We start from the raw sequence: 144,179 nt of genomic DNA on the forward strand, positions 1-144,179 counted from the left end.
ATCACCTAATGGCAAGGAAATATTTTAGAAAACACCCAGAATTGAATAAAGGCAAAGAAACCTGAACTGCTAAGATAAAACACTAAAGTTTAACCTTCCTTTAAAAAAAGCTTTTCTGCTTTAAGAGCAGAGCATAAATACACAACGGCTGAGCTGTAATCGCTGTACATTAATCATTAATACAGACCATTTTCACTTACGGGTCTTCCTGAGGCTCTGAGGTTGTTAGAAGAACTTCCTTTGTCTCCCAGCTGCAAAATCTGCAAGGGGAAGAGAGGAAATCTCGCTATTTATGCCTGCAAAAGTCCCTTTAGTCCAAGCGGGGCAGTGGTTCCCCCCCCACCCCCCGGCTCCCTGAACACATCTTGTGCTGCTGGAAACATCTGCATGCTTTGTGACTATGAGTGGTGTGCCAGCTGTGGGGGGAAAAACTGCAGGAATGAACTACATTTCAACTTTTGCTAGCCTACAAGTTTGCCCCCTCCGCCTTCAAGGGTTTTGATGGATGGCATTTCTCCACGCTGGCCCCAGTGCCCATAAGTTGCAGGGGGAAAAGCTGATTCAAGCACAAAACCTTTCTTGGACGCATATTGTCGTGTTAAGTTTTATGCCTTTCCCAAAAGCTGATTAAAATCCCTCCCTCGGATGGATCTGAAGCTTATCTCTGAGTTAGGAAAGGGAAGGAAACCTCCAGAGAAATTAGGGGCTGTGGTGGAAAGAGGTTGCAATGTCCATGTCATCTCATTCCTGAGTTGTATCTGGGGGAAGGGTGGAAAACACGGAGCAAACTCGGTGCATGTGTCTGCGTGCAGAACTCGGAGGCTTTGCTGTTATTCTGGATGCTACTTAAACTCAGTTTGACTTACAGAATACAGAATAATAGAGTTGGAATAGTTGGATGGATAGATAGATAGATAGATAGATGGATGGATGGATGAACGGACAGAGATGATAGATGATAGATAGATAGACGATAGATAGATAGATAGATAGATAGATAGATAGATAGATAGATAGATAGATAGATAGATAGATAGATAGATAGATGGATGAACGGACAGAGATGATAGATGATAGATAGATAGACGATAGATAGATAGATAGATAGATAGATAGATAGATAGATAGATAGATAGATAGATAGATAGATAGATAGATAGATAGATAGATAGATGATGGACGGACAGAGATGATAGATAGATAGATAGATAGATAGATAGATAGATAGATAGATAGATAGATAGATAGATAGATAGACAGACAGACAGAGAGAAATGATAGATGATAGATAGATAGATGATAGATAGATAGATAGATAGATAGATAGATAGATAGATAGATAGATAGATAGATAGATAGATAGATGGATAGTTGATGAACGGAGATGATAGATGATAGATGATAGACAGACGATAGATAGATAGACAGAGATGATAGATGATAGATGATAGATAGACAGACGATAGATAGATAGATAGACAGACAGAGATGATAGATAGATAGATAGATAGATAGATAGATAGATAGATAGATAGATAGATAGATAGATAGATAGATAGATAGATAGATAGATAGATAGATAGATAGATGATGGACAGACAGAGTAGATAGATAGATAGATAGATAGATAGATAGATAGATAGATAGATAGATAGATAGATAGATAGATAGATAGATGATAGATAGATAGATAGATAGATAGATAGATAGATAGATAGATAGATAGATAGATAGATAGATAGATGATGAACGGACAGAGATGATAGATAGAATAGAATAGAATTTTATTGGCCAAGTGTGATTGGACACACAAGGAATTTGTCTTGGTGCATATGCTCTCAGTGTTACATAAAGGAAAAGATACGTTCATCAAGGTACAACATTTACAACACAATTGATGGTCAATATATCAATATAAATCATAAGGATTGCCAGCAACAAGTTATAGTCATACAGTCATAAGTGGAAAGAGATTGGTGATGGGAACTATGAAACGATTAATAGTAGTGCAGATTCAGTAAATAGTCTGACAGTGTTGAGGGAATTATTTGTTTAGCAGAGTGATGGCCTTCGGGAAAAAACTGTTCTTGTGTCTAGTTGTTCTGGTGTGCAGTGCTCTATAGCGTCGTTTTGAGGGTAGGAGTTGAAACAGTTTATGTCCAGGATGCGAGGGATCTGCAAATATTTTCACGGCCCTCTTCTTGATTCATGCAGTATACAGGTCCTCAATGGAAGGCAAGTTGGTAGCAATTATTTTTCTGCAGTTCTAATTATCCTCTGAAGTCTGTGTTTTTCTTGTTGGGTTGCAGAACCGAACCAGACAGTTATAGAGGTGCAAATGACAGACTCAATAATTCCTCTGTAGAATTGGATCAGCAGCTCCTTGGGCAGTTTGAGCTTACTGAGTTGGCGCAGAAAGAACATTCTTTGTTGTCCTTTTTAATGATGTTTTGATGTTAGCTGTCCATTTGAGATCTTGCGATATGATAGAACCCAGAAATTTGAAGGTTTCTACTGTTGATACTGTGTTGACAAGTATTGTGAGAGGTGGAAGTATGGAAGGGTTTTTCCTAAAGTCTACCACCATTTCTACGGTTTTGAGTGTGTTCAGTTCCAGATTGTTTTGGTTGCACCACAAGGCTAGTCGTTCAACCTCTCGGCTATATGCGGATTCGTCATTGTCTCGAATGAGACCAATCACTGTTGTGTCATCTGCGAACTTCAGTAGCTTAACAAATGGATCATTGGAGATGCAGTCATTGGTATACAGAGAGAAGAGAAGTGGGAGAGCACACAGCCTTGGGGCCCCTGTGCTAATTGTACAGGTATTTGATGTGATCTTGCTTAGCTTCACCTGCTGCTTCCTGTTTGTTAGGAAGCTTGTGATCCACTTACAAGTCTGTTCCGGTACCTGTAGCTGGTTTAGCTTAGTTAGAAGAATGTCTGGAATGATGGTATTGAATGCTGAACTAAAGTCTACAAAAGGACCCTTGCATAGGTCTTTGGAGACTCAAGATGTTGTAGGATGTAGTGCAGAGCCATATTAACAGCATCATCTGTTGATCTATTTGCTCGGTATGCAAATTGCAAGGGTCTAAGAGCGGATTCGTGATGGTTTTCAGGTAGGAAAGCACTAGCCTTTCAAAGGTTTTCATGACTACAGATGTTAGAGCAACTGGTCTGTAGTCATTCAGTTCCTTGATGGTGGGCTTCTTGGCACTGGGATGATGGTAGAGCGTTTGAAGCAAGAAGGAACATAGCACATCTCTAGTGATTTATTGAAAATATGGGTGAAGATGGGGCCAATTGGTCAGCACAGACTTTTAAGCAAGAAGGAGTTACCTTGTCTGGGCCTGGAGCTTTTCCTGGCTTTTGTCTGTGAAATAGGTCCTGCACTTCCTTTTCTGTGATCACTAGGGGTTGTGAACCCAATGAAATGGGGTCAGTTGTAGGAGGCTTGGCTGTTGTTGGTGTGTCTGAGATGGGGTTGTGGAGATAGGTGGCTGTAGTTTCCTTTCAAACCTGCAGTAAAACTCATTCAGGTCATCTGCCAGTTGTTGATTACCTTCAGCCTGGGAAGGAGGTTTGCCATAGCCGGTGATATTTTTAAGAGTTTTCCACATGTTTGCTGGTTCATTTGCTGAAAATTGATTCTTTAGCTTTTCAGAGTAGCTTCTTTTTGCTGCTCTTATCTCCCTTGTTAGTGCATTTCTGGCCTGATTGTACAGCATTTTATCACCTTTTCTGTAGGCTTCCTCTTTGGAATGTCGTAGCTGCTTAAGTTTAGGTGTAAACCAAGGTTTGTTATTACTGTGTATTCGCAAGTTCCTTGTAGGTACACATAGGTCTTCACAGAAGCTGACATATGATGTTACAGTATCTGTGAGTTCATCCAGGTCTGCAGAGGTATCTTTAAAAATATTCCAATCAGTGCAGTCAAAACATGCCTGTAGCTTTACAGCTTTATCTGTAGATGATAGATAGATAGACGATAGATAGATAGATAGATAGATAGATAGATAGATAGATAGATAGATAGATAGATAGATAGATAGATAGATAGACAGACAGACAGAGAGAAATGATAGATGATAGATAGACAGACGATAGATAGATAGACAGACAGAGATGATAGATAGATAGATAGATAGATAGATAGATAGATAGATAGATAGATAGATAGATGATGGATAGATAGATAGATAGATAGATAGATAGATAGATAGATAGATGATGGATGGACGGAGATGATAGATGATAGATGATAGATAGACAATAGATAGATAGATAGACAGACAGAGAGAAATGATAGATGATAGATGATAGATAGACAGACGATAGATAGACAGACAGAGATGATAGATGATAGATAGATAGACAGACGATAGATAGATAGATAGATAGATAGATAGATAGATAGATAGATAGACAGACAGACAGACAGACAGACAGACAGACAGACAGACAGACAGACGGAGGGAGATGATAGATGATAGATAAACAGATAGATAGATAGATAGATAGATAGATAGATAGATAGATAGATAGATAGATAGATAGATAGATAGATAGATGATGGACGGACGGAGATGATAGATGATAGATGATAGATGATAGATGATAGATAGACAATAGATAGATAGATAGACAGACAGACAGAGAGAAATGATAGATGATAGATGATAGATAGACAGACGATAGATAGATAGACAGACAGAGATGATAGATGATAGATAGAGAGACAGACGATAGATAGATAGATAGATAGATAGATAGATAGATAGATAGATAGATAGATAGATAGATAGATAGATAGATAGATAGATAGAAAGATAGACGGAGGGAGATGATAGATGATAGATAAACAGACGATAGATAAATACATAGTTACATGGATGGATGGATGGATGGATGGATGGATGGATGGATGGATGGATGGATGGACGGACGGACAGAGATGATAGATGATAAATAGACAGACGGATGGATGACAGAGACAGAAAGTCAAACACAGAGAGAGACAAGAGAGCTTTAATCCCACCATTACGGCCAGCCTGACTTTTCTGGGGGCACCCCTGACTTCTGCTTTGCAGAACAACAACAAGAACAATAATAGAACTTCTCGTCTCCTGGAGATTGGCCAAAAGTCACCCCTGGCTGGCTTTCATGCTTAAGGCAGGACTAGAACTCCCAGCCTCTGGTTTCTGGCCTAGTGCCTTTCAGAAGAGCAAACGGGCTCTCTTATCATCTTAATTCTGTCCAAAGCAGACCTACCGGCGCTCTCCATCATCTTTGGTAAAATAAACCAGAATTCTTGTTGCACAACTCCGGCATCGTGTGCTCCATGGGACTAAGAAGGAGTGCGCAATGTGTTTGTATATTTAACTTCTGCTCCTAACACTCTTCAAGTTAAAATCCTTTTTTGTATTACGTAAATCAGTTTAAACAGAATTTAACATGTTCCAGAAGTAGAAACTCTCCTTTGAAAAGCTCCTTACAGGCGGCAACATGGTTTGGCTTCAATTAAGGAAGGAGGAGGATTATCTAAACAACAAGGCAGAGGAATCTGCTGTGGGAATAAACAGGGAGACTAAGTGCTGCTCGTTTCTGAATGAGTAGCAACCCTCAAGAGATGCCAGCTGGCTTCACCCAGGAAAGCTCTGGACCAAAACAGCCAGATCCAGCAAAAGCATTTTCACTTATCATTGTCCTGAATATGGAATTGAATGGTGAGGGGAAATATTATTATTATTATTTACACAAAATGACAGTATACGCAGCAAACGAGATAACTATGCTGGATTTCGTATCACAGATCACTAGGCGAACACTTCCCAAGCGTTTAGGACTGCATGATGTATCGGCGAATTATGCGAGCAGATCCCAGTAAGGTGGCCTTCTGCAGCTGACCAATGGTGACCTTGTCAGCGCCAATTGCTTTTAAGTGCTTGCCCAGGTCTTTAGGCACAGCTCCCAGTGTGCCGAGTACCACTGGAACCACCTGCACTGGTTTATGCCAGAGTCTCTGCAGTTCGATTCTCAGATCTTGATATCTGGTGACTTTTTCAAATTGTTTCTCATCGATTCTGCTGTCACCAGGTATAGCAATGTCGACTATCCACACTTTTTTCTTTTCCACAATCGTGATATCCGGGGTATTGTGTTCCAAAACTTTATCAGTCTGTATTCGGAAATCCCACAGTAGTTTTGCATGCTCATTTTCAGTCACTTTTTCAGGCTTATGATCCCACCAGTTCTTTGCTACAGGCAGATGGTAGTAGTAGTAGTAGTTGTTGTTGTTATTTACTTAATTCATTAAACATGAAACTCAGTCAACTGAACATTCAAAAATGCATCACAAATACCATTGACTGGTGCTAATGATTGATAGGGGTTGCTGCCAGCGTCCTAGGTATCAACCAAGGACTTTCTTAAGATGTACCATGTTCCACGTAGTGCAGTTTTTTGCAGTTCCACTGGTGTTATTGCAGGAAGCTGCAATTTGTTGATGCATCCTATAAAATTCTTGGACATGGTACCAAGTGCCCCGGTGACAATGGGAATCACTGTGACATGTTTCATCCATAATCACGTAGTTTCGATGGCCAGGTAGCGATATTTCGTGATTTTTTCCAGTTCTTTTTCTTCGACTCTGGCGTCTCCTGGTACCACAATGTCAATAAATAATAATAATAATAATAATAATAATAATAATAATAATAATAATAATAATAATAATAATAATAATAATAATAATAATAATATCATCTCTTTTATTCATTAAACATGAAACTCAGTCAACTGAACATTTAAAAACGTGTCACACATACGATTGACTGGTGCTAATGGTTGATACGAGTTATTATTATTATTATTATTATTATTATTATTATTATTATTATTATTATTATTATTAATTTCAATTTATAGGCTGGCAGTCTCACCTCCAAGCTCACTCTGGGCAGCTCACAATAGCATAAAAACAATAATATACAATATGAACATGTTAAAACAAAAGCATTAAAATTTAACAAAAACTGGACAAAACAGGAGTCAATACATAAGCTGGGCGAAGGTGGGATCCTCTTGTCAGTTGACTAACCATCTTCAGAATGCCTTGTCCTCATCAGGGCGGCCTCCAGGCCAACTAAGAGAGGCAGGTTTTCAGGCCCTTCCAGAAGACCAGGAGGATGGAGGCAGCTCTCAGCTTGAGGGGCACAAGGTCCCAGAGGGTGAGGGCCCTGGCAGAAAAGGAGCCCACTGGGCCACTTCCACTTCTACTAGACCCCATCAGCTGAAGATCCTTTGCCAACAGAAAAAAAATATCTTTATGGAGTGTTCAGAAAATGAAAAGCAGAATTCAACTCAGCAGAACTGAGACTCTGGAAAAAGTGCAGAGAAGAGCAACCAGGATGATGAGGGGATGATTAGAGGATAAAACCTAAGATGAACGGTTGCAGGAACTGGGCCTGGCTAGTCTAGAATTTTTTTTTATTTTTTTTTTAGAATAGAATAGAATTTTTTTTTATTTTTATTGGCCAAGTGTGATTGGACACACAAGGAATTTGTCTTGGTGCATATGCTCTCAGTGTACATAAAAGAAAAGATAAGAGAAGGTCCAGGGGAGACAGGATAGCAGCCTTCCAGTATTTGAGGAGCTGCCACAGAGAGGAGGAGGGGGTCAAGCTATTTTCCAAAGCACCTGAAGGCCAGACAAGGAATGATGGATGAAAACTGATCAAGGAGAGATTCAACCTAAAAATAAGGAGAAATTCCATGACCATGAAAACAATCAACCCGTGGAACAGAAGTTGCCTTCGGAATTTGTGGGACCTTCATCCCTGGAGGCTTTCAAGAAGAGACCGGACTGCCATCTGTCAGAAATGGTATAGAGTCTCCTGCTTGGGCAGGGGGTTAGACGATGACCTACAAAGTCTCTTCCAACTCTGTTAATCTGTTAATGTTAAAAGCCCCAAACAATTTATGTTAAGGCAGCCATTTCCAGGATATAATAAACCTAGTAGTAACACAAAGAGTTCAGTGTTGGTTACAAATGTTCTAAGTTCCGTCTCTCTCTGCCAGATATTTAACTTATGAAGTAGAATATTTTCTTGATAGAAAACAAACAAGAAATGAGTCTGTCTTTCTGTAACTACATCACAGTGGTGAGTCATTGTGGCCTCCGCCAGCATTTTCCAGCTAAAAAGCCTCAGAAAATCGCAAATATGTTTGTGATTAAACCTAAAGATTGATTACAGTTTGTGCATTTTGGGTTTCATTCCATTCTTTTCTTTCCATTTCATGAGGTTATCCATCTTGGCTTCCATCGTCTTCGCAATCTTTCACCTACATTTGCTTTCTGCCAAGAATGGCAAAAGTTGGTTGTTCCAGATATTCTGAAGGCGAATGAGCAAAGGGCAGCCCTTGAAGAGGAGAATTCATTGGGGGAGGAAGGAATGTCCCAAAAGTGAAGATGGAGGCCACATAACCAAAAGTCCACCCATTGTTTGCAGATATCTTGCATGCTCACAGTTGCAGTTACCCTTGGCTATATTTGTGGGTGATGTCCAAATTCTCTGAGGAACGTCAATTTTCTCCCCTTCCTTCTCTTCAACACCAATATCAGAACAACAGAGTTGGTGAGGACCTTGGAGGTCTTCCAATCCAACCTCCTGCTCAAGCAGAAGACCCTATAATACCATTGAGGTCTACCAACCATTGGACAAATGGTTGCCCAATCTGTTCTTAAAAACCTCCAGTGATGGAGCATCCTGAACTTCAGAAGACAAGCCATTCCACTGATTCATTGTTTTCACTGTCAAGAAATTTCTCCTTAATTCAAGTTTGGACCCCTCCTCGATAAGCTTCCATTTGTTACCTCTTGTCTTACCCTCAAGTGGTTTGGACAATAGGTCAACCTTCTCTTCCTGGTGACAGCCCTTCAAGTGTTGGAAGATGCTTACCATGGCACCCTCTAATCCTGTTCTTTGTTAGACTAGATATGAGCACCCTACGTTGGCACTCCATAGAGATTAAGAGTTTGCCAAAATAAATAAACAAATTGGCTCTGTGAATGTGTAGATCAAGGCTCTATGCAGGATTAAACCTCCAGATGCAAGGAGAACCAGGAGCTGTAATGATCCATTCTTAAGGAATTCCTAACTTGGAAGGCTTCAGGATTAGGGAAGCCAAACTTGGTGGCAAAAATCCAAAAGGTTTAGGTAGAACAGCAAAGAGTCACAAAGAGTTATTTACTACTTTCTGGTGTCCTTCTGCAGGTTTCGACCCAGTTATGTACCTGTTGCTTGGTGTCCTTCATCAGAAGGCTGAGCTACCAATATTGGAGGTAAGTTTGACAGCTCCCAACTTTTGGGACAATGACTCTTCCCAGGTCTCCTTAAATTCTTGGCTCTTAGTTGTTTCATGAAGACGACACATTGTAGAAGACCTTTGGATACAAAGCAGGAACAATAACACATTATTTAGCATTAAGCATTAATTCATTTTGCATTTAAGTTTCAGCATTAAGTTTTGTTTGTATGTACGTTTTTAGTTATGTTGCAATACGATAGAAAAAGGGAGTGAATTTCTTGTGCTTGTCCGTTGTGTATTTCTGATTAAAACGCTTGTTGTTGTTAGTTGCGAAGTTGTAGGCCTTCTTCTACTCTACCATCCCCCAGAGTCCATTTAAGCACACGCCAACTGCTTCAGTGACTCCATCCAGCCACCTCGTTTTCTGTCGTCCCCTTCTTCTTTTGCCCTCAATCTTTCCCAGCATGAGGCTCTTCTCCAGTGAGTCCTTCCTTCTCATAGGTGGCCAAAGGATTTGAGTTTCATCTTCAGGATCTGGCCTTCTAAAGAGCAGTCAGGGTTGATCTCCTCTAGGACTGACCGGTTGGCTCGCCTTGTAGTCCAAGGGACTTGCAGGAGTCTTCTCCAGCACCAGAGTTCAAAGGCCTCAATTCCTTGGCGCTCAGACTTCCTTATAGTCCAACTTTCACAGCCATCCATTGCAACTGGGAAAGTCATAGCCTTGATTATATGCACTTTTGTTGGCAGGGTGATGTCTCTGTTTTTTTAGTATGCTGTCTAGATTTACCATAGCTTTCCTCCCCAGGAGCAATGTCTTTCAATTTCTTGGCTGCAGTCCAGGGGTTCTAACAGGTTCTGGAGAACTGGTAGCAGAAATTTTGAGTAGTTTCGAGAACCAGCAAATACCATTTCTGGCTGGCCCCAGAGTGGGGTGGGAATGGGGATATTGCAATATCCTTCCCCTGTCATGCCACCACGCCCACAGAACCAATAGGGGAAAAAATTGGATTTCACCCCTGCAGTGATGCAGTGATCTTGGAGCCCAGGAAAATAAAATCTGTCACTGCCTCCATTTCTTCCCCATCTATCTGCCAGGAATTGAGAGGGCCGAGAGCATGATCTTCGTTTTCATAATGTTGAGTTTCAAGCCAACTTTTGCACTCTCCTCCTTCACCCGCATCAAGAGGCTCTTTAGTTCCTCTTCACTTTCTGCCATTCGAGTGGTATCATCTGCATATCTGAGGTTGTTGATATTTCTCCCGGCAATCTTAATTCCAACTTTTGATTCTTCTAGACTAAGAGGCTACTAACCAAAATACAAACCATAAAAGATGATTACAGTTTGGCTGACCTGGTTCTTATTTTGCAAGACCAAAAAGTAGGTCATCATTTTTCTCTTCTGTTAATCCCATTCCGAGAAGAAGAACCATCTTTTAAAAAGATTAAAACTTCCTTGGCAGATTTTTTTTTCCCTAGCTTGCCTTAAAAAAAAAAAAATCAGACATAAATATTGAGCATTCTTATGCTTCTTCAATCTTGTTAGCGGCACAATCTTTTAGAATAAATCCAGAGGAAAGATTTATTCCTCATTTACAGGTAAGAAAAGAAAAGATAGACTTCTAAGTCAAATGAAGCTGAAGGACAATAAAGATGAAAAAGGCATGAATTCCGCAGTTCAGGAGAAGGGGGAAAACACCACTTAATCCAGATTGTAAATATTATCTGAGCAAAAGAAGGGAAAAAAGTGTTGTGTTTATATATATATATATTAATTTGCATTTATATCCCGCCCTTCTCCGAAGACTCAGGGCAGCTTACACTATGTTAGCAATAGTCTTCATTCTATTTGTATATTTATATACAAAGTCAACTTATTGTCCCCAACAATCTGGGTCCTCATTTTACCTACCTTATAAAGGATGGAAGGCTGAGTTAACCTTGGGCCTGGTGGGACTTGAACCTGCAGTAATTGCAAGCAGCTGCTGTTAGTAACAGACTGTCTTAGCAGTCTGAGCCACCAAATATGAGTCACACTTGTTCCTGAACTAAAATGGATAGATATAATGAGCTCTTGAAGACCCTCATCTTTGAATCAAAGGAACTATTAGAGGAAGCTTTAGAAGATGAAGAGCACCGGCCAAAATTGCCCTGAGTCAGGAAGAACATTTTAAGGTGCATCTGCCGAGGCTGCTGTGGGAACAAGCAGTGTGGTTGTCGGGAAAAGAAACTGGCCGGCTCAGAAGATTGTCGTTGTGAAGCAGAAAAGAACCGGGACAATGGGACTTTGGTCCTGGAAGATACAATGGAGCTCGAAGCCTTGGCAGCCACCCAGAATGGCGCCTCAAGCTCATTTCTGCTCCTGGGCCCAGAACCTGTTAGAAATTCTGTTTTATTATATAGAAATGGTAGCAGAGGGTTCACATTTTATTTATTTTATTTTATTTATTTATTTATTTTGTCACAACAGTATATATAAGCATAAGCATGAAAGTAACTATATAATATATAAACACATATATAAGCATAAGCATGCAATAACTGTATCAATTGGATATAATGAAAGGAAACAATAGGACAGGAACTGTGGCTATATATATATATATATATATATATATATATATATATATATATATATATATATATATATATATATATATGTATCTGAGGTTTTCAGGTGTTTGTATGTAGGCTTTGGTTATTTGGGTTTTCTCCGCATAAAATTGGAAGTGTCTTGGCGACGTTAAAGTCTCATTCGTCATCTTCAGGCTTCAGCTTCGTGCTTCTGGGAGCAATGTGTGATTGCAGCTGTTTATATATATATAATATATAAACACATATATAAGCATAAGCATGAAAGTAACTATATAATATATATATATATATATATATATAATAATTAATAATATTAATATTAATATATATATATAATAATAATATATATATATATATCCATACAGATCAAATAAAGTGTACAGTTCTTCTTGTGAAATATCTCTGGACTTGTATTTATGTCCGATATGCAGTGTGGATTCCAGACAGATGAGCTGTATTCAAGAATTGGTCTGGCAAAAGTTTTGTATGCCCTGGTTTGCAGGTCAATATTACCAGAGAAGAAGCTACGCAAGATTAGGTTAACAACTCTAAGTGCTTTTTTAGCAATGCTGTTACAGGGAGCTCTGGCAATTAGATCCTTTGAGACGAGTACTACAAGGTCTTTGACAGAGTGAGGGTCGTCTGTTAGGTCGTATCCATCCAGCTTGTATTTTGTGTTCTGATTTTTTTTGCCAGTGTGTAAGACAGAGCATTTGTTGGTTGAGGTTTGGAGTTGCCAATTGTTTGACCCTTCTGACACATAGTCAAGGTCTTTTTGTAGAGTAGCAGCATTGTCAGTGGTGTTGAATAGTTTTACATCATCTGCAAAGAGAATGCAGTTGCTTATAATATGATTGCAGAGGTCATTTATATAAAGTATGAAGAGTGTGGGCCCTAAAACGCTGCCTTGGGGGACACCGCTGTTAACAGGTGCAGGGTTAGATAAGGCGTTCCCTGAAGATGAGCTCCAGCGCGAGTCCGAAAGCTTAGAAGGCAGAAGCTCTGGCCCCAGTGACCAACCCTGATTGGATCCGGCAACATCTGTAGTTGTTGTAATACAAAATACATTCCAACATATATTCCAATATTAAAGAAAGTTTGTTCTCCACTCTTAAGTTCGGTGAATCCCTGGGATTTTAACCACATTCTAGAGGTTGTTCAATATCAAATTTCATGTCCTTAAACTAGGTCAACCAATGGAATTGTCCATCATCCCAGAACTGGGATACAACTCTTCAAAATGAATGATGATAGTTTATCCAGAGCGGCAGTAAATAAAGGAAGAGTCATTCCACTGGATGCAAAAAAGCTCTGAGAATAACAAAAAAAATACAGTTACAAATCATTTAGAACTTGTCGTAAGGTGATGATTATCTCAAAGCTGGTGCTAAAAGTATTTACAATATTGTTTACACAGAGTCTCAGCTTACTTCACATCCTGTGCTGTGTTGTGACTTGACTTGCCGTGTCATTCAAGTTCAGGTCATCTAAGATCATCTGGAGGGTGTTGTGGCTCCAGCCTCTGAACCTGGCCCCATGCCCGAAAGTGACTCTGAGAGTGAGGGGGAAGAGCCAGTAAGGCTTACCTCAGGAGCACCGATTCCTTTGGAATCCAGGAGCCAGAACCAGGCCAGTTGGAGGACGTAATGAGGCCAACATCCCCTGATTCCTCCCTTCCTCAGGCTATGCCTACAGACGCAGCTGATAACCATACTAATCAAGCCTGGATCGAGCCACGCTTCAGAAGATTAGAGAGGCAGCGTCATCAAAGGGAAGGGTGGGGCAGGAGCCCCACCCCACAGGATATATAAAGAGTTTTGGGACTGCTTTCAGTTCTATGGGAAGCAAATTAGCTGAACTGTGTCAAAGTGAGCTGAAGTCTTAATCTGTTTGAACTTTTTGGCAGGCAGCTGCATTTTCCCGGCCAGGACTGATAAGAGCCGTGTATCCACTGGCTGAAGGCCAGCTCGTTACTCCAGAGTGAGGACGGAGACAGAACAGAGGGTTTCCAATTAAATGAGGGTATAAGGGAGACTATTTCTTAAAACCATACCTACAAACCTAATCCCAATTAAAAGAAGTAATCAGAAGATAGTACTCAAGAACACTCAAGAATACTCAGGAATACTCAAGAATACTCAGGAAAGGATTGTAGCATTGAAACTTCAGAAGGGAAGTAGTAAGGCTCAGATGTTTGCAGACTAATCTGTGGAGTATGGGAAACAAGCAGAAGATTTAGTACAGAGAGCAAATACGATAGTGTAGGTGTAACTAAAACTGGATATAGGATGAATATAACAGAATAACAGATTGGAAGAGACCTTGGAGGTCTTCTAGCCCAACCCTCTGCTCAAGTAGGAGTCCCTACACAATTTCAGACAAATGGTTGTCTAGTCTCTTCTTGAAAACCCCCAGGGTTGGAGAACACACAATTTCTGGAGATAAGTCGTTCCAAAGATTGTTTTCATCGTCAAGAAATTTCTAATTTCTAGGTTGCTTCTCTCCTTGATTAGTTTCCATTCATTGCTTCTTGTCCTGCCTTCCAATGCATTGGAAAATAAGTTGATCCCCTCTTCTTTCCTCAAATATTGGAAGACTGCTATCACCCCCAGTCCTTCCCTTTGTTAGAGTAAACATACCTGGTTTAAGGTATAATGAATCTGAACCCCAACTTGTCTGGAATGGTATAGAGCAGAGGTCTTCAAACTTGGCAGCTTTAAGGCTTGTGGACTTCAACTCCCAGAATTCTCCAGCTAGCACAGCACAGCCAGCATAGCTGCCTGGAGAATTCTGGGAGTTGAAGTCCACAAACCTTAAAGCTGCCAAGTTTGAAGACCTCTGGTATAGGGTCTCCTGCTTGAGCAGGGGGTTCAACTAGAAGACCTCTGTGGTCTCTTCCAACTCTATTATTCTGTTTTTCTGCTAGTCCCCACAACAACAGAGCCTCACCTCTACTTTGCTGAGATGGAGATAGCAATAAAACTTTCTTCTGTACTGCAAAGGTGTTTTTTTTTTAATTGTCACACATTTTATTGGGAGAAAGAAGATGATAATGGCCAGCAAAACAATATTCTTTTTTTTTTTAATTGAAAAAGTTTTAACAAACAAAAACATTTTTCCCCTTTTCCCCCCCTCCCCCCCCACAAAACCCCCTTCCCCCCTCCCTCCCCCCCCAGTTTTAAAGAACAACATTCTTTAAAACTGCTAGAGAAGATGGAGAAAACCGTGGTTAATAGCCAAGGACAAGTTAAGAGCCACTCCTCAGCCTAATATTTTATTTCCACAAATTGCATCAGGACTCCAAGCCAACGTTTTCCCCAGCCAGGGTATATTTTATTTCCTAAAAAAATTTCTGCAGAGCTGACATTAAATTATTTTCTTCTCCAGGGCAGTATTTTATTTTCAAAAATTGCTTGCGTATCAGCAGGAAGATATATGAAGTACTCAAGCCAAGGGCCCTCGCTTATCCAAAATTGTATTTTATGTCTATGCTTTGGTGTGGAATTAAACTCAAACTTTAGAACGGAAGACTTTTCGCTTCTCATCCAAGGAACTTCTTCGGTTCTGGCAGAACCGAGGAAGCTTCTTGGATGAGAAGCGAAAATACTTTTTCTTCTTCCTCGAGGGAAAAAAACAGCCCATTTGTCTTTTGAAAAAGCACCTTTGAGACAACTGAGAACCTCCAAAGACGGTATTATATTATATTTTCAAGAGGTTATTGTGGCAACTAAAATTCCAGGCAAACAATGGTACAAGGGCATTCGCTTTCCAATATTCTGCAGAGGGCACTGGATCTATAAAAGCCATCTGGAAAATAAAAAGAGATCCAGGTTTGGCTCAACAAGGCCTTTTCTTCATGTCTCTCTCACCCAGTTTCTTGTTGCAGCAAGAATTTCTGGAAACCTACAGGGCAGCAAGTCCATGAGATGGAATTCATCTGGCTTTAACGCCTCTTAAGCTTTCTGATTGTAATTTTGCTTTTCAGAGATTTTGCCAGGGAGCTTTGACCGATAGCTTTGCATGCAGTCAACCTTTTTCCTAAGAACGATTTTTCCCGACATAATAAATTTGCCGTCGTTATGGCGGGTTGAACGTTTCTTTTAGAAAGACAGCACCAAATTCATCAAGCACCATCTGTCTGTCTGTCTTTTCGAAGGCCCATCCATCGTCTTTCTTGCATTCGTTCACTCGTTAAAGGTTTCACTTGACAGGGGTAGTTTTAAAATATGTGCTTTGCCCAATTCTAACTGGCAGAAGAGCAGATGGGGAAAAAATAAGAAGAAGAATGCTATTCAGATCAAATCCTCAATTAGCACTAAAAACAAAACCCAACCCTGGATGCCAATTCATTAAAATTGCTTCATTAAAAGAGCTTTATGGTTTTGGCATGTGACTGAAGAAACAATGAGAATCCTTCAAGGCCGGCTCTGTTTTACGATTTCTCATTCAAAAGTTCTAAAGAGAGAGACAGAGACAGAGACAAACAGGCAGACAGGCAGACAGACAGACAGACAATCATATATAGACAGACGTGAGAGGTTTGATCCCATCATTAGGGCCATCTTGACTTTTTTGGGGAGGGAAGGAGGAGGATAGATAGATAGATAGATAGATAGATAGATAGATAGATAGATAGATAGATAGATAGATAGATAGATAGATAGATAGATTGTCGTGTCCCACTCCTCCGCTGACGGCCGGGTCAGGGAAATCCGAATCAGGCTTGCCTCTGCAGCTCTGCCAAAGTCCTAGCAAAGTCCTCAGAGCAGGCAGGAGACCAGAAAGTAACTTCAGCAAGATAAGTTCGACTTTGCCTGACTCAGAGACTGCCAGAAAGCAGATCCTTTATATAGGCCATGGGGTGTGGCTCCATGACTCAGCACTCATTAAGGCCTGCCCCTCCCTTCCTTCTGTTGCCTCCGCCTATCCAGTCTTCTGACGCGAGGGTCACTCCAATCAGCAGCTGTTGGAAATAAACTTTCCTCAGGCTCACATGCTGTGGAGGAGGGGGAGGGGTCTAGCTGCTCCGTTTGCCTGGGCATGGAGTCAGGGCTGGGGCCGGGAGGTGCTCCTTCTTCTACAGTTTGTCTGGGCATGGAGCCAGGACTGGGGCCGGGAGGCATACATTCCTCCGTGTTCGGGAGCAGATAAGAAGGCCCCGGCTGCTCTGAGGGCGGGCAAGACACAACATAGATGGATGGATGGATGGATGGATGGATGAGAGAGATATGATGATGGATGGATGGAAGGAAGGAAGGAAGGAAGGAAGGAAGGAAGGAAGGAAGGAAGGAAGGAAGGCCTTCTAAAACAAGCAGGTGGGAGGAATTATCATTTTAGAATCTAGGATTATCCAGTCCAAAATAAATCATCTCATTTAAACACATCCAATGAAGAGATTCCCCCTCTTTCTGGAGTAATTAATTCCATTGTAAAATGATCTTATTGTTAAGAAGAGGTTTTTTTTTCTCTTCTTATCAGGATCTCTCCATCATTTTAATCCATCTCTTGGAATCTGGAGTGATAGAAAACACGTTTGGGTCCCAAACAAAAGACAGAATGTAAACACTAATAAATAAAGATAACCACTGGTCTTGATCTTCTTCAGGTTTACTTTTCAGTTTGTTTTCCTCACAGTCAAACATTCCCAGCTTCTTCAACCTCTCCTCCCATGTAAATTTCCCGTGGTCCCCCTGGTAATTGGTCATTCTCTGTATCTGTTCTAACCTGCTATTTTGATTTGGTCCCCTAAGTGCATCTCTTTGATTTGCTTCTGTTAAATTTTGTTGTGCTCCATCCATCTTATTTATCTAGTCTTCTTTGAATATCACCTTTAAGTTTATTTTCTATCTTCTAGGATATTAGCTCTCTCAACCTGGTTTGTATTGCTCCTCCCTCCCTATTTTTCTCTACTCCTTCAATAAAATTTTGAAGAGTAAAGGACCCAGAACTGAAAGTTGTTACACCTCACTCAGTATCTTTAACAGAGCGACAGAATTGGAAGGGACCTTGGAGGTCTTCTAGTCCAACCCCCTGCCCAGGCAGGAAACCTTACACCATTCCAGACAAATGGTTATCCAACATTTTCTTAAAAATTTCCAGTGTTGGAGCATTTACAACTTCTGCAGGCAAGTTGTTCCACTGGTTAATTGTTCTAACCGTCAGGAAATTTCTCCTTAGTTCTAAGTTGCTTCTATCCTTGATTAGTTTTCACCCGTTGCTTCTTGTTCTATCCTCAGGTGCTTTGGAGAATAGTTTGACTCCCTCTTCTTTGTGGCAACCCCTCAAATACTGGAAGATGCTATGTCTCCCTTACTCCTTCTTTTCTCTAGATTAGACATGTCCCAATTCCTGCAACTGTTCTTCATATGTTTTAGCCTCCAGCCCCTTCCTCGAGTAAGATTATTGATCAACAGGCAGACTGTAGCATATCAAAGGCTATCATATAAATATTTCACAAATAAATACTCATTCCGTTTTTGGAAAACTATTCTGATGGTAAACGAAGAAAGTAGGCAATGGACTTAACTGAATACAAAACAATTTTGCTGGTGGAAAACGATGAATTTGAAAGCTCTCTGGAACTCATCCCAAAGATGCCTTCATTTCTCTTTTGTCCTTTGTAACCAAGCAACTTTTTTCTTTTTTCTTTCTTTCTTTCTTTCTTTCTTTCTTTCTTTCTTTCTTTCTTTCTTTCTTTCTTTCTCATATTTTTATACCGCCCTTCTCTGAGGACTCAGGGTGGTGTACAACATAAATAAAACATAGATATCGAAAAATTTTAAAATACAATATTCAATTAAAAATCTAATTCAATAGGCTGCATGTTAAAAATTGTTGAATGAAAAGTCATAATAGATTAAAACCCCTTAAAAACCGCTAAAAAACCCTCAATATTAAAATTAATCATTAGGCCAGCCCTGCTTGGTGAAAGAAAAAGGTTTTGAGCTCGCGCTTAAAGGTCCGAAGATCAGGGAGAAGACGAAGTCCCACAGGTAGATCATTCCATAGGGCCGGAGCCCCCACGGAGAACGGTCTTCCTCTGGGGGCCGCCAGCCGACATTGGTTGGCCGACGGCACCCTAAGGAGGCCCTCTCTATGAGAGCGCACTGGTCGATGGGAGGTAACCGGCGTAGATTTATGCATTTATCTCATGAGAAAGAATCAGAGGCAATCTTCAATCTTAGTCAATATGTCATTCTTAACTTTTGCAGTGTTTTTTTTTTTAACATATGTAACAAAGAAAAGAATAATAGGGAATAATAGTCCCAAAGGAAGAACCATTTGCAATCAAAACAAAGCAATTATTAAAAGGCTGGGTTTTTCTTTCTTTCTTTCTTTCTTTCTTTCTTTCTTTCTTTCTTTCTTTCTTTCTTTCTTTCTTTTTCATATTTTTATACCTATTCTCTGAGGACTCAGGGTGGTGTACAGCATAAATAAAACATAGATATCGAAAAATTTTAAAATACAATATTCAATTAAAAATCTAATTCAATAGGCTGCATGTTAAAAATTGTTGAATAAAAAGTCATAATAAACCCCTTAAAACCCCCTAAAAACCCCTCAATATTAAAATTAATCATTAGGCCAGCCCCGCTTGATGAAAGAAAAAGGTTTTGAGCTCGCGCTTAAAGGTCCGAAGATCAGGGAGAAGACGAAGTCCCACAGGTAGATCATTCCATAGGGCCGGAGCCCCCACGGAGAACGGTCTTCCTCTGGGGGCCGCCAGCCGACATTGGTTGGCCGACGGCACCCTAAGGAGAGTGCACTGGTCGATGGGAGGTAACCGGCGTAGATTTATGCATTTATCTCATGAGAAAGAACCAGAGGCAAACTTCAATCTTAGTCAATATGTCATTCTTAACTTTTGCAGTGTTTTGTTTTTTTTTAACATATGTATCAGGACAAAGAAAAGAATAATAGGGAATAATAGTCCCAAAGGAAGAACCATTTGCAATCAAAACAAAGCAATTATTAAAAGGCTGGGTTTTTCTTTTCTTTTCTTTTTTGGAAAAAAATATCCAAGTTGTTCACAAAAGAAAATAGTTCAAAATATTTGATAAGCTGTGACATAAACAACAAGGAATTTTAGCAATGGTGCAATGAAGACAGATTTATGGTAGCTGAAAGAACAAGAAGTAATACTTTCTCCGGCAAATGTTAAGGCAACCTGGTCATTTATGTCCATCTGGAAAGAGACATGGTGCTATTGTCTAACACAAGAAAATCTTTTTTTCATGCCCCAATGCAATCGACAAGAGATGGCAATCGACAGCAAATGGAGTTTGTAACTTGTGTTGAGAGAATGAAAGCCCCACCAAAGCTACGTTTATGGAGTCATTTTAATTCAAAGCTTAGATAATTACAGAATAATCAAGTTGGAAGGTCTTCTAGTTTGCTCAAGTAGGAGATGCTGTACAGATACAGACACAGATAAACGGAGTTGGAAGGGACCTTGGAGGTCTTCTAGTCCAACCCCCTGCTCAACAGCTGACCCTATGACATTCTGGACAAATGGCTGTCCAGCCTCTTCTTGAAAAACTCCAGGGATGGACCACTCACAACTTAATTATTCTGTTAATAACAGAACCTTGCATGACTGTTAAGTTTCTTTCCGCATTCCTGACCACTTTGTATTGTCGTTATATTACTGTTGTTAATATGGTTCATTGAGTCGACTCTGCTGGTTCTTGATGACACAAGTCCATGAAGCTTTCTTCTTGACATTTTTTATTTTGCTTTTTGGAGTTGGCCTTGCCTTTTTCTATGTCTCTGACCCTGAGTCCCCAGCTAATTCCATACCACAAAGTTTTCATGTCCTAAGGAGATGGTTCCTACTCCAAAGGTTGAAGGAAGCCTGTTGTTCTGTCCTTGCTACATCCTTGCTACTGTCCATGTTACTCTGTGTGCAGCTGGACATGCAGCTAAACCTATTTATCCGTCAATAAACCAGACTGTGTGGTTAGATCTGGATGCTTTATTAATGGAACAGGACAGGTGAAACTAGGAAAAATAGAAATATACACAATAAAAGCCTACAATAACCAGGCACAAAGACAATTTTTTGCCACATGCTATCACTCTGTTGAACAACTAATTCCCACAACACTGTCTTATGCCCTGGGACGTCAAGCCACAAAGTAGGAAAATAGTGTTACCATTATCCTCCTCATCTTTCCTATGACTTAATTCCTTAGCTTCTTATGACTGTCACTTTGTTGTTTGTATCTTATGATTTATGTGGATTGTTTCTATTTAGTATCTTATGATTTGTTCGTATCTTATGACTATGTGGTTTCTATTTGGTATCTTTGTATCTTATTTGACAGGGGGGCAGAGGTTGTCCTCGAGGCGCCTCACTTGTGGGGTGCCTCAGGGGTCGATTCTCTTGCCCCTCCTGTTCAACATCTATATGAAGCCGCTGGGTGAGATCATCAGTGGTTTCGGTGTGAGGTACCAGCTGTACGCTGATGATACTCAGCTGTACTTTCCACCCCGGACCACCCCAATGAAGCAGTCGAAGTGCTGTCCCGGTGTTTGGAAGTCGTACGGGTCTGGATGGGGAGAAACAGACTCAAGCTCAATCCCTCCAAGATGGAGTGGCTGTGGATGCTGGCACCCCGGTACAGTCAGCTGCACCCGCAGCTGACTGTTGGGGGCGAGTTAGTGGCCCCAAAGGAGATGGTTCGCAACTTGGGCGTCCTCCTGGATGGACGGCTGTCCTTTGATGAACATCTGGCAGCCGTCTCCAGGAGGGCCTTTTACCAAGTTCGCTTGGTCCGCCAGTTGCGTCCCTTCCTTGACCGGGATGCCTTATGCACGGTCACCCACGCTCTAGTTACGTCTAGGATGGATTACTGCAATGCTCTCTACATGGGGCTGCCCTTGAGGTGCACCCGGAGGCTACAGTTAGTCCAGAATGAGGCTGCGCGAGTAGTAACAGGAGCCGTTCGTGGCTCCCACGTAACATTACTGCTCCGTAGTCTGCACTGGCTTCCTGTGGTTTTTCGGGTGCGCTTCAAGATTTTGGTTACCATCTTTAAAGTGCTTTATGGCTTAGGACCCGGGTACTTACGAGACCGCCTGCTGTTACCCTTTGCCTCCCACCAACCCGTACGCTCTCACAGAGACGGTCTTTTCAGGGTGCCATCTGCCAAACAGTGTCGGCTGGCGGCCCCCAGGAGTAGGGCCTTCTCTGTGGGGGCAGTGACGCTCTGGAACAAACTTCCCCCTGGCCTACGTCAAGTGCCTGATCTTCGGACCTTCCATCGTGAGCTCAAAACACACTTATTTATTCAAGCGGGACTGGCATAATAGTGTTGAATTTTAATTTGGGGTTTTGTTAATATTTTAAAATTTAAAATTTTAATTTTAATTATCAGCCTTTTATAATCTGCTATGTTTTAATTGTTGTTTTAATTGTATATATCTTGTGTTTTATTTTTGGCTGTACACCGCCCTGAGTCCTTCGGGAGAAGGGCGGTATAAAAATTTAATAAATAAATAAAAATAAAATAAATAAATTATGATTTGTTTGTACCTTACGATTATGTTGATTGTTTCTACCAAGTTTCCCCAAAAATAAGACCCTGTCTTATATTTTTTTTGTCACCAAAAAAGGCACCAGGTCTTATTTTTTGGGGGGTGGGAATGTCGTCCACTGACTCACCTCACTTGTGCGCATCACCCCTGGAAGCCTTCAGGAACTTCTTCGGCTTCAGATAGTTGATCAATCCAGAGCTCTGTTATTGGCTACAGAGGCCTTCAGGGAAGCCTTGCTGGCTGCAGAAGAAATGGGCCAAGGTGTGCGAGGCCTGGCTCCAATTATCCGAAGGCAAGTAGTAGGGCAGCTCCACGCCCCCATCCCTACCCTAGCTTAACTTTTACCTGTGCAACAGTGGTGAAATCTGTACCGGTTCGCAACCGGTTCGCTGGCTGCACATGCACGCAGTGCACACCAAAAGGAGGCTAGGGAAGGTAAGTAGAACAGTGAGGGGGGGATCAGCTGTGCCGCACGGTTTAGCTTCACTAGAGGGGGGGATCAGCTGTGCCGCATGATTTAGCTTCACTAGAGGGGGGCCACATGATTTAGCTTCACTGTGCTGCACAGTTTAGCAAAGCTAAACTGTGCGGCACAGCTAATCGTCGGATCGTAGCTTTTTTTTACTACCGGTAAAAGCGAACCGGTAGTTTTTATCACTACCGTTCACCCAAACTGGAGTAAACCGGTAGCATTTCACCCTTGCTGTGCATCCTGGAGTGGAAGGGGTCTTAATTAGGGCTTCTTTTGGGTGTAGGGCTTATATTGGGCACAAGTGTAAAAATCAAGCTAGGGTTTACTTTCTGAGTAGGTCGTATTTTCGGGGAAAAACAGTATTTAGCTTCCTATTATGATTTATGTTGATTGCTATTTAGTATGCTATGACTAACACTGTTGTATCTTATGATTTATGAAGATTGTATCTTATGAATCATGATCATAATAAGTCCAGGGGTGAAATCCAGCAGGTTCTGACAGGTTCTGGAGAACTGGTAGTGGACATTTTGAGCAGTTCGGAGAACCGGCAAATACCACCTCTGGCTGGCCCCAGAGTGGGGAGGGAATGGAGATTTTGCAATATCCTTCCCCCTGCCACGGCCACCAAGCCACACCCACAGAACCGGTGGTAAAAAAATTTGGATTTCACCACATGGTTGACCCCACTTCTTTGTGGCAGCCCCCTCAAATATTGAAAGATGGCTATATCGCCCCTAATTCTTCTTCATATTAAACTCGACATACCCAATTCCTGCCACCGTTCTTCATATATTATAATAGAATGATAGTGTCTTAGAGGCAGACATAAGCAATTTAAGTGGGAGGATAAATACAGAAGCAAATACCCCCGTCTTTAATTCATTTACTCCCAAGTAAGCCTCCTGCGGTGTATTGAACACGTATATTCTGAGATTTACTAATATCAGGGAGATTTACTTTGCAATAGCTATGCCTCAGACTGCAGGACAAATTTAGAGCTAGTTCAAGGAGATCCAGTTTTAAATTACAAGAAGAATTCTGATAGGAATATAAAGGTTAGCTTTCGCGCGTATGTTGGAGAAATACAAACATACCTTCCAAAGGTTTAGTAATTAAAGAAGTATTTGACTGTGCTGAAATGGATAAATTAACAATTGAACTGAAAGGACAAATAGATTCGGAATACTACACAATATGGGAGAAGTGGTATAACTGGATTGAGAACAGAAAAAAAGAAAAGAATAGGAATAATAGTCCCAAAGGAAGAACCATTTGCAATCAAAACAAAGCAATTATTAAAAGGCTGGGTTTTTCTTTTCTTTTCTTTTTTGGAAAAAAATATCCAAGTTGTTCACAAAAGAAAATAGTTCAAAATATTTGATAAGCTGTGACATAAACAACAAGGAATTTTAGCAATGGTGCAATGAAGAGACGACAATCGACAGCAAATGGAGTTTGTAACTTGTGTTGAGAGAATGAAAGCCCCACCAAAGCTACGTTTATGGAGTCATTTTAATTCAAAGCTTAGATAATTACAGAATAATCAAGTTGGAAGGTCTTCTAGTCCAACCCCCTGCTCAACAGCTGACCCTATGACATTCTGGACAAATGGCTGTCCAGCCTCTTCTTGAAAAACTCCAGGGATGGACCACTCACAACTTAATTATTCTGTTAATGACAGAACCTTGCATGACTGTTAAATTTCTTTCCACATTCCTGACCACTTTGTATTGTCGTTATATTACTGTTGTTAATATGATTCATTGAGTCGACTCTGCAGGTTCTTGATGACACAAGTCCATGAAGCTTTCTTCTTGACATTTTTTATTTTGCTTTTTGGAGTTGGCCTTGCCTTTTTCTATGTCTCTGACCCTGAGTACCCAGCTAATTCCATACCACAAAGTTGTCATGTCCTAAGGAGATGGTTCCTACTCCAAAGGTTGAAGGAAGCCTATTGTTCTGTCCTTGCTACATCCTTGCTACTGTCCATGTTACTCTGTGTGCAGCTGGACATGCAGCTAAACCTATTTATCCGTCAATAAACCAGAATGTGTGGCTAGATCTGGATGCTTTATTAATGGAACAGGACAGGTGAAACTAGGGAAAATAGAAATATACACAATAAAAGCCTACAATAACCAGGCACAAAGACAATTTTTTGCCACATGCTATCACTCTGTTGAACAACTAATTCCCACAACACTGTCTTATGCCCTGGGACGTCAAGCCACAAAGTAGGAAAATAGAAATATACACAATAAAAGCCTACAATAACCAGGCACAAAGACAATTTTTTGCCACATGCTATCACTCTGTTGAACAACTAATTCCCACAACACTGTCTTATGCCCTGGGACGTCAAGCCACAAAGTAGGAAAATAGTGTTACCATTATCCTCCTCATCTTTCCTATGACTTAATATCTGTTTGCAGGGTCACGTGATCAAAATTCCGAGGCTTGGAAACTGGCATGTACTTATGACGGTTGTAGAGTCCCTTTGACACTTTCTGACAAGCATAGTCAACGGGAAGCCAGGTTCACGTAACAACCATGTTACTCTGTGTGCAGCTGGACATGCAGCTAAACCTATTTATCCGTCAATAAACCAGAATGTGTGGCTAGATCTGGATGCTTTATTAATGGAACAGGACAGGTGAAACTCCAATTATGAAGGGAAAGAAGTCTGATTTGGTTCTGTAACCGAGGTGAGATCCCTACTTTTTAAAAGCAGCTGAGAGCTTTCTTAAAAAATGATTTTAGGGCACGCAGCATTTATTATGCTGACCTGGTGCTAAAAAAATATATACGATCTGAAAAGAAACCAGAGTATTACAAAAAAAAAAGCATTAGAATAGAATAGAATAGAATAGAATTTTATTGGCCAAGTGTGATTGGACACACAAGGAATTTGTCTTGGTGCATATGCTCTCAGTGTACATAAAAGAAAAGATTTGTTTATCTGTAAAAATGCAATAAAAATATTAATTTAAAAAAAGGAATATAAAGGCTTAAAAATCATGGATTTTTAGGATCGGACAAATCAGGCAAAGAAAGCAACTGGGCCTCTCCAACGCATAAAAAAATTGGGAGGCTTTGACCACATGGCTGTAGCTGCCATCTTGACTTTTTTGACCCCGAGTGGGTTCTCCTGGCCCAATGGTTGGAGAAGAAGAGTCTCCCAGTGTAACAAAGTAATTATTATATTGGCTTTAAACTGAGAAGCAAGAGTCTTTAACAGCAACTGAACAGAAAGAGCTAAGAAGACTTTGCTTCAACTGGGTGAGGAAAAATGGGTGAGACTTGGAGATTTTTACTGAGAAGTGTCGTTTCTGGCTTGTGTGGTGTTTGAAAAACAGAAATCCTGGCTTGCGAGAATAGGAGGTCTTGTACGATTCTCCAAGACTGACAAACTCTTTAATTTATTCCGTCTTGAGCCTGATGCCCAGGGATGGTTTAGAGCTGTAATCCAATTTATCTGGAAAAAAGCAAGAAAAAGTTTCAAGAGGAACATCTTTGCCAAAGGCGAGCAATCTGGATTTTATTTAAGTGCAAGCAGCAGAATTCTACAGGGCAAAAACGGCTTCGGAGGAGGACTTTTGAATCTCCCTCGAACTTTTACTCTAGATCACAAAGTAAAGAAAGAGTACAGGAGTTCCTCAGTTTATAATTGCTCATTTAGTGACCATTCAAAGTTACAGCACTGAAGAACGCGACGTTATGACTTAATATCTGTTTGCAGGGTCACGTGATCAAAATTCCGAGGCTTGGAAACTGGCATGTACTTATGACGGTTGTAGAGTCCCTTTGACACTTTCTGACAAGCATAGTCAACGGGGAAGCCAGGTTCACGTAACAACCATGTTACTCTGTGTGCAGCTGGACATGCAGCTAAACCTATTTATCCGCCAATAAACCAGACTGTGTGGTTAGATCTGGATGCTTTATTAATGGAACAGGACAGGTGAAACTCCAATTATGAAGGGAAAGAAGTCTGATTTGGTTCTGTAACCGAGGTGAGATCCCTACTTATTAAAAGCAGCTGAGAGCTTTCTTAAAAAATGATTTTAGGGCACGCAGCATTTATTATGCTGATCTGGTGCTAAAAAAATATATACGATCTGAAAAGAAACCAGAGTATTACAAAAAAAAAAGCATTAGAATAGAATAGAATAGAATAGAATTTTATTGGCCAAGTGTGATTGGACACACAAGGAATTTGTCTTGGTGCATATGCTCTCAGTGTACATAAAAGAAAAGATACGTTCATCAAGGTACAACATTTACAACACAATTGATGATCAATATATCAATATAAATCATAAGGATTGCCAGCAACAAGTTATAGTCATACAGTCATAAGTGGAAAGAGATTGGTGATGGGAACTATGAAACGATTAATAGTAGTGCAGATTCAGTAAATAGTCTGACAGTGTTGAGGGAATTATTTGTTTAGCAGAGTGATGGCCTTCGGGGAAAAACTGTTCTTGTGTCTAGTTGTTCTGGTGTGCAGTGCTCTATAGCTTTGAGGGTACGAGTTGAAACAGTTTATGTCCTGGATGCGAGGCATCTGCAAATATTTTCACGGCCCTCTTCTTGATTCGTGCAGTATACAGGTCCTCAATGGAAGGCAAGTTGGTAGCAATTATTTTTTCTGCAGTTCTAATTATCCTCTGAAGTCTGTGTTTTTCTTGTTGGGTTGCAGAACCGAACCAGACAGTTATAGAGGTGCAAATGACAGACTCAATAATTCCTCTGTAATTATTGGCATTCGTTGATTCCAACAAGCTAGTTGCTACCTTAAAAAATAATTTTCTAAAAATTATTCTAATATATTGTACTTCTAATTGCATTACTAGGTTGCCCGATATTTTGATTTAAATTGTAGGTTAGCCTGCCTACTTTGCTAAAGCTAATTTTCAGAGAGTGGGCTCTATACAGTATATTGCACTTAGGTACAAATAATTCTGCTTTAACTTCAAGGAGTTTTCTTCCAACGAAAAAGAAAAAAATTGTAACATGACAGGTGTGTTCTGTTCGGATTTTTCTGTTTTTCTTTTTCTGTATCTTTTTGTGTTCATGTTTTTTTTTTAGGAGATGGAACACATTTCTAGAACTGAATAGAGGAAAGAAAATCTTGCAGTGTAGGATTCATTGTACATTTGTCACCTGTTTTGTCAGATAACTCTTTTGCGGAATGAAGTTCTTACAAAGTTTTCGATCATTGCTTGATTTTATTTTTTTTTACCCCGATGGGGCAGGATTGTCTTCAGTCTCTTCTGTGATGGCCTTTGCTATCATGGGAACGAAAGCCGTTTGATGTTTTCCCACACTTTGGTAACATCAGAAGTCTGTCGTTCAGTGGAAGGAATTCCTTTCAATGAAAGCTGGCTTGGGGTGAGAAGACTAAGTTTTGTCTCCTCCCATGTTTTGGGGACTTCTGACAATTCTTGTTGACATCTTCCAGCTGTCGCCATCGCCTTCCATTTCAGTCTACTTGATGTTGTCCTTTGGGAATGTTACTGGAGAAGTTTCGGGCAATATGATGGATTTGTAATAATTCAGTGAAAAGTTGGACATCATCTAATTAATCTAACGCCGTCTGCATCAACGGAGGGATTGTTTCAAGATCACATGAAGTGATAGTCCTGCTCTACTCTGCACTAGTGAGGCCATACTTGAAATACTGAGTCCGGTTGTGGTCAACATGATACAAAGAAGATGTTGAGACCCCAGAAAGAACACAGAGAAGAGCAATTAAGATGATTAAAGGCCTGGAGGCTAAACCGTATGAAGAACATTTGCAGGAATTGGGTAGGACTAGTTTAATGAAGAGAAGGACAAGGGGGGGACATGATAGCATCTTCCAATATTTGTGGACCTGTCACAGAGAAGAGGGGGATCAGCTTATTGTCCAAAGCACCTGAATGCAGGACAAGAAACAATGGATGGAAACTCATCAAGGAGAGAAGCAACCTGGAATTAAGGAGAAATTTCCTGACAGTGAGGACAATGAACCAGTGGAATGACTTGCCTTCAGAAGCCTTGCTGGCTGCAGAAGAAATGGGCAAAGATGTGCGAAGCCTGGCTCCAATTATCCAAAGGCAAGTAGTAGGGCAGCTCCATGCCCCCATCCCTACCCTAGCTTAACTTTTACCTGTGCAACAGTGGTGAAATCTGTACCGGTTTGCAACTGGTTCGCTGGTTGCACATGGACGCAGTGCACACCAAAAGGAGGCTAGGGAAGGTAAGTAGAACAGTGAGGGGGGGGATCAGCTGTGCCGCACGATTTAGCTTCACTAGAGAGGGGATCCGCTGTGCCGCATGATTTAGCTTCACTAGAGGGGGGGATCAGCTGTGCCACACGATTTAGCTTCACTAGAGTGGGGATCAGCTGTGCCACATGATTTAGCTTCACTAGAGGGGGGATCAGCTGTGTCACACGATTTAGCTTCACTAGAGGGGGGCCACATGATTTATCTTCACTGTGCCATATGATTTAGCTTCACTGTGCTGCACAGTTTAGCAAAGCTAAACTGTGCGGCACAGCTAATCGTCGGATCGTAGCTTTTTTTTTACTACCGGTAAAAGCGAACCGGTAGTTTTTATCACTACCGTTCGCCCAAACCGGAGTAAACCGATAGCATTTCACCCTTGCTGTGCATCCTGGAGTGGGCGAGATCTTAATTAGGGCTTTTTTTGGGTGTAGGGCTTATATCGGACACAAGTGTAAAAATCAAGCTAGGGTTTACTTTCTGAGTAGGTCGTATTTTCGGGGAAACACAGTATTTAGCTTCCTATTATGATTTATATTGATTGCTATTTAGTATGCTATGACTCACACTGGCTGTTGTATCTTATGATTTATGAAGATTGTATCTTATGAATCATGATCATAATAAGTCCAGGGGTGAAATCCAGCAGGTTCTGACAGGTTCTGGAGAACTGGTAGTGGACATTTTGAGCAGTTCGGAGAACCGGCAAATACCACCTCTGGCTGGCCCCAGAGTGGGGAGGGAATGGAGATTTTGCAATATCCTTCCCCCTGCTACGGCCACCAAGCCACGCCCACAGAACCGGTGGTAAAAAAAATTGGATTTCACCACATGGTTGACCCCACTTCTTTGTGGCAGCCCCCTCAAATATTGAAAGATGGCTATATCGCCCCTAATTCTTCCTCGTATTAAACTCGACATACCCAATTCCTGCCACCGTTCTTAGTGTCTTAGAGGCAGACATAAGCAATTTAAGTGGGAGGATAAATACAGAAGCAAATACCCCAGTCTTTAATTCATTTACTCCTAAGTAAGCCTCCTGCGGTGTATTGAATACGTATATTCTGAGATTTACTAATATCAGGGAGATTTACTTTGCAATAGCTATGCCTCAGACTGCAGGAGAAATTTACAGCTAGTTTAAGGAGATCCAGTTTTAAATTACAAGAAAAATTCTGATAGGAATATAAAGGTTAGCTTTCGCGCATATGTTGGAGAAATACAAACATACCTTCCAAAGGTTTAGTAATTAAAGAAGTATTTGACTGTGCTGAAATGGATAAATTAACAATTGAACTGAAAGGACAAATAGATTCGGAATACTACACAATATGGGAGAAGTGGTATAACTGGATTGAGAACAGAAAAAAAAAGAAAAGAAATAGACAAAATAGAAGTAGAATTAAAATCTATAGAGTGTATTTGATTTGGAAAGTTATGGTATGTAAATGATTGCAGTTCTGCATAAGATGAGTAAGATTTGTTTATCTGTAAAAATGCAATAAAAATATTAATTTAAAAAAAGGAATATAAAGGCTTAAAAATCATGGATTTTTAGGATCGGACAAATCAGGCAAAGAAAGCAACTGGGCCTCTCCAACGCATATAAAAATCAGGAGGCTTTGGCCACATGGCTGTAGCCGCCATCTTGACTTTTTTGACCCCGAGTGGGTTCTCCTGGCCCAATGGTTGGAGAAGAAGAGTCTCCCAGTGTAACAAAGTAATTATTATATTGGCTTTAAACTGAGAAGCAAGAGTCTTTAACAGCAACTGAACAGAAAGAGCTAAGAAGACTTTGCTTCAACTGGGTGAGGAAAAATGGGTGAGGCTTGGAGCTTTTTACTGAGAAGTGTCGTTTCTGGCTTGTGTGGTGTTTGAAAAACAGAAATCCTGGCTTGCGAGAATAGGAGGTCTTGTACGATTCTCCAAGACTGACAAACTCTTTAATTTATTCCGTCTTGAGCCTGATGCCTAGGGATGGTTTAAAGCTGTAATCCAATTTATCTGGAAAAAAGCAAGAAAAAGTTTCAAGAGGAACATCTTTGCCAAAGGCGAGCAATCTGGATTTTATTTAAGTGCAAGCAGCAGAATTCTACAGGGCAAAAACGGCTTCGGAGGAGGACTTTTTAATCTTCCTCGAACTTTTACTCTGGATCACAAAGTAAAGAAAGAGTACAGGAGTTCCTCAGTTTATAATTAATCATTTAGTGACCATTCAAAGTTTCAGCACTGAAGAACGCGACTTTATGACTTAATATCTGTTTGCAGGGTCACGTGATCAAAATTCCGAGGCTTGGAAACTGGCATGTACTTATGACGGTTGTAGAGTCCCTTTGACACTTTCTGACAAGCATAGTCAACGGGGAAGCCAGGTTCACGTAACAACCATGTTACTCACTTCGCAGCTGCAGTGATTCACTTACCAACTGAAAGGCAAGAAAGGTCATAAAATGGGACAAAACTCACTTAACAACGGTCTCACTTAGCAACGGAAATTTTGGGCTTAATTGTGGTCACAGGGACTACCTAAACACAGGCTCCCACATAAAGTTATTTAGAAAAAACAAAATGCATACATTTTTCACGTAGAGCTCAGGTGAAACTCCAATTATGAAGGGAAAGAAGTCTGATTTGGTTCTGTAACCGAGGTGAGATCCCTACTTATTAAAAGCAGCTGAGAGCTTTCTTAAAAAATGATTTTAGGGCACGCAGCATTTATTATGCTGATCTGGGGCTAAAAAAATATATACGATCTGAAAAGAAACCAGAGTATTACAAAAAAAAAAAGCATTATTGGCCTTCGTTGATTCCAACAAGCTAGTTGCTACCTTAAAAAATAATTTTCTAAAAATTATTCTAATATATTGTACTTCTAATTGCATTACTAGGTTGCCCGATATTTTGATTTAAATTGTGGGTTAGCCTGCCTACTTTGCTAAAGCTAATTTTCAGAGAGTGGGCTCCATACAGTATATTGCACTTAGGTACAAATAATTCTGCTTTAACTTCAAGGAGTTTTCTTCCAACGAAAAAGAAAAAAATTGTAACATGACAGGTGTGTTCTGTTCGGATTTTTCTGTTTTTCTTTTTCTGTATCTTTTTGTGTTCATGTTTTTTTTTAGGAGATGGAACACATTTCTAGAACTGAATAGAGGAAAGAAAATCTTGCAGTGTAGGATTCATTGTACATCTGTCACCTGTTTTGTCAGATAACTCTTTTGCGGAATGAAGTTCTTGCAAAGTTTTCGATCATTGCTTGATTTATTTATTTTTACCCCGATGGGGCAGGATTGTCTTCAGTCTCTTATGTGATGGCCTTTGCTATCATGGGAACGAAAGACGTTTGATGTTTTCCCACACTTTGGTAACATCAGAAGTCTGTCGTTCAGTGGAAGGAATTCCTTTCAATGAAAGCTGGCTTGGGGTGAGAAGACTAAGTTTTGTCTCCTCCCATGTTTCGGGGACTTCTGACAATTCTTGTTGACATCTTCCAGCTGTCGCCATCGCCTTCCATTTCAGTCTACTTGATGTTGTCCTTTGGGAATGTTACTGGAGAAGTTTCGGGCAATATGATGGATTTGTAATAATTCAGTGAAAAGTTGGACGTCATCTAATTAATCTAACGCCGTCTGCATCAACGGAGGGATTGTTTCAAGATCACATGAAGTGATAGTCCTGCTCTACTCTGCACTAGTGAGGCCATACTTGAAATACTGAGTCCGGTTGTGGTCAACATGATACAAAGAAGATGTTGAGACCCCAGAAAGAACACAGAGAAGAGCAATTAAGATGATTAAAGGCCTGGAGGCTAAACCGTATGAAGAACATTTGCAGGAATTCGGTAGGACTAGTTTAATGAAGAGAAGGACAAGGGGGGGACATGATAGCATCTTCCAATATTTGTGGACCTGTCACAGAGAAGAGGGGGATCAGCTTATTGTCCAAAGCACCTGAAGGCAGGACAAGAAACAATGGATGGAAACCCATCAAGGAGAGAAGCAACTTGGAATTAAGGAGAAACTTCCTGACAGTGAGGACAATGAACCAGTGGAATGACTTGCCTTCAGAAGTTGTGGGTGCCTCCATCACTGGAGGTTTTTAAGAAGAGATTGGACAGTTACTTGTCTGGAATGGTATAAGGCAGGGGTCTCCAACCTTGGTCCCTTTAAGACTTGTGGACTTCAACTCCCAGAGTCCCTCAGCCAGCAAAGCTGGGAGTTGAAGTCCACAAGTCTTTCTTTTCTTTTTTTTCTTTTTAAACATTTATATCCCGCCCTTCTCCGAATACTCAGGGCAGCTTACATTGTGTAAGGCAATAGTCTCAAATGGACAGCTAATATCAAAAACATCATTAAAAAAGGACAACAAAGAATGTTCTTTCTGCGCCAACTCAGTAAGCTCAAACTGCCCAAGGAGCTGCTGATCCAATTCTACAGAGGAATTATTGAGTCTGTCATTTGCACCTCTATAACTGTCTGGTTCGGTTCTGCAACCCAACAAGAAAAACACAGACTTCAGAGGATAATTAGAACTGCAGAAAAAATAATTGCTACCAACCTGCCTTCCATTGAGGACCTGTATACTGCACGAATCAAGAAGAGGGCCGTGAAAATATTTGCAGATCCCTCGCATCCTGGACATAAACTGTTTCAACTCCTACCCTCAAAACGACGCTATAGAGCACTGCACACCAGAACAACTAGACACAAGAACAGTTTTTTCCTGAAGGCCATCTCTCTGCTAAACAAAGAATTCCCTCAACACTGTCAGACTATTTACTGAATCTGCACTACTATTAATCGTTTCATAGTTCCCATCACCAATCTCTTTCCACTTATGACTGTATGACTATAACTTGTTGCTGGCAATCCTTATGATTTATATTGATATATTGATCATCAATTGTGTTGTAAATGTTGTACCTTGATGAACGTATCTTTTCTTTTATGTACACTGAGAGCATATGCACCAAGACAAATTCCTTGTGTGTCCAATCACACTTGGCCAATAAATTCTATTCTAAATTCTAAATTCTAAATTCTATTCTAGTCTCATCCTATTTGTATATTTATATACAAAGTCAACTTATTGCCTCCACAACAATCTGGGTCCTCATTTTACCTACCTTATAAAGGATGGAAGGCTAAGTCAACCTCGGGCCTGGTGGGACTCGAGCCTGCAGTAATTGCAAGCAGCTGTGTTTAATAACAGGCTGTCTTACAGCCTGAGCCACCCACGGCCCTAAAGTCTTAAAGGGACCAAGGTTGGAGACCCCTGGTATAAGGTATCATATTCAAGCAGGGGGTTGGACTAGAAGACCTCCAAGGTCTCTTCCAACCCTGTGATTCTGTTCTATGTCAGATTTTGCAAATGGTGCGGCAGCTTCATTGTGAATTTTTAGATAAATGTAAAGTTTAGGAGGAGCTTTTGTGATTCAGATTCGATGAAATATGTTAAGAAGCCAATGTGTTAGAACTGTTACATTACTGGGCTGTTTTTCTAATCAGGTCGGAGGGAGGAGACCTTGTAAGGCTGAAGCATGAAAGGCCATCTGGCACACACGGCTTGAATAGGTTTCCAAAGTAAGATTCATCCTAGAATTATTTCTGCAGTCAAGGCGGATGGTCTCAGAGTCCCCCGGGTGAGCTCTCCAGATGCCAATGAAATGGAGAGCGAGGAGCTTCCACTTCTCTCGAGCCACGGAAAATACAAAGAAAAGGCCAAGACGGGGAGTTCTGAGAAAATGGGAGTGTTGACTCGGATGCCCTGCAGGAAGAAGTCACAGGAAAGAGAAGCTGAGGTGGTGGTAGAAATATTGGGAAGGAAGGAAGGTAAGAAGTAGGAAAGAAATTAGGAAAGGAAAGGAAAGGAAAGGAAAGGAAAGGAAAGGAAAGGAAAGGAAAGGAAAGGAAAGGAAAGGAAAGAAAAGAGAAGGAAGGAAGGAAGGAAGGAAGGAAGGAAGGAAGGAAGGAAGGAAGGAAGGAAGGAAGGAAGGAAGGAAGGAAGGGATCAGGATTCCTGCCATGAGCAGGGGGTTGGAGTAGAAGACCTCCATGGTCCTTTCCAGATCTATGTTCTAGTTAACACTTTGGCCATGCTGTGGAAGCTCAGGTTAGTATCCTCAAGATTCCGGCTTTTACGTATCTTTTCTTTTATGTACACTGAGAGCCTATGCACCAAGACAAATTCCTTGTGTGTCCAATCACACTTGGCCAATAAAAAAAATTCTGTTCTATTCTATTCTATTCTATTCTATTCTATTCTATTCTATTCTATTCTATTCTATTCTATTCTATTCTATTCTACTCTACTCTACTCTACTAGGTTAGGGAATGTGGACATTGCTAGCCATCCATCGAGCATAGTTATTAAGACACCACTTGTGAAAAAAAGCTTCAAAAGCCCATCGTGAAGTTGTCTCATGAAGAATAAAAGCATGACCAAAACTTTTGTCGGTTTGTGAAACTACCATATTTCTGAAGCAAAATTCCCAAATTTGCTCCCAGTGACCTGCAATCCATAGTTAAGACGCAATAATTCAGCATGTGCCAGCTGAAAGGGTTTTATACTTACCCGTCTATAAAATTCCAGAAGATTAACATTTCAGCCAATATAAAGTGTTTCCTGAACATTACGGCTGAACAGAATCAATCTTTTTAGTGGAGTTAATAAGCGGCTGGGCTACAGCTCAAGAAATTGATTAATTCCAGAACCTTCCACTTGAGTTGGTTTGGAGGGAAATCAAATCAACGGTGTGGTAACTGAGGGACTCAGCTGACGGACAATGTCCGTAGGACATTGGATGGAAGAAGTGTTGAGGGAGGAGGAATTTCTGAGGTTCTGAGATGGTCATTTTTGGTGACCATAATGTCAAGACAATCTTGAGGACCCTGTACCTGTCACACAGAAAGGCAACCTGAAGACCTCCAACTGTTGAAGGAAGCAGAATCTTGCCAAGAATCTTGCCTGGATCAATCTTCATTTGGGTCGTGTGAATGTAAGCTGGGTAGAGTTTATGAAAAAAAAAAAGGAAGCACTTTTGTTTTGTTGGAGGAATTTGGTGGAAAATTAAATTCCACAAGGAAATCTGACTTATACTTCAAATAACATATTTTCATACATAGAGGCAAAATACAGAGGAAAAAGAAGGCTAAAATTCTTATTTGCTTTAGTTATTTAAATTAAAATTTCTACTGACATTGTTGTTCATATTAAAAACTGACTCCCGCTTGCGATGTTTCCCATCTCCTTCCAATTTTCTGTTAGAAATTGGCAAAGACACGAATTCTTTCCAGCCTGCATTAGAGGGGAAAAAAAACCCTGTTTTTTAAATACTTTTTTAATTTCTAGGAAAGCCACGCCAAAATGAAATGCGGCCATGAAATAAATGACGTCAAGAAAAGGAATTAAAGAGAGTCGCGTGTGGTTTGTTTGGAATTTTTATTTCTTTAAAATAATTCATACAAATGGATACAATCACAAACATGATTTAACGCAAAATATTGCTAGCCTACGACATTACTGGGAAGGAGTTCCATGTAGGCAATGAAATATTTTTCTACTTTTCGGTAACTCTAGTTCGCCTTTCTCAGTCAATCTCTCTTCTCTTTCTCTCTTTCTTTCTCTCTCTCTCTCTCTCTCTTTCTCTCCCTGCACCTCAGCAATAATATATACTTTTAACTGGTGACAAAAACAAAAAGCATGACTTTTGTTTATACAAAAACTTTTTATTTGCACCTCAAAAATCTCTTTCAAACATCTTCATTCTGAAATGTGGGGAATTTATGCCAAAATCAGGAGAAAAGTTTTTGCGTTTTATTAAATTATTCTTTTAAAAAAAATAATGAAATAATAAGACAAGAAGGTAGAAAAAACAATGCACTGTATGGCATAGAAAGAAAGGGAAAAAAAATAGAAGTGGGGTGGGAGTCATTATCCTGAGAAGTTTCATCAACTGCCTCAATTTTGGGGCATTTTTTTTTTAAACATATAAAAACAAAACAAAAAAAGTTTTCAACTTTTTAAAGTGGTTTGTCAAATGCCTCTCTTTGTGTGTTTTTGTTGTTGTTGACCACTGAGCAAACAAACCTTGGTTAATGTTCTAAAAACTGTACACAGACAAGTACATTCATGATATAATTAACTACTAACTTCTCTGGCTTAACAAAGAACCCACAGGAATACAGAAAACTTGTGATTCAGGTCACTGGACAGGGACAAACTACATTTTATATGGAGGAATAAAGTTTTCAGACCTTCGTTCCATCATCTCTCCCATCGCTGCTCATGAGGATGCTGCATCTTGGACCAGTTCCTTAAAAACGTGAGGGACCTGCTCTCCTGGTTCTCCTTGTGGCTCAGCATCTGTCCGAATGTTTCACCACGCGCTTTCCAAAAGTTGCAACCATCTACATCGGGAATGAACTTCTCGTAGGCTACAATTGGTCGCTGGGATGGTCTCTATCCGCTTCCGGTTTCACCGTCTGGCCGGGAGAAGGAGCGTGGGGGGGATGAGCTACGGGAGGAAGGCCATGCGACAAGGGCATGGCGTTAGGGACGATGCCTTCCACAGCGGTGGGGATTCCGGGGGGAGCCACGCTCACAACACCAGGAGGGTACCTGCTGAAAGAGGAGGAAAGGCCGGGCCGTTATACCTACGGGGAATCGTGGCTTTCAACCAAGCCAGAACCCTTCTGGAGAACCCTGAGACCGTGTCTCCTGGGGGTTCCTTGCTGGTCTTTGAGCTTGGTTGGTTTTCTTGCAGATGTTTTGTTACCCAACAAAAGGGAACATCATCAGTTTGAGAGAGGGAGAGGAGGAGGAGGAGGAGGAGGAGGAGGAGGAGGAGGGCTGTGAGGTCCTTGGTGCTCTCTAAGCTTGGTGGTTTTCTTGCAGGTGTTTCATGACCCAACTAGGAAACAGCATCAGTTTTAGAGAGGAGGAGGAGGAGGAGATTCTCTCTGAGTTGGGTTTGTTTTCTTGTCTAGTTTGGCAATGAAACATCTGGAAGAAAACCACCCCACAGGACCCCACAGTTCAACCCTGAGCTATAAATAATCTCTGCCACTGGTACCACATCTGGATTCCAAACTTCGCTGAGCACACAAATGGGAGGAATTTGCATGTAGACACCTTTCAACCAGCTAGCACTGATAATGTTACCTTGTTTGGTAATGAAAAGTCTAGAAGAAAGCAGCCAAGCTCAGAGAGCACCAAGGACTCCACAGTTCAACCTTGAGCTACAAATATTCTCCTCTATTGTATCACCTAGTCGTCTACCGCCAGGACATCTCGGGTCTTTGGGACTGTTGTGGTCTGCCAGCAGCCTATGGACCTGGCAGCGGAGTCGGACAATAAGGAGGCTGGGGAGGACAATGGGCCAGTCCTGGAGGCTGGGGAAGGTCCAGATGAGGGCTCTGCATTGGAAGCAGAGTTGGGGCCAAGGCCATCTGGGAGTGATGTGCATACTCCGGAGCCTTCAGAGGCTGACAATAGAGAGGCAGATGAACAGGAGGAGCCTGTTCCTAGTGCATACATGCAAAGATACATGCAAGAGCAGCTGAAGCAAAAAGGACGACTCGGGAGGAAGGCCAGAAGATGATTGGCCCCTCCCATAAAGTTTAAAAGAGCAGCAAAGAGTTGTTGGGTTCTTTGTGGAAAAGCAACGTTGATTCCATTGCTTCTTGTCAGCGTCTCTTGAACTTCATGGGGGTTTTGCCCAGAAAAGCCTTTGGCAGGTTGTCAAAGACAACAAAGTTGGTGATAAGGCCAAAGGACTATTTATAAAGGATTTGTTTTGGACCAAGCTGAGAATGGATTAATTCTCAGCTGTTTTAATAAAATAGGTTTGTTCAGGACTAATTGTGTTTGGTAATCACTACTTGGGCCTCGGTCACAACAGGGACGTGGTAGAACATCCCAAAGTAGAGAATGGGTGTTTCCCATTTTGGACTCCACAGGAGGTGATGGAAATGGAGTTGAAGTTGTCCTACCTGTAAGTAGCACCATTAAGCTCCGGGTGAACAACTCCGGGGTCCATGCTCGCCCAGTGTGTAGCGGTGGTCAAATGTTCTTTGTTGACACAGTTTTTCAGGCTGTCTGGAATACGACCTAGGGAAGAGGCAAATATCACCCGCATAAACATTGAAGCTGGTGCTCTGGGGAAAGTGTGTGTAACAAAAGCACAGTCAACACCTTTTGGCCACAGCTGACACCATCATTATCGTGGCACACAATCTCTTGTGTTTTCCAAAGCTTGCTGAAATGTCTCCTCTTCAAAGAAAACCAAGGAAGTCCAGTTCTGCCTCTTGAAAAAGCACCTTTGGGACAACCATGATCCAGACGATGGAGAATCTCCATAGACATTCCTTTGCTTCTCATCCAAGTAGCTTCTTCAATTCTGAAGAGGAACTGAAGAAGCTTCGTGGATGAGAAGCGTAACATCTTCAAGGAAAACCCAAGAAAGTCCAGTTGCCTCTTGAAAAAGTACCTTTGGGACAACCGTGACCTGGAGGACGGAGAATCTCCATAGATACCCCTTTGAAAATGTTTTGCTTCTCATCCAAGTAGCTTCTTCGATGCGGAGGAAGAAGAACTGAAGAAGCTTCTTCAATGAGAAGCGAAACATCGTCAAAGAAAATCGAGAAAGTCCATTTGCCTCTTGGAAAAAGCCCCTTTGGGACAATCGTGAGGTGGATGATGGAGGATCTCCCGAGACATGAAAAGAACATGGCTGCTAACCTGTGATGGCTCTCCGGATCTCCCTGGCTGCCTCCTCTCGCATCTCTATCGAGGCTTGTTCGCTGTACCAGGCCGCGTGGGGCGTGCAGATGAGATTCGGGGCGTCCTTCAAGGGCCCTTGGCTAAAGCTGAGGGAAGAAAACCCCCAAATATTAGATCTTCTTGAATAAAATTCCTCCCGCCCGCATCTCTTCTGAAACTTTGCTCATCTAATGCTGCAGCTCCGATGGGTGGCCAGATAAAAATTCAACCAGAGGGATCTGACTTCCATGTCAGCTTACAAAATAGCTACTCCTTGACTTATGCCCAATGCTAGGACCAGAATTTCAGTCAGTCGCTAAGCAGGGCGGTTGTTCAGCGAGACTTGCTTAGTTTTATACGAGCCTTTTTTTTGCCATGGTGTTGCCATTGTTAAGTGAATCACACGGTCATTAAGTAATGAAGTAAATCCAGCTTCCCTCCTTGTCTGGCTGGGAAGGTCACAAAAGGGGATCACGTGACCCCGGGACGCTACTACCGTCGCAAGTACATGCCAGTTGCCAAGCCTCTGAATTTTGATCACGTGACCCCCATGGGGATGTTATGACGGTCATAAGTGCAGGAACCAGTTGTAAGTCACTTTTTTCAGAGCCGTTGCAACTCTGAACGGTCACTAAACAAATGATTGTATGTTGAGGAACTTTTATACCATCGTGAGCACTGAGAATGACACGTCGTAGCTCCAAGACAACTTTCCCCAAGCTCCTCATCTTCTGGCTAAGGAGTTATGGGAATTGGGATCCCACACAGTGGGAAAGGAGGGCTATAAACACAGGTGGTCCTCGACTTGTGACCCCAATTGGGCCCAGAATTTATGTTGCTAAGTGAGCACTCTGTTAAGTGAGCCTTGACCCATTTTACGACTTTTCTTGCCACCATTGTTAGGTGAATCACTGCCTGTGTTAAGTTAGGTCATTAAACGAATCGGACTTCCCCACTGACTTGGCTCATCAGGAGGTCACAAAAGGGGATCACGTGACACACACACACACACACCCCGGGACACTGCGACCGTCATAAATGTGAGTCAATGGCCAACTGCCTGACTTTTGATCAGTGACCACGGGGGACGCCACAATGGTCGTAAGTGTGAAAAACGGTCATAAGTCCCTTTTTTCAGAGCCGTTACAACTTCAAACGGTCACTAAATGAACTGTTGTAAGTTGAGGGCTGTATCTGTATTAGATTAAAGACTCAGAAACCTTCAATGGGCTTGAAAAAATGATTAAAAAAACAACCAACCGCTCAAGTAGACTTAACTTTGTTGCCACACAAGAGTTGCGTAGTTCAGCCCAGCCATGTATCTTCACAATTAACTCATAAGCATATTGGGCTGATTTCAAATAGTTATTAGAAGTTTGGTTTCTACTTGTACTTAGAAGAGAGATGATCAGGGATCCCCAAGCTGGAGGCTAGACGAGATTAAAAAACAATATATCCTACACACACATACACATACACACACACACACGATAGGGCCAACCGTTTGTGTAATATTGTCAAGAAAATTGCCTAGACAAGTCCATACAGTTTACTGTGAGTCAAGCTTGACTGGAAAACAACTCCTTTTCTTTCTTTCTTTTTAAAAAAAGATTTAAACCTTTAGCCTGATTTTAAAAGATCTGGGCATGTCAGGCGTTAATGAGAGAGCTAATTTTCCTCTACAGAATTCCATAAATGATGAAATGGAGTAAAATAAGATAGCTTTGTTTTTTTAAAGGATCTGTTCCTTTTTTTTTTTCCTTTCATCCAAGCCTGCATATTTTATTGTGAAATAAAATGTTTTATCTGTGAACAGTCCAGTTCAAGGTCATCTCCCAGTTTCTCTATGCGGTCCATGCCTTTTAGGCTCTGATGCAAACACCACAAATGCTCTCGAAGTATTTTGGGTGCTGATTTTCAAATCAGTCTGGTTTGTGTATAAATACTACGCATTTTCACAAAGTGGGGATGGCATTATTATTTCAAGGGCCTTCGAGCTCTGGTTTTAAAGGATGAGAAGTCCAGTCACCTGAACGGTTCTGATTCATGGACATCTAAGGCTGCTCCCCGTATTCTGCCTTCCTTCAACGCTTGTGCGAGGGCCTTCTCGTCCACCAGCCCTCCGCGAGCTGTGTTCACAAGGAACGCCCCTTGTCGCATCTGTTGGGTGTGAAAAGACGAAGCATCGTGCAATTAATAGAATATTTGGGTTGGAAAGGGCCTTGGAGATCTTCTAGTCTAACCCACTGCTCAAGCAAGAGACCCTATACCATTGATAGCGAACCTCTTAGACACCGAATGCCCAAACTGCGTGTCTGCGCATGCCCAAACAGAAAGGTGCAAATATGCACATGCACAGACATGTATGTGCACATGCGTGCCCATGAGCATGCATGGACATGCATGTGTGTATGCGTGGACATGCACGCATGTGAAGCAGAGACCCAAAGACCAGCTGGCCAGCAGGAGGCGGGGCATCCCAACACCGGCAGCGCTGCAAGAGGTAAGATCTTTTTCTTTCGTGAGCTTCTGTTTCATTGTTTGCAGGGAAACAGAAGCTCACAAAAGAAATGCCACAGAGATCTCAACTGGCGTGGCGGTGTGCGTGCCAGCAGAGAGGGCTCTGTGTGCCATGTCTGGTACGTGTGCCATAGGTTTGCCATCACGGTCCTATACCATCCTGGTCTGTTAGAAATTCTGTATATTGCTCTACAGAACAAACAGTGCACTGTCAACATGTGCTTTTCTGCTTAACTGTGACAAGGAAGCGGGAAAGTACATGTGGACTGTGCACTATTTATTCTGTAGGGCTGTATTCAGAATTTCTAACAGGTTACAGGCCCAGCACATGTCCACTGCACCACTCTGCTTTGGAGAGGCTTTTCTGGTCATTTTTCCTTTGGACCCAGTCATACCTGGCTACAACAAATAAGTGCAAGATACAGCAACAGAAAGAGGACTGTAACAGAATAAAAGAAAATGGCCAGTAACACAGCTGCAACAAAGCTTTCATTTGCAAATCTAACACGGTCAAATGGTTGTCTAGTCTATTCTTGAAAACCTGAGTGCTCCAATGATGGAGCACCCAGAACTTCTGGAGGCAAGCCCTTCCATTAATTGCTGTAATTGTCAGGATAATTCTCCTTAGTTCTAGGTTATTCCAAAGATACTTTTTCAAGAAGCAACTGGACTTTTTGGTTTTTCTTTGAAGACATTTTGTTTCTCCTCCAAGAAGCTTCTCCAGCTCTCCAGATTCTTAGATGAGAAGAGAAACGTCTTCAAAGAAAAAACAGAAAGTCCAGTTGCTTCTTGAAAAAGCACCTTTGGAACAACCATGACTTGGATGACTGACAACCTCCATAGTTCCAGGTTGCTTCTCTCCTTGGTTAGTTTCCATCCGTTACTTCTTGTCCTGCCCTCAGGTACTTTGGAGAATAGCTTGACCTCTGTGTCATCCCCTAAACTATTGGAAGACTGCTGCTATCATGTCACCCCTAGTCCTTACAGAGTTCTCTGAAGAAAATATGCAATTACGTATATGAGAAAGATTACGGAGCACACTTAACTATCTCCTGAACAAATGGGAAAAACATCATTCCACATGTCATTTAAACAATGGCCCAACCCTTTTAATATCCTAGTTTATCAGGCAGAGCAATGGTGATAGATCCATTCAGTCTTCCAGGAAAAAGAACCACGTGGTTTCTCGTGACCTATTCAGCACCTTAACAGGATTCCTTGTGCTTTTTTCCCATTAATTAGTTAGAATCATGAACAAAAACACCCAATGATGCAAAGCTGAAATTCTCTTTTACTTTTAATGTGTCAATCAGACCAATAAAAAAACCTTATTTAGAGTTGTCCAGCATTACACAAAGCTGGGAACATAAAAGCAATTGAAAACACCTATCTGTTTGATATTCCTCCAGTGAAGGTTTCTGATGAAAGAAACTTTCATTAACATGCTTATTTTATAACCAAACCTATTTCAATAAGAACTGTTTAAGCTTTTATAAGAGTGCAATAAATGGTATCCTTTTATCTTTAATTCTCTGTATAATACCCATTTTGAAACACATTATGAATTTCACTTGCAAATTATGTTAATCTTGTTCTACAAGTGGCTAGACTTTCCACGTCGAGACTCAATGCTTGTTCAGACTCATCTGATTCAAAGTTCAGAAAATTCAGCGTCAGATCAGAGGACCAGGGCTCCAAAAAATATTCAAACATGAACGGAAGCCCGATCCAATCTATCTCCTTTTGATGTGTAAATTTTTATCTATTCTGACTTAACAATCCCCCATTTCTACAGTTCTCGCCATTATGACAATAAGAAAGGATTAAAAATTATATAAATCCTGTAGCAACAAGGCAGCCGATTAAAATTCACTGAGGCTTATTTATTTCCTATTCCACAAGCTTTTGAGAAGCATCCTGTACCCCAGGGGTATTTTAAAACCCGTAGGGTTCAAAGACACAGAGTTTCTGCAACCTGTCTCAAAAGGAGGGGGAGAAAATAGGGCCATCAGAGGACACAAACTCTTGACTTGCACTCATGATGGTACGGAGGGAAGCTGAATGCTCAGACAAAACCAGACAGAAGCAGCAGAGCCTTAAAAAGTTTAGCTAAGGCCTCCTGAATCATCACACCCTTTGCCAATTGCGCAATTTGACAAGCAAATTCAGAGGAACCTCTGTAGAAAAATCTGCAAGATCTTCTATTTCACTCTACAGGAAAAGATAAATAAAACCAACCTCCGTTCCTACCCATGAAGTCTAAACGAGTGACTGCAGGTAGTCCCCACTTAAGGATGGGAATTGGGACCAGCAACTCTGTCACTAACCAACACACTCCTAAATCCCAACGTCAAGTGACCGTGCCAACTTAGGACAGCAGCTGCAGTCACTAAATGAACCCCATGAAGTTGTTAAGTGTCATAACCGTTTGCAACTTCTCGCTGGCTTGCCTGCTGAGTTTGGGTGGGAAGTCAGCAGCAGAGGTTACAAACGTGGCCACAGGATGTTGGGACGGTCGTAACTGAGTGACCGTTGCACAAATTACATAACTGCAAGGTTGTATCTTCAAGGACCAGTTGCAAGACTCCCTCATTCACTTACAACCGTCGCTGAACGAGAAGTCTTTGCAAGAGGATTAGCTGGGTAAAATATTCTAGGGAAATTAAGAGATTCCAGCCATTGCTGAAACTTGATTTATTCTTCTCCACAAGTCATTTTCTGTATAAATTTATATAGAATAAAACAAGAGAGTTCCAATTACTCCCTTGGAACACAAGGGGGCGCCAGTCCCTCACCACAGCCAAATACTTAGGAAATTATCAGAGTGCAGAAATATCCAGATGTGGCAACTCTTAACTTTTAACTGCACAAGTAAATAAAGACACAAGATGGGTGATAGCGTTACAGGAGGTCATCTCCCCCAAAAGAACCTGGTGACAGATCAACGGCACATGACACACCGAAGTGAGCAGGGATGTAGCGTAATTGCACAGCAGAATGCTTCCCCTGCTCGTGCAGACCATAATAATACAGCTGCATGGATGTTTTCTCGCAGATGTTTCAATACCCAAACTACAGTGCCAGTAGGGAATCCTAGCCATCATGTATAAATAGGAAGCAATCCCCACTCCCTTCTAGCACTGATGATGCTATTTAGTTCGGTAATGAAACGTCTGGAAGAAAAGCTCAGTTAGCACTGAGGACCTTCTCCTCCTCTCCACAAACACGGCACCCTTCTAGCACTGAAGACGTTACCTAGTTTGGTAATGAAACATCTGCAAACAAACAACCAAGCTCAGAGAACACCAAGGACCCCAGAGTCCTCCTCCTCCTCCTCTCCACAAACACTACACCCTTCTGACACTGAAGACGTCCCCTAGTTGGGTCATGAAACATCTGCAAAAAAACCAGCCAAGCTCAGAGAGCACCAAGAAGCCCTCCTTTCAACCCTGAGCTACAAATATTCTCCTTTATTGAGTCCTTCGAGAGAAGGGCGGTATACAAATTAAAACATTATTATTATTATTATTATTATTATTATAACGCAGCTTCAATAGCAAGTAGCAAGACCGCCCTGCTTCCCCAAGGCTTCTACCACCACTGCTGCAGGTAACATCCCCTGGACAATCACAACTGCAATATAAAGAGTTATGATCCTCACTGCCTACTCTGATAGGTCCTTACCTGTTTAATGGTGAAGTCATTAATCAGGTGATGATTGTGCTCATTGAGGCTGCAGTGCAGGGTGACACAATCGCTGTGGAACAACAAATCTTGCAGGGTGCTGACCCGCTGAAGACCAAGAGCCCGTTCGATGCCGTCCGAGAGATACGGGTCATAGAAAATGACGTTGAAGCCAAAGGCTTTGGCACGCAGCGCAACCGCTTGACCCACTCGCCCTGCAGGCAAGGAAGGAAGGAAGGAAGGAGGTTTTCATACAATGCAAGTGGCGTTACTGCCCGCTTTTGCAAATCTGGATTGTACGGGGTGGCCCAGTGGCCAGAATGCAGTATTGCAGGCTGACTCTGCATTCCCACTGCCAGCGGTTCGATCCTGACCAGCTCAAGGTTGGCTTCCATCCTTCCAAGGTGGGTAAAACGAGGACCCAGATTGTTGGGGGAGCAAGAGGCTGACTCTGTAAACTGCTTAGAGAGGGACTGTAAAGCACTAAGAAGTGGTAGATAAGTCAAAAAATGCTATTGTTATTTCTATCTGTCTGTCTATCTATAGGGCCATGGTGGCACAGTAGTTAGAATGCAATATTTTAGGCTGATTCTGCCCACTGCCAGGAGTTCAATCCTGACAGGGTCAAGGTTGACTCAGCCTTCCATTCTTCCGAGGTCAGTAAAATAGAGGACCTAGATTGTTAGGGGCACTATATACGGACTTTGTAAAGCACTATAAAGTCTAAGAAGTGCTATTGCTAGACTACTGCAATGTACTTTTTGTGGGACTGCCTTGAAGACCCTTTGGGAAGCTTCAGTTGGTTACCAAATGCAGGAGCCCAGAAGCTTCCCAGCACTTGCCAATGAGGACCGGGGGCACCTGTATTGCAGGCTCCGTGTGGGTTGCCCTTGGCTTCTGAATAGCTTCCACCAGAGCCGTGGTGGTGCAGCGGTTAAACTGCAGTATTGCAGGCTAACTCTGCCCACTGCCAGGAGTTTGATCCTGACCAGCTCAAGGTTGACTCCGCCTTCCATCCTTCCCAGGTCTCTAAAATGAGAACCCAGATTGCTGAGGGCAAGATGCTGACTCTGTAAACCGCTTAGAAGGGGCTGTAAAGTATTGTGAAGCGGGATCAAAATCTAAGTGTTGTTGTTATTGCTATTTAGAACAGTGTGTCTCAACCTGGATAGCCTTAGGATGTGTGGACTTCAGTTCCCAGAATTCCCTAGGCAACTGATCAAATCAGTCAACCTTAAAGGAAATGAACTCTGTCTGTCCTTTGGAAGGACGGATGCAGAAGCTGAGGCTCAACTACTTTGGCCACCTAATGAGACTCCTTGGAGAAGCCCCTGACATTGGGAAAGATGGAAGGAGAAAAGAGAAGGGGACTACAAAAGAGGAGTTGGTAGATAGGGTCATCGATGCAATGAATGTGAAATTAGGGCAAACTCTGAGAGATAGTGGAGGACAGAGGGGCTCAGCATGTTATGGTCCGTGGGGTTGTGTAGAGTCAGACATGGCCCAGCAACTGAACCACCACCATGTATGACTGTTGGAGTTGAACTGTGCTGCTGGAGAAGGCTCTTGAGAGTCCCCTGGAGTGCAAGAAGATCCAACCAGTCGATCCTGAAGTAAATAAACTCTCATTGTCCTTTGGAAGGACAGATCCTGAAGCTGAAGCTCAAACACTTTGGCCACCAAATGAGAAGAGAGGACTCCTTGAGGAGACCCTGATGTTGGGAAAGATGGAAGGCGAAAAGAGAAGAAGGCAGTAGAGGAGGTTAGATGGTGTCATCAATGCAATGGGAAAACTCTAGGAGGCAATGAAGGACAGGAGACTTGTCTTCCACTGGCCACTAAGTAAGAAGAGAGGGCTCCTTGGAGAAGACTCTGATGTTGGGAAAGAAGGAAGACCAAAGGAGGAGGGGAAGGAAGAGGAGGAGATGGTTAGATGGTGTCACTGATGCCATGAACATGAAATCTGGGCAAACTCTGGGAGACAGTGGAGGATGGGTGTGGGGGGCTCGCGCACTTAGGTCCATGGGGTCGCAAAGAGTCGGACACAACTTAGCGACTGACCAATAGAAGCATCCGATGCTGTACACCAAGACATTTTGACCCACCTAGCCCAATAATGCCCAGCGTCTCTCCTCTGATTCTGGCTGCTCCAGAAGCCACTTCCCGAATCTGTTCCACGCTCTGCACCCTCGTGCCTTCTCGCAAAGCCTGGTGCAGCCAGGTGGTTCGTCTGTAGAGGTTCAAGATGTGGCACATCGTCGAATCCGCCGTCTCTTCCACCGACGCAGCCGGGACGTTGCAAACGGCGATCCCTTCAGGAAGGAAGCAGAGGAAAGAAGAGCGTAAAGTATAGATAGATTCATGAACTAGAATAGGCATAGCAACAGGTCAGCCAATGAGGGCTGCTTGGTGACTGAAACAGTTTGGAGCCCGGGCGTGGCTTAACTGTTCTGTGTATAGGAGAGGTTTTGTCTCTGCTGTCCCCGGCCTGTGTTTGTACCTACTTACAATCTCTTCTCTCCACCACGTTGGAAAAACCAGCATGGGTATTGTATATTTGCCTTACGTGTTATTATGTATATAATTGTGTGTGCTGCAACAAACTCCAACAAAGAGATGATGAGGTTTCACACTCGGACGACAAAGCCGACTCTCGAGCAGCTCTAGGAAAGAGTCAACTGGACACCCAATAACCTTCAGGCAGACCTTGACTTATGGCCACAAATGAGCCCAACATTTCTGTCCCTAAGCGAGGCAGTGGTTAAGGGAGGCCTGCTTCCCTCCTTGACTTTGCTGGTTGGAAGTTGGCTGGGAAGTCACAAATTGTGGTTACATGATCCCATAAGGACACAACAGTTGTAGATATGTGCCAGTTGCCTCATTTCTATCGTATGATTGAAGGAATGCTGAAGCGGTTGCGTGAAAAACAATTGCGTCATTTTTTTCAGTGCTGTTACAACTCTGGGCAGTTGCTAAATGAATGGCTTTAAAAAGTACAGAAGGCTTTTTTGCAATTCTATTAGAAACATAAGATTTCTGGTACGTTAAAAAATAGATGACGACCAGAAAAGCACAAGAGATTTTAGGATTAAAATTGCTGCAAATAATCAATGTTGCCACCCAATTAAATGAGGCATATTCTCAAGGAAGTGGCTATATGCTTATAGTATAATAAGCATCCAGTTGCAATATGATTTTAAAACAGCTCAACGAGATAAGTTTAAGTTTACTTTATTGTCATTACGCCCCATACAACGAAATTATAATTTAAGAGAGGGATATTGCCAGATTACAAATCTACACAATCAAATATTTTTCTATGAGGCCGAGTGGGCCCTGACTCGGGACAAAGCCTGACCCCAACTTGAAACATTTTTTTAAAGGTAGAAAACCCAAGATAATATATAAGATGCCTGTGATAGTTCATACTGGAGACACACTAATCACGTATCAGGCCTGGAAGCCATCTTTTGCATTGGGCCTTCAGACCTGCCATATTTACTCCTGTGGGAAACTGGGAGAGGGGATTGTGTGGAGCTGGGGTGATATATAGTCATAATAACATTCCTTTCTCAGAGAGTCAAGGACATCTTGCCCTGCACCTGGAAGGCTGGAAATGGGAGGCCTCTCCACTTGGGAGGGCGCAATTGATTGGGCCATGTGATGAAGTTGTGGGTGTTGGGCAGGACTTGGGCTTCCTTTTGGGTGGGGAAAACCTGGAAGCTTTCAGATTCGGGTTTTCCCAGACGTGCCAGTATGACATCTCTAATAAAATGGAACTTTGAGGAAACTCAAGCCTTGGAGTCTTCCTTTGTTAAGTGTCTTACTTGGAACCCTGACACCATGGTTATTTGAAAGGGCTGCTAGGACAACATCCAAGGGGGTTTTGGACAAGGAATGGCACGCAGCCCACCTGCCTCTTAAACTGCTCATTCAGTTCCAGAACTTTCCTTCCTGGGAATCGACTGCATCATCATGAGATGAAGTTCTCAAGCAAAGTCCTTCAGAAGCAGAAATAAGTTGGTTACCCAGAAGGAAAAGGGGCACATGGTTTCATTACAGTCCTTGATCACTTCCTGAGTTAAAGAAACAAACTAATCTTTTTTAAAAAATAAACGAGAGAACGAGAGCTGCCCAGTAAGAACTGAGTCTTATTCCTTCCAGGTTCCTCGTGAGGAACTGAGAACATGTCAGAATAGGGAATCCATGGATGGACCTGGTGCAGGACAGACGATTCCTGAAGCATCAGAAAGACATACAGCCTCCACACAACATCAGGTCTGACCCAAAGCCCCTCACCCTTTTAAAGCATTAGGAGGCCAATCACTTGCCAATTTAGTGCATTACAAAACCTAACATTTGGAGCTGACAGAACAGCACAGAAGAACAGAGGGGGAAGGGACCTTGGAGGACTTCTAGTCCAGCCCCCTGCTCAAGCAGGAGACCTTATACCACTCCAGACAAGTGGCTGTCAAGTCTCTTCTTAAAAGCCTCCAGGGTTGGGAGCATCCACCAACTTCTGTTTCTCTCCTTTAGAAGTAAAATTAAAACGAAGGACCTAAAGTAACTACCCTTGACAATGTCCAAAAGGAATACTTTCCGTTTGCAAGCTAAAACGAGACCCAACAGGAAAGGAGGGAAAATATCACAGAAATAGAAAAACCAAGTTGAAGCTCATATTTGAGTGGGGGAAGGTCCATCATTCAGATGCAAGCAGATGCTGTTAGGAGAGGAAACTGCCTCGTTTTCAGTGCCAAATCTTTCTAAGACTGTAATTTGAGTGGATGAATCTATATTACTGAGATTTTGCAAGCAGGTGTAAGGCAAGAAACAGCCACCATGTAGAACTTACTGAATATATGCAATAAAATAACATCCCAGTAAAATTTAGGGCCAGTTTGGCGTAGTGGTGAAAGGCACAGGGCTAGAAACCAGGAGACCGTGAGTTCTAGTTTCACTTAGGCATGAGGGCACCTGGCTGGTCACCTTCTCTCAGCCCTGAGAAGCAAGCAAGAGCAAACCCCTTCCAAAACCTTGCCCAGAAAACAACAGGCAGCCAAAGTGACAAGTAAATACATAAATACAATTTAAGGGTGTATAAACAGTCTTTATAAACTTTCGGTGGGTAAAAGCAGACCAGTTCTCATCTGAAATAAAGACTTTCCAGGTTTGGCATGTAGCTCTGATCCATCCACCAATTTTATGCATGTGTGAAAATACAAGCTGGGCTTTCATTCTGCCATATTCTCATTATCTTGCTTCCAATATTTTCATCAGCCGTGCTCACCCACTGATCTTCAGAACATGGTTTCTGGGCCCCTGGAACCAAACCCCGTTTTCCTTCAGACTTTCAGGTTTCAATCTCCGTGAAAGCTAGAAGAGATCCCTTCAAAGAAGGAAGCCCACCTTCCAAACTATGGCAAGATCGGTCTTGCTATTTTAACGCCCCAACTTGGTTAACAGTCGCTGCTCTTAAAGACATATGACTTCAGTAACAGAGTTGTTCATGCCTGCAATACACTACCTGACTCTGTGATCTCTTCCCAAAATCCCCAAAGCTTCAACCAAAAACTGTCTACTATTGACCTCACCCCATTCCTAAGAGGTCTATAAGGAGCGTGCATAAGAGGACAAGCGTGCCTACCGTTCCTGTCCTATTGTTTCCTTTCTTTACATTCAATTAATTAATTTAGTTATTACATACTTATACTTATATATATATGCTTATATATTATTATATAGTTACTTTCATGCTTACACTTATATAGACTGTGTGACAAAAATAAATAAAATAAATAAATAAATAAATAAAACATGGATGGACAGAATACCTAGGTCACCAGCAGATTTGATATCGATGTTATCAAAACCACTTCCAATTCGAACAATTATTCGAAGTGCTTTAAATTTCTCCAAGTCCTCACGGGTTAAAGTGATGGTGTGATACATCAGGGCCCCCACAGCTTCATTCAGTACCTGAAACACAAAAAGAGATCCAGTAATTTTCCCTACAAGGACGAAATAAACTATGTTCCAGTAGTAAGCCTTTCCTGCCGCTGAGCTGAAATACTTACCATCCATCCATCGACTATGTCTTTATCTATCCATTTTACCATCTATCCACCTACCCATCCATCCATCCATCCATGTCTTTATCCATGCTATCCATCCATCCACCCATCCATCCATCCATCCATCCATGTCTTTATCCATGCTATCCATCCATCCACCCACCTACCCATCCATCCATCCATCCATGTCTTTATCCATGCTATCCATCCATCCACCCACCTACCCATCCATCCATCGACTATGTCTTTATCTATCCATGTTATCCATCCATCCATCCATCCCACTTCTCTCTCTCTCTCTCTCTCTCTCTCTCTCTCCACTGTCTAGTCACTATATGGTGCTTTTCTGGGTTCAGCTGGTTTCGCTTCTTCAAATAAGCAATGTGACCATAAAAAGAATTACAGAAAGAAGGCAGGAGATGGAGAAGTTTGAATCTGAACATCTTGTAATACCAATCATTTGGTAGGCATCGGGGATAAATTTTAGCGAACTATGACTAAGAATCTGAACAAGTCGCAGACTGCATGATTAAACAAACAGAGAATATAAATATAGTTCTAGAGATGCACAGTGGGAATTTCAACGGAAAAAGGGGATGACATTTACTTTGAATGTGATATTCAGAGAAAATTGGCATAGGCTGTTTTATCCTCAGCATATTTCCTGTAGTCCTTTGCTTCTAAAATGAAACCCTGTTTCTTCAACTTCTTGGAAATATAAGAAGCTGTCAGATATTATTTCATATGTGGTAGCAAATAGAGTAAAGCTCAAAATATTGGAAAATGGAATGAATTTTGAAAGTTAAAATCCCAGGGCAATAACCCTCTAAGATATTTTTTAAATTAAATTTTACAATGCCTTACAACCCTTCCAAATATACTGAATTGGTATTGTATATGTCAGCAGCTGCAAAGAATTATATGCCCTTTATCAGAAAAGACTTTTGATTCCTTCTAGGTAAGAACAGCTAACTAAATTGTGCCTCCATGTCTTAAAAAAAAACCCACTTTATTTTTAAAAAGTAAACCTGACACGGAATTTAATTTTAACTGAAAACCATACCTATTCTTCTACACAACGATCTTTTATCTCGAATTCAAGTTTCAGAGTTCATTTTTTAACTTCTTGTATAATTTACACTACTGTTGGTATGCATTACTTACTACTTTTAATATTCCTTTAATGATTACAATAATGTTAAAAATAATTTCTTTAGTTTAAAGCTTAACATGCATACGTGGATTTTGACTAGAAAACAGATATGAAATATCTCATAAGTTTCTAATGTTGCTTTAAATCTATTTGCTTCGTGGTTTTTCAAACTTGCTGGTAGATAGCAAGTAATGGTACCACTTTATACTCCTCTAGTGAGGCCACACTTGGAATATTGCATCTAGTTCTAGACCCTAGAACAGGTGTCCCCAACCTTTGGCAACTTTAAGACTTGTGCATTTCAACTCCCAGAGTTCCTCAGCCAGCAAAGCTGGAGTTGAAGTCCACAAGTCTTAAAAGAGCCAAGGTTGCGAACACCTGCCCTAGAAAGTGTGCAGAGAAGAGCAACAGGGATGATTAGAGGTCTGGAGGCTAACAGGACTAGATATGCTGAGCCTAACAAAGAGAAGGCTTGGAGGAGACATGAGACCCATCTTCCAATACTTCTACTCACAGAGAAGAGGGGGGTCAATTTATTCCATTTAAGTTTTTAAGAAGAGATTGGACAACCATTTGTCTGAAATAGTATCAGGTTTTTTTCCTGAGCAAGGGGTTGGACTAGAAGACCTCCAAGGCCCCTTCCGACTCTAATTCTATTCTCCTGAGGGCAGGACAAAAGCAATGAGTGGAAGCTCATCAGATGGAGATTCAGCCTGGAAATAAAAGAAAAGACGGTACAGGAGAGAAAAGAAAAGAGACAAAGGGAAATGCTGAGTACCTAAGATGGAATCTAAAGAGAGTTAGAACATAGAACAACAGGGTTGTAAGGGACCTTGGAGGTCGTCTAGTCTAACCCCCTGCCTGTGGCAGAATATCCCTATTCTGGACTTTCTTTGGGCTTGATGGGATGGGTAAACGTGATCATACAAAGAATAACAGAGTAACAGAGTTGGAGGGGACCTTGGAGGTCTTCTAGTCCAACCCCTTGCTCAAGCAGGACTCCCTAGGCCATTTCAGACAAATGGCTATCCAGTCTCTTCTTAAAATACTCCAGGGATGGAGCGCCCACAACTTCAGGTGGCAAGCCGTTCCACTGGTTAATATTCCTCACTGTTAGGAAGTTTCTCCTTAATTCCAGGTCGCTTCTCTCCTTGGTTAGTTTCCATCCGTTGCTTCTTGTCCTGCTTTTACTGGAGATTGTCAAGAAAAGATTGGATTAGCAATCCGTATTGGCCAGGGGGTTGGTCTAGAAGACCTCCAAGGCTCCTTCTAGCCCTATGATCCCAAGTTAACTTTAAGACCACTGGTGGTGAATGTTCATTAGACCATCAAACCTCACAAATGTTGGTTCCCCTGAATGGATTCTCTATAATACATACAGCACTTTCTTGGTTTTTGCAACATTAAGATCCAAAAATATTCTTCGTTGCATCTTACAACCTAACAATCAAATTAATATTTCTTATTCACTGACATTAATTCAGGTTTTCAATCACATCCTTTCCCCATAAAAGTACTCATACATTCATACTCTGACCGTCAATATTACCACAAACATTCCTTGTATATTCATTATCTATCCATAAATATATTACACACCCACTCCATATAACACATTTATATTTTAATATTTCGCTGGTTACACAATCAACACCTGCTGCCTTACTATTTTTCATCATCTTCATAGCATTTATTAATTCTTTTCATGACTTTTTTTTCTTGAGCAGAATATTTATAACTTTCGTTTTCATTCTTTTCTTCGGCACTTCAGTATCCTTCCAATGCAAACCTTTTAATATATTCCTTCACTCCATTTTCACCCCAGATCACATCATGTCTCCTTCTTGCTTTTTAACTCCATACCTGCCTTCATGTTCTCACCCTCTTAGAGTCATTCATTCTCCTCAAAATAATCCTGCCTTCCCTCTACTTATTTTAATCCTCCCTCCTCTTTGCAATTATCATTTCTCTATTACACAACATCTTCCTTTCAATCTTGTTTTTTTTTATTGCAGCAAACTTCACTCACATGCATTTTTTTTATCTGCAGCCTTTTGTGTCTCCGTTCCATCCTACGTATTTTTTTTTCATTTTCTTCATTAACAACTTTTCACTGGCAGTCTAACACAATTATTTTCACCCCACCTTTCACATCCCTTTTCCATTCATTCAGGGGAAGTTTAATCTATCTTCTAGTTCTTTTTCTGAATAAGATTTATACTTTCCCTCCCTGCTGTTATTTTATTTTCAATCTAGTTTCTTTCTCTTCATCTCCCAGGTCTGTGTTTTTTTTCTCCCAAGACTACTCTTAACACTACCAAATTATACAGTATGTCTATGGAGAGTCACAGTCATCCGGGTCATGGATGTCTCAAAAGTGCTAGACTGTTTTTTCTTGAAGAGGTTTCGCTTCTCCTCCAAGAAGCTTCTTCCGTTCTGACTAACAGTTCGATTCTTCAGTCAGAAATGAAGAAGCTTCTTGGATGAGAAGTGAAACCTCTTCAAGGAAAAACAAAGATGTTGTGACCTAGGCTTACTGAGTCATTACAATACACAATTAGTCCCTCCCCAAAAACCTATTTTATTGTAACAGCGGAGAATTACGTTCATTCCCAGGTGAGTCCCAATTAGTTGCAAAAAAAGTCCTTCGGAATAAGTCCTTTGGGATAATCACCAACCCTTATCTTCTTTAACACCCTGCCAAAGGCCTTATTTGGCAAAGTCCCACAGAGTTCAGAAACAAACAAGAGATACCGACTGAAAACAGAGTTAGCAACGCTGCTTTCCTGCAAAAGGCTGAAGTGCCTTTGTTTCTCTTTTAAGCCTTATGGGAGAGGCCAATCATCTCCTGGCCTTACTGCCGAGTTGTCCCTTTTGCTTTAGCTGCTCTTGCCTTCTGGCAGCTCTGCGCATGCGCGCACTAGGAACAGGCTCCTCCTGTTCCTCTGACTCTTTGCTGTCTGACTCTGGAGGCTCCAGAGTCCGCACATAACTCCCAAATGGCCCTGGCCCCATCTCTGCCTCCGACGCAGAGCCCTCGTCCGGGCCTTCCCCAGACTCCAGGACTGGCCCATGTTCCTCCCCAGCCTCCTCACTGTCCGACTCTGCTGCCAGCTCCGCAGGCTGCTGGCGGACCACAACAAAAGGTAAGTCCAGTTGCCTCTTGAAAAAGCACCTTTTGGACTACCAAAATATAGTTTATCCCAAATTCAAACCCTCTCCCGGGTTTAGCATCCTTCACCAATCATCTCTCTCTTTCATATTAAACAAATCAGTCAAGATTTTTGATTCTCTCCGTTTCTATTTGCAGCGATGAACTGACTTTTGCTTTAAATATGTATTCAGAACAATCAGAGTTCTGATTCTCTCCAAGGGTTTTGTATTCTCATCTCATTCCCAGCCATCCATCACATCGTTTAAATGACTCATCCTGCCCCTAAATTGCATCCATTCAACACACGCCTCAATTTCCCTCCCAAAGTCACTCCTAAGTTCTTCCACAATTTAAGTTCGCTGAAGCATAACATGCAACTAGCGCCAAGCTTCGCATCCCTACTTCCCATAATCCTGATGACACCAAATGACACTTCCTAACATATATTTTCATCCTTTTCGTTGGTGAATTAAAATGACTCCTTCCCTCTTCTCTGCCTATATTCACCAACTCCACTCTACAAACTCAGCTACCTGTGCAGCGCCATCTCCTTCGGAGAAGGGCGGGATATAAATTCAATTTTTTTAAAAAAAGGCAAAGCTGAAAAATACAGCACCTTCCTGTATTCGAGGCAAAGTTTTAAAATAATAATAATAATAAAACTTCCCTCCAAACATTGTGGCTTATTACATTAGAAAGACTAGGAAAAAAAATAACTGCCCCAAGGAAAGCAGTTGTGTTGTTGTTTAAATAAAAGGCAGAAGATAAATTTGACAGTTTTACAGTTTGCAAATGCAGAAAGCAAAACGAGGAAGAATTCTAATACGCTCCTCCACAAAGATTGAGAAGAAAGAAAAGCTTTTTAAACCTCTTTTATTAATGGAAGGTTTGACATAATGGTTTTTACAAATCCAGCAATGAATAAACTTCATATACCCCGTTTGGAGGATCATTAAATTGTTTGCTTAGCATACTGTTATTATTCTAAATTATTCCCAATTATTCACTTTTGATCATTTTATTTTTATAAACAGGTATAGTCATCTAATTATATTCTTTTCAAAGCATATTTATGTATTGTAATACATACCGTAGTAGATTGAATGTATTATTTTGGAAACCACTTTTGGAATTTTTGCTTGAGAAAGATTAAAAATGAAGTTTCATTTTTAGAGTTGGATGATTAGATCTGTTCTTATAGAAATATGGTGTATTTTCATTTTTGCTATTAGGCATGTATATTGCATTTTCAATGTTTAAGTTTAAAGTTAGAGTAAGAGGACGTTTTGTTATATAATTCTAATGCTATTATATTTTTGACGTTTAGGTTTAAACTTAGACTATGAGGTCATTTTGTTATATAATCCTAATGCTACTTTGATTATCTAATATTTTATATATGATTGTTTTGTGCTTTTAATTCAGATAAGAGGTTATTTCTACTATTCTATTCTATTCTATACATTTGTATCTGTACTTTAGAAAATATGAAGTCTTTTTTTTGGTCATTTTTAACTTTTTCCCCTTTTTGATTCCCTTCTCTCTAAATTTCCCCTTTTTGTAATTTTGCGTTTTCTCCCCCTCTGAAACTTAACAAAGGTGAGCATTTCCATACATTACAGAGAGATATCTTTGTGTAATATTAATATAGTCATTCTTTTATAACCCCTGTATACTCTCTGAAAATGCTGTGCAATCAGTAACAAACTTAGCCATAGTTTATATTCCCAAAGTCGAAACCAACATGTCCCAAAGGAGCTTTTTCAGGAGGCAACTGGAGTTTTGTTTTTTCTTTTGAAGAGATTTCACTTCTCATCTAAGAAGCTTCTTCAGCTCTGATTGGATGGTGGGGAATGGAAGGATTTATATTCCTTGCGGACAGCTGGTCATTTGCATAAATCTTTCCATCCCCCACCATCCAGTCAGAGCTGAAGAAGCTTCTTGGATGAGAAGTGAAACGTCTTCGAAAGAAAAACCAAGAAAGTCCAGCTGTCTCCTGAAAAAGCACCTTTGAGACAACCGTGACCTGGATGAGTGAGAATCTCTATAGACTTTTAGAAACCAACATCAATTTATTTATGAGATTATGGACAATCAAGGCAGAACCTTATTCTGTGATATTGAGAAGGAAGATTACAAAACTCAAAATGTTCCGGCTCTAAACAGCTGTTGTAACTGGTTCTCGGTTCACTTCTTGGCCTGTTGGCTAAGACCGAGTGTGTTATCGGTACCGCAGAAGGTTTCATCTTCTACACAAAACAGATGTTTTGCTTCTGGCTGCTCTGTGTAGCAACCTCACATGTGGTGTGTCCTTTCAGGAGAAGTGGTGTTTCTTTTCTTGACTGTTCCTGTCTGGGAAAAGGAGAAGATAGAGGACCAAGGGTCTCTCTTCTGCTATTAATTTTAGTGGTTCAGGTGGCCTGCAGAACAAAACAGCTGGCATTTCAGAAAAGAAAAGAGCTGGGTCTCATTGTTCTCCTACTCATGATGTCTCTGGAGATTCTCCATCATCCAGGTCATGGTTGTCCCAAAGGCAACTGGACTTTGGTCTTCCTTGAGGACATTTCGCTTCTCATTCAAGAAGCTTCTTCAGTTGAGAAGGAAGAGCGGGAGGGGGAGGGCAAGTGAGCTGAGGGGGAGGAGGAGAAGGGGAAAGAGAAGATGATGATGATGATGAAGAAGAAGAAGAAGAAGAAGAAGAAGAAGAGGAAGAGGAAGAAGAAGAAGAAGAAGAGGAAGAAGAAGAAGAAGAAGAAGAAGAAGAAGTAGAAGAAGAAGAAGAAGAAGAAGAAGAAGAAGAAGAAGAAGAAGAAGAAGAAGAAAAAGAAGTAGAAGAAGAAGAAGAGGAGGAAGAAGAGGGCAACATAGTGAAGTTTCTTGGATGACAAGCAAAATGTCTTCAAGGAAAAACGAAGTCCAGTTGCCTTCTGATAAAAGTACCTTTGGGTCCTTCTCATTATGTTGTCTAATTGTCCTAGAAGGTTACCTAGTAATGATGCTGTGTGTTTCTCTGCGTATGTTGTGCAAGGCTCTTAGGAGAAATGCTACCTGGATGTAATATTTATTTACTTATTTAAGCAATTTGGAGCCCCCTTCTACCCAACTTCCTCTCCTCAAGGTAAGACATGTTGTGGGTCCAAATTATTTGGGAAATACATCAAGTAAGAGCTGGGAAATGGGCCTTCTCTGTGGTGGCTCCCTCCCTTTGGAACATCATTCCCCAGAGATAAGATTGGTCCCCAGCCTTGAACAGGTGAGGTGACCAAGGCATGAGTGACCATATGAAGGACCTCCCAGTCCAGCAAAGAGGGAAGCTTCAGGTACTTCAGGTACCTGTGCAAAAGACTGCAAACTGTGTATGAGCAAATACTTATGCTAAGCACGCCATCAATATAGTGCTGTAAAATCCTAATTGAACAGGCTTCACTTTTGCAGACCGAAGGCAAAATCTGTCTGTGAGCCACATGCTTTTGCACACTTTCTCTTTTACAAGGATAAAATTGCGTAAAATATCCTTGTGCAAAATACCATTTCCTTTTTTCTTTTTGGCGTAAAATAAGTAAAATAGAGGAGTCAAATCCCATTTGGATTTAACAGACGTTCTCTTTTAACGGACACCCCTTCTGCCCAAGGGTCCGTTAAATCAACTACACAATTTCTTTAAAAAAATCTTCCATAATGACGGTCTTTGTAGGTTTGTTTGGCTGTCTAAACCTGGACTCTTGTCATTTCCAACTACAATAGTGCATTTGAAAGACCAGAAAGCATCACTGATTGGCTGGCCTGCTTATTTTTGGTGGGGGCGTTTTTTAGCCATTATCCTGGCCTCCTCGTGTATTTTTCTGTCTGTGGAGAATTCAGAATGCATTTAAAAATGCAAAACTTTCCACCAGTTTGACTGCTGCTCTTAGGTGTGGATGTGCTCTGTTGTGCCCTTGTGCCCTGCTCAGGCACTCCACAGTGTGTTGTGTTGCAAAGGCATGTCTAAATTGGCTAGTTAGACCTGTTTGCTGCACTCCTCCTCTTCCTGCAGCACAACAAGAAAAAGTTGTGTTTTGCTGTTGTGTGCATGACTCATCAGGTTTCTTTTGTTCTGGGTGCTGCCGTGGAGGTAAATTTGCTTTTGGGAGATGAATTCAGGAAGGGATTGTTCCCCTGGGCTTCTCGGGGTAGAAAGACATGCCTGGGAAGCAACTCCTTCAGTTGTGGGTTTTTTTTTTTGTTGTTGTTTTTGCTAATGTTCCCATTTTATAAGGAAGGAATTGAAATTGCCATTATTTAAATCTATCTTTGGCAGCAAACCCGTAGCAGGTTGCCAAAAAAAAAGGGGGAGGGAAGTAAATTTGCATGTCAAACTTGAAAATACTATGGTGGAAGAAGAGGCGCCGTGTTTCTGACAAAATGCAAAATTTGAGGTGTGTGTGTGCGCACACACATATATGTATATGTATATGTATATACATGTATATGTGTGCCTCCAGAAGTTGTGAGTGCTCCAACACTGGAAATTTTTAAGAGGATGTTGGATAACCATGTGTCTGAAGTGGTGTAGGGTTTCCTGCCTGGGCAGGGGGTTGGACTAGAAGACCTCCAAGGTCCCTTCCAACTCTGTTATTCTATTCTATTCTATTCTATTCTATTCTATTCTATTCTATTCTATTCTATTCTATTCTATTCTATTCTTCTACTCTAATTTAATCTACTTCTATTCTGTTCTGTTCTGTTCTGTTCTTATATATAAGAATATTTGTAGCTCAGGTTTGAAATGAGAGGTCCTGGATGCTCTCTGATCTTGCTTTTTTTTTTTGCAAACGTTTCATTACCTGACTAGGTAATATCATCAATGCTAGCTAGTAAAGCTGCAAGAAAACAAGCAAGATCGGAGAGCACCAAGAACCCTATATATATATATGTATATATGTGTGTGTGTATGTGTGTGTGTGTGTGTGTGTGTGTGTGTGTGTAGGTCTTTGGTTTTTCGGGTTTTCTCCCGTGTAAAATTGGAAGTGTCTTGGCGACGTTTCGACGAAGTCTCATTCGTCATCTTCAGGCTTCAGCTTCGTGCTTCTGGGAGCAATGTGTGATCGCAGCTGTTTCTTCCTTTTAACTGCTAGTGGGGGTTTGAACTGATTGGGTGGGAGCTTGGCTGTGCTCTGATTGGATGGGGTTTTTTTTGTGCTCTGATTGGCTGGGGGTGTGTCCTGTTTGGGTGGGGGCTTGGTTGTGCTCAGTTTAGTCTGTGTTGCAGAGGGAATTGAAACGTCGCCAAGACACTTCCAATTTTACATGGGAGAAAACCCGAACAACCAAAGACCTACATACAAACACCCGTGAAAACCTCAGAAAACAAATATATATATATTCCTCTACTTACTATTACAATTGAGCCTGAAATGAAAGAGGAAATTTAAGAGCTTTAATGGAGACACAGATGTATATTTAAAAAACAAAAACAAACAGAACATGTTAACTGGGAAAATGCTAAAAACAAGCTAAGGAGATCCACAGGATTCTTCTGGAAACAGACTAATGAATGGGATAATTCAGGAAACGGATGGGTTGATATTAGGTAGACATTAGTCAACCCTCCCAGGTGGGGAACTCGTGTCACACAGCCCCTACTTCTCTAATTTTATTCACAGTTGAATACAGCACGGAATAACAGAATGACAGAGTTGGAAAAGGGACCGTGGAGGTCTTCTAGTCCAACCCCCTGCTCAAGCAGGAGACCTTAGAGAAAGGGTGAAATCTATTTACCTTCCTTACCGGCTTGGGACGCGTCACACGTACACACAGACCTTCTGCACATGCGGAGAAGGTCAAAAACACATTACTTCTTGGATAAAACCAGGAAGTAATGACACCTGTGCGGGTGGGCAGAGCTTTACTCCGCCATCGCTACTGGATCACTGAACGACCGGCTGCGATCACTACCAGATTGCGCGATCCAGTCCGATCCAACAGCATTTCACCCCTGCCTTAGAGTCTATTTCAGACAAAGAGTCTCTTCTTAAAAACCTCCAGTGATGGAGCACCCACAACCTCTGGAGGCAACAATACAGCTTCTTCATCTTGATTTTCCTCAATGTAGAACTCAGAACTTGCACTGGCAATGAGAGATCTCCCTGGCACAGCTCTTGAGATGGTCTTACGTATCATTTTTCTCCAGATACTGATTAAAAACTCTGGACCGAATTTGCCTGCATGGGCCTCACCCCAAACACGATGAGAAGAGACGAACACGTCCCATCGTTCCTGCCTCTTCTTGCAGAAGGGCAAAGCTGGCACGGGATACCCTTCTGAGCAAAAATTAGATCTTCAAAATATCTGAAGTCTGAAGTGACCTTTGTTTCAGACTGTAAATATCTAAAAGACGAGAGGGAATCTCAATCAAAGTGATCCGACTCCTCAGAAGCACACTTCACTTTATTAGGGGAAATAAGTTTGACATTTCTCCGGAAAAAGGTCAGCCACGAACAATTTACAAAAATGACATAAATTTCTTTAGAGGGGGAAATGCATGTTTCTGGGGAGACTTCGCCGTAGCTCTTGTCGAAAGTCAACGATGGGGAAAGCCTGGAGAAGGAGCTGCAACTAAGTGGTCCCATGTTTCTCAGCTTGGACAACCTTTTAAGACATGCGGACTTCAACTCCCAGAATTCCACCCATCCTGGCTAGGGATTTGTGGGAACTGAAGTCTAAACATCTTAAAGATGCCAAGGTTGAGATATACTGAAGTAATCTAATCCGGGGGCCTCCAACCTTGGCAACTTTGAGACGTGTGGACTTTGAGAGTTGAAGTGCACACATCTTAAAGTTGCCAAGGTTGGAGGCCCCTGGTCTAATCTAGCTCTTTGACATGAACCAACTTCTTTGAAAAATCCATAAATACATTCTGTAAAATGTATTCGACAAGCTCCTGGGTTCAAAAACATTATTTACCAGACATACAGAAGGACAATCTAGCGTAAACCTTCCTAATCTGATGGACATCTTCCTTCCTTAAGAAAGGTAATTGATAGGTAACTGCGTCATGTGGTACAAACACCTTGTGTTATCTTAGTAATTTCTACTATAGTTCTGTCTGATAATATCTCACAACTTATTAACTAGGAAGGAAGGAGGCCACGACAAACCACTTCTGAACCACTTGGCCAAGAGAACTGGAGGGAGTTCTCCAGGCACTCTCTGAGAATCGGACACAATGGAAGGGAAGAATTTGGGTTTTTTAGCATAATCAACACACAGACAACGTGTGGAAGGCACAACATTAGAGATCGGCATGTCTTAAACCTATTTTCTGATTATTATTATTTCCTCATTGCTATTAAACCATTTAAGATCCTGTTTTCCTTTGGCGGATTGTGCTTCTCCAGTTACAGGCATTCCTCGACTTGCGACCACAATCGAGCCCAAACTTTCTGCTACTAAGCGAAACAGTTAAGTGAGTTTTTTGCCACCATTTGTTAACTGAATCTCTGAAGTCGCTAAGTTGGTCACACGGTTGTTAAGGGGATCTGTTGTCCCCACTGACTTGGATGGTCAGAAGGTCGCAAAAAGGGGATCGCGCGGCCCTGGGACGCTACAACCGACGTAAGTACATGCCAGTTGCCAAGCCTCTGAATTCAGATCACGTGACCCCCAGTGGGGAATGCTGCAACGGTCGTTAAGCGTGGAAAATGGTCATAAGTCACTTTTTTTGGCACCATTGGGACGGTCACTAAATGAACTGTTGTAAGTCAAGGACTCCCTGTGGAAAACTAGCTTGGATGGTCAAAAGTGTTAAGCTACAATAGAAGACACTTGGAAATTGCAAGTCATAATTAGGGATTATTTTTCCCCCTGGGACGGAGCAAACTCATTATCCAGGGAAGAAGATGTTAGCCATCTTCAAACACAGGCAGAGTTTCCCCAGAGCAGGCAGGGCAGTTTTATAGGACAGGGGTCTCCAACCTTGGTCCCTTTAAGACTCGTGGACTTCAACTCCCAGAGTCCCAGGGCAAAGCTGGCTGAGGAACTCTGGGAGTTGAAGTCCACCAAAGGGACCAAGGTTGGAGACCCCTGTTATAGGAAACCAGGTTACTCTGGAGTAGACCCCCCTCCCAGCTTTCTATCGAGGCACGAAAAATTGCACAATCCTTGTGTTTCGTTTCGGAGCCTCCCTCAGGGTTGAAAAACCAAATCCTCCCGCTTTAGTAAAAACGAGGTCCTGGGTGCAGGTTGGAAGCCCCTTTGCGTGTTCAGCGTTTCAGTTTCCAGATTTACCTTTTCGTGGATTTCCTGGGTGGACTGAGCGTCACAGAAGGCCACGGTAGCCACGTCCTTCAGGATCGGCATTTCTACCGTACAGTCCCGGCCATCCAGCAGCGCAACCAGGGGACGTGGATGCATGGGGCCGTTCATGATCGGAGGTCGAATGCCTGAGATGAAAAGGGGGGAAAAAGAAAGACATTTTAACAGAATCACAGAGTTGGAAGGGATCTCAGAGGTCGTCTAGTCCAACCCCCCCTGCTCAAGCAAGAGACCTTCTACTATTCCGGACAAAGGGCTGTCCAGTGTCTTCTTAAAAACCTCCAGTGATGGAGTACCTGCAACTTCTGGAGGCAAATTGTTCCACTGATTAACAGAATTACAGAATAATATTTGAAAAGGGCCTTGAGGTCATCTAGTCCAACTCGCCACCCAAGCAGGAGACCCTACATCATTTCTGACAGATGGCAGTCCAGTCTCTTCTTGAAAGCCTCCAGGGATGAAGCTCCCATAACTTCTGAAGGCAACTTCTGTTCCATGAGTTGATGGTTCTCACTGTCAGAAAATGTCTCCTTATTTTCAGGTTGAATCTCGCCTTGGTCTGTTTCCATCCATTCTTCCTTGTCTGGCCTTCAGGTGCTTTCCTTCTCTCTGGGGCAGCCCCTCAAATATTGGAAGATGCTACCATGTCTCCCCTGGTCCTTCTCTTCACTAGACTAGCCAGGCCCAGTTCCTGCAACTGTTCATCGTATGTTTTAGCCTCCAGACGCCTCATCATCCTTGTTCCCTTCTCTTTACATCTTGTTTTTATTTATTTTTATTTATTTACATTCGGTTCAATTGGAAAATGGGATAATGTATCTTAGGGAGAATATTGAGACATATGTGTGTGTGTGTGTGTGTGTGTGTGTGTGTGTGTGTGTGTGTGTGTGTGTTTTCTGAGGTTTTCACGGGTGTTTGTATGTAGGTCTTTGGTTATTCGGGTTTTCTCCCACGTAAAATTGGAAGTGTCTTGGCGACGTTTCGACGAAGTCTCATTCGTCATCTTCAGGCTTCAGCTTCGTGCTTCTGGGAGCAATGTGTGTATATGTGTATTTGTGTGTGTGTGTGTGTGTGTGTGTGTATATGCAGCTGCAACATTAGCCATTTCAAACCCCTCCAATCCATTCATGCAGCAGACTGACACCCACTATGAAGATGTAGCACGACCACAAAGCCAAACAACAGCTATGCAGCTCACCAGCTCAAATCCCCCTGCAGCACAGACTAGACTGAGCACAACCAAGCCCCCACCAACACAGGACACACCCCCAGCCAATCAGAGCATAGAAAAACCCCCATCCAATCAGAGCACAGCCAAGCTCCCACCCAATCAGTTCAAACCCCCACTAGCAGTTAAAAGGAAGAAACAGCTGCGATCACACATTGCTCCCAGAAGCACGAAGCTGAAGCCTGAAGATGACGAATGAGACTCGTCAAAACGTCGCCAAGACACTTCCAATTTTACGGAGAAAACCCAGACAACCAAAGACATATATATATATATATATATATATAAATATATATATTTTCTGAGGTTTTTGCGGATATTTGTATGTAGGTCTTTGGTTATTCGGGTTTTCTCCTGCGTAAAATTGGAAGTGTCTTGGGACGTTTCGACGAAGTCTCATTCGTCATCTTCAGGCTGGTGTTTACAGCTTTGTGCACAAAGCTGTAAACACCAGCCTGAAGATGACGACGATATATATATATATATATATATATATATAGTATATCTATATCTATATCTATATCTATATCTATATCTATATCTATATCTATTTTCTGAGATTTTCGCGGGTGTTTGTATGTAGGTCTTTGGTTATTCGGGTTTTCTCCCACGTAAAATTGGAAGTGTCTTGGCGACGTTTCGACGAAGTCTCATTCGTCATCTTCAGGCTTCAGCTTCGTGCTTCTGGGAACAATGTGGGATTGCAGCTGTTTCTTCCTTTTTAACTGCTAGTGGGGGGTTGAACTGATTGGGTGGGAGCTTGGCTGTGCTCTGATTGGATGGGGGTTTTTTGTGCTCTGATTGGCTGGGGGTGTGTCCTGTGTTGGTGGGGGCTTGGTTGTGCTCAGATTAGTCTGATTTGCAGGGGGATTTGAGCTGGTGAGCTGCACTGCTGTTGTTTGGCTTCGTGTATATATACACACACACACACACACACACACACAAATACACATATACACACACACACATATATATATATACATATATAGAATACAATCAGAATGATAAGGGAAACCCTGAACTGAACCATTTGGTGAATTTGCACCACTCTGGTAGCAAATAGAGAGGCCAGAATTCCCTCCCAGATCGCAAAGACGATAAAAACAAACTGCATTACAAGAAAATGTGTTGAGGCGACTCTCGCATTGTTCTGATGAGAAAGCCATTTGCAACAGACCACATCCTGTTTGCAGACAGAATAGGCAGACCACCGAAATTACAGTTTTCAAACGAATCACAATGTGAGAGCAGTGACATCCACCATTCCAATAAACTCACAGAACACACGGTCCAGCCTCTGCCCTGCATCCAGCCAAGTTGGAAAGGATTTCTCCTCACTTTTCATTTAAACCCTCTGCCTTTTCTCGAGCTTTTCTTAGGTAATCCTGAGAAAAGATATGGGTGCTTTAAAAAAAAAACACCACATGACTGCTTTCTTTGAAAGCAGCTGCAACTTTGGTTAAGCTGCTTTCATGAGCAGCAAAGAGGTGCTATATTCACGGGACGTTTGAATGGGCTCTTCCAAGTTATTTTCAAAACTTACCAAGCCCAACAAGTTCGGTTAAGAAAGGTGGGATTGCCTGGCAAGATGGCAACCCTGGCATTACGCGACCCGAGGTCTCTTATGCCTTGAAGATTTGTCAACTTTGATCGTAATTCCCACAGCTGCCATCCTGGCCCATTTCAACCCTCTTGCACAAAAGCACCAGCAATATGAACAATAAAGCAGATATTACGCCAGGCACTAAGACACTGTAACATCTTAATTCTAAATATCTTTGTTTTAGTAGCAGCACTGAAGAAATAGCTCTGTGGTTAAAAAAGAAACACACACACACACACCTGGTCAGCCCCAGGCCAAGTTGAGAAAATCAAAGTGACAGATGGGGTGTGCTAATTGCTAATTATTTTAAGAGGGTTAAAGCCCAGGGCGCACAGCAGAACCAGAGAAATATAAGATCCCAATCAAAGGATGATAGAATCCTAGGGCTGGAAGGGAACCGGGAGATCTTCTAGTCCAACCCCTTGCTCAAGGCAGGAGTCCTTATACCATCCGGGACAAATGATTGTCCAATCTTTTCTTGAAAACCTCCAGTGATGGAGCACCCACAACTCCAGGGGGTGGTGGGGGCAAGTTCATTAAGGCTAGCCCAGGGGGTGTCCAAACTGGGCAACTTTAAGACTTATGGACTTCAACTCCCAGAATTCCTCAGCCAGCTTTGCTGTTTGGACAACCCTGGGCTAAAGGTAAAGGTAAAGGTTCCCCTCGCACATACGTGTTAGTCGTTGCCGACTCTAGGGGGCGGTGCTCATCTCCGTTTCAAAGCCGAAGAGCCAGCGCTGTCCGAAGACGTCTCCGTGGTCATGTGGCCGGCATGACTCAACGCCAAAGGCGCACGGAATGCTGTTACTTTCCCACCAAAGGTGGTCCCTCTTTTTCTACTTGCATTTTTTACGTGCTTTCGAAACTGCTAGGTTGACAGAAGCTGGGACAAGTAACGGGAGCTCACCCTGTTACACGGCAGCACTAGGGATTCGAACCGCTGAGCTGCCGACCTTTTGATCGACAAGCTCAACATCCTAGCCCCTGAGCCATCGCGTCCTGGGCTAGACATAACTAATTCCCTTTAGCCATTCAACATTTTAGCCTCCAGCCCCCCTTGGTTGCTCTTCTCTGCAACTCCTTCTAGGGTCTCGGTGACTTTTTTTAATATTGTGGTGACCAAACTGGACACAGGATTCTAAATGGGGCCTCACCAGTGCAGTGTAAAGCGGTATTAAAACTCCTTGTGATCCTGATGATGCAGCCTAGGACTGCATGGGCCATTTTGGCAGCTGCAGCACACGGCTGGCTCACACGCTTAAGCGGTTATTCACTAGGATTCCTAGATCCCTCACACAGGCACTACTGTTCAGCCAGATGCTACCTAGTCAATACCTGTGCGTTTGGTTTTTCCCTGCCTAAGGGCAGGACCTTGCACCACTGAACTGCATCTGATTGGGTAAAGCAACCGTGAGAACAATTAATCAGTGGAACGGCTGGCCACCAGAAGTTGTGGGTGCTCCACACTGGAGGATTTTAAGAAGAGATTGGACAACTATTTCTCTGAAGTGGTGTAGGGTTTCCTGCTTGAGCAAGGGGTTGGACTAGAAGACCTCCAAGGTCCCTTCCAACACCTTCTATTATTCTATTATTCTAGATAGATCATCATCAGCAAAGTAGGATCCTGGACCACACCGATAGCAATAGTCATGTTCAAGCCATCATGTTCAGGTGGACATCTAAAACGTACACCATCATCGACCTTTGTTCTTCCAAAGAATGCCAGAAAGAAGACCTTATTTGATGAATATGCCCATGGGGGACTGTAGATACATATATAATTTGTCAATCAAGGTCAAAATTGAAGACGACGGTCGATCAGAGTCAACCCTGAGAAGCCGTGCAGTATTAACGGTGTTCAGTCTTTTCCAGCGTTGACTTCAAAACACAGCTTTAACTTCCTATCTTATTCATGCATCATTGCATGTCAGCTACTGTCCCAAAGGGGCTTTTCCAAGAGGCAACTGGACTTTCTGGTTTTTCTTTGAAGACATTTCGCTTCTCATCCAAGAAGCTTCTTCAGCTCTGGCCGGATGATGGTGAAGAAATAGAAGGATTTATAAAGAGCTGAAGAAGCTGAAAAAACCAGAAAGTCCAGTTGCCTCTTGAAAAAGCACCTTTGGGACAACCATGAATGGATGACTGAGAACCTCCATAGACGTGTCAGCTGTTAAACACCAGTTCTGCCTTTCTGATCCTCCCCCAACTCCAGATTTTGCTACTCGTTTCTCCAAACTTTGCTTCTTTTCTCCTTATGACAGTCTTGTCCCCAAGAAATAAAACTGGAGCACCCACCGAATGAATCCTTGGCCAAAAACGGAAGGTAGAACTAGACCATGGGTTGAGGGAAAGGAAAACCACCGGACATCGTCCATCGCGATAAACTTGATCTGATCCATTCTTCTGTTCTATCAGCTCAGATCTCTTAATGGGCATCAAACAACCATCCAGAGCCTGGTGACCACGGATGAGTCATCGTCCCTGGGGTGGCCAAAGGGAGCAGGAGACCCTTATAGGACCTGGCTGCCAGCTCCTCTTCCGTCCAATTTGCAAAGAGCCCCTTGCCGATGGCGATACGAATCCCCTCCCATTAAAGGAAGCCTCTCAACATTCCCCAACGGGAAGCAAGCTGGCTTTTCTCTTTCGGCTTTCTCAGCTCAGGGGGTCCTCCACGCACGACCACAATGGAGCCTAACGATTCTCTTGCTAAGCGAGACGTTGGTTCAGTGAGTTTTGCCCCATTTCAGGACTTTTCTGGCCACCCGTGGTTCAGTGAAGCACTGCGGTCGTTAAATCAGTAACAAGGGCGTTACGCGAACCTGCCTTCCCCCTTGATTTTGCTGGTCAGGAGGTCGCAAAAGGGGACCACGTGTCCCTGGGACGCTATGACCGTCGCAAATGTGACTCTGTTGCCAAGCCTCTGAATTGTCATCACCTGACCAGGGGAAGGTTGCAGTGCTCCTAAGTCAGTTTTTTTAATGCCATAGTAACTTCAAACGGTCACTAAATGAATGTTGTAAGTTGAGGACTACATACATAACTAATATAGGTAGTCCTCAACTTACAACAGTTCATTTAGTGACCATTCAAAGTCACATTACTGAAAAAAGTGACTTATGACTGTTTTTCACACTCATAACCATCGCAACATTCCTGTGATCACGTGAGCAAAATTTAGACACTTGGAAACCGACTCATATTTATGACGGTCGCATAAATGGGGTCATGTGATCCCTTTCCTGACAAACAAGGTCAATGGGGGAAGCCAGATTCACTTAATGACCAGGTTACTAACTTAACAACTGCAGTGATTCACTTAAGAATGGTGGCAGGAAAAGTCATAAAACGGGCAAAACTCACGTAACAAATGTTTCACTTAGCAGCAGAAATTTTGGGTTCAATAGTGGTCGTAAGTCGAAAACTATCAGTACAGTCAATCTAGTATTATTGTGTGCTTGAGTCACTAATCTCTAGTTGGCCATCCAGAGTCACTTGGCAGAGCTGAGCACTCATAAACGTGGAATAAATAAATAATAATAACTAAATTGAATAACTAAATGACCCAGTTTCCTACATTCACACACACAAAAAGGAACCCTGGTCAGTTTAGCACTGCCCTCAAAAATGTTTCCCTGATAAAAAAAACAAAAACCCAATCTTCTTATTTTCAACAAAAAGGTGTGTAAGACTCAAGAAAAATATGCCCTCTTAGGTATAACTGCAAATTAAATTAATACACATTTTGACAAACATTTGATTATAACCTAAGCTGGGTTAAAAAGAGTTGCAATTCCAGGAACTCCTACCGATCTGATATTTCTTAAACTGAATTTTAGTTTCAAAGTCATTAATTGCACTTTTCAGCTATTTTCAGTCTTCAGTCCTGGGAAGCAACCTGCCTTTGATCCTCCTTTTTCATCTCTTTTAACTTTCTGTTCAGCCTCCTAAACTCTTTAAACGTCTTATTCACTGCAGCCTCTGTTTCTTGGACAAATGCTTTATTTATTTATTTATTTATTTATTTATTTATTTATTTATTTATTTATTTATTTATTTATTTATTTATTTATTTATTTATTTATTTGCTTTAAAAATAAAACCCACAAAAATACGGAAAGCAACATTAAGGGTTGAAAAAAATGCAAAAGATGAGAAATTCAAATTAGTTAAGTCCTCACAGAATCTTGTCAAAGGCAGGCTGCCATCTTTCATTAACGTCCTGCTGCCTTCAGTAGATCTTGAAGGTAAACAATAAATACTGATATATCAACTATGTCAAACCATTTTGTTATCCCTGATGCCTAGGAATAAATTAACACTTATCCGTGGCTGTGAAAGAGTTACAAAATGCTGGAACAAAAACTCTACAAATGTCTTAAAACTTGCTTAAAAACTAGCCTTTGCAGGCCATTGTACAAAGAATAGGTTTGGCTAGTCTAAAGAAAAGAAGAATTAAGGGTAACATGATAGCAGTCTCCCAATATCTCAGGGGCTGCCACAAAGAAGAGGGAGTCAAGCTATTCTCCAAAGCACCTGAGGGTAGAACAAGAAGCAACGGATGGAAACTAATCAAGGAGAGATGCAGCTTAGAACTAAGGAGAAATTTCCTGACAGTCAGAACAATTAATCAGTGGAACAACTGGCCTGCAGAAGTTGTGAATGCTCCAACACTGGAGGTGTTCAAGAAGAGACTGGACAGCCATTTGACTGGGATGGTATAGAATCTGCTGCTTGAACAAAAGATTGGACTAGAAGACCTCCAAGGTCCCTTCCAGCTCTATTCTATTCTAAAAAAAGAAAAGCGCTGGAGGCTAAGGCCCTTGAGAACATACTCAACAATTAACTCAGCAAAACTGAGATGGGATTATTGCCACGAGGGCATTACTTGAAGTTACAAGCTTTATGGATTTAGTGGGACCTTAAACTAATAGATTTAAACTTAATGTCAACCGCTTTAATCTAGATTGCAGAAAATATGACTTCTGTAACAGAATCATCAGTGCTTGGAATACTTTACCTGACTCTGTGGTCTCTTCCCATAACCCTAAAAGCTTTAACCAAAAACTTTCTACTACTGACCTCACCCCATTCCTAAGAGGACCATAAGGGGCGTGCATAAGCGCACAAACGTGCCTACCGTTCCTGTCCTATTGTTTTTTTTCTTTTCTCCTTCCTATATATATGCTTATACCTCCTTATATTTACCCATATATATATATGTTTATTTACTATATAATCTTTTTGTATGATACCTACATATATTGTTGTGACAAAATAAATAAATAAATAAATAAAATAAAAATAAAACAATGACAAAGAACCTTCAGCAATCCCAAAGATGTAGTATCCTAGGGCTGGAAGGGACTGTGAAGGTCTTCTACTCTAACCCCCTAGCCAAGGTAAGAGATCTTATTATTGCATCCGGGCCACACAGCTATCCTATCTTTTCTTCAAGACCTCCAGCGATGGAGCACTCACAACTCTGGGAGGAGGACCCACAAACATCACAAACTTTCTAAAATATAGCTTAGGGCAGGGGTCTCCAACCCTGGTCACTTTACAACTTGTGGGCTTCAACTCCCAGAATTCCTCAGCCAGCATGCGCTGGCTGAGGAATTCTGGGAATTGAAGTCCACAAATCATAAAATTGCCAAGGTTGGAGGCCCCTGGCTTAGGGGACTTAGTACCCAGATGCTTAACATGTGTCAAGGCTAACATGTGACCTTACAGAACAAAACAAAACCCTACAGCTGTTTATGTTAGATCCGCTGAGAAACCTTAACTCTGAATGTGCAACATTTAGGGAATCTAAGTTTAAGCCTTTCATGTTTTCCAAATGTATTTTAAATTATTTATCTAACAATTCAAGAGAGATAAGAGCCGTTATTCTACAGACAACTCTTGAAGGCAGAGATACCGCTGTTCTTGTCATTTATTCTGGATCGCCTTCTCTGCCTTGATAAAAACTATTAATTTGGGCGAATCTCTTGTCCACTCCAGATTTTTTTCAAACTGTTTTTTTTACTATTAACCGTTGAACATGATTCCGAACCAAAACCTATTTCTTGCCTTGAAGATTCTGCAATTTTTCATTCGTTTGATAAAAGGAAACGGTTCGGCAAATGATTTTAAACCCATGCATCAAGAAATGATTAATGCTCTCAAAAGCCCTTTTTATAGAGATGAACCAGGCCAAAATATCATCCGATATTAACATCTGTCAGCCAGCAATAAAACAGCTGTCAATTTTAACTGTGAAATGACACCTATTTACCTGTATCGATGTCAACATGCAAGGTAACGTTTTGGTGTTCTTAACTGATTACCAGGATAGGCATCTATATATATGCAGAAAAAATAATTGCTACCAACTTGCCTTCCATTGAGGACCTGTATACTGCACGAATCAAGAAGAGGGCCGTGAAAATATTTGCAGATCCCTCGCATCCTGGACATAAACTGTTTCAACCCCTACCCTCAAAACGACGCTATAGAGCACTGCACACCAGAACAACTAGACACAAGAACAGTTTTTTCCCGAAGGCCATCACTCTGCTAAACAAATAATTCCCTCAACACTGTCAGACTATTTACTGAATCTGCACTACTATTAATCATTTCATAGTTCCCATCACCAATCTCTTTCCACTTATGACTGTATGACTATAACTTGTTGCTGGCAATCCTTATGATTTATATTGATATATTGATCATCAATTGTGTTGTAAATGTTGTACCTTGATGAACGTATCTTTTCTTTTATGTCCACTGAGAGCATATGCACCAAGACAAATTCCTTGTGTGTCCAATCACACTTGGCCAATAAAATTCTATTCTATTCTATTCTATTCTAAACCCTCAAGTTCAACCGGAAGATTAAGGGCGGGTATATCCAGTTCCCCTGGTTAGTTATAGCATTGCAAACCATCAATCGAAAAAGAATATTATCTTCTGCTAATTTACCAAGTGGGAAAATAAATAAACTGGACTTCCCAAGCTGAACTCAGAAACAAAATTAAAGCATCCTTTACAGAACGTTATTCTTCATAATACAACGTAAAATTGCAAGAACGGTTTAGGAGTCGGTAGTAAATTGTCGTATTTTAAAAACGAAATGCTCGTTATAGAGGTAGTTCGTTTAGTGACCGTTCAAGTTACGATGGCATCGCGAAAAGGAGATTCATGACCTTTTTTTACACTTTGCAGTCTACCCTTGGTCATGTGATCAAAACTCAAGAGGCTTGGCAACTGGCATGTACTTATGACGGTTGCAGTGTCCCAGGGTCACGTGATCCCCTTTGGCGACCTTCGGACAAGCAAAGTCAATGGAGATGCCAGATTCACTTAATAACCGCGTTGCTAAATTAGCAGCTGCACCGATTCACTTAACAACTATGACAAGAAAAGTCGCAAAATGGAGCAAAACTCACTTAGCAAAATGTCTCTCTTAGCAACATAAATTTTGGGCTGAATTTTTTTTTTAATTTACATTTATACCCCACCCTTCTCCGAAGACTCAGGGCGGCTTACAGTGTGTAAGGCAATTGTCTCATTCTATTTGTATATTTATATATACAAAGTCAACTTATTGCCCCCCAACAATCTGGGTCCTCATTTTACCTACCTTATAAAGGATGGAAGGCTGAGTCAACCTTGGGCCTGGTGGGATTCGAGCCTGCAGTAATTGCAGGCTGCTGTGTTTTAATAACAGGCTGTTTTACAGCCTGAGCCACCACGGCCCAGGCTGTAACAATTGCTGATGTAAGTCAAGGACTACCTGTATTTTTTTTAAAAAAACTGATTTTCACACACACATACACAGGAGTAAAATTCAGCCGGTTCATTGTGATGCTATGCCGGCACTATTTCATCCTTTTTAGCTGTGTTTTTAAAGCCGCGTGCATGCGTGCGAGCAAGTTGGCTTGGTGGGTGTGGCTTGATGAGTATGGCAGGAGAAGGATATCGTAAAATCTCCATTCTCATCCCAGGGGAAAGTTATTGCAAAATCCCCATTTCCTCCCAATCAGCTGGGACTCGGGAGGCAGAGAATAGATGGCGGAAGGGCCAGTCAGAATTTTTACTACCGGTTCTCCGAACTACTCAAAATTTCCGCTACCGGTTCTCCAGAACTGATCAGAACCTGCTGAAACCCACCTCTGTATACATATGCACATATATACATACACACACACACACACACCAAATACATCGACTACTACACACTCCTGAGTAACCTTATACATTACAATCCAAAACAGTGTAGGAAATGAAGCAGTAGAAGACTGTTTAGTTCCCTCAGTTTTTGTTAAAAAAAATATGTTGTTCTGCAGAAAAGATTCAATCGGTCTCAATACAGGAAAATTATTTTGATTTTAACGCAAGCTATTCAACACCAGCTGAACTACCTCATTTGAAATAAGGGCATCTGCGGGACGAAACACAGAGCTACAAAAAGGGACTTCCATTGGGCTTTTTAAAAAAAAAACATTTAAAAAACCTTTACAATGTTTAATTCTGAATTACCTATTTGGAGCTCTTCTTAGAGACGATTTATCTCATTGGAAAAAGAAACATCTATTTTTTTATTTCCTGAGATATTAACTTCTGGAGGTTTTCTATTGAGTAAAGCTTTCGCTCTGATTCATATCCCGCCTTGGCTAGAACTGCTCTTTGTGGCAGCAATGTTTCCAGTAACAATAACAGCACAGCGTGGTTAGTATGGTTTTATTTTTATTATTTTTATTTTAGTTTTATTTAAAGCACACTGATGGGGAAGCGGAAAAAACTATTGCATTCCATGTCTAATTACCAAACACCACCGGAGTACATTCAAATTTGCAGGCAGTTTTGTGCGATTCAAATTAAAAGGTTATTCTCATACTAAGAAGGTTGTAGAGACTGTGGAATCCGAAGTGTTTTTTACAAAGTGGTAACTACAGGTTAGTCCTTGACTTACAACCGTTCGTTTAGTGACCATTTGAAGTTACGACGGCACTGACTTATGACTGTTTTTCACACTTATAAACATTGCAGCAGCCCCAGGGTCACGTGGTCAGAATTCAGACCCTTGGCAACTGATTCGTATTTATGACGGTCTCAGTGTCCCTGGGGCAGTCAGATTTGCTTAACAACCGTGTGTTACTAACTGAACAACTGCGGTGATTCACTTAACAACTGTGGCAAGAAAGTTTGTAAAATGAGGCAAAATTCACTTAAGAAATGTCTCACTTAGAAACAGAAATTTGGGGGTCAATTGTGGTCATAAATCAAGGACTAGCAGTAATTCTAACCTGTCCTGAAACTGCTATGTATTCTCCAGGTGAGTTAGCTTGAAATGCTAGAAGCTATCGACAGTTCTAGCTAATTTCAAAATTTCCAGAGATATCGGAGGTTTGATCTCCGTAATTTCAGAAACTCCCAAACATACTAACTGCAGAGAGAAATGTTATTTTTCTACTGCTGAATTATGGGATACCCTGCTAAGACCTTAATTCTGGCAATCATGGTGAGATTTTATTGCTTTAACCGGCAGGAAAGATAATATACACATTAAAAAGCCTACAGATGAGTAGATGTGGGTGCAATGCAGCCTTTATTTTTATTTATTTATTTTATTAAATTTTTATACCGCCCTTCTCCCGAAGGACTCAGGGCGGTGTACAGCCAGAAATAAAATACAAGATATATACAATTAAAAGAAATTAAAATATAGCAATTACTAAACGGCTGATAGTTAAAAATGAATTTAAAATTTAAAATATTAATAAAACCCCAATATAAAATCAAACTATTATGCCAGTCCCGCTTGAGTAAATAAATATGTTTTTAGCTCACGACGGAAGGTCCGAAGATCAGGCACTTGACGTAGGCCAGGGGGGAGTTCATTCCAGAGTGTCGATGCTCCCACAGAGAAGGCCCTACTCCTCGGGGCCGCCAGCCGACATTGTTTGGCGGACGGTACCCTGAGGAGACCCTCTCTGTGAGAGCGTACGGGTCGGTGGGAGGGTTAGGGTAACAGCAGGCGGTCTCGTAAGTACCCAGGTCCTAAGCCATGGAGCGCTTTAAAGGTGGTAACCAGGATCTTGAAGCGCACCCAAAAGACCACAGGAAGCCAGTGCAGACTACGGAGCAGTGGTGTTACGTGGGAGCCTCGAGCGGCTCCCATTACTACTTGCGCAGCCGCATTCTGGACTAGCTGCAGCCTCCGGGTGCACCTCAAGGGCAGCCCCACGTAGAGAGCATTGCAGTAATCCAGCCTTTATAATCAATAAGACGCACAGATCAATACTGATCCACAAAAATCAATTCGCGGGATCAGTTACTGAAGGCTCTTCCTAAAGTCAAAGAAAGGAAGTTGTCAGAAGCATTTATTTTCCACGAGGTTTAACAACGAAATAAATGAAAACTTTATGAAAATCGTCAGCAGAAATAAATTTATGGAAGAACAAACTGAACTGTAATTCCAAAATCCTCAGTCAGCTCAGAAATTTCTGCTGCTAAGCGAGAGAATTGTTAGTGAGTCTGTCCCATTTTATGACCTTCCTTGCCACCGTTAAGTGAATCAATGCAGTTAAGTTAGTTAAACGGTTGTTACGTGAACCTGGCTTTCTCATTGACTTCGCTTGCCAGAAGGTCACAAAAGGGGATCGCGTGACCCCCGGAAACCACAACCGTCATAAGTACATGCCAGTTGCCAAGCCTCTGAATTTTGATCACGTGATCGTAGGGATGCTGCAATGGTCTTAAATGTGAAAGACGGTCATAAGTCAGTGATGATGTAACGGTCACTAAATGAACTGTCGTAAGTTGAGAACTATCTGTGCAGCGACAATGCGTACCATCTGACTGTAATGGCAAACACAATACTGAGAGAGTAACAATCTTAGATTGTGAATGTGTGTCTTGGTTGCAGCGTTACTTTTTCTCACACCATCATAGCCTGGAATGATTGCTGCACGAGGCAGCCAGTGAGGAAACTTTACTTGTATTTTTTTTAAAAAAATTTTTTAATTTACATTTATATCCCGCCCTTCTTCGAAGACTCAGGGCGGCTTACAGTGTGTAAGGCAATAGTCTCATTCTATTTGTATATTTACAAAGTCAACTTATTGCCCCCCCAACAATCTGGGTCCTCATTTTACCTACCTTATAAAGGATGGAAGGCTGAGTCAACCTCGGGCCTGGTGGGACTAGAACCTGCAGTAATTGCAGGCTGCTGTGTTCTAATAACAGGCTTCTAACAGCCTGAGCTATCCCGGCCCCTATTCCAACAAAGCTTTCCCCATCCCAGTTTTGGCGAGCCAAAAAAGATGATCGTGCAATTACTTAGCTGGGGGGAAATGTAAAATTTAAAAACCCTTTCAGTGGGTATAAAGAAAGAAAAGGCAAGGAAGAAAGAAGAAGAAAATGATTACTCAAGAGATAAGCAATGGGGAAAACAATGACATTTTGGCCTTCAGGCAGTGCTGGAATTCAAATAGTTTACTACCGGTTTGTGTGGGCGTGGCTTGGTGGGCGTGGCTGGGGAAGGATACTGCAAAACCCTCATTCCCTTCCCCACTCCTGGGGGAAGGATACTGCAAAATCTCCATTCCCACCCCATTCTGGGGCCAGACAGAGGTGGTATTTGCCGGTTCTCAGAACTACTCAAAATTCTCCAGAACCTGTCAGGACCTGCTCTTGCATTCAGGCCATTTTTCTAATGAATATTTACCAAACCAAACACTATAATAATAAATCTATTAATATATTCTGCACCTTTATCATCTATGTTCCAGATAGATAGATGGATGGATGGATGGACGGATGGATGGACAGAATGGAATGGAGTGGCGTGGCGTGGCATGGCATGGCATGGCATGGCATGGCATGGCATGGCATGGCATGGCATGGCATAGCATAGAATAGAATAGAATTTTTTATTGGCCAAGTGTGATTGGACACACAAGGAATTTGTCTTGGTGCAGATGCTCTCAGTGTATATAAAAGAAAAGATACCTTCATCAAGAATCATAAGGTACAACACTTAATGATAGTCAAAGGGTACAAATAAGCAAAGATAGACAGACAGATAGATGAGAGAGAGAGAGAGATGAGAGAGAGAGCCAGCTAAAGATAGACAGACAGAGAGATGAAAGAGGGAGAGAGATGATAGCTAGACATATAAATATATAGAAGTAGATGTAAATAAATACACTCATACACATACCAGTACATATATATATATATATACACACACACACACACACACTTACAGCTGTGTGTGTGTGTGTGTGTGTGTGTGTACACAAACACAGCAAGACACCCAAGCTATCTTATCAACATTTTTCTTTCTCTCCCTCCTTTCTCGCACAAGACCAGTTCAAAGCTGGCAGGCCTCCGTTTCTCTTTCATCAGCAAAACGTGGGAGCTGGTCCACCTGAATCACTCTCGGCACAACACGAGAGAGAAGAATATTCCCATCCCTTTCAACTCAGCAGGACTCAAACACAATCTGCCTTTTTCTTTCTCTCTCTTTTTTCTTTAATTTGGCGGAATGAGGTCTGCAAACCCAGAAGCTGAGGCTGCTGTAACGGAGCCACTGAAGGGCCATTTCCTTGAAATGCAGCCGACTGGCCCCTCCCTTGGATTTAAAGGAGAGTAGAACAAATATCTGCATTTCCCAGGAAAGGTCTGACTCAACTCTACTTAGAAAAACAAACAGATTGTTCGGGGAAGGAACATTTTCATCCCACTGGAAACCCATCGTAAACTTCAGCTCCGCAGCCATAATTTTAAATCCTCAAAAGAGAAAGCAGACTATTTCGGAAAACACCACTGAAATCCATCCGCTGAGGTTTGCTATGGGATCATCGAGATGGGCCAGAACAAGATGGAAATCCGGCATCTTCAGAGAACATTAAAATATCCAGATGCGCTGCCTTGAACCAAAACTATTATCAATAGACGGGTCGAATAAAAGCATTGCCCTAATTCTCGACTTACGACCACAACTGAGCCCAAGGGCGGTATAGAAGTCAAAATAATAAATAAATAAATAAATAAACAAACAAATAAATAAATATTTCTGTTGCCAAGTGAAACATTTGTTGAGTGAACTGACTTTCTTGCTGCATTTGTTAAGTGAATCACTGCAGTCGTTAAAAGTTGGTAACACGGTCATTAAGTGAATATGGCTCCCCCCCATTGACTTCACTTGTCAGAATCGCATGACTCCGGGATATTGCAACCGTCGTAAGTACATGTCAGTTGCCAAGCTTCTGACTTTTGGTCACGTGACCATGGGGAATGCCACAATGGCCATAAAGTGTGAAAACGGTCATTAAGTCAGTGCTGTTGTAACTTCGAAAGGTCTAACCTGTAGCCACCGCTTTGTAAAACACTCTTTTGATTCCACAATCTCTACAACCTAAGCCACTTTTGTCAGGGATGGTGGCTAAATGAATTATTGTTAAGTCATATGTCAATTTTAAGCCGAATAATTTTACTGTGTGAAATATAAGCTTCCTGTAAAGAAATAGGACATTAATGACTTCACATTCCCTCCATAGGCCACTGAATTTTCACTGTATTTAGGATTTTGGCTTTTATTGCTTCCAGCTCCCTGGCTCCACTTTCTTTATTGGTCTTTTAATCAGAATCCTTCGGGGTCCTTTGGGAGCCTGCTTAGGGCCTCCAAGATGAACCGCGCAGCGCATTGATTGGAGTTGCAGGTTGTTATACAACCTCACAACAATTGCATCCCTTCGCTGTACTCTAGTTAACTGCATCAAAATTATGGTCTGTTGTCATACTGCATCCGCTCCAAAATTTAAGTAAATTGGCCCATTCAAGCAAAATATTTGGCAGCAGGGGTAAACGAGGAGTAAACTCGTATTTTCTTATAAGCTACACGATGACTAGCAAAACTCTTAAGAGGAGTCTTTTTTTAAAAAAAAAAAAATCATCTGTAGCTTGTTCCCTTCAACAGGAAGCTCTGAGAAAAACCGATTCACGATGCTTCAAATATAGAATTGGTGTTTGCGTATTTTCAGGTCAGGCATCCCAAAGTATTATTTATGAGCTGCAATATGCAACCGATTTTGCCTTGAGATATTACTTTACATCTAATCCTCTTGGTGAAACTCACAAACCTCTTTTCTTTCTTTCTTTCCTTCTGTCTGTCTGTCTGTCTTTCTTTCTTTCTTTCTTTCTCTTTCTTTCTTTTTTACTTCCTTTCCTTTCCCTTTCCTTTCCCTTCCCTTCCCTTCCCTTCCCTCCTTCCTTCCTTCCTTCCTCTCTCTCTCCCTCCCTCCCTCCCTCCTTTCTTCCTTCCCTCCTTCTTTCTTTCTTTTTGGAATAAAGATACTTACAATCGTTCTGATCCAACAAAATCCAAAACTGAGCTATAGCTAAAACTAGAGGTAGTCCTGGATTTAAAATAGTTTGTTTAGTGACTGTTCAAAATTACATCATCATCCTTTTTTAACGACCCCATAATCCCTTGCGGGGTGGAATCTGGGCAACTGAATGGAACTGAGTGTTTTTACTGGCCGGATGCCCTTCCTGTCACCAGTGCGGAGTTATATTCAGCAGATATATTCCCTGCTGATATATTCTCATTGTGCCTCTACCTAAGATTGAACTCACAGCCTCCAGATTGTGAGGTAAGAGCTCCATCTCTACACCACTCTGTTCAAAATTACAATGGCACTAAAAAAATTAGCCTGTTTCACACTTATGACCGTTGTAGCATCCTCACGGCCCCGTGATCAAAGTTTGGATGCTTGGCACGTACTTAGGAAGGTTGCCATGTCCGGAGGTCACGTGATTCCCTTTTGCAACTTCCTGACAAGCAAAGATAACGGGGAAGCCCCGGATTCACTTAACAACCGTCTGACACTTAAAAATTGAGGCAGGAAGAGGAGAAAGCGGTTTGTTGTGAAAGGAGGGGAAAGAAAGGGTAGAAGAGCAACCCCCAATGTAATTAAAATGTTTTATCTTTCTTCAGGAAAAAATATAATAATAACAACAGAGTTGGAAGGGACCTTGGAGGTCTTCTAGTCCAACCCTCTGCCCAGGCAGGAAACCCTACACCATCTCAGTCAGATGGTTATCCAACCTCTTCTTAAAAATTTCCAGTGTTGGAGCATTCACGACTTCTGCAGGCAAGTCGTTCCACTTATTAACTGTTCTAACTGTCAGGAAATTTCTCCTTAGTTCTAGGTTGCTTCTTTCCTTGATTAGTTTCCACCTATGGCTTCTTGTCCTGCCCTCAGGTGCTTTGGAGAACAGCTTGACTCCCTCTTCTTTGTGGCAGCCCCTGAGATATTGGAGCACTGCTATCATGTCTCCCCTAGTCCTTCTTTTCATTCAACTAGGCATACCCAGTTCCTGCAACCGTTCTTCATATGTTTTAGCCTCCAGTCTCCTAATCATCTTTGTTGCTCTTCTCTGCACTCTTTTTAGAATCTCAACATCCTTTTTACATCACGGCGACCAAAACTGGATGCAAATTCCAAGTGTGGCCTTATAAAGTGGCATTAACACTTAAGTCCACACCCAGCTCCTATACTTGTTTTATTTCCTTGGTAAGATTTATTTTACTAGTGTTCTATCCAAATTAAATAATAATAATAATAATGATGATGATGATGATGATGATGATGATGATGATGTATGATTATTTATTTATTTATTATTATTTATTTAATTATTAATTATTATTCATTATTTATTAATTAATAATATATATGATTATTTATGGACAAGAGAATGTACATTTACATGTGTATAAGAAATAAAAAAAATAAAAACAATAAAAACAATTGAGGCAAGAAGGGTCGTAAAACGGGGCAAAATGAGGACCCAGATTGTTGGGGGGGCAATAAGTTGACTTTGTAAAATATACAAATAGAATGAGACTATTGCCTTATACACTGTAAAATATAAAACAAAAAAAAAAAACCACTGGACAAATGTCTAACTTAGCAACAGAAATTTTTGGTCTTAAGTCAAAGGCTCCCTGTACAAGGATGCGTGAAGGTATATTTCCTTTGTTTTTGCATCCAAATGATATCCTGGACTAGGAGGGGGAAGAACACCGAAGCCTCCCATTCACACAATCATCTAACCAGCATCCCAGGGACAGGTTCTCTCCCAGCTGCTGCTCGACACTGATCTATTTCTAATCCTCCCCCATCAAGCGTCTTCAGAAGAGCTCAGGTTCAGCAAACAACCAGACAGATCCCTCACGTTAGTACTTTCATCAAGAGTCAGTCAGTTTCCCAATGGGCTTCGACCTCTGTTGATGGAGGATTTCCTACTAAAGCCACTGAATGTTTGTTTTTAGGCAGGTCCTTCCCTTTTATTCACGCGGGGGGGGGGGGAATTGGCATTCTGCAAATTACTATTTCAAATGACAAGAATCCTGCTGTAGGGTCAGGCTGCGTTCCACATGGCAAACAATAACAGCTTATTTATAAAATGCCTGTCACTCCGTTCAGCAGTGGGTTCTATTTTGTTTTTTTGTTTTTAAAAAGGAAACTAGCTGGGTGGGTAGGAAGGAAAAGAAAATACGAAACAGAATGATCGTTCAAGACTGTCAGGAACACACTGGGTGGGTGAGAACAACAGACTGGACTAGAATGTGATTATAACAGGGTTTGCAAAACTTTAGGTTAGGAAGTTGTGGGAAGACAGGCATTTAAAACCCTGGGATTATTAAAAAAAAAAGGGAATTTGGATGTCCCTAAAATTAACTTGATATATCTCTCTCTCTCTCTCTCTCTCTGGGATCAGGGGCAGTTCTAAGAATCTGGGGAGAACTGGAGGACAATAAATAATACGTACGAAAGAAATGATCTCAATGCAAGAAAAGCTCCTTTGGGAATAAGTACAAGATGGCAGAAGTCATTAAAAGATAAGCATCCAACTCAGAAATGGAAAGATAAAGCTTGGCATTTCAAAACTTGAGTTTGAGAACCGACAAGGGATCCCACAGACAACAAAAGGGTAAAACCAGTTAAATCCCTTGGTTAATCTTTTTTTAATTATTAAAATGAGGTATGATGAGTGAAATGTACGATTTCCCCTGCTCCCCCCAGCCTGGTCTCTTCTTGGAGCTCAATGCTGTGCGTATTTATTTGGGGGACAACCCAACACAAGTCATGTCTTTTAAATAAAGAGAAAACCCAAGACCGCCCCAAAATGACCAAATCTGCCCAGGGATCCATTTCACGATGCAGAAACACCTCACACCTGGACTGCTGAGGTCACAGACTTTGGACCATGATGACCCTCGACATTCAGAATGGACGTTCATCTCTAGGTAAAATCGCCGCCTCTCCAAATTGCACCAAAAGCAGAATAACAGAAGAGAATGACAAGAGTCGGAAGAGACCTTAGAGGTCTTCTAGCCCAACCCACTGCTCAGGCAGGAAGCCCTGGCCTATCCCATTTCAGACAAAGGGCTGCCCGGTTTCTGCTTCAAAACCTCCAGCGATGAAGCACCCACAGCTTCTGGAGGTAAGTTAATTGTTTAATTATCAATTGTTCTAACTATCAAGACATTTCTCCTTCCTTCTAGGTTGCTTCTCCCCTTGGTTAGTTTCCTCTATTGTTTCTTGTCCTGCCTTTTAGAGAACAGGTTGACCGTCTCTCCCTTGTGGCAGCCCCTCAAATATTGGAAGACTGCGAGCACATCATCCCCTAGTCCAGTGATGGCTAACCTTTTTGCCATTGTGTGCCAAAAGCGGGGGGAGGGTGTGTGTGTGTGTGTCACATGTGTGCGCCCTCATCCATAATTATATGCCTCCTGCCCCCCATGCATGCGCAGGCGCTCCCCCCCCACGCTCCTCCCACTTTTGACCCAGTGGGCCCGGTAGTCCGGTTTTTTGCTCTCCTCAGGCTCCAGAGCCTCTCTAGGAGCCTGGGGAGGGCAAAAACAGCCTCACCTCCCCCAGAGGCCCTCCAGAGGTTGGAAACGGCCCATTTGCCAACCTCCTGTCCCACTGAAAGTCGGCAAATGGGCCATTTTCAGCTTTCAGAGGGCCTCAGGGGGGGGAGGAGGCCATTTTTGCCCTCCCCAGGCTCCTAGAGAGGCTCTAGAGCCCAAGGAGAGCAAAAAACGGGCCTTCCCCACCAGGGGATACAGAAGTAGCCTGTTTCCCTCCTTCTGGTGGGCCCAGAAGGCCTGAAAATCAGCTGGCCGGCGCTCACATGTGTGTTGGAGCTGAGCTTGCGTGCCCAGCGATGTGGCTCCGTGTGCCCTAGTCCTTCTTTTCATTAAACTAGACAAACCCAATTCCTGCAACCGTTCTTCATAGGTTTTGGCCTCCGGTTCCCTAATCATCATGCTGGAACACGTTTCTCCACCCAAGGACATCACGTGTCCCATTCTGGCTTCAGCAAAGGTGCGGATCATTTCTCAGCAAAATATAGGAGACAAATATATCATTCACCACAACAAAACACGAAGAACAATTTCCAAAGATCAGCTAAAATACCTTGGCAATAGCTCCAAGGCGGGATCAATAGTTTTTTGCTGTCCTGATGGAAGAAATAAGTGAGAGAGTTAGCTCTGACCCAAAGTCTCAGTTGCAACAACAACTGTTGTCTGTCACAAGTAAGAGAAGGGAGAAATCGGCTAAACTGGACGGCCAAAAAGTTCTCGATGGAGGGCTTTCTGCTTCAAAGGAAAAGTCTAAACAAAGAAAGCCTTATTCAGTGTTGCAACCTCCCAGATAAACCTCCGCAGACTCAAATACACACATCTGTGGCTCAGAAGTCCATCAAAGACCTCAAGAGTTCATGCACAGATTAAGCGGCTTCACCTCAGTCAACTCAGATAAAACTGCAGAATTGAAAGGAAAAGGAACTGGAAAGAAAACAGGGAATCTTTTCTAAAGGGCTCCGGTGAACTCTGTCCGATTTGTGAATGCTATTTACAAAGGTGAGTCAAGAATAATTAGCAATTCCATTTCCAAGCCTACCTTCTACCCAATTAATGATTTCCTACCCAAACGGCACAAAGGAACTATTGTACGGTTCTTCCTCTGGAATTCTTATACGCCGTGCCGGTCTCTTTATCTGCACAGTTAAGTTTAAAATACAGCCTATTCTTCCACAGACAAAAGGTTATTTTTCTTCCATACAGTTGGGGCGCATAATAAAAAACAATGCCTACCTGCATCAACCTTAAAGATTGCACGGACAAGAAGAGACAAGCGAGCTGGCTAACCAGGAATCTCACCGGCCAAAACAAAACAAAAAAGCAAATTTATATGTACAATTAAGGGGGGGAAAGCAGGATCAGCCCCCCCCCTCCTAATGAATCCCACAACTGAACAGCCTCGAATTCAGAACAAAGACCCCAGAGGGATGGCAGATCAGCAGGAAGTCCTTGAGGGCTCCAAGGACCACCCTTAAATTTAGGAAAATAGATTTGTGGATGCGACCGAGTGCATTTGTGCGACTCCCTTGAAATGCATGTTAGCAAGCTGGAACACAGGATCGGGAACAAAAGGGAACAGGAGAAGTCCGGGAGCACCTTTCCTGATCTAAGAATTTTATTCAGAGGCCCAGAAAAAGACAGCTCACCTCTCTAGATACGCACCAGATCGAGGCGCCTGGAGTTGATCTGCAATTCACAAAAACGTGCGCCTTTTAATAAAAATCTGTGGGTTGGAAAAGGAACCCGCAGCCCCTTGGTTTTCTGCAGCCAAAGACTAGCGCTGTGATGACGAACTTATGGCACGCGCACACGGACCCATATCTGTGGGCACGCAAACATTGCCCGAGCTCAGCTCCAGCTTGCATGCAAGTGCTGGCCAGCTGATTTTCAGGCCTTCTGGGCCGACCAGAAGTCGGGAAACAGGCCGTTTCCAGTCTCTGGAGGGCCTCCGGGGGGTGGGGAAGACCGTTTTCGCCCTCCCCAGGCTCCTAGAAAGCACGGGGAATATTGGGGGGGGGGTTTGCGCATGCATGCACAGGGGCGTGTGGCGTGGGGGGCATTGAATTATGCGTATGCGTTCCCCCCGCTTTTTGCACACGAAGACAAAAAGGTTATCCATGACTGGACTAGGAGGTCTCTGCTCCTATGCAGCCACCGGGGTTGATTCGTCAATCACTTCATGGCCCAGATCCCACCTGGTGCCACCATTGCTGGCATGCTAGAATTCCTGCCCTCTCTCTGGAGAAGCCCTCGCAGTCGGTCCCAAGCGGAGCAACCTGTGCCAGGAGAGCTTCCTTTCTTGAGAAGGAAATAAGGTCTTGACCCATTAACATGCAGGCCTTGACTTACGAGCCACCATCGTGCCCAGAATCTCTGTTGCTAAACCCTTGTTCGACAATTGACAATTGTTAAAGAGAAATTTGCCCAATCTTTCTTGCCTGAATCACTGCGCTTATGTAAGCTAGTAACACGGTCGTTAAGTGAATCTGGTTTTCCCCATTCAGTTTGCTTGTCAGAAAGTCGCAAATGGGATGGATGGGTCACGTGAGCCCAGACTCTGCGACCGTCATAAATGTGAATCGGTTGCCAAGCGTCCGAATTTTTGACCATGGGGGAGGCTGCAAGGGCTGTAAGTGTGAAAACCGGTCATAAGTCACTTTTTCAGTGCAGTTGTAGCTTTGATCGGTCACTAAACGAACCGTTGTAAGTCAAGGACTAGCTGTAGACTGAAATAAAGTAAATAAATAAACATCCAGGGAAAGCTTTCTGGCCCATAATTCAAGATCCCAGGGAGGGCATCGTCTCCTCCAAGACAGAGGAAATGCAAACCCATTTAGACAATTTTCAATTGATGACGCGCAGCATTCCAGTATTTGGGGGGCTGCCACAAAGAAGAATGGGGGGGGGGTGAGATTATTTTCCAAAGCACCTGAAGGCAGGACAAGAAGCAACGGATGGAAACTAATCAAGGAGAGAAGCAACCTGGAATTAAGGAGAAACTTCCTAACAGTGAGGACAATTAACCAGTGGAACGGCTTGCCACCAGAAGTTGTGGCTGCTCCATCACTGGAGGCTTTTAAGAAGAGACTAAACAGTCACTTATCTGAAATGGTGTAAATTCTCCTGGTTGAGGAGGGGGCTGGACTAGAAGACCTCCAAGGCCCCTTCCAGCTTATTCTATTCTGTTCTAAAACCATGCAGGCATTTTTTTTTAATTCAGGGCAGATTCTGAAAGCAGAATTCCTGCACAAGGTATCAGAGCTGGCTTCCTGGGCCCAGCTCTGGTGCTCCGGAACAGACCACCCTGACTTCAACCGTAACCCCCAACTCAAGATAATAGAATAGAATAGAATAGAATAGAATAGAATAGAATAGAATAGAATAGAATAGAATAGAATAGAATAGAATAGAATAGAATTTATTGGCCAAGTGTGATTGGATACACAAGGAATTTATTTTGGTGCATATGCTCTCAGTGCACATAAACGAAAAAGAAAAAAAAATACCTTTATCAAGGTACAACATTTACAACACAAATGATGGTCATAGGGTACAATTTAACCCTTAATGATAGCAACAAAAAGTTAAAGAAAAAGGGGAGTTTAGGAGCTCTTTCCAAAAATTCATCTTCCGATTTTCCAAAGTCTTTTCATCCTGCCTTCTGCTTCCCTGTTCAAAATTGTAGCATCAACCAATTATCACAACGGGGGGGAGGGTGGGAATGCCCCCCCCCCGTCCTGCTGGGAAATCTCATTTTCCTTGCAAGATGGGGGGGGAGGGGAAATACGGAGGAAGACGGAGGTTAGCTGGAGGTCTTTGCTCTCTTCTTCTTTAGGGAATGTGAGGTCCAGGGAGAAGATTGGTGTCCAGATACGGCTCAGGAAGGAGATGTTAGCAACGCATTAACTACAGCCAGTCCTCGAGTTACGACTGCAACTGAGCCCAAAATTTAGGTTGCTAAGTGAAACATTTGTCAAGCAAGTGTTGCCCCATTTTATGACCTTTGCGACCATGGACGTAAGGTGAACCTGGCTTTTCCCCCTCGTCAAGTTTTGCAAGAGAGAATCACATGACCCTAGGCCAGTGGTTCTCAACCTTTATAGTGCTGCCACCCCTTTAATACAATTCCCCACGATGTGGCGACCCCAACCGTAAAATTATTTTTGCAGCGCTCTCAGCACGCAGAAGGGGGGAAAAAGCGGCAAACGGTTCTTTGAATTTATCGCGCCTGAAGCCGTCTTGGCTAGCGATCTGAACTGCTTGAGATTGCCTTGAGGACGGAGGCATTAAAGCGGAGACTCCTCCCCTATTACGTTTATCATGCCTGAAGCCAGATTAGGCTAGCGATTGGGAGTGATTGCTTGTGGAGTCAACCATTGGAGCGTGATTCTTCAACTCGCAAGTATACTTCCCATATTTCTGATGGTCTTAGGCAACCCCTGGCAAATCGTCATTCGACCCCCAACGGGGTCGCGACCCACAGGTTGAGAACCGCTGCCCTAGGGCATTGTCAGAATATTCATGACTGGGAAGACGTGGTAACAAGGTCAGCCAATGAATAGGCATAGCAACTAAATCAGCCAATTGGGAGCTGAGACAGACTGGAGCCAGGGAGTGTCTTAGTCTGCAGCTTCTGAGTCTTGTGCAGAGAAACGAAACTGAAACCAGTGTGGGTAAGGAGCTTGTCTGCTGATCTGAGCTGAAATGAAACTGTGAATCTGCTGTTGGTATTGTAAATTTACTTCATGTATTATTATGTATATAAAGAAGTTAATGAATCCTGCTACATCGGTTTATCTGTGTATGCTTCTGGATCTGATTTTTGCGACAAACAGGCATCTGACAGGCATTGCAACCGTCATAAATATGAACCAGTTGCCAAGCAACAGGATTTTGATCATGTGACCTAGGGGAAGCTGAAAGCCGTAAGTGTGAAAAACAGACACCAGCCTCTTTTTCTCAACGCCGTGGAAATTTTGAACGGCCACTAAACGAACGGTTTTAAATCGAGGGTTACCTGCATTTCCATGGTGGTTCTCTATTTTACAGAAGACTCTATACTGCTGATCACATCATTCATCATCGGGGGCCTCCGTGGACTGGTGGGGGGGGGAGTCTAAGAATAAATGGCAAGTAAGGTTTGCAAAGAAATATTTATATTTTGGAGGCTTCGTCTCAGGGCGCTCGCTTGGGCTACGTCTGTCTCCTGAAAAGGGGAAAGAGAAACACTGCAGCACGTCCTGCCCTGGAGGTAAAACGATCTAAATTTAGCCAAATGGTTTTTGTTGAAGAAGAAGAAGAAGGGAGGGGGGGAAATGAGATTTTTGAGAGCGGTACAGGAAATGCGGAGAACAAAAAAATATCTATTTTTTTTTGCTCTAAAAATACATTTGCTTTAATCTCTTCGGAACAGAGAGAGAGGCAAAAAGGCAAAAGGAGCCACAGGGAAGTAAGAGGCCGTGATGAGGATGGGGGTGCAAACTTAAGAAGACTTTATGGAGCCTGGAAACAGAGATGAATTTGTGGTCCCCCTGATGGGGAGACCGGATGGCCAGGGACCCCGGGGTGAGACCCCCTGGTGGGGGGGGGGGGAACGAGATCTTCTTAAAGGTTTTTCACCCTTACTAATGGCAGCAGAACCTCCCTGCCTGGGGGGAGAATTGGGAAGAGTACCAATAATGACCAAAAATCAAAGTTACAAGCTTAGTAAAGAGGCTTCTTGTGAGCACTTAAGTGTTACTTTGTCCTTTCATCAGACTCCCTCCTGGCTACAGCCTCGGTTTTTTTGTTGTTGTTGTTGTTTTCAGATGAGGCACCTCAGTCCAAATAAAGACAGTCCCTGACTTATGACCCCAATGGAGCACCAAAATTTCCATTGCTAAGCAAGATGGTTATTGAGCGAGTTCTGTTTTGCGACCTTTCTTGTCCCAATCACTAAGTTAGGTTGTTAAGTGAACCTGGCTTCTCCCTTGACTTTGCTCGTCCGAAGGTCGCAAAAGAGGATCGCGGGACTCTAAGAAACCGCAACCGTCATTAAGTACATGTCAGTTGCCAAGTGTGTGAATTTCTTTCTTTTTTTTAAATTATCTACTATTGTATTTATTTAGTGCTTAATAAACACCAGGGTGTCTGGGTTATTTTGTTTGCTTAACGATACAAATTATATTCCTAATCTTTACCCCCCCCCTTTTTTTTCCCCAGCCCCTGATAAAATAAATTCCATGTTTGATAGTATTCAAAGGGTTTTAGGGTTTTATTTTTTTTAAATTTCGGCCATCTTTGTAATATGCTTGGTTTTAAGTTTCTGTTTTAATGTGTATATTGTGGGTTTTTATTATCTGGCTGTACACCGCCCTGAGTCCTTCGGGAGAAGGGCGGTATAAAAATCTAATAAAATAAATAAATAAATAAATAAATAGTATTCATAACAAAAAAACAAAAACCTGGGCAAAAATCCACGTGTGATTAGAAAGGATGTTAGGAAAACATGGAGATCTTTTAAACCTGAACTGTTTTTTATTAGGCAGAGTATCAGAAAAATTTGCGAAACAAAGTGTATATTTAATATTGCACGCATGAACATCAGCGAGGATTGTGTTTGTTTGCTCAGCGTTGGAAAAATGAAGAAATACCATCAGATGAAGAGATAATTAAGAAGATATTGGACTGTGCAGAAATGGACAGACTTACACTGAAGATTAAACAGAGAGAAGATACAGAATACTGCCAAGTGTGTGAATTTTGATCGCGTGGCCACAGAGATGCGCCAATCGTGGTAAGGGTGAAAAATGGTCGTAAGTCACTCTTCTCAGTGACGCTGTAGCTTTAAATTGTCACTAAACGAATCTTTGGACTATCCATATTAGATGTTTCTTCTTAATTGCTTTAGTTTACGGTGCAAAAATGCAAGCAGAGCTCAACCTATGACCACAGTCAAGCCCAAAATTTCTCTTGCTAAGTGAGACATTTAGATTAAGTGAGTTTTGCCCCCGTGGTATGACTTTTCTCGCCACTGTTGTTAAGTGAATCACTGCGGTTGTTAAATCAGTCATACAGTTGTTAAGCAAATCTGGCTTCCCCCACATTGACTTTGCTTGGTCAAATGGGGACCACGTGACCTCCTCATAAATGTGAGTCAGCTGACAAGCATCCGAATGTAAATCTAACCGCATGTGAAAAATTGTCACATCCCTTTTTTTCAGTGCCGTTGCAGCTTCAAGCGGTCACTAAGCAAACTGTTGTAATTCGAGGACTCCTGAAGTTCAAGGAAACCAAAGGTTTCAGATACAGAAAAACTATGGGTGGAAGATGTTCATCCAGAATAAAGCAATGCCAACTCCGTCTTTCTTCTTCAGTTGACTTTAGTTCTCATGGCATTATAGCTTTTGCTCCTACTGGCTGAGGAATATGGGTTTTGGAGTCTAATTGCAGTAATGAATAGTAATGAGGATCCATCCTGCATCCAGTTTTGGTCACCAGACTATAAAAAAGATGTTGAGACTCTGGAAAGAGTGCAGAGAAGAGCAACCAGGATGATGAGGGGACTGGAGGATAAAACAAACAAAGAACGATTGCTTGAATTGGGCCTGGCTAGTCTAGGGAAGGAGGAGGACCAGGGGAGACATGATAGCAATCTTCCAATATCTTCAGGGGCTGCCACAGAGAGGAATTGGGGGTCAAGCTATTCTCCAAAATACCAGAAGGCCAGACAAGGAACAATGGATGGAAACTGACCAAGGAGAGATTCAACCTGGAAATAAGGAGAAATTTCCTGACAGTGAGAGCAATCAACCAATGGAACAGAAGTTGCCTTCAGAAGTTGTGGGAGCTTCATCCCTGGAGACTTTCTAGAAGAGACTGGACTGCCATCTGTCAGAAATGGTGGAGGGTCTCCTGCTTGGGCAGGCGGTTGGAATAGATCAGGGGTCTCCAACCTTGGTCACTTTAAGAGTTGTGGACCAACTCCCAGAATTCTCAGCCAGCAAAGCTGGCCTAGGAACTCTGGAAGTTGAAGTCCACAAGTCTTAAAGTGGCCAAGGTTGGAGACCTCTGGACTAGATGACCGACAAGGTCCCTTCCAACTCTGTTAATCTGTGAATGCGTATGCTTAAATAGCAGCTTCTGTCAATTTTCTCTGGGTGCTTAAATAGGCTACTTGGCCCTGTGCCCATCACATAATGAAGGGGGCATGAGAACTCTACAGATGGCCAGGCGTAAAGAAGGAACAATTGGTACCCCTGTCAAAAGAAAGCCCAGGGTGATTCCAAAACCAAACATCCAACTTCAACAGCAAGCAGAGATAATAATGCTCAGCTTTAACTGGTCGGATACAGACCAGGTATAGTTTAAAGATTTAGGGGTTTGGACATACAGAAGAACTGTTACAGGGATTGGGCATGTCTAGTCTAATGAAAAGAAGGATTAGGGGAGACAGGATAGCATCTTCCAATTTGAGTGGCTCCTACTAGGGAAGAGGGGGTCAAACTATTTTCTAAAGCATCGAAAAGCAAGACAATGATTGGAAACTAACCAAGGAGAGAAGCAATCTGGAATTAAGGAGAAATTTCCTGACAGAGAGGACAATTAATCAGTGGAACAGCTTGCCACCAGAAGTTGTGGGTGCTCCATCACTGCAGGCTTTTAAAAAGAGACAGGACAACCATTTATCTGAAATGATACAGTTTCCTGCTCAAAGCTGGACTAGAAGACCTCCAAGGTCCCTTCCAACTCTATTATTCTGTGTCCTATGACTTAAATCCCTCCCCTTGACCAAGGCAACACGCAAATGAGCAATTACTAGAAATATAAAGTGGGATCCGTAATTTTGCTCTAGTTGCAACTAGAGTTCCATGAGAATAAATTTCCTTTTCATGCACATTATTTACAGTTTTTTTTCAAATAATTCTCTGACTGGTAACTCAGACTAGTAACTGATAAAAAAGCCAAGTGAGATTATCAGGGATCCTGGGCCTTCTGGAAAAACATTCACAGGCTGTTTTTACAAGGTTCAAAGCATTTGATGATAAAGGACTGTATTCATTTAAAACAAATAAGCCAAATTAACTACAACCAATATACTGTAACAGCATTCAAGATGCTCAGCTCAACTTTTCCAGTTCTTAAACAAACATCTTGCAACTTTTTCCAACTGTCGAGATGGGAAATGCCACGTCTGTTCATCGCTTCCCAAGCCCTGCTCCAATCAATGAAGAATGTAAATTATCAACTTTTATCAAGTTATGATTTTAAAAGTCCAGGAATACAGCAGCTCATAAGGTTAAAACACAGTCTCCAAACAATACAGATAAATTGTGCTTATTGCTACATATTTTAAAGGTTACAATCTCTGCTTTGGAGGAGAAGATAGAGAAGAATGAGAAACTCAGAAGCCGAGTGAGAATTACATACCAAAAAATGGTCTCAATTCCTAAAATTCCAGAGACGGGTTCAAGGACAGTTCCAGGCTGTCAAACCAAGTACGGAAAACATCTGTCTGCTCGTAAAGTTGACACTCTCAAGCAAGTACAAAAACATCTGCCTGCTAATCAGGGTTAGGACTACTGCATACAAAAATCCAGAAGAATCCTAGCTTTTTCTGTCCTCTATTTTGTGTCACCTACTGATGCCCTTGATTTTAATAGCTTCTACATAGTAATAGCCCACATCAAAATTGCTTTTATCCAAGAAGTAACTGGACTTAACGAAACAATTGCACTACTGAAAATTACAACAATCTCTGTAGAGTTCACACAATTTGCTAAGCTATTGTGTCTTCAGCTGTGGTTTATTAATAAACAGGAGTCAACATGGGTCAACATGCATAGCCATAAACTCTTATTTATAAATCACAAATACTAGGTTCATTTAATATGCTGAAACAAAGTCCATTAAAGCTTAATTTAGGTGTAAAGCAAATGTAGGGTCATTTCTGTTCACTTTAGGATATTATTTCCTCTGCTATAAAAAGTCCACACTCATTCAAGACTCCAGGCCTAAAGAATCAAATTTATCCTTAAATTAATACCGGCAATTCACAGAAATAGGCCTCTATAATGCCACTCCAGTCTCTGAAAAATGTTTTGCAAGATGACGAAAGAAAGCTGGCATGACTCATCTATTATTATACGTGGTTATCGGTTTGAAAATGAATCAGCTGTTGAGAGACATTGAACCGTAAGAAAGATCTTCTCAAAATACAGGAAGTCCTCGAGTTACGGCCACAATTGGGCCCCAGACTTGTGTTGCTAAGGGAGAAGTTTGTTAAGTGAGTTTTGTCCCAAATTACGATCTTCCTTGCCATCGTTGTTAAGTGAATCACTGCGGTTGTTAAATTAGTCACACGGTTGTTAAGTGAATCGGGCTTCCCCATGGACTTTGCTGGTCAGAAGGTGGCCAAAGGGGATCACGTGACCCCCCCGGACATTGCAACCGTCACAAGTACATGCCAGTTGCCAAGCGTCTGAATTTTGATCATGTGACGGGGGGGGGGGCGCTGGATGCTGCAGTTTAAGTCAGAGGTCTCCAACCTTGGCAACTTTAAGCCTGGCGGACTTCAACTCCCAGAATCCCCCAGCCAGAATTCCGGGAGTTGAAGTCCGCCAGGCTTAAAGTTGCCAAGGTTGGAGGCCTCTGGTCTAAGTCGTAACGGTTGCAAGCCCATTTTTTCAGTGCCATCGTAACTCTGAATGGTCGCTAAATGAACTGTTCTATGTCGAGGACTATCTATAAGTGGATTATGGGGGGAAAAAAAACTTCTCTTCTATAAGCAACACCTTGGCACAACGGTCTGCAAACAGGCAGGAAGTTTTCAGAGCTCTGTGCAAAAGCTAATTTCAGGGTTCCAGGTCTGCAGCCCAACCCTCAATTCTCTCTCTCTCTCTCTCTCAAAAAAAAAGAGAAGAGTGACAGATGCCTTCCTGCTGCATTGTTTCTAGCCAAACTGCAGGCTGGATACGGACCCACAAAAGTGAGTCACACCATGTCCGCTACGCGTTGGTGCTGTCGCCCTGGGCCATCTCGGCTTCCGTGGGTCAGCCGGATGGGGAACAAAATAGCTGCCAGCCTCTAAGCTTCATGCCAGGGAACCCAAGAACTGACCGATATATAGAGATCTCTATTTCATTAGAAATAGAAATCTTAAATCCAACATTTAAGAAAACGTTGGATAACCATTTGTCTGAAATGGTGTAGGGTTTCCTGCCTGGGCAGGGGTTGGACTAGAAGACCTCCAAGGTCCCTTCCAACTCTATTATTCTGTGTCCTATGACTTAAATCCCTCCCCTTGACCAAGGCAACACGCAAATGAGCAATTACTAGAAATATAAAGTGGGATCCGTAATTTTGCTCTAGTTGCAACTAGAGTTCCATGAGAATAAATTTCCTTTTCATGCACATTATTTACAGTTTTTTTTCAAATAATTCTCTGACTGGTAACTCAGACTAGTAACTGATAAAAAAGCCAAGTGAGATTATCAGGGATCCTGGGCCTTCTGGAAAAACATTCACAGGCTGTTTTTACAAGGTTCAAAGCATTTGATGATAAAGGACTGTATTCATTTAAAACAAATAAGCCAAATTAACTACAACCAATATACTGTAACAGCATTCAAGATGCTCAGCTCAACTTTTCCAGTTCTTAAACAAACATCTTGCAACTTTTTCCAACTGTCGAGATGGGAAATGCCACGTCTGTTCATCGCTTCCCAAGCCCTGCTCCAATCAATGAAGAATGTAAATTATCAACTTTTATCAAGTTATGATTTTAAAAGTCCAGGAATACAGCAGCTCATAAGGTTAAAACACAGTCTCCAAACAATACAGATAAATTGTGCTTATTGCTACATATTTTAAAGGTTACAATCTCTGCTTTGGAGGAGAAGATAGAGAAGAATGAGAAACTCAGAAGCCGAGTGAGAATTACATACCAAAAAATGGTCGTAAAATGGGGCAAAACCCGCTCAACAGATTTCTCAACCTAGACTGGGATATTTCTCCTTGTCACATATGTGTGTGTGTGTCTATAATGCAGATTAGAGAACTGAATGCAACAAAATTTCATTTTAACGTAGGCTGATTAAGCGTTCATTTAATATGCTGAAACAAAGTCCATTAAAGCTTAATTTAGGTGTAAAGCAAATGTAGGGTCCATTTCTGTTCACTTTAGGATATTATTTCCTCTGCTATAAAAAGTCCACACTCATTCAAGACTCCAGGCCTAAAGAATCAAATTTATCCTTAAATTAATACCGGCAACTCACAGAAATAGGCCTCTATAATGCCACTCCAGTCTCTGAAAAATGTTTTGCAAGATGACGAAAGAAAGCTGGCATGACTCATCTATTATTATACGTGGTTATCGGTTTGAAAATGAATCAGCTGTTGAGAGACATTGAACCGTAAGAAAGATCTTCTCAAAATACAGGAAGTCCCCGAGTTACGGCCACAATTGGGCCCCAGACTTGTGTTGCTAAGGGAGAAGTTTGTTAAGTGAGTTTTGTCCCAATTTACGATCTTCCTTGCCATCGTTGTTAAGTGAGTTTTGTCCCAAATTACGATCTTCCTTGCCATCGTTGTTAAGTGAATCACTGCGGTTGTTAAATTAGTCACACGGTTGTTAAGTGAATCACTGCGGTTGTTAAATTAGTCACACGGTTGTTAAGTGAATCACTGCGGTTGTTAAATTAGTCACACGGTTGTTAAGTGAATCACTGCGGTTGTTAAATTAGTCACACGGTTGTTAAGTGAATCACTGCGGTTGTTAAATTAGTCACACGGTTGTTAAGTGAGTTTTGTCCCAAATTACGATCTTCCTTGCCATCGTTGTTAAGTGAGTTTTGTCCCAAATTACGATCTTCCTTGCCATCGTTGTTAAGTGAATCACTGCGGTTGTTAAATTAGTCACACGGTTGTTAAGTGAATCACTGCGGTTGTTAAATTAGTCACACGGTTGTTAAGTGAATCGGGCTTCCCCATGGACTTTGCTGGTCAGAAGGTGGCCAAAGGGGATCACGTGACCCCCCACTTTGGCCACCTTCTGACAAGCAAAGTCAACGGGAAAGCCAGATTCACTTAACAACCATGTTACCAATTTAACAACAACTGCAATGGTGGCAAAAAATGGTCGTAAAATGGGGCAAAACCCGCTCAACAGATTTCTCAACCTAGACTGGGATATTTCTCCTTGTCACATATGTGTGTGTGTGTCTATAATGCAGATTAGAGAACTGAATGCAACAAAATTTCATTTTAACGTAGGCTGATTAAGCGTACATTTAAAGTGGCAATAAAGTTTTACTCTATTCTATTTCTATTCTTTTTTTTTTATTTATTTACATTTATATCCCGCCCTTCTCCGAAGACTCAAGGCGGCTTACAGTGTGTAAGGCAACACCTTGGCACAACGGTCTGCAAACAGGCAGGAAGTTTTCAGAGCTCTGTGCAAAAGCTAATTTCAGGGTTCCAGGTCTGCAGCCCAACCCTCAATTCTCTCCCTCTCTCTCTCTCAAAAAAAGAGAAGAGTGACAGATGCCTTCCTGCTGCATTGTTTCTAGCCAAACTGCAGGCTGGATACGGACCCACAAAAGTGAGTCACACCATGTCCGCTACGCGTTGGTGCTGTCGCCCTGGGCCATCTCGGCTTCCGTGGGTCAGCCGGATGGGGAACAAAATAGCTGCCAGCCTCTAAGCTTCATGCCAGGGAACCCAAGAACTGACCGATATATAGAGATCTCTATTTCATTAGAAATAGAAATCTTAAATCCAACATTTAAGAAAACGTTGGATAACCATTTGTCTGAAATGGTGTAGGGTTTCCTGCCTGGGCAGGGGGTTGGACTAGAAGACCTCCAAGGTCCCTTCCAACTCTGTTATTATGATTATGATTTAACTAGGTAGCAACAAAAGGAGTTTCAGCTCAGGTGTTCCTCCACGTACAAGTTCATTTAGTGACCGTAAAGTCAAAAAAAATGACTTATGACCATTTTTCACACTTGAAAAATGGCCGCATCCCTGGGGTCACCTGATCAAAATTCAAACGCTTGGCAACCGCGGCTGACTGTTGGGGGCGAGTCACTGGCCCCAACGGAAAGAGTGTGCAACTTGGGCGTTCTCCTGGATGAACGGCTGTCGTTTGAAGATCACTTGACGGCCGTCTCCAGGAGAGCTTTTTACCAGGTTCGCCTGGTCCGCCAGTTGCGCCCCTTTCTTGACCGGGATGCCTTATGCACGGTCACTCATGCTCTCGTCACTTCTCGACTGGATTATTGCAATGCTCTCTACATGGGGCTACCTTTGAAGTGTACCCGGAGACTGCAGTTAGTCCAGAATGCAGCTGCGCGGGTGATTGAGGGAGCACCACGTTGCTCCCGGGTAACACCTCTCCTGCGCAGTCTGCACTGGCTACCTGTGGTCTTCCGGGTGCGCTTCAAGGTTTTGGTTACCACCTTCAAAGCGCTCCATGGCTTAGGGCCCGGGTACTTACGGGACCGCCTGCTGTTTCCACATGCCTCCCACCGACCCGTACGCTCTCACAGAGAGGGTCTTCTCAGGGTGCCGTCCGCCAAACAGTGTCGGCTGGCGGCCCCCAGGGGAAGGGCCTTCTCTGTGGGAGCACCGACGCTCTGGAACGAACTTCCCCCAGGTTTACGCCAATTGCCTGACCTTCGGACCTTCCGCCGGGAACTGAAAACTTATTTATTTATACAAGCAGGACTGGCCTGACTTTTTAAATTCTAAATTTAAATTTTAAACTTTTAATGGTAATTTTATTGGGTATTTTTATGGTCAATCGACGGTTTTAATCTGGCCTTTCATTGAATAAGCTTTTTAATGGTTATTTTAATATGTATATTTATTGTTTTAAATGAAGGCTGTACACCGCCCTGAGTCCTTCGGGAGAAGGGCGGTATAGAAGTTTGATAAATAAATAAATAAAATAAATAAACTGGCATGTACTTGTGACGGTTGCAGTGTCCCGGGGTCACGCGACCCCCCCCCACTTTGGCCACCTTCTGACAAGCAAAGTCAACGGGAAAGCCAGATTCACTTAACAACCATGTTACCAATTTAACAACAACTGCAATGGTGGCAAAAAATGGTCGTAAAATGGGGCAAAACCCGCTCAACAGATTTCTAAACCTAGACTGGGATATTTCTCCTTGTCACATGTGTGTGTGTGTGTGTGTGTGTCTATAATGCAGATTAGAGAACTGAATGCAACAAAATTTCATTTTAATGTAGGCTGATTAAGCGTACATTTAAAGTGGCAATAAAGTTTTACTCTATTCTATTTCTATTCTTTTTTTTTATTTATTGACATTTATATCCCGCCCTTCTCCGAAGACTCAGGGCGGCTTACAGTGTATAAGGCAATAGTCTCATTCTATTTGTATATTTACAAAGTCAACTTATTGCCCCCCCAACAATCTGGGTCCTCATTTTACCTACCTTATAAAGGATGGAAGGCTGAGTCAACCTCGGGCCGGGCTTGAACCTGCAGTAATTGCAGGCTTTGTGTTCTAATAACAGGCTTCTAACAGCCTGAGCTATTACGCTTAGCAACAGAAATTTTGGGCTCGATTGTGGTCGTAAGTGGAGGACTTACCTGTATTTGGCCCCAAGAATTGCTCAACTTTCTCCCTGGGTCTTCTTTTAGAAATTCTACCTGCGCTTCTACAATCTGGGTCTTGCTTGTAGAGTGGCAAACACCAACCTCAGACTCTGAAATTATATACCCCAATAAAGAGCATTTCTAGGCTAGATTCGGAGTGCAATTTTTATGCCTTTTTGGGCGGAAACCACACGGCCTTGACTAGAGATACAAAGGACTGTGCTATGAATCTTTCCTAACCACAATTAATTCGACAAACAACTAAGGACCTTTTTTCAGTCAGCACTTGGGCTCTTTTGGATACGAGCTTTTTAGCTAGAACAATTATTCGAATGTTCTCTCCACCCTCTTAATTCACATCATCTGGGGATTTCCTGTCACCTGAAAGATACACAACACAGACACAGAAAATCCCCACTATAATTGAAAATATCACCTTGCAAGATTGGAGATATTTACACAACAAACTGTAGCAGGTGGAGAAAACAGATCTTAATTACAAAATAAAGGATACAAGCATTTGCTTCATTAAACAAGAAGCGAAAATGAAACCTGAATTCACCGTTGTGGGGTTTGTTTGTTTTTTTGTGCTGTATAACTCAGGACCTCTCAACCTCAAGATGCATGGACTACAACTCCCAGAATTCCTAGAGCTGGCTGGGACACTGGAAAGGGATGTGCATTTTGTACACCAATAATCTAAAATAAACATGGTTTTTTGGGAGGGGGAGACTTGTAGGGATTAAAATACTAACAAACCACAACTATAATTTAAAACCAAATGAACCAGTGCTGTTCTTTTTATTTATTTATCCTGCTATAATAAACAGAGATATCCATGGAATTCTTTGCTAATAATTTCAGAAATCCTTGAGGCACTTCAGTGTCAAATTTTAGCAATCTCAATATACTAACCATTGAAATTTACGGTAATAACCTTTGCAATGTTTTAATGGTGTCTATCCAGTAATTTTAGGTCCAGGAGCCAAATCACATGTAAAAACATCTATGCAATGCTACTTATTCACAAAGTTCTCCAAGGTTAGCAAATAAAAAAAACAACACACAAAATATCGAGATATTAGGTTATGTGTTAGGAAGGCCCTTGTTGAAACAGGCAACTCCAGAAATTGATTAAAGAAATAACAATCTTCCAAACAATCATAGGAAAAACTTCCAGAACCTAAGAAGTCCTAACAATCGGATTTCTTTTTGCATTAGATATTTATCGCTGATGTCATGCAATTTACCCCAAAATATTACCATTTGCGATTCTTAACTAAAAACGAAACCCCTCTAAGCGGAAAACAGCAACGCTGGGAAAGGCTACAATAAATCTGCCATTTCAAAGAATAAAAGCCTCAGAAAAGGGCAGGAAAAGAGCCGCCTGCCTTTTGCAAAGCAGCGAAAATAAAAGTCAAACAATAAAAATAAAATGAATATCAGACCCAAACGCAGCTTCTTTGGTAGGAAAACCCAGCAAATGAACCGAAGATTTTAACCGCTCGGCCGATTCATGAATTCACCCGCATTAGAGACCGCCGGACATAGTTCCCATCCTCGGAGCCCCCATCTCCCCCCCCAAAAAAAGTCTTTTTTTTAAAAAAGGAAACTTTTCCTTGCTAACCTGGGAATTGACACTTCGGGCCGGGCCCTCAGAGCAACATTCGGCCGTCGTTAAACGGGGCAGCTATCCAAAAGGCCCATCAACGCGACGCCTCGACCTTTTCTCTCCCCCCCCCTGGCCGTTTTATGTCATTCCCAAACGCAGGCCCCCTTCCCTCGACTCCCAAGTCCCATCATCCACGGCCGAAAGACCCAGGCCCGGCCAACTTCCCCCAGCCGAGCCCGGATCCTTCCAAAGAGGCCCCGGGACCAAGCTTGGCTGAGGGTCTGAGAGCCTCCGGGAGGAAACCCCCCACCGAGAGATCACCGATTGGAAGGGATCCGGGCGGGGGGTCTCCAGCTCGGGGGATCCACCCAAGCGGTTTTCCCCCCTCCACGCCCAACGGAGGGAAGAGAAGGGAGGCCTGCAGGGCGCCCTTCCCGCGGAAAGACCCCCCCCCCAACCTCTCCCCAGGCCGCCCCCCACCCTCCTCGGCCTCCGCTGGCGGGCGAGGCCGGCAGTCCCTGGCTGCCAGCCCGGGCGGAGGCGGAGGCGGCGGCGGTGCAGGCCCTGCCCTTCCCCGGGGAAAGAGGCCCCGCGGCCTCCCCAGGAAGCGCGGGCGGAGCGGTGGGGCCCGCAGCGAGGAGAAGCCCCCTCCTCTCCCCTCCCCTCCCCTGCCCAGCCCGTCCTGCCTGAGCCCCTTCCCCGGCCGGCACAAAGAGGCGGCGGCGGCGGCCGCCGCCTTGCAACATTGTCTCCGGCGGGCTGGCGGGCTTGCAACAATGTAGCCGAGCGGTTTGCAACAATGTCTCCGAAGGGCGGCCGGGGCCGACGAGGCGCTCGGGCGGGCGGGCGGGCGGCGGGGCTGCTTACCCAGCGGCAAGGCCTTGTTGAGCAAGTGGGAGCTGCCCATTGAAGCGCGGGGCTGGGCGGGCAGGGCTCCGGCGGGCTGCTGGGCGCGAGGAGGCGAAGCAGATGGCGGCCCCGACGGTCCCCCCCGCCGCCCGCCCCGACGCTGCGCCCAGCCAGGCAGCAGGGAGGGGGAGGAGGAGGAGGAGGAGGAGGGAAGGAAGGAGGGAGGGAGGGGCAGCCCAGCCCCGGGACTGCCAGCCCACCCTCCCCTTTCAATCTCCCGGTTGCTGCCAAGCCCAGGCCCGGAAAGGCGAGCGGGCGGGCGGGCGAGGAAGGAAGGAAGCCCGAATGGGCAGCCGCGTATCTCACCCGAGGGACCCGCCGGGCTGGCGAAGGCGCTGAGCCCGCCTTGCTGCTGCGGCTGCTTCTCTTCCTCCGGCGCGGCGACGGCGCTGCTGCTGCTCAAGTTCGGCCGCCCCTTCCGTCCTCCGCTGGCCGGCCGCGACGAGCCAGGTGCGGCCTGATGGAGGGTCGCGGCCGGCCAGCCGGGGTAGATCTTCCTGACGGTGGACGGTTTCAGGTCGAGGTCTGCAAAGACGGATGGGGGGTGTCAGAGGGAAGGGGGGGGGCTAAGAGGCGACCAGGCTCCGTGGGAAGTTAAGAGAAGAAACAAAACTTGGGAAGACTTTAAGATTCGGGACCAGTCCCTAGGAGATTAGGAGTTCTAGTCCTGCTTTAGATCTGAAAGCTGGGTGTCTTTGGCACAATCACCAGGAGAAAGTGAGTTTTAGTCCCACCCTAGCCATGAAACCCAGCTGGGTGACCTTGGCCCAAACATTGGAGGTGGGAGTTCTAATTCTGTCTTAGCCACGAAAGCCGGCTGGGTGACCTTGGCCCAATCACCAGGAGACATGAGTTCTAATCCTGCCTTAGCCCTGAATTCCACCTGGGTGACTTTGGGCCAATCACCTTGAGCTATGCTGGCCGGGGAATTCTGGGAGTTGAAGTCCACGCATCTTAATGCTGCTAAAGTTGAGATTTAAGGGACAGCATCTTTTCTTGCTTAACTTAATTTACTTTATTAAACGTAAGCACAAATTTTGCTCTTTGCCACAATCAACTTACACGGGTGACGCGGCTGGCTGGTCTAGTCTAAGCTGGGAAGTAACCTGTATGGGGTCCAATTCATAATTGGGTAATATTTCTTTTTCTTGCATGCAGTCTGCATTTTTTTATTATTAATCCATGATCCCTTGATTGCAACAGGAATTGACCAGTAGGCTTGTTCCCCCAGCCTGATGTTGTGGGTCGAGAGAGGGGACTGAGTCAAAGGGAGCCAACTGGGTTTTATGGCTGGGACAGAACTAGAACTCACAGTTTCCTAGTTTGGTACCTTAAATTCCAGAGCAAGATGGCTCTGGAATCACCCCAGCAACTCCAGGCTGATCAGCCAGACTGAAGAATTGAAAAGGGAGGATGGCCCTGGGTCAGTGATTTGGAGAAAAAACCCCTCTGGTGGCTCAACAGACTAAATCTGTCCATTATTAAAACAGCTGCTTGCAATTACTGCAAGTTCAAGTCCCACCAGGCCCAAGGTTGACTCAGCCTTCCATCCTTTATAAGGTAGGTAAAATGAGGACCCAGATTGTTGGGGACAATAAAAGTTGACTTTGTATATAATATACAAATGGATGAAGACTATTGCTTGACATAGTGTAAGCCGCCCTGAGTCTTCGGAGAAGGGCGGGATATAAATGCAAATAAATTTAAAAAAAACCAAAAAAACCGTGTGAGATTTTCAAGGTGAAAATGACATCCATGAAATCACTAGAAGCCCAGTTCAACCTTGAAAAGACTTCATTTTTGTCTTTTTTTAAAAAAAAGTTAAAGAACTGGGACTTTCTTAAGCTTTTTTTTTTAAAAAAATCAATTTGCAGAGTTGGAGAATTTTAGGGGTAGAAAGAAAGAAAAAGTAACCGAGAAAGAAATGCTCAGTTTTAGAAAAGGATGTTGGTTTCTTCCGCCTTCCTGGGGAAAATCGGATTGAAGAAGGATGCTCAAGGCTGGCCCATCAAAGGTTCTTCCTTCTTCTGGATCATTTGCAAGGAAATTAATCAGGAGGTTTTAGCCGATTAAGGAACAGCAGCTGGTCCAGTTACACAACAGGAGGTGGCTGGGCCAAAATGCCAGAGAGATTATTCAACTGCACAGGTGGGGGGGGGTGTTGCAGAGAGCTGCTTTGGGGCAACCCAGCCCGGCAGATCAAAAATATTTTCCTTCCAGAAGCCCAGCCTTCAACAGCAGGGAGCTCAGCCTGCCCTCCGCTAAGTTCCTACAAAGATTCTCCCTGGTTGAAAATCACCATCAAAACCGGGGCAAGGGAGAAAATATATATATACATATTTTTCCAGCAGGAAAAGGGTTTGAAATGATATTGGGTCTCCCCTGCTTGAGCAGCGGGTTAAACTAGAAGACTTCCAAGGTCCCTTCCAGCTCTGATTGATTGATTGAAAATGAAAGGAGACCCTGCCTTCTTATCAGGAGCAGCGGGAAGTAAGAGATAAATCATTTCAAAACTCCCCGTGCAAACTAAAAAGAGATGCACTTCGATCCTCACCCTCTTTTCCTCCTTTTTCCACCTCCCCCCTCTTTTTTAAGCCGCGGGGAGGGGGGGGGAAAGCCGGGGCCTCCCCGAAAAACTCCTCCGCTATCCTTGACTTTGATGCTCTCCCATCCGGGAGAAACGCTCCGGAGGGAGACGTGAAACCAAGTATTGCGCACAGGAGGCTGCCCGGCCGGGTCAGCTGACACGCATAATGCAGTACACACACACACAGAGGCGGCTGTACGTGGGGAAGGGGGCGGGGGGGGGAGAATGCCCTTAAGTGGCGTAATGGCCGTGCACTTCACGGGCTGCTGCCTCACCTGCCTGCAGCTGCAGCCATGGGTTGCGCAGCCAAGACATGCCCGGCCGCCGCCGCCACCGCTGCCGGAGCAGAGCAGGCCGGCTCCTTCCCGGAACGTGGGGACGCGCTTCTTACTCTCCTCCCTTATCCAGCGGTTGGCAACTGCACGGGAGAAGGGGAAGAAGAGGAGGAGGAAGAAGGGGAAGAGGAAGAAGGAGGAAGGGAAGTGGAGGAAGGGGAAGAAGAAGGAGAAGAGGAAGAAGGGGGAAGAGGAGGAAGAAGGAGAAGAGGAAGGAGAAGGAGAAGGGGAAGACGAATGGGAAGAGGAAGAAGGAGAAGGGGAGGAAGAAGAAGTAAGAGAAAGAGGAAGAAGGAGAAGAGGAGGAAGGGGAAGAAGAAGAAGAAGAACGGAAGGAGGAAGATCATCAGTTTTTGCAACCCACCTTCATAAATCTGACCCAGTGTGGGCTCCCCTCGCCTCCCCCCCCCTGCAATTCAGTTGAGACCTTTGGGGCTGTTTGCCTGCACAAATACCCTGCCCCTCCCCCAACAAACAAGAGCCCTTAGTAATCAAGCCCATGGACCAAACTGGGGTTCGCCAATTCCCTCAATAGCTGCCCAACTTCCAGCGGCTGATGGCTGGGGGGTGAGGAGGTGGCATCCAATCCTACATGATTTTCCTCCGGCAGTTGGAATACAATAATCGTAGCAACCCTAACAACCCCCATGGCCTTTAGGGTACAGCAGCCTTTTAAAAAACAAAATAAAAATACCATTTGGAGCCCTTTCAGAAAGCTGGCTGGGAATGGGGGATTCGGTGGGATTGCAAAGGAGAACCCCGTGCCAAGTAAAGGTCGGGTGGCCTTGAATGACATAAAGGGGGTTTCAGTGAGGGACAAAATTCATTGGGCCCCATTGAAACCATCCGTAGCCCCAAAGGCTTACAGGGGGGCTGATCCGAGTTCTGTCTACCTTGCATTCCCTTCAAAAGCTAGCTATTCAAGGGAACCCAGGTTATAGTCCACTCCAGTTATCTTACTCCATTCTCTGTAGATAGAACAACCGGGATTCTCCAGCTTGAGCAGAGGGCTGGACTAGAAGACCTCAGAGGTCCCTTCCAACTCTGTTATTCTTAAAGAGAGGACCAGCCTAGAACTAAGGAGAGATTTCCTGACAGAAAGATTAAATCAGTAGAATGGCTTGTCTCCAAAAATTGTGGGTGCTCCCATCACTGAAGGTTTTTAAGAAGGGATTGGACAACGCTTTGTCCAGAATGGAACATGGTCTCCAGCTTGAGCAGGGGCTGGACTAGAAGACCTCCAAGGTCCCTTTCAACCTGGTCATTCTTCTCCTCCATCACCCAGATGGGATCAGCATTTGAAGAAGGTAAACGGACTTTGCCCTCAGGGAAATCGGGTGCGTAAGAAACTGGCCATTTCAATGAGATGATTGCAAAACATGCAGTCAAATTCAATAACCTTCATGTAAGTCACTTGTAACTTTGAACAATCGTTAAACGAACTGTTGTAAATCAAGGATTACCTGCAGCAACAATCTACCCAGATTCAACGGGAGTCCAGCACTATTTATTTAATTTGTATCCTGCTTTTATTATTTAAAAAAAAAATAACTCAAGGAAGCAAACCTATTTTAATGTTCTTTTCTCCTCCTATTTTCCCCCAATCAGAAGAAAAATTGATAAAGAAAATGTACAGCTACTTATTAGGCATTAAACTGGAAGAAGAACAAGTGAAGGAGACCATGATAGTATGGGCAAAAAATATTGGTTATACAATAGAGTAAGATAGATGGCAGAAACTGGGATAGGAACTATAAATTAACAATGTCAACTGCATACAAAGAATATTTGTAAAAAATGGAATGGAATAGAATAGAATAGAATAGAATAGAATAGAATAGAATAGAATAGAATAGAATAGAATAGAATAGAATAGAATAGAATAGAATTTTTTATTAGCCAAGTGTGATTGGACACACAAGGAATTTGTCTTGATGCATATATGCTCTCAGAGTACATAAAAGACAAGATACCTTCATCAAGAATCCTAAGGTACAACACTTAATGATAGTCATAGGGAACAAATAAGCAATCAAGAAACAATATCAATATAAATTGTAAGGATACAAGCAACAAAGTTACAGTCATAAGTGGAAGGAGATGGGTGATGGGAATGATGAGAAGATTAACAGTAGTGCAGATTTAGTAAATAGTTTGACAGTGTTGAGGGAATTATTTGTTTAGCAGAGTGATGGCCTTCGAGGAAAAAAGTGTTCTGAATACAACAAAGACTCCTGTTTGTGTACCACACTCTTGCACACACACCCCCACCCAGGACACGAAGGTTTCTCTATTTCCATTCACAGGACTGCCTCCATTTGCAATATTACCTCTCAAGAACTCTGAGGGGGGGGGATAGAGAAAGTTTGCTAAGCCAGGATGATGATAAAGCTCTTTAAAAGACGGGTTGCAGTTTAGAAGGTAAGAAACAGGCAAAAAAAAAACCCAACCCAAATGACAGCACTACTAAAACAATGTTAAGAGCAGAGACCAGTTTAGGGAGATTATTTTAATCTCACGCAAAGGATGATATAAACAATTTAAGTCTCAAGGTCGGCGTCCCATTGGTCACTGCTGCTGTAGGCCACATTTATGGGGATTAGCTTCTGTCTGAACCTGTTGAAAAACTATTGGAACTGAACGGAGGTAGTGACTCCCAAGCAGGAGTAACACTTCACTACTTATTAATCTATTAATCTTCTCATTGTTCCCATCACCCGTCTCCTTCCACTTAGGACTGTATGACTGTAACTTTGTTGCTTGTATCCTTATGATTTATATTGATATTGTTTCCTGATCGCTTAATTGTACTCTATGGCTATCATAGTTGTACCTTATGATTCTTGATGAAGGTATCTTTTTTTTTATGTACACTGAGAGCATCTGCACCAAGACAAATTCCTTGTGTGTCCAATCACACTTGGCCAATACAAAATTCTATTCTATTCTATTGGTCACTTTTAGGAGTGAATTCTCACGCCAAACTGCCACCCCTTGGAACAAGAGGGCCGTGGTGGCTCAGGCTGTAAGATAGCCTGTTATTAAACACAGCTGCTTGCAATTACTGCAGGCTCGAATCCCACCAGGCCCAAGGTTGACTCAGCCTTCCATCCTTTATAAGGTAGGTAAAATGAGGACCCAGATTGTTTGGGGGGGGGGCAATACAAGTTGACTTTGTATATAATATATAAATGGATGAAACTATTGCCTTACACAATGTAAGCCGCCCTGAGTCTTCGGAGAAGGGCGGGATATAAATGTAAATAAAAAAAAAAAGAGGGCAAATCCTTCCAGCCCATGCCAAAAACAGTGACAAAATCACCAAATTTTGTAGAGTGATATAATCCCACAAAAAAAAAAAGTTCCACATTGTTCTAGAATCCTAGGGGGACCTCCGAGGTCCTCCAGTCCAACCCCTGCTCAAGGCAGGGAGACCTTAGACTATTGGCTGGGAACATTAAGTGTAGGTAAAGTTGTAGTTTGCTACCCGTTCACATAAAACACACCAAAAAGTAATTTAACGAGAAAAGACTGGACAACCCTTTGACTGGAATAGTCTCCTGCCTTGAGCGAGGGGTTGGACTGGAAGACCTCGAAGGTCTCTTCCAGCCCTAAGATTCTACAGCAAAGTGCAGCAATTTTTTTTCATCGCCCTACTACAGGGGTCCTCAAACTTGGCAGTTTTAAGACTTGTGGACTTCAACTCCCAGAATACATAGCTGGAGAATTCTGGGAGTTGAAGTCCACAAGTTTTAGAGCTGCCAAGTTTGAAGACCTCTGGCTCTACTAGATGCCTTCTTCCAAGACATTGGAAGCTGAGTTGGTGTTACCTGGCTCAGGTGTTCCTTTTCTCTGCATAAACCCAGGCTTTTCCTTCCCGGCTCAAGCGCACTCACAATCCAAGGCGATGCCTGCAGGGAAAGTCTCCATCCAACAGGCCTCCGCATAAATGGGCTGACTTCCTCCCAGGGAGAAAGCTTCAGCTGGGGTTTTCTCTTCCGTATCTTTCGGAGGTCATCCTGAAAGGAAAGAAAACACCCTGAACCTGAAGGCAGCTGAACATCGGCCCTTCGGTGTCTTCTGCATTGCATTTTTTTTATTTATTTACATTTATATCCCGCCCTTCTCCGAAGACTCAGGGCGGCTTACAGTGTGTAAGGCAACAGTCTCATTCTATTTGTATATTTACAAAGTCAACTTATTGCCCCCCCAACAATCTGGGTCCTCATTTTACCTACCTTATAAAGGATGGAAGGCTGAGTCAACCTTGGACCTGGTGGGACTCGAGCCTGCAGTAATTGCAGGCAGCTGTGTTTTAATAACAGGCTTCTTACAGCCTGAGCCACACCGCGGCCCTTGACCATCCCCTACCTGGGTTTTCGTTTTATGGAATTAGTTTGCTATCAACTTTTCCCAACAAGGTTCCCACCCACCCCCAGGAATTTAATCAAACCAACTGACCTGAAATTGTGGGGTTCTCTAATCCAATAATTAACAAGCATTCTTGTCGGTATTTTATCATAAACAGTTTTAGAATGCCTTGTGCAAAAAGTTACTGTTAACGTGCTTTGTGTCACACTTTTTCCTGTAAAATCAAGATAATTTAGGTATCCCAAAGGTGCTTTTCCAAGCGCCGACTGGGCTTTCTTGTTTTCCTTGAACCGAAGAAGCTTCTTGGATAAGAAGCGAAACGTCTTCAAGGAAAAACCAAGTAAGTCCAGTTGCCTCTTGAAAAAGGACCTTTGGGACAACCGTGACCTGGATGACTGAGAAGCTCCATAGATAATAATTTAGGTAGCTATTGATTGGTTATATGGCATCAAATCATTTCCAGAACAATATTACACAGTTGGAAGGGTCCTTGTAAGTCAGGGGTGTCAAACTCAAGATCCGTGGGCTGGACCGGCCTGCGATGTGGTCAGATCCGGCCCGCCGGGCTGTCCTGGTCTACCCAATGTGAAGATGAAAGACTGGGCCAACGTAGCTTCGGCCCAGCCTACCCAGTGTGAAGAGGAAGCATGTCAGCAGTTTGGGGAGTGATGTCAAGCTGGCCACGCCCATCCAGTCAGCCACGCCCCCCCAACCCCGAAGTCAACCACAGCCCTGATGTGGCCCTCAATGAAATTGAGTTTGACCCCTCCCTGCTGTAGGTCATCTAGTTCCGACTCCTAGCGACCACATAGATCTATCCCCCCATCCATGGTGACCTGACCTCTAACCTGTCTTTTCAAGTCTCCCGAAAGTCCACCCATGGCCACTGTGACCAAGTCCATCCAACTTGCTACTGGTCATCTTCTCTTTCTCTCCACCTTTCCCCAACGTTACAGACTTCTCCAGAGAGGAGGAGAATTCACCTCATGTATCTGAAATGGGATAATTTCAGCCAGCTCCTTTGTGCCTTGAGTAAGAACTCTGGATCAATTGGTTGGATGACCCATCTTTTCTTGGCTGCTCACAGAATTCTCAGGAGTCTTACTCCAACACCAAGTTCAAAGGTGTGAACTCTCTACCCACCTGGCTTCACTGAACTCCCTTAAATGGTTAACACAACAAAAATTCCAAATTTGAACATTAATACATGAAGGCCATGTTCTGTGCTATAATGGTTGAAAGATGGAAAAAGGAGCTTGGGGAATAACAACAACAACAACAATGAAGATACTTGGTTGATACCTAGGATGCTGGCAGCAACCCGTATCAACCATCACTGCCATCAATGATATTTGTGATGCATTTTTAAATGTTCAATTGATTGAGTTTCAAGTTTAATAAATAAAAGAGACAATAACAACAACAACAAGAATAATACAGACAGATCGTCATTTGGAACACAACACACCAGATATCACAGTCATCGCAAAACAGAAGCATACAATTTATTGATATCGCTGTGCCAGGAGACGCCATAGTTGAAGAAAAAGAACTGGGGGGAAAACACGAACTATTGCAACATGGCCATCAAAACTATGCGGTTATGGATGAAACGCGTGACAGTGATACCCATTGTCATCAGGGCACTTGGCACCATGTCCAATAATTTTATAAAACACATCAAGAAATTGTGGCTTCCTGCAATAACACCAGCAGAACTGCAAAAAACTGGGCTACTCGGAATATTATATATTTTAAGAAGATACTTGATTGATACCTAGGACACTGGCAGCAACCCGTATCAGCCATCAGCGCCAGTCAATAATATTTGTGATACAATTTTAAATGTTCAGTTGACTTGACTTTCATTTTTAATGAATAAAAGAGATAATAATAATAAAATCTTCCTAATTTTAAGAGACATCAGGTTGATTCAAAGATGTTAGTAAAAACAAATAATTGTTTTGACACTACAGTTTTTGTCCTGTCAAAGGAAATGGCAACCAGTGACGTCAAATGTCCATATATTGGTAGCTACAAAAAATTTAGGGACAAAAATGAAGGGTTTGGGACACACCAGTGGCGAGATTCAAAAATTTTTATTACCGGTTCTGTAGGCGTGGCTTGGTGGGCATGGCAGGAGAGGATACTGCAAAACCCCCATTCCCTCCCCACTCCTGGGGGAAGGTTATTGCAAAATCTCCATTCCCACCCCACTCTGGGGCCAGCCAGAGGTGGTATTTGCCGGTTCTCCAAACTACTCAAAATTTCTGCTACCGGTTCTCCAGAACCTGCTGGATTTCACCCCTGGGACACACCCTAAAAGTTTCAGCAGTGGCTCATCTCTATTTTAAAGGATTTGTTTGGCATCTTGGTCTGTTTCCTTTGATGCCAATCCCTCTTCCGTCCTGCAAATGGTGTTTATTCCAAAGGATACCCAAGCAAAGGATCGACAGTCCCTACAAATAGTTTTTACATATCCCTAATTGTATCTAAGAATGCTGTTTCTCAACCTCAGCAATTTTAAGATGTGGGGACTTCAACTCCCAGAATTCCCCAGCCAGAGAGTTGAAATCCATGCATCTTAAAAGTTGTTGAAATTGAGAAATACTGTTCCAAGGAAGTAGGTGCCTTAAGAGTATGATGAATGCATTTTTTATGGGGAATATGGATTTTATTGCCAAGTGGGATCTGTCTCGCAATAACTTTGGCACGTAAGCTTTGTGTGAGAAACTGGCAGGCCGTTTCATGTTTTTCTAAAATGTGAAAGAGTTCAGCCCAATGAGATAACTCAACCAATTCCTTCTTCAATTTATATAAGTCCTCGACTTACAACCAAGACTGAACCCAACATTTCCGCTGCTGAGCAAAACATTTCCTAAGTGAGTTTTGCCTCATTTTACGACCGTTCTTGCCACGGTTGTTAAGTGAATCACTGTGGTTATTAAGTGAGTAACATGGTTGTTAAGTGAATCTGGATTCCCCATTGACTTTGCTCGTCAGAAGGTCACGTGACTCCGGGATACTGCAACCGTCAAGTTGCCAAGCATCTGAATTTGGATCACGTGACCCCTTGGTCGTTAAGTGTGAAAAACAGTCATAAGCCAGTGCCATTGTAATTTCGAATGGTCACTAAATGAACTGTTGTAAGCCCAGGACTTCCTGGAGGCAGGCTGTAACCGATAAAATAAAAAAGTTCTCTGTTTGATTTACGGAGAGATATCCTTCCTGTGTTTGCTCATCGGAACATTTTCAAATCACAGTAAACGACACGATAATTCTAGTTTTGCCTCTCGTCTCTCTCCATGAGAAAAATATTTCATAATATCTCAACTCTCACCTAGCATCCTTCTTTGCATACCTTCCGGACAAAATGTGGTATTTTTAAGTTTCAGTCATTTAAGTATGGGTAATTTATTCACAGGGTGAGTGATTCGTAGAGTGGGATTTCCTTTCTTGGTTGCATTATAAACGTGATAAGGAGTTTCTCCTAGACTTGGTTTGTGAACAAATACCTATTTGCATGCTTAAAATATGCTAATATGTGTTGATGAAGCTTGCATAAATTGATCCGCTTGGAAAAACAAGGGTAGAATGCAGGAATCTCTCAGCAAATCTGGTTAGGAGGTTTAAAAAAGTCAAGATGGCAACTAAAATTATGAGATGGAATTCCTCCAGTGGTTGGTTGCCCCCGATTCAGACCGGTTCTATAGAACCGGTAGTCAAACCGGCGGGAGGCTCCACCCACTGACCCAAATGTCATCAAAGCTCTTCTGCGCATGCACAGAAGAGCGCGTGGGCACGATGCAAACCGGTAGTAAAGGTAAGTGGACACCCCCCCCCCCGGAATTCCTCCCGTTTTTACAAGCACCACACAAATGATACACATTAAAAACTGGGAGAGTGTGGATACAAACTCATTTTGCTTTTCCCCTTGGGATGCTGGACAGCGGTCAAAATCCAGAGCTCACCTTTGAACCTGATGCCAAAAAATATGATCTGGGGTTTCGTGACATATTTGAAAACGTTGCTGTAAGAAGCAGTTCCTTTTTTTTTTTTTTTTTTTAATGATGCTCTTTGTCTACGTGGTACGAGTAATTATCTCTTAAAATTTAAAACAGGAAAAGAGCAGAGCAGACAAGCGTATTTTCCAAGTCGGCGTGTTTGTCGTTTTTACAGTCACACTCAAAACAACCCAAGAATTGCACACTTTGTTCTGTATTAAATACAATGGAAAATCTGTTGGTCTAATTAGTTAAAAGGTAGCGGTTTAATTATTCACAGATGTTGAGTAATACTCCCTCAGCTATTTTAGAATATAATATTCCTATCTGGAAATTTTCCCACACGTCTGCTACAGCTGCTGCACCTATTTACACATGCACATAAATTTTATATTTACCAGGCCTGACTGTTACTCAGATAAAGATGAAGGGAAATTTGAGCAAACTGGATCCTTTTTAGAAGCTCTAACAGTCATTCTAATTTAATCTCATTATAGCCTTATGTTCCTAAAATAGATGCATTTTCCCCTATTAAGAGCATTATTTTTTTAGAAATAATACACAGCTCCAAAAGCTTGGTAATATTTCAGTGGAATCAACCGCTGCCAGGAACTCTCTAACTTATACTTTTTGTGTCTTTAGATCAAACAAGTCTTAAACCCTTTGGAGAGTAAGAGGCGGCATAATGGGAACACCTAAATAGCCACTGCAGTGATTAAATAAACTAAATTCTTCTTCCTTCTTTTCCTTCCTTCCTCTTCTTCCTCCTCCTCTTCTTCTTCTTCCTCTTCTTCTCCCTTCTTCTGCTTCTTCTTGTTCTTCCTCTTCTTCTTGTTGTTGTTCTTCTCCTCCTGCTCCTCCTCTTCTTCTTCTCCTCCTCTTCCTTCTCCTCCTCCTCCTCTTCTTCTTCTCCTCCTCCTCCTTCCCCTCCTCCTCCTCCTCCTCCTCCTCTTCCTTCTCCTCCTCCTCATCTTCCTCCTTCCTCCTCCTCCTCCTCCTCCTCTTCTTCTTCTCCTCTTCCTCCTCCTCCTCCTTCTCCTCCTCCTCCTCTTCCTCCTCTTCTTCCTTCTCCTCCTCCTCCTCTTCTTCTTCTTCTCCTCCTCCTTCTCCTCCTCCTCCTCCTCTTCCTTCTCCTCCTCCTCTTCCTTCTCCTCCTCCTCCTCCTCCTCCTCCTCCTCTTCTCTTCCAGCTCAGAGCCGTGGAACAAATTGTTGTACTTTCCCGTCCCTTGAGGCCACTGTGGGAAGGGGGCAGTTGAGATCAGCTTGGGCCTCAACCCTCTTATCTGGCGGGCTTCCTCGGCTGATATTTATCCAGCACTCTTATAAATGATAACACGTCTCTCTAGCATTTATCCAAATCTGTCTGTACAAATACTTCCACAGCAAAATGGAAAATTTATGCCTTTGAAGGGAGAGTCGGAAAGATTACTCTTTGTACATACCACATAAATACTCTTTAATAATTACAACATTACTGTTTTTCAAATTAGAAACCATTCTCTGGCGCTGCCAGAACGTATTATTAATAGGTGTGTTTTCAGAGAGCCTGGTACAATTAAGAATAGTTAAATAGCACCAAGTAACACAGAGGCTCTCAGCGAACTCATGAAAAATTTAAAAATAACTGGTCTCCGGGGCTAAATGCAAAATTGCCAAACTATTGGGGCAAAATGCATTTCACTGATCATTAAAATCTCCCTCTCCTCGAGAAATGAGGGATTAAAAAAAAAAAGGCCCCCTCGTTAGAAAAATGATCCAAGAAAATCTTTTTCTGTCCGTACGTTTCTATGTAAACAGAAGTACTTTTATTGGTACAACAGGAATAATCCTATCGCTTCTAAAAGAAAACAAATTAATATTCTATGGGGGGGTGGAATTAAAAAGTGCATTTTGAGCTGCTTTTTGAGATTCAAGCTCCAGTCGTCTCCTTGCATTTTTTTCCTTTGAACGTTAATTCAAAATTCAAAACCCAAATCCGGGGCTTAAAATCCTGATTTCATTAGAAACCCACCGGATCCTTTGTGAATAGATGTTGGTCGCTATCAGGATTTATTGGGTGAAAACTGAGCGGGGAAGAGAAAGGGAGGGAGGGAGGGAGCGAGACGGAGACTCTCTTTAAAATTACCTAAGGTCACTTCATGGGCAAAACGATGCATTTAAAGTAAGGCGGTGACAACGTGTTTAATATTTCTCCACGGAAATGGCTGGCTTGATTACAATACATTAAAGTCCTCATTGAATATTCATGGGCTTTTGACAAGGCGGGGTGACATATATGGTGAGCCTTAGAAGGCAATAAAGGCCCTTCTCCTGACTCGGTTGGCTCAGGGGGAGCCAGAAGTTCCCCGAGGGGTCTTTGTGTGTCTCGCAACCGCAACTGCAGCTGCACAAATGCTCTCCTGGTCCTCGGCTTCCCACCTCGATTGGAGCCCAAGATCTCTGTTGCTAAATGAGACATGCGTTAAGGGAGTCTTGCCCCATTTTACCAGCTTTCTTACCACCGTTGTTAAGTGAATCACCGCCGTTGTTCAGTTAGCAATGAGGTTGTTGAGAGAATCTGGCTTCCCCGATGCCTTGGCTGGTGAGAAGGTCGCAAAAGGGCCACGGTGTGGCTCAGGCTGTAAGACAGTCTGTTATTAAAACATAGCTGCCTGCAATTACTGCAGGTTCAAGCCCCACCAGGCCCAAGGTTGACTCAGCCTTCCATCCTTTATAAGATAGGTAAAATGAGGACCCAGATTGTTGGGGGAAATAAGTTGACTTTGTATATAATATACAAATGGATGAAGACTATTGCCTTACACAATGTAAGCCGCCCTGAGTCTTCGGAGAAGGGCGGGATAGAAATGTAAACAAACAAACAAACAAACAACAAACAAAAGGGGATCATGTGACACACACCCCAATCTGGACACTGCGACCGTCATAAGTACAGTTCATCCTCGACTTACAACAGTTCACTTAGTGACCGTTTGAACATTACAACAGCGCCGAAAAGAAGGACTTATGAGCATTTTTCACACTTACGACCGCTGCAGCATTCCCGGGGTCACGTGATCAAAATCCAGAGGCTTGGCAACTGGCATGTACTTATGACGGTTGCAGTTTCCGGGGGTCACGTGATCCCTTTTGGTGACCTTCTGACAAGCGAAGTCAATGGGGGAAGCCGGATTCACTTAATGACCATGTTACTAACTTCACAACTGCCATGATTCACTTAACAAATGTGGGAAGAAAAGTCGTAAAATGGGGCAAAACCCACTTAACAAACGTCTCACTTAGCAACATAAATGTTGAGCTCAGTTGTGGTCGTAAGTCGAGGACTACCTGTCTGAGTCAGTGGCCAAGCATCCGAATTTTGATCGGGTGACCACAAGGATGTTGCAACTTTTCAGCGTGAAAAATGGACACAAGTCACTTTTTTCAATGCTGTCGTAACTTTGAACGGTCACTAAATGAACTGTTGTAAGTCGAGGACTACCTGTAGGTGCAAAGAGAATCGTGAGGATCTCGGGGAAAAATAAAATAAATCCTCTAACTTCTGGGGGGTGTAACAGATTTGAACCTCCCAAATCACAGCCTATCAGCAGCCGTTCTAACCACCCAGGTGTGCTTAAGAGGAGATGTAGAAGGTACATATACAGCAGGGGTGAATTTTTTTTACTACCTGTTCTGTGGGCGTGGTGTGGCTGGGTGGGTGTGGCTGGGTGGGCGTGGCAGGGGAAGGATCTGGCAAAATCTCCATTCCCTCCCCGCTCCTGGGGGAAGGATACCGCTTCAAGATTTTGGTTACCACCTTCAAAGCGCTCCATGGCTTAGGACCCGGGTACTTACGAGACTGCCTGCTGTTACCTTATGCCTCCCACCGACCCGTACACTCTCACAGAGAGGGTCTCCTCAGGGTGCCGTCCGCCAAACAGTGTCGGCTGGCGGCCCCCAGGAGCAGGGCCTTCTCTGTGGGAGCATCAACGCTCTGGAATGAACTTCCCCCTGGCCTACGTCAAGTGCCTGATCTTCAGACCTTTCGCCGTGAGCTAAAAACATACTTATTTATTCAAGCTGGACTGGCATAATGGTTTTTTAACATTTTAAATTGGGTTTTATTGTTGTGGGGTTTTAAATTTTTAAAATTTAAATTTTTAAACATTGGCCTTTTTGTAATATGCTTTATTTTAAATTTTGATTTTAATTGTATATATATTGTGTTTTATTTTGGCTGTACACCACCCTGAGTCCTTCGGGAGAAGGGCGGTATAAAAATTTAATAAATAAATAAATAAATAAGTAAAAATCTCCATTCCCTCCCCACTCTGAGGCCAGCCAGTGGTGGTGTTTGCCGGTTCTCCGAACTGCTCGAAATTTCTGCTACCGGTCCTCCAGAACCTGTCAGAACCTGCTGGATTTCACCCCAGATATACAGGTGTAGTCCTCAACTTATGACCGCAATGGGCACCAGAAATTCTGTTGCTAAACAAGGCGGTTGTTAAGTAAGCCGCGTCTGATTTTACAGCCTTTTCTGCCATGTGAATCATTGCAGTTAAGTTAGGACCATCAACCAGTGGAACAGCCTGCCTCCAGAAGTTACGGATGCTCCATCGCTGGAGGTTTTCAAGAAGAGACCGAGAGAGAAGAAGGTCTCCTGCTTAAGCAGAGGGTTGGACTAGAAGGCCTCCCTATGATTCTATCTTCTTATTGTTGAAACCTCTGCAAACTTCAAGCACTTCTAAATTAGGCACAACTATTGTGGCCGTACATTTTTAAAGGTTTCTGTCACCATCATTAGTCAAGATCAAAACAATGGAGGGGAAAGACAAGTCTACGCTAAACTTATGAATAAACGCCCCCAAAAAGTGTTTGGATAGACAAAGGGACCAGTCATTTTTTTTCCAGCGTATAATTACACATTCCTCCAGAGAAAGTGCCAATTAAATATAGTAATAGGGTATGAGTATACTCCTCCTACCCCCCTCCCCGCCCAAATCAGTAATCTCAATCATTTATATCCTGTCTAACCTCCGTGGAATTTTACACACTTCCACCCATGTGCCAGGGAGAAGCAGATGGCACACCTGGGTTGCCTTTTTTGCCGTGGGCAAAATGTACCATTTTCCCACTCACAACATAAGGATCAGCAAGGACAGAAGCCGTAGCAAAGACCCCCTACCTCCAAAAAATTCCTTTGCAAAGATTTGTTGCCCTTTTGTACCTTGACCCTGAGTGATAGAAAGATGTCGAGACATAGATCTATGATGGCATTTCTCAAACTTGGTAGCGTGAAGGTGTGTGGACTTCAACTCCCAGAATTCCCCAGCAGGTAAGGTTGAGAGAGCCTGCTCTATGGAGACCCATTCCCACGATTTTTTCATAATATTTTGAACATTTTCTTAATGTCACACGCACTTCCTACTTCATGAACCTCAATCCCTACCATTCCTGGTCATCCAGAATTGCTTTCTGCAGATACAAAGGATGTGACATAGTTTCAACTGAGTTGATGAACATTTTAATACGGGGGCAAGCAGAAGAACAGACCAATATCCCTCTTCTCTTTTCTTAGCTATGTTCTACTCAGTTCTGTGAAGATGCTGCCCGAACCTGTTGGGACGATGTTCTTCTTGTTGCCTCCATATTGCAATCTTCATCAACCCAACTGTGAAGGGCATTAGGACGTTTTCAAGGCTGATGAATCCGCTGGGACGTGGCTCCTAAGAAGGTGCCGTTTTTCTCCTTGAATGAATGGTGAGGAGGAAAGCAGAAGGCAAGAGAGATGGAGTTAGAAGCAAAGGCCATCTCAAATAAGGGATCCTAATAAGATATCCGGTTATAAAGGGAATAACAAGAGTTGGAAGGAATCTTGGATGTCTTCTAGCCCAACATCTTGCTCAGGCAGGAGATCCAAGACAATTCTGGACAAATGCCTGTCCAATCTCTTCTTAAAAACCTCCAGTGATGAAGCATCCACAACTTCTGAAGGCAACGTCTGTCCCATGGGTTGATTGTTTTCACTGTTAGGAAATTCCTCCTTAGTTCCAGGTTGCTTCCCTCCTTGGTTAGTTTCCATCCGTTGCTTCTTGTCCTGCCTTGGGGTGCTTTGGAGAATAGGTTGACCCCCTCCTCTTCTCTGTGCCAGCCCCTCAGCCCCCAGCAGAAGATTGCTATCATGCCACCCCTCGTCCATCTCTTCATTAAACTAGACCTCTGGTCTATGGAGATTCTCGGTCATCCAGGTCATGGTTGTCCCGAAGGTGCTTCTCCTGACTTTTCTTTGAAAAGCTGAACAGCTGAAGAAGATGGGAAGAGAAACGTCTTCAAAGAAAAACCAGAAAGTCCAGTTGCTTCTTGAAAAAAGCACTTTTGGGAAAAGTAGACATACTCAATTCCTGCAACCGTTCTTCCTATGTTTTAGCCTCCAGTCCCCTGATCATTCTGCACTCTTTTTAGAGTCTCCACATCTTTTCTGTTGACCACCCAAAACTTATAGATACAATATTCCTATTGTAGGTCAGATTGTTTATTTTATTGACTTGGTACTTTCCATTCTGAAGTACCGAAGAAAAAGGTCCCTTTTGATTGGAGTTGACTTCTGATGACCCCAAGGACACCTTGTCTTGGCCACTGTTTGCTGTTGACTTCTTCCAAGACCGGATGGCCATTCTCTACTCTAGCCTATAACCTTGGGACTTCTGTGTGGCCTTTCATCCGAGTAGTAACTCGGACAAGATTAGCAAGTTTCTGCTATCTGCTCTTAACGTTGTTTGTGGTGAGGTTACCCTTTTAATAAAGCGAATCTTCTGTACTCTTAACTGAAGTTTTCATTAGAGGTAATCTCTAATTAGAGATTACTTTTAATGAATAAAAATGCTTTGAATTAAGTTAAAAGTGAAGATCGCTAGAAAAGATAAAGCCAGAAGCCAGCGAGAAAATTATATTTAAATAAACATTTTTTTCCTGGCCAGCCATAATATTTTGCTTTGAGCCCTATTATAAAGGAGATATTCGAGCACCCCATATGAAGATCCGACGCAGAAGTAGGAGTATGGAATAGAATAGAATAGAATAGAATAGAATAGAATAGAATAGAATAGAATAGAATAGAATAGAATAGAATAGAATAGAATAGAAATCTTTATTGGCCAAGTGTGATTGGACACACAAGGAATTTGTCTTGGTGCATATGCTCTCAGTGTACATAAAGGAAAAGATACATTCGTCAAGAATCATAAGGTACAACACTTAATGATAGTCATAGGGTACAAATTTAACACTTAATGATACTACACTTAATGATAGTCAGGCCTCAAATAAGCAATCAGGAACCAATCAATATCAATATCGTAAATCGTAAGGATAACAAGCAACAAAGTGACAGTCATACAGTCATAAGTGGAAGGAGATGGGTGATGGAAACGATAAGATTAATAGTAGTGTAGATTTAGTGAGTAATTTGACAGTGTTAAGGAAATGATTTGTTTAGCAGAGTGATGGTGTTTGGGAAAAATTGTTTTTGTGTCTAGTTGTTCTGGTGTGCAGTGCTCTGCAGCGTCGTTTTGAGGGTAGGAGTTGAAACAGTTTATGTCCTGGATGTGAGGGATCTTTAAGTATTTTCACAGCCCTCTTTTTGACTCGTGCGGTATACGAGGAAGGCAGGTTGGTAGCCATTGTTTTTTCTGCAGTTCTAAGTATCTAATAAGAAACCACTTACCTTGTGTGTTATTTTACTATAGCAACCATAAGGACTTTGCTATAGTAAAATAACACACAGGATAAGTGGTTTCTTATTAGATTTGGTTATTGGAATATTGGAATATTTTTAATTGGCTAAGTGTGATTGGACACAGAAGGAATTTGGGTGAAGCTCTCAGTGTACAAAGTGATACATCATAGATCACAAATCATAAGACGCCATCATAAATCGCAAGATACAAACAAGTAGTAAATCATAAGATCCCAATAGGAGGAAGGAAAGGTGAGAAGATGAGAAAGATAATAGCAATACTACCCTCAATTCTACCCTCAAAACAACGCTGCAGGGCACTGCACATCTTGTTCTAAGACACAAGGACAGTTTTGCCCCTGTGCCATCACTCTGCTAAACAATTCATTCTTACAACACTGTCAAATTACATAGAAAGCCAGTATTTTACCATCATTATTCTCATCTTCCCTATTCCCTTATCTTCTTATGACTGTAACTTCGTTGCTTATCACTATTGTTGTATGTACATTGAGAGTTTACGCACCGGAAACAAATTCCTTGTGTGTCTAATCACACTTGGGGTTTGGTGTCTTCTCTTGCAGGTTGTTAGCAAGCAAACGACATCCGCAGGAAAAGAAACAATGGTTGGAATCTAATCACAGAGGGAAGCAACCTAACAGTGAGAACCATTAACCAGTGGAACAGCTTGCCACCAGAAGTTGTAGATGCTCCACCTCTGGAGGTTTTTAAGAAGAAACTGGACAGCCACTTGTCTGAAATGGAATAGGGTCTTCTGCTTGAGCAGGGGGTTGGACTAGAAGACCTCCAAGGTCCCTTCCCACTCTATTCTATTCTGACTCAGGCTCCTTAGTACCATTTGGTCCATGAGTATCATGTGGACTTATCCACAAACACCTATTAAGAAATGCCGAGATATATCTTAGGAGGATAATCCATTTAATGACTTTACTCAAAGGATTTCTAAAGATAGAACTCAGCTGAGGGAAAAAAGCATTAAGTGGAGGCCTGCAAATACCCCTAAATATGTATTTATTTTTTTAGAAGGCTTATAAGTTACGCTATCTTATACAGATCGTCCTCAACTTACGACCTCAATGGAGGCCAACATTTCTGTTGCTAAGCAAGACAGTTATTCAGTGAATTTTGCTCCATTTTACAACCTTTCTTGCCAGAATTGTTAAGCTGCAGTTTTGAAGATAGTAACATGGTTGTTAAGTGAATCCAGCTTCCCCATTGACTTTGCTTGTCAGAAGGTCGCAAAAGGGGATCAGGTGAACTGCAACTGTCATAAATGTGAGTCGGTTGCGAAGCCTCCAAATTTTGATCCTGTGATCATGGGGACGTTGCAGGGGTCACGGATGTGAAAAACGGTCACAGGTCATTTTTTTTCAGTGATGTTGTAACTTTTAACGGTCACTAAATGAAGAGTTGTAATTCCAAAGTTGTAAACTCCAATAACCTTGTAATAGCTGGAATTACACAACTGAAATAACCCAAGTATTCAAAGAAATTTGGAGTCTCTGAGCAAATAAAGGCAAAAAGGGTAAGGCATATAATAAAAATGGCAGACCGTCTACCCAAGACAAGCTGTTCTTTAGTAATACGAAATTTGTATCCGCCAGGTAAGAATTATGCCTTTGCATTTACTACAAATGTTGAACTAATTATACTTTTGAGACAGAAACATCCACTAAAAATATTTGGTTTAACCTGAAATAGAGACTGGAGAGAAAGGATTACAAGACACTAACAGCACACAATCTCTTTAAGCCATCTTTCCTCTGCCTCACTAGTTTTTTTCACTGTCCCACTCTGTCCCCAGCAGAGATTGGCGTTGAAAGGATTACAAGAGAGTAAGCAAGCACACCATGGGGAATACGTATCAAAAGGAATATAACCAACGCAACTCTGCAACAATATTGCAAGATGCTCATACCTTATGTGCTGGCTTAAATTTTGTTGGTTTTTAAATTTATATTATGAATTTTAATGGGTTTTTAGAATTTTAAACGTTTTTTAAAGTTTTAGGCCAATTGTTTAATAAGTTTTTTAACTCTTGTTTTAATTGTATATTGTATTGTTTGTTTTATTTTGGCTGTACACCGCCCTGAGTCCTTCGGGAGAAGGGCGGTATAGAAATCTAATAAATAATAATAATAATAAAAAAATAATAATTATGGAAGCAAAAAATCAAATAGACACCAGATCCCCGATTTCAAAATGAGAAATTCCACCGGTGTCGTCTGAGCTCGTGTGGGCAAAAAAGAGTCCGCTTTATGGCATATTTGGTTTATCCAAATCAGTTTTAGAGCTGGAATCATTAAAGAGAGATCCAGCCTAGAAATAAAGAGAGCGAGAGCAATTAAACAGTGGAAGAAGTTCCCCTCCGGAGGTTGTGGCTGCTCCATGCCATTGGGGCTCTCTTTCAGGATCTCCCCCCCCCCAATGACTTCTTGTCCTTCAGGGAATAGTTTTATAATCTCATTTTTCAGGGTTTCCCAAGCATTTCCTGCCTGAGCAGGGGGTTGGACTAGAAGACCTCCGAGGTCCCTTCCTACTCTGTGATTCTCTTATTTTGAGGAAACCGCCCCGCCCTCTTTTAGGATTTTCCATCCATGGAATTCCTGAATTTCCTGAAGTCTCTCTTCGTTTGTTGAAGTCGATTCTCTCACAATCTAAGACGGTACAGGTAGTCCTCGACCTACGACTACAATTGAGCCCCAGATTTCGGTTGCTAGGTGAGACAGCTGTTAAGTGAATTTTGCCCCATTTTACGGTCATGAAACATTGGGTCACAAAACGTCTCCAAGAAACCAACCAAGCTCAGAGAGCACCAAGGACCCCACAGTCCTTCTCCTCCTTCTCTCCACGTAACCCACTTCCTCCTAGCACTGATGATGTTCCCTAGTTGGGTCATGAAATGTCTGCAAAGAAACCACCAAGCTCAGAGGATACCAAGGACCCCACAGTTCAACCCTGAGCTGCAAATATTCTCTTTTATCGGTACTTGGCTGTACCATACATTTGGTAGATGTTTTTCTGTCGATTGGCCAACTTTCTATTTTGCTGATTTATTTTGTATTGTGCTATTTAATGTTCGTTCCGTTTCACTTTATCATCTGCCACCCAGACTCATTTCAGAGTCAAACCATGCTAAAACCGAATCAATCAAATTTAGGGTGTTATCTATCCTTCTAGAGCTTTTTCATTGCAGGGTTCTTAATTTTAATACCGAGTGTTTACTTTCAGTTTGAAGCTCCCTTTAGTTTAAAACCTAGTATTTCATCAGTATTTTTTTGTATTTGTTTTTGATTTGTAAGTTTAGTTTAGTTTAGTTTAGTTTATTTAGATTTTTATACCGCCCTTCTCCCGAAGGACTCAGGGCGGTTCACAGCCAAAATAAAACAGTACAAATATACATAATAAAAACAATTATAAAAATCTTATTAAATATCAGGCCAGATTAAAACTATTAAAACCATAAAACCCCAAATAATTAAATCAGAATATTAAAAACTGCTAAAAATTTCTATGCCAGTCCTGCGCGAATAAATAGGTAGGTCTTCAACTCGCGGCGAAAGGTCCGAAGGTAAGGAGGTCGGAGTGAATTATTCTTGAAGATGAAAAGGAATAAAGTTTGTGTCTATTGCCTAAAGAACTAGGAGTGAGCTATTTAAGAAAATCTGGAAAACAGACCAGGGATCAGATATTACAAAGAACATTAAGACATCAACTATAAGTTATTTAAAAGTTCAAATTGCCCTTTTTTAAAAAAAATTATGAGCAACTTGCAAACTAACTCTTGAGTTATATGATATACCAGCACCATCTAATGGATAGCAGAAGAATGAGGATAGAATTATAATTCCAGCCAAGTAGCCCCCTCAAAATTAGATGCGGAGGGGGAAACTCAGATCTGAATGAGAAGCATTTCAAGATATTTGAAAAATAAGGAAAGAAAGCGCGATCAGAAAACCGAAGAAAAACTGATCGCTCGAGGCATCAAATAATAAGCAATTATGACCTTATTATTAGTACCTTAGAATTCTTAGAATTCTTGATGAAGGTATCTTGTCTTTTATGTACACTGAGAGCATTTGCACAAAGACAAATTCCTTGTGCGTCCAATCACGCTTGGCCAATAAAAAATTCTATTCTATTAAAATTGCAATGTATTTTTTTCTAAACGATGCCTTGCAACTTTTAGTTGTAGGTGTTCGACTTACAAACTTTTGTTTTTTTACTTTATTGGTATTACAATCATTTGTTTAGCCATTGTTTGAAGTTACAACAGCACTGGAGGAAAAAAGATTAAAACTCCTCATAATTACAGTCTTTCCAGCATGGTCTCATGATCAAAATTTGGACAAAATTTGACAATTGACGTGTATTTACGACAGCTGATGGAGTCACGTGAGCCCCATTTCTGACCTTCCCGGCTGGCTTCTGACAAGCAAAGCCAATGGAAGAAGCTTGAATCGCTTAACAACGGTGTGATTCGCTTAACAACTGTGACAAAAAAAAAGCTGTCTTGCTTATCAACGGAAATTCTGGCTCCAGTTTTGGCCTGAGTTGAGGCCTACCTATTTATTTATCTAGCATTGAATTTTAGAACATCAAAGTAGCTTCAGATTGTTTGTCAGCCTATTTGTCAGGGGTTGGAATCCAACCATTTTATGTTAATTTTATTGGCTACTGACATATTCGCAAAATATAACAAATCCCAAGTAATTTGCAAGGTTTTTCAATCCAGAAAACCATAAATTCTGTCTAGATTTCATGTTTTTTTTCCTCATGAATCACGTACGTGCTCCAATCTCAGCAGAGCATAGTTCCCTGAATAAAACTGTGCTGCAAAATCATTTTTCTACACTAATGAACACAAGGAAAGGCTTTTTTTTAAAAAAAAAAAACACTTGCTCATCGTTTTATGACTTTTGATTTTGTTTTTCCTTTTCTAATTTGTAAGCTTGGCCTTGTCAGAAGAATAATTTGGGGTTCCAACTCCAAGAATAAACAAAAATGAGATCCAGACAGCTGTGAGGAAAAACGAAATATTTATTCCTAAAAACAAAACAATTTGCTTTAAGAGTAGGTGGCAGAGAAATGGGGTAAACAGCAGATTTTTATAGGGGGAGCTTGCCTAAATGTGTCGAGGGTGACACTTAAGGGTGTGGGTGTGTGTATGTAGGTATGTTTATTCTTGTGAACATGCAGTTCCTCTGAGAGACTTAATTTAATTAACTCTGTATCCTTTGATATGTGGATTAGGTCTGAGTAACTTATTTGGGGGGATTTGAAGAAGTTTGCTAATTTTAGGGTTGATTAAATTGGTTTCAGCTTGACGGTCAGTTATCTAGCGGAGACACCGATTCTCAAACCATTGTGGATTCTGTTAATATTTTAGGGGAAACAGTGTAAAGAATAAAATATATTTGGATGTGACGCTTCTCACCTCCTTCTGTGCTTTACATAATTACATCTTCCCAGTCAAAGATCGGACAACATGGTATTGAGAGTGAGGTGTTAAGGCATTCCGTGAAAATGTCAAGAAAATAAAAGTTGACACGCCTGTCAGGATGTCTTCTTGATTCCCTCTGAATATTTATGGCCGCGCTTTTATTGAGAAATCGATAACGCGATATCTTGTTTAGCATATTTATAGCGGGAGCTCTCCACAAGCAAGCGATTATAATGTCTTTTTACAAAGCCAGGAATTCTGTGTTAACCCGTATTGAGCAACATAATTAAAATTCTTATAATTCCCGTGACGCTTCCATCTATATTTGGGGTCTTGCCATATCAGGGAAACAATTCCGTTACCATGGAAACTAATTTACTCCGCGATTGTTTCGCTTCTAAACATAGCAAAAGTATTTGCAAATCTGCCTCTGCGTTCCGGCTTGAAATTCTCAATAGTTGTGCACCGTGGAAGCTTTTGAGCTGACAAAATGAGGAGAGATAAAATGCATCCGCTTTTGATTCCTGGAAACAGTTAGAAACGTTGCTGGGTTATTTGACAACTAATGATGAAATGCTTGACCTACAGATGCAACCAAACCATTTCCAGATTATGGGAGAACTAAGAATAATTACCTGGAGGGACTCTAAATGTACAGAGTCCAAGCTCAGGCTAGCCAAGCTGGGTTATGGCTTTCATCCTGGACTGGATCTTGGATGAGGAGCTGCTTGTTCTAATCCTACCATTCTGCCTTTGTTAGCTGTCAAACTTTGCTGCAGGGAGTTTCGTAATATCCTGTCTTGAATGGGTTTCTGCCTGCAGTATTTGCTTTGCTTATGAATGGAGCCATCTAGGTAGTTGCCTTCCTCTTTCAATAAGCTCTTTATCTCCTTAAGTGCTGGCATCTGCTGTGGGCTATTAAGAAAGACCAGGGGTTGCTTTCTGCCTCTAAAAACATGTTTCCCCATTTCTCCTTTGAGGAAATATAATATTTAACCTTTTTAAAAAATATTTCCCAAAATATTTCTTTCTTCTGGGGGAGGGGCTTCCTTTTATTCTAATCAATAAATAAAATCGAAGGACACCATGAAAGCCATTTTAACCCTGGTTCTGCCCCTCCTTCTCCTACACAAGTGGACACATCATATCATCTATTAATGGATGGTTTGACCAGGCTAAAATCAGGATAAAATACAATTAATATGCATTAGACTTAAAGCTTGTATTTCGTTCAGGAATTCAATGCAGCGTATGTAGTGGCTCCCTTTTTTTACCTTTTCCCAGAACAACAACCTGGATTATTAAAAATTACAGTTTGGAGTAAGGCTTACTGAAAATTCAGCCATTGTGGTTCTTTAATCATGGTTAATGGCACAGCATGAATGCTCCAAAGTGGCTTTTCAATAAGCTATTATTTAAAACACCCTGCTTAAAAGTGAGACAATTTTGTACAGATCAACTAAAAGAAAGCAGAATGTTATGGTTTTTAAAAGAGCCATTCTGACTTTTGGGAGCCTGTAGCTCCCTCTGGTGTTCTTGTCTTGCAATATGACTTTTCAAAGTTTATTGAGAAATCGACAAAATATACACCAGGCAATGTTTTAAATCATGTACTGTAGACTGCAAGTTTCCTGGAAATAGAATGGACTTTTCTAATTGTAATTTTACCGCTAAATCTGTTTTTATTTTCCAAGCTGAAAGGTTTGATTCTTTATTAAAAGGGAAGTTTTCTCCCAATGGTGAAATTCAAATTTTTTTACTACCGGTTCTGTGGGCATGGCTTGGTGGGCATGGTGTGGCTTGGTGGGCGTGGCAGGGGAAGGCTACTGCAAAATCTCCATTCCCACCCCACTCTGGGGCCAGCCAGAGGTAGTATTTGCCGCTTATCTGAACTACTCAAAATTTCCGCTACCAGTTCGCCAGAAGCTGTCAGAACCTGCTGAATTTCTCACTTATTGTGCTGGGTTCTAGGAATGTAATATTGTTAGTTTTCACATACATCCAACTAATTTATTTAGATTATGTAGATTACATAGAGTTACTAGAATTCTTCTAGTAATTCACTTAACAACTGTGGCAAGAAAGAAATGGGGCAAAACTGACTTAACCACTGTCTGGTTTTGCAATGGAAATTTAAGCTAAATTGTAGTCATAATTCAAGGACTTTCTGTGTAAGGAAAGGCACCAGAGTCTGTCGGTCCATCCATTTAACAACTGCAGTGATTCACTTAACCCTAGTAAGAAAGGCCATCAAATGGGGGCAAAACACTTAACAACTGTCTCACTTAGCAAGAGAAATTTTGTGGTCATAAAGCAAGGATAGATAGATAGATAGAAATAGTATTTATTTCTTAGCCCACCTTGTTTCCAGCAAGCTCAGAGAGGCAGAGATATTTCTTCTTGCCTTAACTAATTCTACAAATTTGTGTGTGTGTATACACACATCTATCTATCTATCTATCTATCTATCTATCTATCTATCTATCTATCTATCTATCTATCTATCTATCTGATTCTCTCTATCATCCATCCATCCATCCATCCATCCATCCATCCACTTATCTACTATCTATCTCCGGTATCTGTCTGTCTGTCTGTCTGTCTGTCTGTCTGCCTATCTATCTATCTATCTTAGGTTGTTGGTTTGGGGTCCGAGCTTGGCAATTTGGTTTCAAACATTTCATCACCATTCGAGGAGACATTATCAGTGCATTTTGAGTTGTGCTCGTCTGTCAAAACACAGGTCTTTAAATACCTTTTTTATGAGATTCAAACACATTTCATAGGTATAGGTATAGGTGTGTGTGTGTGTGTATTTCTTTTGAAAGCGAGCATCAGAATTTATTTTGTGTGCCAGTGTGTTCACAGAAAAAAAAAGTGACAATAAAGGTTATCTTACCCTAAAAGTGTGTGTGGCCCCACATCAAATAATAAATGCACAAATGAAGAGGAAATCCAGTCTCCCCAGTCTTCTTCCTGGATTAACTGGAGGTTGCTTGTTGAAACACAACCGGAGCCATAACGATACGTTGCACAGATTGAACTGTGTTGGTAAAATGATGATAAAAGACTGGGAACATTTTCTCTGCTGGTATTTATTTGCATCCCAGGAAAAGCGATGCCCACGTGCTGAGACCTGTTAAGAATTTTTTTAAGTGTTAACATAACCCAAGATCTCAAGTTCTTCCCTCTGCACTTCAGTGCAAGTGGTTTAATTTGAAAATGCTGCCAGGTGGCTGGCAGAGGGTGGCTGGCAAAGATACACAGAGAAGCAGGTTTGTGCACCTTGGGGGGAAAACACACCCGTGTTTAGGGTGGAAGAGCAGAAGGAAAACACCTGGAATTCCACCTGGAGAAATTTAATTCAGGTAAAGCATTCCACATCTGGTTGTAAAAAGAAGTATCAGATCTTTGGATCCAGGCATGGAGCATAGTGAGCCAGGTTGGTGCAATGCTTAAGCCAACATGAGCTCTAAGCCAACTTTAGTCGGCTGGGTGTCCTTAGGCCAGCCACACATTCTCAGCCCTGGGAGGGAGGCAATGGCAAACCACTTCTTGAAAAATGGTTTCAGAAAGAAAACTGCAGGGATTTGTCCAAGCAGTTGCTGGGAGTCAGCAGATACACCCTACCTGTGTTAAGATAACATGGGAATATGTTATTTTAACGCAGATTTAGAGATTAGACAACCATTTGTAGGGTTTCCTGCCTAAGCAGGGGGTTGGACTAGAAGACCTCTAAGGTCCCTTCCAACTCTGTTGTTCTAAATTGTAAATGTTGAAACCCTCCCAGCCAGAAAGAAACTGGCTGAAAAACAGAGCTAACGGGACTATCAAAAATTCATATCGAGACTGTAAAGATGAGCGGCTCAAGGTTGACTCAGCCTTCCGTCCTTCCAAGGTGGGTAAAATGAGGACCCAGATTGTTGTGGGGTGCATAGGCTGACTCTGTAAACCGCTTAGAGAGGGTTGTAAAAGGAAAGTGGAGCGGTATATAAGTCTAAGTGCTGTTGCTATTACATTTAGTCCTTGACTTACAACAGTTTTTAGTGACTTTTTGAAGTTACAACGGCACTGAAAAGTGACTTATGACCGTTTTTCACACTTATGACCATTGCAGCATCTCTACTGTCATGTGATCAAGATTCAGATGCTTGGCGACTGACTCACATTTGTGACGGTTGCAGTGTCCCCCGGGGGTCACGTGATCCCCTTTTGCGACCACCTGTCCAGCAAAGTCCACGGGGAAGTGGACGGGTTCACTTAACGACCTGTTACCCACTTAACAACTGCAGCAAGAAAAGTCATGAAACGAGGAAAAACGCAGCTGTCTCACTTAACAAGATAAATTTTGGGTTCAATGGTGGTTGTAAGTCGAGGACAAGTAAAGTTTTGTGTGACTGTGGGGGTGGGGGGAGAGAAAGGGGGGGGAACCTGCCAAGCAGGGTAAGGCAGTCGTGTGAACCCAGGGGGAAAAAGAAAATAAACTGGAGATGCAGGTAATGCATGCTGGAGGAAGCCAGACTGAGAGATCTCCTTCCATCACTTCTTTTGCAAAGTCAAAAAACCCGCCTTTGCAACCCGCCCCTGAGCCACGCCCTCTCTTTCTAGGCTCCACCTCGGATTGGCCGAGAGGGGAAGACTCTCGGCGCCCCCCTCCGCTGTTCGTAAAGTGGTTCGGTCCGAGCCAGAGCCGCGCCCCCGAAGGGCTTTAAACCCCGCCCTCCCCTCTCTTTTCCAATCGCGGGACGTTTCCTCGGTCCAACGAGCCTTCCCATTGGCCGGCGGGTCCCCAAAGGGAGCCCCACCACTGAGAAAGAGGTGAAGTGGGGGGTGCGAGGCGGAGGGGAAGGACTCAGCAGCTTTCTCTCAGCCTCTGCGCCCGGGTGAGGCGTTCTCCTGTCAGGGGGGCGGGGACAGGAGGGCGCAGGCGCGGCAGGGCGGGGCGGGTGCGCGAGGGGAGCGGCGGAGTGGGCGGAAGCGTCTCGCGACGGCCGCGGGGGCTGCCGGGAGAGGCCGGAAGCGGCGCTGTTGCCGCGGCGGCGGCGGTGGCGGCGGCGGGTCCAAGATGGCGGTGCAGGAGTCGGCGGCGCAGCTCTCCATGACGCTGAAGGTGCAGGAATACCCCACGCTGAAGGTGGGTCGCCCGGCCCCGCCCCCTCCCTCCCCCTCCTCAGGGGACCCTCCCTCCTCACGATCTCCTCGAGCCCCTTCCCCGGCCAGGGCGGATCTGCCGGCCTTTGTGGGGAAGGGAGGGCGAGGCTGCTTCCTCCAGGCCCGGAGGGGAAAGGGAGGAGGGGCGCCGCCCTGGAGGGTCTTTTGAGGGGTCTTTCGGCTTCCTTCTCCTTCAGCAGATCTTCCCCCGCCCCCTCCCCAGAGGTAACACAGAACGGGCCTCCTGATGCTCCCCACAGCAACCACAACAACCCTGTGAGGTGGGCTGAGAGGAAGAGAAAAGGGCCCAAAGACCCTCCAGCTGAAAGGGTGGGGGGCAGAACTCGCCCTGACAAACCCCTTCCCTCCCCAGGCGACTGAGTCCTCGACCTACGACCATCAGGGAGCGGCCCCCCCCCCTCCCCCAGGCCTCCATTGCTCAGCGAGACGTTTCTTCAGTGGAGATTTTGCCCCGTTTTTTACGATCTTTCTGGCTGCGGCTGCTAAGTGAGTCGCGGCACAGAGTCACACGGTCGTTAAGTGAATCTGGTTCTCTCCTCTTCCCCTTGACTTTGCTTCTCGTGGGAAGGTCGCCAGAGGGGATCCCGATCACGTGACATTGTGTCCGTCATAAATACGAGTCGGTGGCCAAGGGGTCCGAACTTGGATCATGGGGGACCACAGGGGATGCTGCGACGGTCGTTAAGCGTGAAAAAGGGTCATCACTTTTTTCAAGGATGTAACTTCAAATGGTCACTAAATGAACTGTTGTAAGTCGAGGAGTATCTGTACTCCTTTTATTTATTTGTTTATTTAGTTATAAAATTTACTGGCCGCCCATCTTACCATCGGGTGGTAACTCTGGGAGGCTTGTAGAGACATCTAAACCGAAACAAAAAAAGTTAAAAATAAACATTAATGCTCATATTACGAAATAATGAATTACAGGTAAGCCTTAACTTACAACAGTTCATTTAGTGGTCATTCGAAGTTACAACAGCGCTGAACAAAGTGATTTAAGACCATTTTTCACACTTATGACCGTTGCAGAACCCTGTGGTCACGTGATCAAAATTCAGATCCTTGGCAACCGAGTCATAACAATCCCAGGGCCACGTGGTCCCGTTTTGCGACCTGACAAGCAAAATCAACAGGGAAGCCGGATTCACTTAGCAACCAGGTGACTAAGGTATCACTTCTGGTGATTCACTTAACTGCAAAATGGGACAAAACTCAATTAGCAACAAAAATTGGGGCTCAGTTACAGTGGTAAGGTGAGGACTACCTGTAGTTGACTTTGACACAGTGCTCTTAGACTTGGCCGTGTAATACTTTGAGTCACTGATGGCCGCCTAGGCTGGTTCCTGCAGTTTCCTTGGCAAGGTTTCAGAAGTGGCTTGCCATTGCCTCCTTCCCAGGGCTGAGAGAGTGTGACTGGCCCACCTTGCTGGCTTCATGCGGAAGGCGGGACTACAGCTCTCAGTCTTCTGGCCTCTAGCTTGGTGCCTTAACCACATAGATCACACAATCATAGCGCTGGAAGGGGCTTCAGAGGTCTTCTAGTCCAACCCTCTGCTCAAGCAGGAGACCGTATACCATTGTGGACAAATGATTGTCCAGCCCCCCTGTCTTAAAACCTCAAATGATGGAGCACCCACAACTTCTGGAAGCAAGCTGTTTCACTGGTCAATGTAATTACAGTATAATATTTGAAAAGGGGCTTCAGAGGTCTTCTAGTCCAGCCCCCTGCTCAAGCATGAGATCCTGACCTAGACCATTTCAGACAAATGATGGTGCAGTCTCTCCTTAAAAACCTCCAGTGATGGAGCATCCACAACTCCAGGAGGCAAACTGGTTCCATCAATTAATTGTTCTAACTGTCAGAAAAATTCCCTTTACTTCTAGGTTAGATCATCTTTTAACACGCTTCCACCCATTGCTCCTTGTCCTGCCCTCTGGTGCTTTGGAGAATAAGTCGATCCTGTTTAAGTACTTGGAAAACAGCTGTCCTGTCACTTCCGGCCTTTCCCTTCAATAGGCCAGGCATTCCTAATTCCCTCAGCCATTCACAAGGTGGTTTAGCTCCCCCAGGTCTCTTCTCTGCAGGCTTTCCAGGGTCTTGACATCTTTTTTATATCAGGGTGACCAAAACTGGACTCAAGAGTTTTAAGTGTGGCCTCACCAGCGCTGTGAGAAGCACCAACCTGGCTCTCTGCGTAGCCCTGCCATAGGTTAAGCTCTGAGACGTTGCATCTCCTGGGTGAAGGGATGGCATTTTTCTTGGGTGGAAAGAACTTCCAGAGTGGAATTCCAGGATACAGCAGCCTCCCTCCCCCACCTCTGTCATTTTTCAGATTGGATGAAATTCTAGACCAAGATTGATAGGGGATTGCCTGGCCTGAAAAGCTCTTTGGGGCCTTTCCTTCATGTTTTTATGGAAAGGGAATCAAATCCCAAGTGCCCCAAATCACCTGGGAATCTCTCCTCAGCTGAGTGAGTGCCTTGAGGCTCTGAAATTACTGCTCTGGAAACCATTAGCGCCTCTGCTGGGGGTCAGGTTTCTGAAGCTGATAGTTCACATGATAATGATGGGATTTCTGCAGTCCAGTAGCCTTCACCTTCCAAGGTCGATTTTAATAATATGTTTGACGATTTTAATAATACATTTGACGGCTTCAGAACCACAAAAAAGCCTGCAGAACTAACAGGTGGTGATGGTCCTGCCTTTGAAGGGACATTTTACAGTTGGAGGCCCTCCCCAAAAGCCATGCATAAGATTGAAAGGTCCTTAGGAAGATGGAGAAGCCTTCTAAAACTGTCTGGAGTTGTATGGAATACCCTAACCTACAGTACAAATGTTCAAGATGCAAGCTTTAGGGTTCCAAGGAGTTGAGCTTCGCTTGATTAAAAATGGAATTGTTAGGAATAAAAGCATGAAAGCAGGGAGTCGAGAAAGGAATGAATGATTAAAAAACAACAACAACATATTATTCTAAACCAGGGATCTCCAATTGTGGTCCCTTTAAGACTTGTGGACCTCAACTCCCAGAGTTCCTCAGGCAACAAAGCTGGGAGTTGAAGTCCATAAGTCTTAAAGTTGTCAAGGTTGGAGACCCCTGTTCTAAACCATGTTGCATTTGGGCTCCTTTTCAGCCTACGACCATTCAGGTACATCTAAACTACCAGCCTTCCAATTGAGTAAAAAGCCCACCCTTAGAAGTGGGTGGGATATGGAAGGAAGTGGAGTTTGGGCAGCAGCTGTGTTTGATGGGTGGTGGGGGAGAGAGAGGGATGACTATCTTAATTCCTGCTGATTTGCCTCTTGAAATAATATGAAGCACATTAAACTAATCAAATTCTGCAGAGGCAGGACTAGTTTCTGCCTCCCCAAGCAAAGACAGCTCATACCATCATACCAATTCATAAAACAGCTGGGAAGGATTCATGTCAACAAGTGAAATATGCCAAAGAAATTGCAACTTTTTTGTATTCATATAAAAATTGAAAAAAGCTAATTTCCCCCCACTTAAGCCTATTGCTTCCTTTTTCATTTTTAACTATCCTGTATAGCCTGTTTACTCCACAGTAAATGTGAATAGAAATGTGAAATAGATTTTTAAAGATCTTGATCATTATTATTATTCATAATAATCCAGCAGTGACAGATTTTTAGAATATTGAATGTAGATAAGTATCTTTTTCTTAAGATGATTTGTGGAGGTGAATAATATTTACAATCAGAAATTATCTGTTTCTAATTATTGTGGTCTTTGGAATGAGAATATGAAATTCAGGAAACAAATGACTGAAACCTCTTTGTTTGTTTTTTCTTAATTAAAGTAACATTCCTGTTTATACAAAATGAACTTTCTCTAGGCTACCTTTATTTAGGCATGCAATCAGCCATACTGCAAACATCCCGCTCTACTCAGAAACCCAGGAATACATAAATGTGGTTGTCATACATTTTGTTGGCTTTCTAGTGGCTATATTTACCTTTTAATTTTGATTTTGTGATACGTTACTCTAGGAATTCCGCACATAAGAACTGCCCAGAAATTAGATAATGTAAAAAAGAAAACATGGGGCTTATTTCTGAATTACTAGTGGTAGCCATTAACACTTTGAGTCTTCATTTTCTACAAGAAACAAAACAATCAAAATGGCTCCCAGCATTAATATATTACAGTTAACAAAATTCAAGTATCAGTAGGAAATAAGCAGGTTAAAATAGATTTGCTTTTAAAAAAATCACACAAGTTACATAAGAGTCTTATCCCTATTTCAGTTTTAATGCAGCTGACGGTGAAATACAATTCTTGTGATTTGTGCGATGGAATCCCAAATATTTGAAACATCTCTAAACACTGAATGGTTTCTCTGAAGTGCATAGAAAAGGACATGGATTAGAGTTCCTTTAGCGGGAGGTCTTTGGATGACATTAATTCTAGGGCATTCTTAAGGGATAATACAAAGTGTGTTAAAATCAAATGTTATCCTGCATTACGCCATTATAAAGAAGGGTAATGGAAAGCAATCAATATCTCTGGAAACTGTCAATTTATATTTAGGTGTGCGTGTGTATACACACACACACACAGACAGGTAGACACATACCTACATACATACACCAGGAGCAAGCTTCTTACTTTGACCTCAAGAGTTAATTTGGCTATAAGCAAGCTTATGGATACCATGGGGCTTTTTCAAACATACATACATGGGTTAGTTTTTTAAATAGTTGCCTTCCTTTATTCACCTCCAGCAGTAAGTAACATCATATCTGTGATTTTATGTGTGTGTGTGTGTAAACACACTGGTTAACAGTAATATCTGGATCCCTATGCCCAATTGGCAAATATTTTGCAGGAGAAGTTGTGTCTTCTGATCTAACTGGATCTTTAATCAAGTTTAATATAAAATAATGACGTACAATTCAGTGCAGTTGTGCTTCCATCAAACATTCAAGAATGTGTCTGAACCAGGCCTCTGCCTTGATGTAATATCATCCCATTATGATGCCAAGGCATGCCAGGTTAGATAAACTTCAAAATTCTGATGCATGATGATTATTATTTTTTTATCCTGGGAGAAAGGATCTGGCAGCAGGTATTGCCAGTTGATTGTATTTTGGTATGTGAAGAAGGTTTTTTTTTTAATGTTTCATTTACCCAGGGTATTCATTCAACGGATAGTAAGCGTGTTCCATTTTCAGTTGTGGGAAAACATGACTCATTTTTCCTTATATCTTCAAAAATACTGTTTATATAAAAACATACATTGAGTACCTGGGGGGCGGGGAGGGAGGGTTGCTGTTCCTACCGATTCCCCCACCTTCCCGGTGACATAAATCTGGATTGCTATTTTGATATGTTTTTTAAGCCAGGGAGACTAGATAAGCAGTCGGTTAGTTTTCTCATTTTCTATTATCTGCCAATTACAGATAATAACTGGAATAACTAGAAAACAGGTGCCAGTTCCAAGTCTGCCTCTAATCCTTACTCTTTCCAACGTAAAGAGATGTGTAGTATCTGGGTGAGTGCGAACATAATTACAAGTAACTTGATAACTCTTGAGCTGTTTCTGCTGGAAAGTGGTGTGTATATTAATGCTTTAAAGAAGTCAGTGGAATCTCAATTGTCCATGAAAGATAACAAACCAAGCTCAAGGAAGAGTTTTCTATAAACAACAAAAGGTTGTTTGTTTTTGAAGGTACCTTACGAAACCTTGAACAAACGGTTCCGGGCTGCTCAGAAAAACATTGATCGAGAAACCAGCCACGTGACCATGGTTGTGGCAGAGCTAGAGAAGACCCTGAGCAGCTGTCCAGCTGTGGATTCGGTGGTCAGTCTCCTGGACGGAGTGGTGGAAAAACTCAGCGTCCTGAAACGAAAGGTAATGTCCTCCTGCCACATTTCGTTGCTTGGGCTTTTCAGTTTTTCCAGTTCTGTTTTCATCTGGGAGTTTATTATGTTTTCACTTTCCAAGACAAGAAGAATCGTTGTTTTGGACACAATACAATGTGTCTTTATTGCACATCATCCTGGGGACTGCTCAGGAATCCAGCTCTTCAACTGACAGGAATCCAAGTTCACTCTTTAGTAATAAGAAGCAAGCAATTTGCAATGTGCTGGATCTTAGCTTGAGATCAGAGGTTTCATGTCTGCGAAGGTCCCTGAGTTGACAGGGGTTTTTTGTGGGTTTTTTTTGAAAAAACAAACCTTAAAAAACGTTTTTAACAATAAGCAAAATCTTGCAGGATCTGCAGTGACACTCTTTGCAATTCAGGGTATTTATGTAAACTTCCAATTTTATTTTATTTTTTAGTAAATCACTGTTTATTGGCAGTGCCTATAATAGCAAAAGAATTCCTGCTGGAGGGAACTTCCACGCTAGGGGAACACTTGGACATTCCTCTGGGATTAATCTAGACTGGCATTAATCAGGCATCTTGAGTCTGAAAAACAGCATTTGCAGAACCTCTTTGCTACTTTAAGGAAACGATTGAGGAAGTGTGATGTTATACTCAAAGATGTGTTTTCCTGGGATTGTGTTGTTACTGTGTGAGCCTAGGAGAAGCTGCAGCTTCTTTAAGGTTTTAGCCAGGGTGAACTGAGAGCTTTTTTCCTTTTGTCCTTGGATCTGAAGAACAGCACATCCCTAGGAAAGGCCCCGCAGAAGAAGCATGAAAGTTAACCATTTTGGATTTCCTAGAGAAAACATAGAATCCTGGGCCTGGAAGGGACCTTGGAGATCTTCTAGTCCAACTCCCTGCCCAAGGCAGGAGACCTTAATCCATTCCAGTGATAGAGGCGAAGAGTCCTTTGGTGCTCTCTGAACCTGCTTGTTTTCTTGCAGACATTTCATGACCCTAGCTAGGTAACGTCATCAGTGTTAGTAAAGAGTGACGTTTGTTGTCAATTTAGAAACTGATAGCCAACAGCCTTCCTTACTAGCACTGATGATGTTACCTGCCGCTATCACGGTGGCCCAGCGGTTAGAGTGCAGTGCTGCAGGCTCCTTCTGCTGACTTCTGGCTGCTTGCAATTTGTCAGTTCGAATCTCACCAGGCTCAAGGTTGACTCAGCCTTCCATCCTTCCGAGGTGGGTAAAATGAGGAGCCAGATTGTTGGGGGCAAGAGCTGACTATGTAAAGCTTCTTAGAGAGGGCTGTAGAAGCCCTGTAAAGCAGTATATAAGTCTAAGTCCTATTGCTCTTGCTACCTAGTTAGGGTAATGAAATGTTTGCAAGAAAACAAGCAAGCTCATTTCAAACCTACAAATATTTTCCTTTAGTGATAGAAGCAAAAGTGATTTGAAATCACAGGATTATTTTGCGTCTCTAGAAGATTAAAATGCAATTTCTAATGACTTAATAGTTAAAATAAGTGTGGATTTATATGTATCTTTCATCAGTCAGAAAGTTCCTCACCCTTTCTGTGCTCACTTTAAGGCAGAACATTCGTTGAAACCCATGAACGTGCCATATTCATTCTGGATTATCCGACAAACAACAGATTTCAAGTGTGAGATGGGGAAGGGTGTATTTGTTTTTCTCCTGCACGGAGGCCCAGGGAGGGTTCTGTGACTGAGGGAATAAGAGAGCAAATGAGCTAAGTTGAAAGGTATTGATCACTCGAGTAATCTGCATTAGGCTAGAATTCTTAGCTTCCCTACGAAATGTTTGCACCTCAAGTGCAGAGCAATTGATTTTTCAAATGCTTTCTTCACTGCTGCAAGCATATGTGTAAAGAAATGCTCACAAAATGAAGGCAGAAACGGCCGGGATGTTCTTCATTTTAGCAGGGTGTCTCGACCATGGCAACTTTAAGATGCGTGGACCCCAACTCCCAGAATTCCCCAGGCAGCCGTGGTGGCTGTGGAATTCTGGGAGTCGAAGTCCACTCCTCTTAGTTGCCAAGGTTGAGAATCCCTGGAGCATTTCTCAATCTATGCTAGATTTCATGCGGGTCATTTGGTGTACAAGTGGACATTGCTCCCTTCACTTTGCAAGCTTACCTGACTGTTTGGAGTCTGGCATAGAAATTTCTATATTCAGATCGGATTGAATGTTTCCTCGTGCAGGCAGTAGAATCCATCCAGGCCGAAGACGAGAGCGCAAAACTATGCAAACGCAGAATCGAGCATCTTAAAGAACACAGTAGTGACCAGCCAGCGGCGGCCAATATGTGGAAGAAAAAACGGATGGACCGAATGATGGTGGAACACCTCCTGCGGTGCGGTTATTACAACACCGCGGTGAAATTAGCCAGACAGAGCGGCATTGAGGTTGGTACTCGGTTCAAAGACCAGCGGTTATGGTCACTTGGCTCTATTACAGGGGTTGGGGGGGTCATGCATGGCCCTTTACAACTTTTGGACTTCAACTCCCAGAATTCCTGAGTTGCTGGCAGTCCTACAAGAGCTATTAGATCTTTTAGTATCTAGATACTAGATGCTGCCTGAAAGCAGCAAGAATCCCTTTCAGGTTTTTTTCTTTAAATGGTTTCTAAGCTCAGGGAAGTTTTTATACCGAACAGCAAGTGCAGAATTCCTATCTCTACCCTGAGATGGGATTGGCGGGAAGTTATAGCTGGCCTATCTTGAAATCCTTTTTAATTTCTTTTTTCGTACACTGTGGTGCTCAGATAACTTAACCAGTTGTTTCACGTTCCTTCTGTACAATTTGTCTTCCTGTATATGAAGCATATTTTGATGTTTGGGTGGAATCAGTTTCTTGGTATTATTTTTAGAATGAGATACTCTGTTCCGTACAGTGAATTTTACTTGTTGATTCAGCTTGCTTCATTGGTTCTGAGCTAATGCTTTCTGTAGCTCAAAATAATCATTTAAGAATACTGGTACAAAATGGGTTTATCGGAAGAGCCCCTTCCACACGGACTCTTACGTGGAATAAGAGATTTTTTTCCCCATAGTTTTTCTTTGAAAGTTGATCTGTTTTGGGTTCAGGATTTCCTCCCCCCCCCCCCCCATGTTCTGTACAGATGTAATACCAAATAACATTTGCAGTAGAACATTTGCCCCGGGCAAATTAATTCTGGGCAGTCGGAAAACAGCTCTTCATTTCCTGTTATGTTTAAACTATTCAGTCAAATGGAATTCTAATGTGCAATTTATAATCTTGGCTTAGTCACTAGAGCTAAAAGAATGCAGGCAGAGGCAATATTTTAGTCCCTGCAGCCGGATGCCATCTCTTAAGTGGGTTATAGATGCATTTGCTGGTTGGAATTGTACAAAGATCACTTGACTTGGATCCCCTGCTCTAAAAGGACTGGAGCCTGAACGGATCTAAGATTTCTTCCTAATGGATGGGAAAACACAGAGGCCTTTGTTTCCCTGACGGCTGCATCTTTTTAATTTTTATCTCTCAAGCCTTTCGAGGAACGCAGCTTGAGGAAACAGGAACCCCTTGGATTTTTGGAAAGATCTTTATCAGCAATAGAGTATTATAATGGAAATCTTGAAAGCCCGTTCAGACAATTCTCCGATTCAACTTATAACTATATAATTAAGACAGAGTTACTCTTGAGTCTTTTTCTCATGTTATCCTTCTCTGGTCCAGGGAATTTTTCCTGCAATGGCCTCGTTTCCTGTCATAAGAATCTTCCTCTGTTTATCACATTTCCACAGCCTCTTAGACACCCCCCATATTTTGTCCCCCCCCCCTCAAATATCTGTGTCCTCCTCTGCCATGAAATGCCCAGAGAGCGATGACCCTGTCTCTTCCGTCCTTCCAAGAAGGGCCGGACATTCAAGACCGACGGCCGAGTAAAGAGATGGTGCGAGGGAGAGCACTGAAAACAGCGCTGTTGTCATTGTAGAAAGGAAAGGGACTAGCTCCTTGCTCCCTGGGAATATCAGGATTATGCAGTTGGGATGTGCCAGGAAGCAATCAACTATAAATTGCAGGAGTTCCTCTTCATGGCCGTTTATTCTTCGTTCCGTGGGAGTCCTCTGGTTCAAGTGGAGAGGTTTTCTCAACCACCTCCATTTGCAGAGCCTAAAAATGGTTTCTGAGCCCACTGATCTGTGAAGATTAACAAATATTATGACACTTAATAATCTAGTATTCAATATTGGAGCTTTCCTTAATCGCCTGCGCTCTTGGGAAATGGGAGCTGTGAAATTTCCTGAAGTCAAAGCTTTGGGTATTTACTCACGAGGTGACCCAAATCTCCAAAAAGTCTTGAGATTTCCAGCCAATTCATGATGGCGTCTCTCCTGTATAACCTTTGAAGGACACCGAGGGTTCTCCTGCCCTCCCCCTCTCACACGCCCTCCGTTTGCCATACTTTGATTTCAACCCTGAGCTACAAATATTCTCCTTTTATCAGTTCTCCGGTTTCTGTTTGGAACAAAAAGTCTTGGGTCCTCTCGTGATGTTTCCGTCAACGTAAGCGACAGAGATTCTCAGGTGAATAACTGTCCTTTCCTGCTTTTCTAGGACTTGGTAAATATTGAGATGTTCCTAACTGCCAAAGAAGTAGAAGAATCTCTGGAAAGGCAAGAAACCATGACTTGTTTAGCTTGGTGTCATGATAACAAGTCTAGGCTCAGGAAAATGAAGGTACACATGCGCTCTTCAAGGTGGCTGGAGAATGAGGGTTTGGTTGGTCATGTGCTTGAATGTGGCAAAATGAGGGGCGATGACAGGTATCAACCAAGGTGTTTCTTCTAGAAGCTTTATATAAAACGGGAGATATAACACTCAAGGATAAGTATTGTGAATGAACTGCTATTATTATGAATCTATTAACTTGTGGGTTATGCTTACTAAATTATAACTAAGAGGAAGATAAATATTTTTAAAAACA

At 42.5% G+C, this 144,179-nt stretch overlaps 3 protein-coding genes across 10 annotated transcripts in view; 1 reads left to right on the top strand and 2 right to left on the bottom strand.

Moving 5' to 3' along the window:
• LOC131199109 (spondin-2-like) overlaps positions 1 to 22,624 on the bottom strand; it is a 28,191-nt gene extending 5,567 nt beyond the window's left edge. Inside the window, exons 1-2 of one of the 4 annotated variants that reach the window (XM_058184491.1) lie at positions 22,571 to 22,624; positions 201 to 260 (exon numbers count right to left, since the gene is read on the bottom strand). In XM_058184491.1, coding sequence (XP_058040474.1) covers positions 201 to 260; positions 22,571 to 22,585 — 75 coding nt within the window. In that variant the 5' untranslated portion in view covers positions 22,586 to 22,624. Of the gene's footprint in view, positions 1 to 187; positions 266 to 470; positions 528 to 574; positions 648 to 22,570 lie in introns of those variants that run through there. The other 3 variants (XM_058184490.1, XM_058184489.1, XM_058184492.1) reach the window with 3 other exon arrangements.
• A 14,177-nt stretch (positions 22,625 to 36,801) lies between these two features.
• Positions 36,802 to 106,633, bottom strand: CTBP1 (C-terminal binding protein 1). 4 transcript variants are annotated; one of them, XM_058184486.1, is made up of 10 exons: positions 106,579 to 106,633; positions 104,023 to 104,241; positions 64,799 to 64,953; positions 51,987 to 52,131; positions 48,261 to 48,467; positions 46,156 to 46,370; positions 41,981 to 42,111; positions 39,931 to 40,058; positions 39,183 to 39,300; positions 36,802 to 37,809 (listed from the first exon to the last, which is right to left on the bottom strand). In XM_058184486.1, the coding sequence occupies exons 1-10, from the start codon at positions 106,616 to 106,618 to the stop codon at positions 37,626 to 37,628; spliced, it is 1,542 nt and encodes a 513-aa protein (XP_058040469.1). In that variant the 5' UTR covers positions 106,619 to 106,633; the 3' UTR covers positions 36,802 to 37,625. The 4 variants fall into 4 exon arrangements, with proteins under 4 accessions (XP_058040469.1, XP_058040468.1, XP_058040470.1 ...); XM_058184485.1 differs by having other exon boundaries at positions 36,802 to 37,812; XM_058184487.1 differs by lacking the exons at positions 104,023 to 104,241; positions 106,579 to 106,633 and adding an exon at positions 103,675 to 103,840 and having other exon boundaries at positions 36,802 to 37,812.
• A 26,534-nt stretch (positions 106,634 to 133,167) lies between these two features.
• Positions 133,168 to 144,179, top strand: part of MAEA (macrophage erythroblast attacher, E3 ubiquitin ligase) — an 18,733-nt gene continuing 7,721 nt past the window's right edge. The window contains exons 1-4 of one of the 2 annotated variants that reach the window (XM_058184977.1): positions 133,168 to 133,327; positions 139,057 to 139,239; positions 141,430 to 141,633; positions 143,810 to 143,932. In XM_058184977.1, coding sequence (XP_058040960.1) covers positions 133,259 to 133,327; positions 139,057 to 139,239; positions 141,430 to 141,633; positions 143,810 to 143,932 — 579 coding nt within the window. In that variant the 5' untranslated portion in view covers positions 133,168 to 133,258. Of the gene's footprint in view, positions 133,328 to 138,856; positions 138,880 to 139,056; positions 139,240 to 141,429; positions 141,634 to 143,809; positions 143,933 to 144,179 lie in introns of those variants that run through there. The other variant, XM_058184978.1, reaches the window with a different exon arrangement.

The sequence above is a fragment of the Ahaetulla prasina genome, chromosome 5 (assembly GCF_028640845.1).
Source record: "Ahaetulla prasina isolate Xishuangbanna chromosome 5, ASM2864084v1, whole genome shotgun sequence".
NCBI classification, from domain to species: domain Eukaryota; kingdom Metazoa; phylum Chordata; class Lepidosauria; order Squamata; family Colubridae; genus Ahaetulla; species Ahaetulla prasina.

Excerpts from the sequence above, each read along its gene's own strand:
- CTBP1 (XM_058184485.1), bottom strand. The coding sequence starts at position 106,618 with ATGTCTTGGCTGCGCAACCCATGGCTGCAGCTGCAGGCAG. Across the intron at positions 104,242-106,578 it reads ATGGCTGCAGCTGCAGGCAG|ACCTCGACCTGAAACCGTCC; the intron begins GTGAGGCAGCAG and ends CCGTCTTTGCAG. Across the intron at positions 37,813-39,182 it reads CTTAATGGTGCTACTTACAG|CAGGTACCCTCCTGGTGTTG; the intron begins GTAGGACAACTT and ends CTCCTCTTTCAG.